This window comes from Pieris napi, chromosome Z (genome assembly GCF_905475465.1).
Source record: "Pieris napi chromosome Z, ilPieNapi1.2, whole genome shotgun sequence".
Lineage (NCBI taxonomy): Eukaryota > Metazoa > Arthropoda > Insecta > Lepidoptera > Pieridae > Pieris > Pieris napi.
In genome coordinates this window covers 900,147-1,044,325 of record NC_062259.1, presented here as the reverse complement: position 1 = coordinate 1,044,325, position 144,179 = coordinate 900,147, and the positions used below count along the sequence as shown (strand labels likewise).

Below are 144,179 nucleotides of genomic sequence, written 5' to 3'. Positions count from 1 at the left end.
TCCCCTTTCCTAAAAAGGGTCTTTATTTAGTTAATAGGCCTTGACCAGTCCCGACCCCCCTCTCCCGTCGGGCCCGGGCATCGATTACTCCGCAAATATCTTCATGATATTTTTGGGCGAGTCGGAGCTGGCCGTCGGAACCCGCGCTCTCTTGTGCTATTTATCTTTCTGACATAACTGTTTATGGCAGAATTTTTCCAGCTGCGACCTGTGATCGAGCAACATGTTGGATAGCCCAGGTTATCCTCATGCCAGTCTCGATATCCAGATCGTACTTGGATCTTTCGAAAGTCGGATAGTCAACATTTGGTCGGTCCTTTCGTCGGAGTCGCATGCCCGAAGACAAGCCCCTTCATTTCTGAATAGTGTCCCAATTTACTGGGACTGGTCTGGTAGCTGATTGGTCGTTCAACTCGCTCAGGAAGCTGGCAGATCTAAATTTAAAGATTTAAGACGTACAATGATTTTTTGATTCCATTTTTAAATTTTAATCTCGTCTTGGCAGCCATCAAGGTCTGATTGAAAAGCAAACGTTTAACTGTCTCTGTTATGTTTACCATAGATAAAACGGGAATAGCGTAACGGTCAATAAAGCTTTATTTACGCAATTCCAATAAAATACCGGCAACGTATTTCCTATCATCACTATCACGTGTCATGTGACACCTTTGGTATCACTGATCTACTGCCCCCGTATCAAAAATCTAAGAGCGCGGCCCTGTTTAATAAACACCGAGGTCATTTTTTTGTAAGGACCTCGACTTTTATTAATTCTCTTTTGAAGTGAAACTTCTTTAGGCGCATGAGGGTAATTTTTTACGGATGCAACTAATATTAGCGTCACGAAGGTGTGCAGCGTTCTTGTCGAAGAAAAGGGAGAGCGATTGAGACCGATTGAGAGAGTGAGAAGGGTGCATTACCTTATAAAAATTCTATTTTTAAAATTAAAATTTCGTAAAGAATTTATGAAATATTAGTATTTTATATTTTATGCAAAATAATTTACTGAAATCTCAAAAGACGAATTGTACATTTCCACATGATTTTATTATCAAAGAAATAAATTAAAAAAAAATATATTATTTGTATTTTACCGAACATACCTTCCTTTTTCCCTCCCTCCAAGTATCGGAAATTTTTAGATTTGCATAAATATGAACAAGACTTAAAAATAGTTTGCCAAAGAAGTTTCACTTCTGACATGTACCCTGTACTCACGCACTTTTTAAAGGAATTTGTTTTTAATATAACGTTGAAAGGAAATATTTTTTGAAAAATAAATATTTAATATTCCGTAAATCGTAAAATATTATTGCCTTGAGTTTATTTGTTCGTCGTGATTCTAACAAAGCCTTCGAGTCGTTAGAGTGTCGTAAAATCTTATCATAAATACACAGTTAATGGTTAAGATCACTGGTGTATTTCCGAACCAATTCGACATTTCACACTTTACTTAAAAGGCCGGCAACACACTTGCGAGCCCTTTGGCATTGAGTGTCCATAAGCGACACGCAATTCCGAACCAATTAGACTTTGGGTCCTTCAAGAGCGTACCCATTCTTAAAAGGTCGGCAACGCACTCGTGAGCCCTTTGGCATTGAGTGTCCATAGGCGACAGGCAATTCCGAACCAATTCGACTTAGGGTCCTTCAAGAGCGTACCAATTCTTAAAAGGCCGGCAATGCACTCGCGAGCCCTTTGGCATTGAGTGTCCATAGGCGACAGGTATTTCATCATGACACAGATTCATAAATCCGAGTCCCAGACCTAAAAAGGTTTTATGATTCAGTGGCGAATCATTTATTTATTTTTATATATATAAACTAAAACACATTCAAATGTCTTCACTAAACAGTTAAAAACAATACAATTAGTAGGATTTTTATATATACATATATCTTAAATATTTATTATTCTAAGTAAACGGCCCCAGCTTGGTTGATCTAATAACCTTTAAGTTAAAAAGCCGACTCCGCATTAAGCCAACACATTTCACTTCAGTTGACGGTCAAGCACCGAGTGCAGCACGCGAGTGCAGTGTTTTTGATATTTTTATTTATTTAACACGTAATACGAGTGATCTGTGGACGATTTTTGTAAATAATACTAAACTGTTGGTTTATTTTCGAAATTGGAATTAGATTTGGTGACGTAATGTGTGGTTATCGATTTATGTGTAGAATTTAAAATTTCGAATGTTGTGGAAATTATCTTTGACGAATCTGTGTGTTATCTGTGATTAGGTGTTGCGAATTAGTGAATTAATTGGTCGCGTTTCAAATTTAGAACGGCATTGAATTGCAGATTTTAAATTTGTTCGATTTTAGTTCTATCTTCGAATAACGGTCGAATTAATTTCAAATTTGGAATAGCGTTTCGTTACGAGTTTCATAGACTTCGGCTTAATTTAATATTTGGAATAGTAATTTCGATTTCAAATTCGTTTTACGAATCTCTGGTGTTGTTGCGGTTTGTATGGATAAAAATAGGCGCAGGTTGAATTTTAAATTTCGAATATAAATGTTATGTCATTTTTATCATGGCCTTAAAATTAAGTGTATAGATATTGAAATTGACTGTAAAATTTCTTAATTTATTTTGCATGAGTTATAAAATAATATTTCAAATGAAATAGTAAATTTTTACTTTATAAAAACCAAACCCTGTTGTGACAATATTTAAAATTATTATTTCTTTTTATACTGACCTAAAAATGAAGGTGTAATTCGAAGTTAATTTTTTTTTATTTTATGACCTGGATACAAGTCAGTTGGCCGAATATAGTCGGTTCTTTCAAATTAGATTAGTTTCATCTATATCAGATATTGGACCATTGATATTTTATATACGAGTTCTCTCAATTATTTTTACAAATGACAAGCCGTGTGTATGTATGTTCGGTTTCTTTGGATAAGTGTTTATCATTACGCGGTCTCGGGTTCTAGGACTGTTAATTTTTTTCAATTACACGGTTGTCGGTTAAATGTGATGGATTTTGATATAGTTGGTGCTGGCTCGTTTCTGAATCTGGGGACTGCGCGACCTTCATGTATGTCAATATTTTTGATCTCTAGTCAAGTCAAGTCAAGTTTCGATGGAATTGGTGGTAATCGGGCTGGCTGTTACGTGACCCATGGGCATTCACTGCCACAAGGCGAGTCCGTTGCCGGCCTTTTTAGATACGCGCTTGAAGTGCCCTTATGTCGAAATGGTTCGGGAATACTTTAATTATTGAGTTTCGTTCCATCTATTGTTTTCAAGTTAGTTAAGTTAGGGTCATTAATTAAATGGATCTCAGGATTTATAGTCCCTGACATAAATAGACCAAGTTGGCCTTTTGGCCTTGAAGGGTTTTGGTGAGCGTAGCTCTGCCCCAGATAGGTGCACGACTAGCACAAGGACGTCCTACGAGACTCCGACCTCGGCTTGGGGCGTCCTGGAGGCTGGAGTAGTCAATCGTCTGAAGGGCAGGATAGGTAGCTCACTAGATTGAACGAAACACTAAGCCTGCTCTGGTCAGCTATTGTGTGGGGACCTTCTTTATCGGGAAAGGATACATCGTTGTGGAAGAAGGAAGATGTTCTTCCAGCCTATAGAGAGGATCCTCGACCAATGTCGAGATGAATATATGCTCATCGGGTAATGTTTCGATAGCGCGTTTTAAGGTGTGACGTCATCGTACCGACATATAGAGGAAGGAAGGTATACCGATCCTCCAACCAGAGGACTTCCTTGACCACACGACCAGTTTAATCACAGACTGTGCTGAAATGTCTAGAAGTATATATGCTCAGCTGGAAATGTTTCGATAGCGCGTTTTAAGGTGTGACGTCATCGTACCTACATAGAGGAAGGAAGGTATACCGATCCTCCAACCAGTGGAGAGGATCCTTGACCACACGACCAGTTTAATCACAGACTGTGCTGAAATGTCTAGAAGTATATATGCTCAGCAGGAAATTTCGATAGCGCGTTTTAAGGTGTGACGTCATCGTTCTAAGGGTATGAACACCGACCACTGTTTCTACTGAGTTCTGACACGGTTGTGGTAAACGCTGTACCCTCCCGTTCAGGAGCCCCCTTTGGGTAGTGTTAGGTCGCACCACACTGGTACGGTGCTGCCCTCGACATGGGCTCCAGCGCAAAGGAGAAGTCGCCTAACAGTGCTAAAATGTCAGAGTATATATGTTAACGTAAAATTGTAAACACCGTTAGATTGTAATCTATCTCGCGAGATTATAAACTGTCGAAAGATTGTGAACCTCAGCTTACTGCTTACAATTTAACGTATTATTATTCGGTAGATTGTACTACACTAACTTAGTTATCATTCAAACTTCTTTGGTCAATTACAGATTAATTTTACTTTCCAACAATTTCATATAACTACCGAATAATAATACGTTAAATTGTAAGCAGTTCGTTGAGGTTCATAATCTTTCGACAGCTTATAATCTCGCGAGATAGATTACAATCTAACGGTGTTTACAATTTTACGGTGACATATATACTCAACTGTAAATGTTTCGATAGCGCGTTTTAAGGTGTGACGTCATTGCATTTATAAGATTATAGGTACACACGAAATACTGTAGTTACAATGGGTTTTATTATTGAAAATTTCGGAAAATCCCAGTTGAAATATAAAATCGATAATACTGCATCGTGCAGTGGCGTATCCGCCATGTATGGATATAGATATTGAGAGGTAAAGATTGATGTAATACCTGGATCTGATATAATAATTGTGAAAGGAACCCCTGGCAAGATCGGGTCAGGGTTTTCAGATCTTCTATAAAAAAAATCAGAGGCGCTACAACCGTTTTAGGTCTAAGCCTCTGATTTCTGTATCTGTTTCATGATATCAATCTAATAGGCAAGTAGGTGATCTGCCTTCTGTAACACAGGCTGTCGTGTTGATCCGCCTATTAAGAATAGCGTGTAAAAAAAGCAGGTCTTGCTGACTTCGCCGACATTCTAATGAGTCTAAATTAAAATAATTGCAATGAATGATTGATTTCTATAGAAAAATTCTAAGAAAACTCAAAAACTACTGCTCAGTATCTATGAGCAGTGTTGGCATAGTGGCTTCAGCGTGCGACTCTCATCCCTGACTTTCTTTCCATGAGCGCATTTAACATTCGCTCGTACGAAGGAAAAGGAAGGAAACCTGCTTGCCTTAGAACCCAAGTCGACGGCCTGTGTCACAGAGAGCTGATCACCTACTTGCCTATTAGATTGACATATTATAATCAATCAGATACAGAAATCTGAGGCCCAGGTCTAAAAAGGTTGTAGCGCCATTGCTTTTGGTTGGCTTTGGTGTGGTTCACGGGTCACAGAATAAGAGTATCAGATACCTTTTAAGATAATTTTTTTTTTTGAAGTCAGTTAAAAAAGCCGGCCATGCCAGCCAGGTATAGGCCGCTAGTAATTAATTCTCAAGGCTTTAGGTTGTATCTGTTTGTTTTTTATGTCTACAATCTGTGCCTACAATCAGTACGATGACGTCACATCTTAAAACGCGCTATCGAAACATTTCCCGCTGCGCATTATATATATATTTTTTTTTATGGCTCTGGCACGATTTGTGCATTAGCCAGCGTCAAGTATAGGATTTTTTATAATTCGTGCTAGTCTTTTAGAAATTCGACCGTGTCCTTCATGTACGGTTTAGGCACTCGCCCGGTACCGCACAACCCTCCCAAAGGCCGAGAACAAATTTAAATTAAACTAAAACCTGCCCTCGAACCGGGAATCGAACCCGGTACCCCTCACCTATTATATATTATGCGACATTACTAGTCTGTGCTTTCACTGGTATAGGATCCTCCCTTTAGGTTGGAGGAAGAGCATCTTCTTTCACAAATTCATCGTGATGCATGCCTAATCCAGAAATTGGCATGGGTATTTCGTATAAGTTCCTATTACAACAAAACAAATATAGAAATCTGATATAGTTTTAATAGTTCTCAACAATCTACAACTCATATAAGCGTAGTAAATTAGTTATTCAACATTAGTTCTAGGCCTTGGATTAGGTCCGGTTCTATATAAGCAATAAAAATATATTTAAACGACAAAGGAAAATGATAGGCAGGCAACGGAACTGCCATAGTCCAGCAGATGGACAACCTGACAAATTAAAGGCCGCGCGGCAAATCAAAATCAGACCAGCATAAAACCGCCTTTACCGAGGAAGGTGAAATCCCATATTTTACTCCTGGAGCCCCCGTCCTGCTCTTCAGGCGTCTACAGGAGTCTCACAGGAGACGCCCTTGCGGTAGCCGTGAGAAGAACCTAGCTGAGCTACGTTCGCCAATACTGTTCGAGCTGAGCTTGCAGCGAGATTCCTAAAAAATATAGACACCGCTTTTAGTGGTAGCGTACTTGGTAGTAAGCTTTTGAAGTGAAACTTCTTTATCGGGGTTGGAAAAAAATGTAGTGTAACATTTTTCGGTTACGCGTCACATGTTTCGGTTACGCGTCACATTTGACCGTTACGCGCTTCTTTTTCTCGTCCCTACCACGGTTGATTCGAAGAGATTCTAAACCATTAATAACAAAAATTTATAATAACTATAACAATGATACTAAAAATTATATTACAATTTATGAAATTCTGTAATAATCTTAGGGTAAAATGAAATAATTGTATTATTTGTATTCAAGTCTGTGATATTAAAAGCCTTTTGTTAAACTTTATCTAATTTAACTTTATTTAACCAATTTCTGTAAAGTTAGTTGCATATAGATAATTTTTCGAAAAATAAGGTCATAAAATAAGGGTTTTACTTAGTTTATTACTAGCTGCCTCCGGAAACATTTCGCCTTAAGATTTTACTTAGCCTACCTTTTTAGTAACATACCAACATATGGAATTGCTATACTACCCCATAGACTGTTATTTATACATTCTCTCCATAAAAACCTTAAGAGTTCCAGCCCCACTTCGTTTCGCAGTTACGTTACGTAGATAGATACCATACCATACCATATGGAACATTTTGCTATGCTACCCCATAGAGACTGTTCGCTATTCCCCAAATTAAAATTTCTCTTCATAAAAACCTTCCTCAGAGTTCAAGGAATAATTAACTTGAGTTGGTCTTTAAGTCTTGAGCTTAGCAACATATTAAAAGGTATTTCTAATGGGTACATAACTCGATAGCGGTTGGATCGTTTTTCATGGATCTTTGTTGTCTTCGTCTCTGTCAGAAAAACTATTAAAAGCCTTGGAAAATAACTAAAAAAAATTCAAATGTTTACGGGTTTCGAAACTGTCAAACATTTAATTTTCATCCCCTTGATACGGTAAACTCTTTAAGAAAGTATTTAAATTAAGCTGTTAGATAAGATATATCGATAATGGGTTTTTTTTAGATTTTCATGTATAGAATGGCTATACAGCCCCTTGTTGGCCTTAGCACTCCTCAAGTACACTTGCCATGGCAATCCATCCAGTTCTTCCCGCGTTCAACTTAGAACCCCTTTTGTTTCGAGGTCCTTGGCAACTGCATCCCACCAACGTAGACTCGGTCTACGGTCTGGCTTTCGGTGCTAATGTCTCAACCACTTTAGCCTGTTGCTCTATGAATCGGACGACGTTGGCATCGTCTAGGATGTTATAAAGTTCCTCATTGTAGCGAATACTCCAAACACTGTCATCGCAAACAGGACCAAAGATTCTTAGCAGAATCTTCCGCTCGGAAATAAGGAGAGAAAGCGTCTTTCTTTCTAAGGGGCCAGGTTTCAGAACCATAAGTGAGCACCATATATATTGGTATTATTTATTTTTGTGTTAATTTCTTTATGAAAGAAATTTCTTAAAATCAAAGTTCAGCGAATCTGTAACGTTGCGTTGCTAGACTTAAGATCACCAGTATAAACAATGCCTACATCAGGAATATTAAAAAATACAGTGGAAGACCCATCATTGAAGAAGAGACATTCCATTATATCCGGGAGAAGTGATTTCTGTAAGTACAGTACTATAAAATAGACATTGGCGTGGCGTACTTCAGGGGTTACTTAGGGGTACAAATAGTTTTCGGACCTACCGAATTCACTAATTCAACAAAATCGGTTAAAACGATTCGTAGATTATTGACACGAGAGTTTACGCAATACGCAATTTTTGAGGTCTGCCCTGCTCATGCTGCTGTTGTCATTAGAAAAGGCAGTACAGTAGAAGACTCTTTGTCATACGATTGGTCTGATGATGGCTGTTGAACAGACAGTACCGATATCAAACGATTGGTTGGATTGGAACATTGGTTGGTAGGAGTCATAACAAGATGAAAAAACATGTATGTGTACTTATGTACACGCGTTAGAAGTTATACTTCTTTGGCGTAACAAGATAAAAATCTTTACAAAATTTTTACCTTTTGCCTTATAATACGTTTGTAGGAAAAACGACACTAACAATAGAAAAAAGGTATTTTATACATTGAAAGCTTTATTATTAGGGAGCGTTCAAGTATTACGTAAAGAATTTTGGTAGGGGGAGGGGGTCCTTTTGTAAAACGTTACGATGCGGGGCGGGGATTAATTGCGTGACGTAATACATGAACGCTTCCTAACACATTATCTAGTTACATAAAGTTTATTTCATTAAAAAAAAATAGGTATTCTTTTATTTTAAAATGTTGCCCATAGTATTGCCTTTTATTAACATAACTTTTGCACGCTGTAAAGCACGCGAAACTTCGGATTTTTTTTTAATTATGAAAAATAATTACTTATATGTTTATAATAATACATAACTTCAATCCGGTAAAAATGTGTTTTCTTTAAATGTTGACCATGCTAACTTCAGGGTGTCGGTTTTATATGACGGTGTGCGCGCATCGTAAAAAAATACTCTCATAAATTTACCCTAATGCGCCAAGGATAATTTTACTTCAAAAACGTAAAATCCATGCGCCCATTCATTAGCTAACTTGACAGATTGGAGTGACTAGGATATTGAATTCAATTGAATAGCTGGAGATAAGATAGATAAAGACCAGTCAGTGGAAGCAAATTATCTAAATCAGTATCTTGCATGTATGAATAGTTGTGCTCTGCTCTTTCACTCGAATTAAATCAATAAGCTCGATATTCTATATGGCCTAAAGCTTTCGGTAAATAGACTTAAATAGACTTCTATATAACTGTAGAACTTTGCTGTATTGTCAATAGTTTCCGCAGCATATAGAAATCTTTATTGGTCTTTTCACACCTTACACTATCGTAATTTAATTCCGTAAGTTATTGAAATATATAGCCTTGTATCAGGGATAACGTAGGCTTTTAGTGTTGGAATAATTTATTAAATCTGCCCTGTAGTTTTGAATCAAAGGAATTAATACGAATGTATAAATGTGATTACACGAGCAGTGTTGGCCTAGTGGCTTCAGCGTACGACTCTCTTCTGAGGTCGTAGATTCGAACCCCGGCTTTGCACCAATGGACTTTGTTTCTATGTGCGCATTTAACATTTGCTCGAACGGTGAAGGAAAACATCGTGAGGAAACCGACATGTGAGCCAAAAAGTCGACGGCGTGTGTCAGGCACTGTCACCTACTTGTCTATTGGATTTCAAAATGATCATGAAACAGATTAAGAAATCTGAGGCCATGACCTAAAGAGGTTGTAGCGCCACTGTTTTTTTTTTAAATGTCATTACAGGGAGCCAAAATATTGCCAGTAACAGATTAAAATCAATCCGACATATTGCAATATGGCAAGATAACATTTTCAGGAGTCATATTTAAAGGTCAAAAACATGCAATAGACATAAGAAAAATATATAAAAATCTTGACTATAAGTGACCACGATTTGACAATAAATTATAAATTTATGTAAATGATAATATAAATGTTCCAGGGTCGTCGTCAGATGAAGATGAAGGTGTCCAGCCGCATGAGAAAGCAATCGCCGCTGGTCAACCAAATCCACCATACTGTGTGCGCAATGTGGAGCAGCATGCTTTCGGAAGACGAGAAATCGAAATTGCTGAACAGGAGATGCCTGGGATTATGGCGTTGAGGGCTCGAGCCAAAGATGACAAGCCATTGAAGGAGGCAAAGGTAAGTCTTTTGGGGGAAATTGGAAAAACTATCGAAATCAACATCTTTGAGTCATAAAGTTCCAATTCCTATTGAAGTTGACGTCCTACGTCTTCTGACACGAGAATCACCAGGTACACCAAAGTAGGAGGTAGAACATGAACTTCCGACCGCATCACCTCGATGTCCCACGTTTTCCACAACTGTTTTAAGGCACACCGCGCACTACTGCTAGTTGGAACCAGCTGCCCAAATTCCGAACGGGTACTTCCAGAGCGTACAGATTCCTTAGCAACGCCCTTGCCTTCTGGTAGTGTACACACTATCACCTTACATCAGATGAGCAGCCCGCTTGCCCCTGAGAAAAAAATCCTATGTACAAAAGTGTAAATTTTTTATAAACATCTTAGAATACCCGTATACTCTCCTCACTCCGATGTAGGTCAAGTCTAAGTATTTCCAGCTGAGCATATATGCAAGTTATCGACATCAGCCACTGGCACCTTCGGGTCAGGAAATGGCTAGACTGGTGGAGGATCTTCTCTTTAGGTTGAAAGAGCTCCCTTCCTCCATATTTCGCTAAAATAATTATGATGACGTCATATTCTGAAACGCAATCGAAGTATTTCATTTTGAGCACATAACTTCATAATCATAATCATAATATTCTTCTTGATAAATCCTGGGATCTTCGGGCGAGTCAGTGGTTAGACTGGTCGAGGAATCCTTTTAGTTGCAAGGAAGAGCACCCCTCATCATAATATTATCAATGATATAATAATTATGAAAATGTTCCAGATCGTTGGTTGCACACACATAAACGCACAAACGGCGGTGCTTATAGAAACTTTAGCGGCACTGGGAGCGACCGTCCGTTGGGCGGCCTGTAACATCTATAGCACGCAGAACGAAGTAGCTGCTGCGCTGGCGCACGCTGGTAAGTTTACATTTATTTAGAATGTCTTTAGCATATGCTGTTAAATGATAGCTTTGACGAGCTCTCCAGTACCAGCTCCTTCCACTTGACCGTATTCAACGAAGAGCGGTTCGAGTCGTCGACGTACAGTCACTTTCTTGGCTTCGCGATGCGTAGAGATGTGGGATCTCTCTGCATCTTTTATTCGTTCGGATTTATACCTGCAGCTGAGTTTCATTTCATTTCTTCGAAATTACATCCGTATCACCTCGACGTCCGTCGTTCTACAACTCAGCGTTGTTTACAACAGGTTTGGGCACCACAACTGAGCTGAGCTACCCACTGCAGTATTTCTGAACCAATTCGACTTAGGGTCCTTGAAGAAAGGAGCGTACCAATTCTTTAAAACTACGCTCTGGTATTGGATGTCCATGGGCGGTAGCACTTAACATGACATAGTATTTTTTTTTAATTTTCTAGGGTTGACTACTACCTGGCCTATCACCCGACTTCGGGTTTATTATGTGACAGCCTGTGTACCCTCAATCCAGGCAGCGATTAAAACCACATCCTGCTGGATCCTTGCTAATATTTTTCATTTTATAGGTTTCGCGATTTTCGCCTGGCGTGGTGAAAGTGAAGAGGCATTCTGGTGGTGTATAGATCAATGTTGTACGCCGACAGCCTCTTGGCAACCAAACATGATTCTTGATGATGGAGGAGACGCTACGCACCTCATGCTTAAGAAGCACCCAACTGCTTTTAAACAGATCAAAGGTAAATATGTAGATGTTCTTAAAGTCACGTATACTTTACACTTACCCACTTACTTATTAAGTTACTCACTTACTAACCTACACAATACTTACTCATTTACTTACCTTCATACTTACTTACTCACTTACATACTTACTTATTCACTTACTTACCTACTTACTTACCTACTTACTTACTTAGTCACTTACATACTCTCTTACTTACTTACTCACTTATACTTACCTACACGCTTACTTATTCATCATATTCTAATGTTTGTTAATAATAGGGAATACATTTTTAGTATAATAGTTTTAGCTTTAATAGACTAACACTTAAGCAATAAAATATAAAACATACACAGACACACACCCACACACATACACATAATTTACACCTACACACATACCCTATGTGGTTTCCTCTATATATTGTAAAGTAATGTATTGTATTGTATTGTATCTTCTGTCGATCCGAAGTGGTGGAGGCCTGATGACCTGTAACACAGGTTCTATTACCTTTAGCAGGCATCAGTCTCACACAGACTTGCTTTTTTCATAAACAGAAATATAATATAACTGTCACTTCATTATGTCCTAAGTTTAAGTTTTTGTGAGAAAATAAATAAATAAATAAATAAATTCATTTATATACTTACCGACATATTTACCTACCTACTTACATATTTTCTTACCTCATTAATTTACCTATAAAATAAATCACTGTGCATTCCGCAATAAAAGTACCTAACATATAAGAACCGAGAACAAAGGAAACAAAGGGCGTGCGCGTGATTCACTTTAATATTCACTTGCACACAAAACTTCACGATTCAAATCACTTTTATACGATTACACACTTCACTTTTTGTCTATAAATGTTCAAAGATCCGGCCGAAGACCAAAATGTTGGTGACGAGGCGAAGAAATAAAATACTATTTTCGAAAAAAGTGTGCAGCTGCGGAAGCAGTGTCGAGCGGCGTGTAGTGTGGTCAGTGACCTCAGGCGAATGAACGAGACGATAGCACACCACACGCTCGCCCGGCCCCCGCCCCCCGCAGTTGCATCACACTATTTATTAACAAACTAAACAAAACTACAATTTCATCGTGCACATCATTACTTACTCATTTACCTACGTAGAAATTTATCTATTTAGTTTCATTTTTGGCGCAGCGGCCCAGCGGCATAGATATTTAGAATTCTATATTGTGTTAATACTAATCTCAGCATTACCTATATAGGCTAATAAACAATAAAACAAATTCCAGGTATAGTAGAAGAGAGCGTGACAGGCGTCCACAGACTGTACCAGCTGAGTAAAGCGGGGAAATTGTGCGTTCCCGCAATGAATGTCAACGACTCGGTCACGAAAACCAAGTTTGACAACTTGTATTCTTGCCGGTGAGTTTCTTTTCGCTATAGTGCGAAGTTAACACCATGTATAACTCGGTAGCTTGATCTATTTTGATAAATTTTATTGGAGTCCATAATAGTATACTATTAAAGGAACCAATGGCGTTACTGCCAGCTGTCAAAGCTTATAAATCGATGTCAAAGTCAAATCAATTTAAAACCGCTGACACTAGTGGTTTATTTAATTTTCCAATATTAATATAAATTAACGATTATTCAATGGCCGATAGTTAGTCGTAAATTTAATTGATAAATGTAATTTATTATGTCGGAGCAATAGTGTTACTGTCAGCTGCCAAACCGTTAATACTAGTGAATTATTGAATTTTCCAATGTTGCTAGTTCTATAACGATTATTCAACAGACGATAATAGTGATTACTCATTATTCCTTACAAGTAATCAATTGACAATCGTTACTATGACTACTGTTTGGGCGGGTTGGTTGCGGTTGCATGAAACATGATGCTATACATAGATGCCATATATATATATATATATTACTATAGACCTGACAGATGTAGTCCTGTGTTTCATCATGTTTAGCTTAATTACAATTTACAAACATATAATTGACATTGTCTTAATATATATAAATTACGTGTCACGTTGTTTGTCCGCTATGGACTCCTAAAATACAGAACCGATTTCAATCAAATTTGCACACCGTGTGCGGTTTGATCTAACTTAAAAGATAGGATAGCTTACATCTCAATTTATATCCGCAATATTATTTTATTGCAAAATATTTGTTTACTATTTGATAGTCACAATTCTAACAGATGGCGCTGTGTTGAAAGTACCAACGTTTCACATTAAAGCTATAATTTAATGCCATAACCACTAAAAAAGCATGTTGGTCCCCATGACTGGTGTTCTCCTACCGTTTCCCTTGAATAGTTTACTACTATGTAATATAACAAAAACCTAAGCCACAGCAACGCTTGGCCGGTCTGGTAGTATTATATAGATTTCAAGATTTTTTTTAATATGTTTACAGTGAAAGTATAATAGATGCGCTGAAACGTAGTACGGATATAATGTTTGGTGGGAAGCAGGCTGTTGTGTGTGGCTATGGTGAAGTCGGAAAGGGGTGCTGTCAGGCGCTCAAGGCTCTGGGATCTGTGGTAAGTGACGGTTGGTGCGGTGTGTGGATGTGATTATTACAGCATTATCATAAATATTAATTTAATATGCTCCAGGTGTATGTGACGGAAATAGATCCTATTTGCGCCCTTCAAGCAGCAATGGATGGCTTCAGAGTTGTCAAATTAACTGAGGTATGAGGCCTAATAGTTATTTCTATTCATTGGTTATTCATGAAACACCAGTGTGGATTGAAAAACATATTCATTAATTATTTCTATTCATTGGTTATTCATGAAACACCAGTGTGGATTGAAAAACATTAATTATTTCCTTTCATCACTAATTCATTAAACAACAGTGTATATTGAAAAACATATTCATTAATTATTTCTATTCATCACTAATTCATTAAACAACAGTGTGGATTGAAAAACATCTTCATTCACTCAACAGGTGATACGACAAGTGGATGTGGTGATCACAGCGACGGGCAATAAGGGCGTCGTGACACGTGAGCACATGGAGCGTATGAAGAACGGCTGCATCGTGTGCAACATGGGTCATAGCAATACAGAAATTGATGTCCACGCGTTGAGAACACCAGATCTGTTATGGGAACGGGTTAGGAGTCAAGTGAGTATTTTTTTTTAATTTAACTGGAGGGCTGAAGAATTGGTACACTCTTTTAAGTCGAAATACCTGTCGCCTATAGACAGTCAACGCCAGAGGGCTCGCGAGTGCGTTGTCGGCCTTTTAGGAATTGGTGCGCTCTTTGAAAGACCCTAAGTCGAAATACCTGTCGCCTATAGACAGTCAATGTACAGGGCTCGCGAGTGCGTTGCCGGCCTTTTAGGAATTGGTGCGCTCTTTGAAGGACCCTAAGTCGAAATGGTTCGGAAATACTTCAATAGGCTGGTTACACATAGCTGGTTATACACGTTGAATAAAGTCAAGTAGAAGGAGCTGGTACTGGGGAGCTCCCGCTCAGTTGCAAGCGGTTGCCCGGAGTGAAGTACCGTCTCGTCTTGCTGACTGACTATGGAACCTATATAAATTGTTATGGGCAACAAGACAGCAAATGGCAGGTGGCAATGTGTGTGTAACATGTATAGCAAGAAGTTTCGTGCAACTGCAAAACAAGATGGCGTCGCACCTCTGACGTAACATGCTTGTAAACAGACGTGAATAATTCATTATTGGACGGGCTAAGAGAGCGAGCCTTCTGCCGTTGAGTGTTAACTTCAGGTGTGCCTCCTGCCCGTTTGCCCTCAGTTCTATAAAAAAAGCTACTACTTTAATGAACTTTAAAGTACTTTCATAAACTCTTAAGTGTTTTAGTGAATTTTAAAGTATTTTCACGAACTCTACAGTATTATAGTGAATTTTAAAGTACTTTCATGAACTCTGTTATTGATAATCCACGAATAATCATATTTAATTTATAATTTTATATATCGTTGTTAAAAAAATATTTTTAAATAAGTGTTTAGTGAATTTCGAGATACTTTCATGAACTCTTAAGTGTTTTAGTGAATTTTAAAGTACTTTCATGAACTCTTAAGTGTTTTAGTGAACTTTAAAGTATTTTAGCGAACTTTAGTAATTATACAGAGTACTCAATAAACTATAATCAGTCCTATTCCCCAAAGGTGGACCACATAATCTGGCCGAACGATAAACGCATAGTCCTTTTAGCGGAGGGCCGCCTCGCCAATCTCTGTTGTTCCTCTCTGCCGTCTTTCGTGGTCTCCGTGACAGCTGCCACCCAGGCCTTGGCGCTGATCGAGCTGTATAACGCGCCACAGCATAGATATAAGGTGAGATATATATTTTTGTAGATGAATATACTTCTTCTTTTTTTCGTTGTCGGTTTATTCGGTCAAAAAAATTCAACTAAAAATTTTGGCTTTAATTTCACTGTCAGCTGTCATTTTTTTCTTCTTTTTATGTAACAGTCAAACAGTCACGAGGCTCACCTGATATTAAGTGATACCGCCCATGGACACTCAATGTCAGAGGGCTGGCCGAGTGCGTTGCCGGCTTTTTTTGTTATATTACAGTGGGCAAACGGGCAGGAGGCTCATCTGATGTTAAGTGATACCGCCCATGGACACTCAATTCTAGAGGTCTCGCGAGTGCGTTGCCGGCTTTTTTTGTTATATAACAGTGGGCAAACGGGCAGAGGGCTCATCTGATGTTAAGTGATACCGCCCACGAACACTCAATTCCAGAGGGCTCGCGAGTGCGTTGCCGGCCTTTAAAACAGCATATTATAATTAATTAATTAACTGTTATAGGCTGACGTCTACCTCCTACCGAAGAAAATGGACGAATACGTCGCATCACTACATTTACCGACATTTGACGCTCATTTGACGGAACTAACAGACGAACAGGCAAAATATCTTGGCCTCAATAAAGTCGGTCCGTTCAAGCCGAACTACTACAGATACTAGCACAAACAGAACGGGGCTAAAACGCGGGAATCGCGGAAGAGGACGCCCAACGCTTCGATATTTGAAAATGGAACAGCTTAATTTGAATATGGAATTTTATTTGTGTTTTCTTAAAAAGCAAGATGTTTGAAAATGGAACATTTTTATTTGAGTATAGAATTTAATTTGCGTTTCCTTAATATGTTTGAAAACTTTTAAATTTGGAAAGTTTCATACTAAACTACTATAATATTGTATTAAAAAGTTCGATGTTTGAAAATGGAGCAGCTTAGAATATAGCATTTTATTTTACGCTATGAATTGCTTTAGTGTGCTTTTGAATTTAGAACGTATCTATATAGAATATAATTTAAATTGCGTAATGTCAATGTCAAAATGGAGAAGCTAATTATTTGGATTTAGAATTTTATTTGACGCTTTAGATGCGTTTTCTAATCTATGCAGTGCGTTTAGATTTGGAACGTATGATTAAATTTTATATAAATTATACGTAAATTAGTGTTGCTGTATGTAAGAAATATGCAGGGAGAAAAGTTTTTCCATTCAAACCGAACTATTACAGATACACACAGTCAATATGTAAGTAAATAAAGGATATTTGAAAATAATACAAGAGCCTTACTTGAATATAGGATATTGTTTAAATTTGGAATGTATGGATTAATTTAATTTTAATTATATGTTTATTAGTAGTGCGTTATATGGTAAGAAATGATATATTATGTTAGTCTATTTAAGCCGGACATAGGTATAACTTTTTGAAGAAAGAACATGTATTTGAATAGAATTTAATTTGACGCTTGAATTTAGAATGTGTTTGCGGTAGCTTGTTTGAATTTAGAATTGCGTTCGAATGTTAGATTTAACTTTGAGTATTGTAAATTTAAATTTAGAATTGCAGTATTAGCCGTGAATACTTGAAAATGGAATTGTTTATTCAATAAAATTAATATTTTGTTTCTAGGTATATTTGTTTTAACGGATCCAGGATTTCAGTACTTCACATTTTCAAAATTTCAGTATTATTTGAAAATAGAACGTAAATTTAGCTTTTGTTTTAAATATTTTATTAGATTGCCATTGGAATTGTTTGTTACCATAGTGCATAGAATAAAACTATTTTATGTTCTGTATTTGTTACCATAACAGTATTTATGAACTGGTTTTATTTGTATTTAAATTATTAATATTTTTTATTTAAAGAATTAATTATTTATTTGCCTTTAGTCAATTATATTAGTTTGTCATTCCTAATTTTGTGTACCTGATTTAATTTAAATTATTCATACATTAATAAACGAATCGATACATTAAATTCCATTTGTGAGCGTTCAAGTATTACGTAACGTTTTGGTCCTTTTGTAAAACGTTGCGATGCGGGGCGGGGTTAATAATGACGCGTTATTGTTAAAATTATTTTCGACTCACAGCACATAATAGTAACTAAAGAGACTCAAGGTGGTCACGAAACGTTTTACTATACTTGAGTACAGTACTAGGGTACTGAAAAACGTTACGGCGAGTTACATGGGGGGGGGGGTCAATAATCTCCAAAAATTGCGTTACGTAATACTTGAACGCTCCCTTTGCTGTAATCGTGGTTTTCGAATCGATGACGTGATTAAAGTATGGATGAGGCTTCTTATATTTTTGACGTCTTCCGAATGTCATCCAAGTCAAAACGTTGCTGAAGAATGTTACCATGTATAAATACAGCCTAAATGTAGTATATGTAAGATTGTTTTTATAAATAAAGAATAGAAATTCTGTTTGTTTTTTTAAGTGTATGTCTGGTTTCTCAGAAAAGAAGATGTCTTTTTTGGGAACCATCAAAGGTTCATTTAAATAGCTTCAGTTGATTTTGAGGAGACGCAATTCTGGTGGAGACAAGTATCTCATTCCTACTGCCCATAGCTAACCCCCTAAAGGGCCTTCACAGCTCAGCTCGGGTTCATTTGGCGAGCGTAGCTTGGCCGGAATGGACGTCTTCCAGCGACTAGGGCCAGCGTGCCTTCTGCGAGACTCGGACTTCGGCATAAGGCCGTCGCCGGGTCTGGTCAATCACCTGGAGGAGACGGAAGTTCACTGGAGTGAGCGAAGTATGAAATCTGATGTTTGCTTTGCCATATAGCTTTTATACGGGTTGCAGACCAAGAGCTAAGCTAAGTTAGTTTAGCTTAGCTCGCATAGCTGACGCAGTTTTCCATACTTGTGTGCAGACCGCAAACTATGCGAACTAAGCTATGTGAGCTAACTAAAATATGCGAAGCTAAGTTAGTTGTGTATGCCGATGCGCAGCTACACGAGCTAAGCTAAGCCCCTCCCGCTACCCGCACACCATTTGCACATCCTTCGCCACACTGACTGAGCTTTGGCTTAGCTGTTGGTGTGCACGCTATTTATTTCTAGCTTAGCTTAGCCTAGCTTGCTTGGCATAGCTTAGTTTAGCCTTGGCATAGCTTAGTTTTCGGTCTGCAACCGGCTTTAATTTGTCGTTAGATATCGTGTTTGGATGGTGTAATCGGAATAACCTATATAGATAGTTAAAATACGCCTTGTTCATCTTATAGTACATATGCCATATGCTGCGTAGTTGCTATTTAATAAGTTCAGGCGCTTTGCACCAACAAGTTTGTATTTCATTTCATAATTAGAATATTACCGAATGAGATTATATAAACTTGTCAAATATAAAAAAATCTCGTGTCACAATGTTCGTTCCCATACTCCTCCGAAACGGCTCGACTGATTCTTATACAATTTTATATTCATATTCAGTAAGTCTGAGAATCGGCTACTATCTATTGATCATGCCCCTAAGTGATAGGGGTTGTCCACCCCTAACATTTTATTTTTTGCACGAAATTTAATTGTTTTCTTAATGTGCCATTAAAAAATACATACAACCCTAAATTTTCACCCCTCTACGATTAACCCCTATTTTTTATTATAGTAGATAGTTATTTTTATTGAACTAAAAAATGTTTCTTAGAAATAATATAGGTACATGGCAAAACAACGTTTGCCGGGTCAGCTAGTTTAATTTATTATTCACTATGGAAATTAAGAGGCTATAATAATCGAGGCACCGATGTTCTTAACAGTATCCACCTCTGACCAGAGATGTCGCCACATCCACCAGACATGTAATGTGAAACGCGCTTACAAAGTATGTGAGCTAAAACATATATAACAAAATTGTTTTAATAAGGATGACGATGAAAATGAAGGATTGCATAATAAGACTATTTTTGGAAATGACTGATTTATATATTATATTTCAGTCATTGTGAATACAAAAGTTTTAGATCTTGTTATTACCTACAACTTTGCCATTTAGTTTTCTTCGATAGGACTTTTAGTTTTGCCGGAAATCGAGATAAACCGTTTTTTACCCTTAAACCTCCCCCCCTACCCCTTCCCGACCTCAGATCGACCGTAATTTATTTTTCCTTTCATTTTGATCATATTCCCCTGCTTTTATAATGGGTTTCATCCTACTGTAATTTTTTTCACTTTTTATTATTTTTAAAGGCTATCTGCACTGGTCTAGTAAAATATTGAGTCTCTTTGTAGTATTGTTAGTAGTTTTCGAGTATGTAATTTTTTTTAATGGATTCTAAAAAAAAATATATTCTTTTTTAAAACCATTGCAATGTTTACAAAAGTATAATCCTGTAAAATAAATTTGTTTACAGATCCGAATTTTAAAATGAAATTGTATTCATATTTTAAATGTGGAATATAAAAAAGTAACTATTTATACCTTCATCCATACTTATATTTATTTTTTTAGCAGTTGGAAATAACTTTAATTATTTCCAAAATCTACGACGAAACGAAAGCCTTACAAATTCTGAAAGGGAGCTTGTAGTTTATTGTTTATCAGAATGCCAAATCATAAAATGACTGCTTCACGACTGATTTCAGAGCGACCGCGCGCCGATGCGAAAACAGCTGTGTGAGTTCGAAAAGTGAGTTACAGAATCGCAGGGCTGTAATTGGAAAACGCCTACTATCACTTTATAAAACCGAGTGAAGTTTGGTAGCGATTGTTGAAGGGATGTTCAAATAAACGTCTAAGGGTGGATTCGACCATACAAGAGTAAATCTTAATCTTAGAGGAAATCGTCGAGAGTATGTAATTAGGTACTTACAAAAAAAAAATATCCCGGAATAAAACACAACACACCTATTCTTTATATCATCATTTGTGCATGGTGTACCAAATATGGATATAGGAACATGGAATATTTCTGCATGTTGGGCCAAATTCGAGCCATACAATAAATACAGATTTGGTATTAGTAAATAAGAAAAAAATGATGATAACTTACCTGTTTCATATAAATAGATGTTTATTCTTTAACGTAGCTTTTTTTTCAAACAATCTGATCGCGAAAAGTATTTTTTAAACAATTTTCAATAAGAGCGCACTCACAAAACCTGTTTTGAAAACGTCGAAGAAATGTGTAGTTCGACCCGCCGATTCCCTACAAACTTTTACGTTCCAAATATAACACAGTATTGTAACGGACGTGACGTCGCCAGTCACATCCTGCCAAGCCAAGCCAAAGCCAAAGCCAAAGCCAAGCCATGCCATGTTGACCAACCCTCCAGCCAACCGCCATGCCTGCCAACCGCAAATGCCAGCCACTTGGAGGGGATGAGTCTATATAAGCCAAAGCCAGCCATATTAAAACCTACTTTTTGGAAGACGTAACAAATAAAGAACAAGTGTGCTGTCACTCTGCCATTTTATTTTCACTGTCAATTATAATAAATTAAAATACAATTATCAATAAAAGAATAGGTCAATTATAGTATGCAGAAAACGATAAAATATGAATAATTCTATTGTGAAATATAAGCCAAAATATTGCTTGGCTCATATATGTACCACGATGCAGTAAGGGGTTGATTATTTGTATTAAACCAGTGAACTACACTGGAGATGGCTCTGTTTACATTCTCAACTTTATACTATAACTAGCTGACCGGCCAAGCGTTGCTATGGCTAAGGTTTTTGTTATATTACATAGTAGCAAACTATTCAAGGGAAACGGTAGGAGAACACCAGTCATGGGGACTACCATGCTCTTTTGGTGGTTATGCCATTAAATTGTAGCTTATGTGAAACGTTGGTACTTTCAACACAGCGCCATCTGTTAGAATTGTGACTATCAAATAATAAACAAATATTTTGCAATAAAATTATATTGCGGGTATAAATTGAGATGTAAGCTATCCTATCTTTTAAGTTGGATCAAACTACACACAGTGTGCAAATTTGATTGATATCGGTTCGGTAGTTTAGAAGTCCATTGCGGACTAACAACGTGACACGTTATTTACATATATTAAGATATTGAAATGGTTCAGGAATTTGTGTTTTACATTTTGTACAGTTAAATTGAATCTTTACTAATATAAAGTGGATAGATTCGTATTTCTGTATACTGATATTTTCAGTAAACTCAAAAATAACTTAAAATAACAAACATTCTTCCAAAAATTTAAATTAGTTAAAGAAGATAAAAAATTATTTTAAGACCACCATTTTAAGATCAACTGTAGCCAGGATATATGATCCTAATGGATGGTTAGCTCCAGTTGTTTTTTGGGCAAAATGTCTTATACAAAAGCTTTGGTTACAAGGATTAACATGGGACTAATAAAATTATTAAGACTAACAAATAATAAGACTAATAACTTTAGTAGGTGAATTGTTAAGTGTTTGGGTTGGGTTTGTTTCGTCCCTTCCTGATATTCAATTGATTAAAATCAATAGGTCTAGGTGCCACCAGGGAAATGAATGCAGCTGCAGCACCAGGTTATGCTGCTGCAGTTTATATTTGTTCTGTCAATCAATCTGGTGTTGTAACGGTTAAACTGGTTATAGCAAAAAGCAAGGTTGCACTGGTTAGAACACGCTTAACATTTCCTAAATAAGAGTTATCAGGTGCTGTTCTGTTGACACGTTTGATAAACCATGTTAAATCCATGTTTGGCCAAAATATGAATATCCATATAGAAGTGTTTTGCTTGGACTGATAGTCAGATAGTTCTTGCATGGTTGCAAGCGTCAGTTCATGTTTTTACACGCTTTATATTAGCTTCACCTGTATGTATGTATGTATGTAACCGACTCCTTCGGACTCGATTTTGACCCACTTTTAACGGACAGATTTAATTCAAACTTTGCGCACCTGTCAAAGATCGACGACAATGCAATAATCCAAAAAAATAAAATAAAAAAATTTTAAAATTAACTAAAAAATAAATAATAGTTAAAAAAACTAAAAAACACGCTTTTAAAGCACATCAAACTAAAAAGTGACAAATAATTCCTAATTTAGGCTGAAAATGGTAATGAACAAGAAATACTGGTATTATTGTGAAAAAGCGTGGGGCGCTCTGTGCCATATTTTTCGTCTATCGAGCAACCCACTATTATTTATTATATTATTTTATCACATCATCACATTATTAAAATATATAATTAAGTTATCAAATTAATATTAATTACAATGTTTCACGCAAATAATCATTAATTGAATAAGGTTTTTACAATTTTCTTAACCTATAGTAAAAAGAAAAACAAAATTAAAACAAATTAAAAAAGTTTGGTACCTGTGGCAGTGTACCTTTAACGCCAGCAGCATTTCCTCGCTGTATTACGATACTTACGAATACAACCTATCAAAACAAAAACAACAACAACTAAAACCGGAAAAGCAAAACAAATATGGAAGAAACACATTCTAAAACAACCTAATCAAGAAGCCTTACCACCACGGTTGGTCGCCGCGGGAAGATCAGACCACCACCCTCTAACAAAAAAACATAATATATATATATAGCATCGCTCAATACTAGGACTTTAAAAGTTAGAGGAGGCCTTTGCCAAGAGGCACACCAAACTCCGAGATATGCTGGAGTGAAAATATATTAAAGTTCAGATATATAAAACGACAGAGTTTCGGAATTTAAAGGCTATATTATTATATTATTATTATTACGATACTTATTCGTTGAGCGAGGAAAGCCAGTCTTTTATTTGCTGTGCACTGGAACCCCACCCAAGACTACTCCAAAGGGAACAAAATCATTGCAGGAAAGACTTATATTTGAGCCGTTTTTTCGCCTCCTTTGCGCCCCCCTCAGAATAATACATTTATTCCAAAAGTACATTAAATTAGTTAACCACAGGACAACTCAGCAGGATGTAATATAAATTATCTTGTATTTCCTTTAATTGAAACTAAATCTTAGATTAACGATAAAAATTAAAATTATTGTCATGTAGATGTTTTGATTACTAAATGCATTTTTATGTTTTCCAAATCTCTTTAATTCAGCTATTTTATTGGCAATTTATTATTAATTTAAGAGTTTAGATTTATTAATTCCCCAATAAATCTATAAGTTTGTTCTGCCTGGATTAAAACGACAAAATGAAGTCCAATTTAACTCCAAGAAGACACAAGTTTGTGCGTTATAACATCCCTTTTTCCAACTCTCGATGACACCAGCATCGGAAGACTGGGCGTTGACATTTGGATGGCTCAATTAGTCTCTAAGAAGCTTTCTCAGCAAGGCGAGATGGTACTCTGGGCCGCTACTTGCAACTCCGGCGCGAATTCGTCCCCGAAGGGAGTAGTGTTCTCACCTCTGGGTGAGAGACCAGACCAGCTCCTTCCACATCTCATCATGGAATCTCTCTGAATCTTCTACCGCATTTACCATGGAGAGTGTTCAAAGGAGTTGTTCATACTAATAATTGCAGCTTAGTTTCATCATCGGACGTCAAGGTAAATATAAAATACACTCCTTATCACCTCGACGTCCGTTGAAAATTCTGGAAATGCAATATGGCCATAAGTATTCAGATCAGCCTGATCTGACACAAGTCAGTATTTGGGTTGGATGATGATGTCTACGGTATTATATTCCACAAAGAAATTCCGAGACAGACGTGATTCGTACGCAGGGATATATAACATCTATTCTCCATCTGCTCTATCTGCATCTTCTACCGCACTTACCATGGCAGCCGAGTTTCATCGGACGTGGCATTTGAAATTCCACCTGTATCACGTCAACGTCCTTTCCGCAATTGAGCGTTTTAAGGGGCTTTTGCATCACCACTATGTGGAACCAGCCTATTGAAGTATTCCCGAACCTATTTCACTTAGGGTCCTTCAAGAGTGTACCAAGCTTAGCTTGCAAGCCCCATGTCATAGTGTCCCCATGGACACTATCATCTACATGGGCTACATGGTATCTACATGGTCTAGAAATATGACTGACGTTTTTCAAAATCCAGAACTCTTTTGATGAGACAGAGACGACTAAAACGTCACATATTCTAGAGCTAGAAGACTGGCAGTAGCTCTAGGCGAGTAGATGCTTCCAATGGGATGCCACTCCACATTCAGCACCGCAGCACATATTGGCTTATAGCCTTGGGGCTGATTGCAAATATGAGCAGAAGATAAAAATGCGCTAGACTAGAAGTGTAGTCTATAACCGCTTTATGATATATTCCACGTCCGTTTCACAAAGCATTTTCTTTTGCGAACTAGCGAACTGTGGAATCGGCTCCCTGGGTGGGGGGGGGTCTTCCCTCAGAGATACGACCTCCAAATGTTCAAAAAGCGAGTCTACTCCTCCCTCAAAGGCCGGCAACGATTCCACTAAAAATGGGTGTCTATGGGCTGCGTAGACTGGCCTTTTTGGTCGTCCCGCAAGCTCGTTTGCCTCCCTATTATATAAAAAAAACTAGTGGACCCGACAGACGTTGTCCTGCATGATATTTCAAGCAATTAGTTAAGCAAAGTATGAAAGTACCGACTGCAGCGCCATCTGGCGGGCTGATTTGTGAATCTAAACCATTCCCAGATCCCCTTGAACACACACAAAAAATTTCATCAAAATCGGTCCAGTCATTTGAGAGAAGTTCAGTGACATACACACTCACAGAAGAATTATATATATAAAGATGAGTGTTTGTGGACAGAATGTGTCAACGTAGGAAACGGAGAAGTTACCAAGTTACTTTGTCGAAAATAAAAAAAAACAAGTTTTTGCAATATAAATTACATAGCAATAATAATATGATAAACAGAAAATTAAAACAAATTTAAAAATGGTCCCTGTGGTTATTTCAGCATTTCCTCGCTGTATTGCAATACTTATTCAGTAAAAGCACCAGCTCTGGGATCACCTACCAGGCGCCAACTTAAATCTTTAATTAGCACTTGAACCTCACGGCCCAAGATTCTCTGCTGAAAACAAAAACCTTCTATTTTTGAGGCGTTTATTCTTTTGCTCCAGGCGCCTATTGCCTGTGCCCTTGAACCCTCGGCCCAAGACTACTCCAAAGGAAAGAAATTCAAAGCTGGAGGAAAGCCGTGCCTTCTCTGCTAGCTTTTGTGTTATTAATTTTTACATTATCACGATTTTAATTACAATTATGACGTACACTATCAGATACACAAAACATATGTTATCATTATCAATTCATCAATAAATATCAGTTTTATGTTATAAGATTAATAATTACATGTTCTAAGTGTGAAGTGTTCGGTTATGTGATTTAATTTGGTAAGTACATTTTTCGAAACCAATTTTTTTTTGTATTATTTTAATTTTCTAGCAGTGCTGGCAACTTTTATCCCTAAGTGTCTGTCATTTAAAACTTTCTGACACAAGTATTGTGTCACAGAAGGACCTGCCTTGAAAGTTGTACAATAAAACAAAACTTTAGGTTAGACATAGCTAATGTCAATGTCATTAGAAACAAACACCGACCACACCACATGACATGCAACTCTTTTTCTCCTTCGGAGGTCACTCTTTCTTTAACCACTTTCTTGAAAACAATACATCAGGGATATGAAAATTCCATTTTGAACGTGATTTTCATATTAAATATATCGATTAATAATCAATTTTTTTTATAATTAAACATTAATCATAGTAAATTTTTCATCTGCCACCTCCCCGACTTTATGTCCGGTCTTTTATAACCCGGAGCTCGGAATAGGGCTATTCTTCTGCGGATATTCTTCGAGTATTATAAAAAAAAACAAACTAAGCTGTTCTAATCTCATTGCCTACGGATTTCTAGTTTATTTTTATTTGAATAGTTTGATTTTGTTTAAATTTATGTTGATTATTCTAAAACTTTAATTTGTGTTTATAATTGCATTTTTAATTCGTAAAACCATGATAAATAAAATCACCAAACGAAATGTTACAAAAAACGAAGCCAACAATCAAGTATAAAGTATTTACAATTTTCTTGACCTACAAATGAAATAAAAAAAATGCGAGGAAATGCTGCCAAAGGTACACTGCCACAAGGACCAAACTTTTTAAATCTGTTTTGATTTTAATTTTAATTATTTCTATTATTACTTTGTTTATTTAATATGATTATTATCAAATTAATTAAAAAATTAGAAAAACTCGATAAATATAAAAATCGATTATTTTTTAATAGATTTTCATGCTAAGAAAACAATCGCTTGATTAAAAATAGATTTTTTATGCAGAGTCAATACATTCACTAACATCTTCTCCCCCGTCCTATGCGAGGTATTCTAGTGCAACAGTAGTTTTATTATAAAACTACTGTTACTAGTAGTGTTGATACGTCGAAAAATATGTCAAATGTAAAATACCTGTCCACGACACAGGGAATCCTAGTGGGAGTAGATTTTCTTACATCGTTTTGAAGTGAAAACTTCTTTAGCATAGCATCGTTGTGATTTGAAAGTTTAAATAACGAAAAAGCGACAGTAAAAAGAGACAGACACATAAATTCATAAGATTTAACGCGGGAGAAAATGAGATAGGAAGCTTATACAGTCTAAACTTAAATTAGTGTGTATTTGATCATTTTCTGAATAAAAAATACATGTGTAAAAAATTTAAATCAGAGTTAAATTTTAAATAATAACAATTTAATTCTATTATTGATGAAATTTATTATTTTTTTATTTATTATAAAAACATATTTAATTATAAACACTTTTTTAATTATTTTAGTTTTTATCAAAATTATTGATTCATATTAAACTTAAAAATTAAAATTGGAAATTGAAATAAAAAATTAATTTAAAGAAAATTCTAATACATTTAAAACTATAGTTGCTACAACCACTGACATTTATATACAGGGTGGCCAAAAAGTCGTGGATCAAACGCAAATAGGGGATAGATGAGGTCATCAGCGGCAAAAAATTGTTCTACGGGAGGTCTCTAAGGTCAACCCCTGCAGAGTTATGATTTATTTTGGTTTTTATATGAAAATTGACTTTTTTTACTAATTCTTATTAAAATTCGAAAATATCTACATCCTGTATCTTTTTCATAATATCCACTAGATTGGTACTGATGAGTTCTTGCGTTAGACATACTATTTATAGTTGTTTATTGAGTGTATTGAAGATAATATTCAGTTATACGATATAATTTTTTTTCAAATCAAAACTTATTGTTTATTTCGGACCCCATTGTGAAAAAAAATTACTGTACCGAAAAGTGACCCTGTATTACAAGTTTTGGCGCATTTAATATGGATTCTGAAAAGGTATTACACATGGCCACGAGTCGCTCTAATATCTTTCTAGGACGAAAAAACAACAACGATTCGGACTTATGATAGATTATTTACCTACCTGTGACCAGTACTGTGTGAATCGGACTAGATTCAAAAAATTGGATGGCTGGAGGGTTACATAGGAATTTGATTAGACGGTGCAGATTAAGTATTATGGTCAGAGTCAGGAATTTTGAGCATATTTTATTGTAAAATATTTTGTTTCCTACAAACAGCCATTGAGAAATAATTGTTTTAATACAATTATTATTTCACAATCGTTGTTTGTAATTCTTCCTAGAAAGATATTAGAGCGACTCATGGCTACGTGTAATACCTTTTCAGAATCCCTATTAAATGCGCCAAAACTTGTAGTACAGGGACACTTTTCGGTGGAGTAATTTTTTTTCACAGTGGGGTCCAAAGTAAAGAAAAAATTATGATTTGAAAAAATGTTATATCGTATCACTTAATATTATCTTGAATACACTCAATAAACAACTATAAATAGTATGTCTAACGCAAGAACTCGTCAGTACCAATCTAGTGGATATTATGAAAAAGATACAGGATGTAGATATTTTCGAATTTTAAGAAGAATTAGTAAAAAAAAGTCAATTTTCATATAAAAACCAAAATAAATCATAACTCTGCAGGGGTTGACCTTAGAGACCTCCCGTAGAACAATTTTTTGCCGCTGATGACCTCATCTATCCCCTATTGGCGTTTGATCCACGACTTTTTGGCCACCCTGTATAATTTCCCGAAGGGGTAGGCAAAGACCACGGATCTCCATTTGCTACAGAAATACATACATTATCCTTACAGACTATGCCAATACGATACTGTTGAGGAAATACAATTAAGGGTTGTCTGGAAGAAATCGCTTGTTAGCGATAAGGCCACCCGTTGCCTTATAACTTATGTAACCTACTATAAATAATATACCTCATAAATGTCCCTGTGGCAGTGATGTCGACAAGCTATGGACATCACGGACTATGCCACACTTAACGATATCATACGCCGGTCCCTTGCCACCAACGTGCCAAGTCTACTTAAGCCGACTGGTATTGGAAGAGACGATGGCAAGAGACCGGATGGAATGAGTTTGATTACATGGATGATGGGACGGGTGCTAGTATGGGATGCAATCTGTTTAGACACGCTGGCCCCTTCATTCACATGGAACCAACAACAGAGCTGGTGCAGCTTGTGAAGCGGCTGAAAAAGCAAATACAGGGGTCTAGGCTCCGAATATGGTTTTGTCCCATTCGGTGTCGAAACCCTTGGTCCGTGGGGTCCTAGCGCTATAAGGCTTTTTAAGGAAATAGAAAATGGGTTAGTCGACATCACAGGAGACCGAAGAGCTGGCAGCAACTTCGGACAAAGAATTAGTCCAGCTATTCAAAGGAGAACGCTGCCAGTATCTTCGGAACCTTGCCTAAAGGGACTCCTTTTAATAATATATTTTAGTTATTATAGCCTTGTTTACTGATTAGCATATTAAATAGAGATTTAAGATTTTATGAAAGTTTAATCACATAATATACACAATATCTTACTCTGCGAACATATAAATATGTTGATAGTGACAGCGTTCAGTCACTTCTTTGTTAAATCTATACAACATTTTCTGGCCCTTTGTACCACAAGCTTGGCCTTCGCACATATCCCCTAGATAGGAAAGTGTGAAGACCTGGGTTGCTCACCAGCATGACAAGTATATAGTATGCCATAGTGTCCTGTCTTGTTTCTAATTCATTGTCCCCATAACTAAGACAAAATATGTTGGTTACATTAAAGGATAGTAGGAAGTGGCGTAACAATAGCGTGGCAGGGCTGGCAAAATGTCAGGGGCCCCCGACCCAAGAGGGCCCCCTTGCAAGATACATTATGTTCTATGGATGAATGTGAAGTCTCCAATACGCATTGGGCTAGCGTGGGGACTACAGACCATTCCCTCTCGCCTTAGAGAGGAGGCCTATGGCCATTAGTGGGACATATACAACGTGTAATTGAGTACTCTGAAAATCTCGAAGTTTATTAAAATTAAACTTAGTACAACGTGACGATTTTTACTGATAGGGCCCCATCAAAAATTTGCCACGGGCCCCAGATGGCCATACAGTCTGTTATAAAGGCATCGTGTATATTCTGTATGCGCTCCAACATACGGCAGTATTCTTCATGCAGCCCAAACAGACGAGTTACACTCTAACATACTTCTAAACAAAGCGTGGTACGAGCTTGTGATGCCATTGGATATTAGTGACGTTGTTGCCCTTCGAAACACACATCTCATTCTTGCGTGTGCTTTCTTGCAAATGGCCACTGCATCATCTCGGTATCCACTCCCAGGTCTCTTACTGACGTTTCCTGCTTCAGTATCATCCCTAACACGTTGTTCTCGTTCACGTTGCTCTAATCACATACTCTATCTATATATCTTTGCCAGCGTTCACAGTCTACTTCTTAGATTAATAGGAGTGATTTCAGATCTTCTGCAAAAAGAAGGCATCTAGCATGCATCACCTCTGGTTAATCGTTCACCATTGCAAACTGCAATGGCCCTAGGTTGCTGCCCTGACTCCTGATTTAGTGTAGTATGGTTTCGACTGACACCCTTTGTATATACTGCTGGCGTCTCTTATATGTTTTTATATATCTTTCATATAATTAGCAAAAAATGTAATTATGTTCATCCCGTCGATATCTGTTAACCTCTCAAATTAGAGAACGTATTTAAATAAAGGTTTATGTAATATATGCAATGGCGTATATTAAATTTTAATGTAGCATAATGTCAGTAATGAATACACTTTTTACACTAAATACATAACAACAATGTTTAAATTGTCAAATAGGATCATTAGCTTTCATTTGATATATATATATATATATATTTGTATATGTAATGTACTAAGTAATGTTTTCCTGAAAAATAGATTTTGCTTTTGCGACTTTGTTCCCCGGAGCTAGCGAATTGGTTGAAAATACTTGTGCGTGCGTTCAGAAATTATGTGTTAACGAAAGAAAATATATCTAACTTGTGGTTGTCTGTAAAGTCGCTTTACGGACAATAGTTTAACGTGACAACGTCGTATCAAAACATTGATGAAATGATTTTGAAACATTTACATTTATGACAATTGAATTATCACTATTTTCTATGGATACAAAAGAGTGAATCCTCGGACGCATAGGCCAATCGAGTGGAAGATAAATAGATGCGGCGCAAGCGTACTATGAGCGTAACAGAACAATGAGCGTAACGGGACAGTTATTGAAGATTTCTCATACTTGCAGCCAGCGTTCATTAGCGTTCAAATGGCTTTTATTGAATCTATAATGTATCATGTACTAGCGTATTCCCTATGTATGTATGTATAAATAAAATAATAATAATATCTTTATTCAGGACAAATAGGTTGTGACATAATTCATCCATCGCTGGTTTCCAGATAAGTAGGTTTAGTGTTACATGTAATCAAACACAAGTCTTATAAGATATTATGTATGTGTGAGGGAGTGTGTGTGAGTGCGTATGTGGTGTGTGTGTGGTGTAGCTTAGAGTTGTTATAAGCGTGCGCTGTGACTGTTAGTTTTTGGCACCTCAGAGTCATGATATATACTACTTTTACTATACTTTCAATTCAGCTAGCGTAATTTTTATGTGGTTTGCGAGTTTGTATCTGGATAGTTTGACTTTCTCAGAATCCATAGATTGCGAAATTTCATTATAAAGTAAGGAGCCCCTAAAAAGCGTTGGCCATTTACAGTCCTTCGTTTTTATATAATCTGTATTCAGAGGTAAAGATTATGATGTAATTTCTGGATATAAAATAATATTAAAAAAACTTATGTATTTGTGTCACGCGTTAGAAGTTATACTTCTTTGGCGTAATAATTTTCGTCGAGCACTTTAGAGGGAAGTTTCCCTCTTCGAATTGCATTTTTCTTGTCCATTTTAATGGTCACTACCATTCGAAACGGTATAATATGTACTATTCATGATATTTTACAAGAAACAGTATGTTTTTAACACATTGGAACGGGTTTTCTCGTATAGAAATAATGATTTTGGTTTAAATAAACACGACTCTCAAGAACTCTACGCCACGACAGACAATGCACAATGCGGGTTGCCGACGTTTAGGGTGTCGGAATTTTGTGACGGTGTGCGCGCACATCGTACAAAATTTACTCTCATCATTTTTCCGTAGGTATAACTTCAAAAAGTATTTATTACAATTGTGATTCGGGACCTCCTGCTAAGACCCTGTGTGTCCCAGCTCTTCCATAAATAATAAGTTATTTAGTTGCGCTACAACCTTTTTAGACCTGGGCCTCAGATTTCTGTATCTGTTATAAGGCACGATTATTCACGATGTTTTCCTTCGTAAAATGTTAAATACGCACATAGAAAGTCCATTGGTGCACAGCAGGGGTTTGAACCTCAGGTATGAGAGTCGCACGCTGAAGCCACTAGACCAACAGTGCTCCTAATTAACGACGACATTAAAACATCTACTCCTATTCAAACTTAGGTTTTGTCGGTAAAAATATGGCGGCTGTTCGTTAGATATCAAAAAGGTTAATCATTATTCATATTTTACGGGCATTAATTGTAGGCACATTTATGAACAAGCATTTTGCGTTATCAATTATCGGTGATAACATTAACATTTAATTTATAATGTAATACCAATGTTACTGTGATTTATGATAAGACTTCATAAAACGGAAATTCAATTATAATACTTACCACGCCTTTTTGAGCCCATAGCCGGTCAATGTTCAAATGAAATCTGAACAGCTTTTGAATCACCATCCCAGAAGTTATAGATCACTGCCGTGTGGTGCTTACAAGGGGATGGTGATTTTTTAAATGGGAGAGTATTTAGATCATTTTGATCACAATTATAAATAAAAAAATTCTTCTATCATCTATTTTCATATAGGAATCAATTTATTACTACCAAATGTGCATTAGAAATAAATAATCCATTTTTATTGTAGTTATGGTCACAATTTTGGCTATAATGGCTTACACATAAGACATATATATATATATTGTGGTGGGCTTTTTTGTAGGACTATTTAAGATAAACATTTCCATCATACATTACATATGAATGTATGAATAGCCAGAATAGCTCGCAGATCGTAGATTTTTTCCTACTTACATGATATTTTGGACAATTCACACAATATCTTTATTAATTGTAGCCTTTGTGTTATTCTGATGTATAAGCTATATTATTGTATAGTTTCATTACCATCCACGTGTCTCGTGTCGAGTTTTTACGTGAAATAGTAGCAAACATCCATCCAGACTTTCAAACTTTCGTTTATAATGTTAGTAGGATTTGCAGGTCTATTTTTATAATTAATCAATCTGATTGTGCCACAATACAATATTAGAACTTTATAGTAATTTGGTGTCTAAAGGAATTTAATTATTAATTGTTTAACAAGGGCGTTATGCTAATAAGATTATAAATGATAAATGTCGGTGTTAATCAATGTTATTAGATTTTAATATAAATTTGCTATCGTTAGATAATCATTTATGTATTACAAAAAATACTTGGCTGGATTTTCTCTATGTAATAGAAACACATATATAAACAACATTTTACGCCAATAAAAAAGTATCTTCACATACAATTTATTTACAACTAAAAATATAATACAATTAAGTTATTTTTGTAAAATTAACAGAAAACCTTTTGCATATAAATCTTATTAAAGTATACATATTTTAAAATCATAGTAGACCTCCAAGAATCGAGAAAACTAAGCTGCAAGTAAGCGGACTGCGATCTTATGATCTTATTTAATTTTTATGATCTTATGATCGTAAAAATAAAATCAATATACTAACTAAAGACAAGCCGGATGGGATGTCTTTGATCCCTTGGAAGATGGGACGGGCTTTGGTATGGGATGCTACTTGTGGGGCCACGTTAGCCCCGTCTCACCCCTCTCGGACAAGCACAAAAGCTGGGGCGACCGCAGAGAAGGAAGAATATAAGAGTCTTTCCTCCAATTTTGATTTTGTTCCTTTGGAGTAATCTTGGGCCGTGAGGGTTAAGTACACATTTAAGTTGGCGCCTGGTAGGTAGTACCGGTGACCCCAGATGATGGTTTCCTCAACGATTAAGTATCGCAATACAGCGAGGAAATTCCAGCGTGGTGTACCACAGGGACCAAACTTGTTAGATCTGTTTTAATTTTCTTTCTTTATTAATTTTTTATAACTTGTAAAATTTGTGTTTTAATTTTCTTTCTTTATTAATTTTTTATAACTTGTAAAATTTGTTTTAATTTTCTTTCTTTATTAATTTTTTATAACTTGTTAAATTTGTTTTAATTTTCTTTCTTTATAAATTTTTTATAACTTGTAAAATTTGTTTTAATTTTCTTTGTTTATTAATTTTTTAAAATTATATACTAACTAACAAGTGGCTAACTGATAACAAAGCAAACAAAAAACAAACTAAGTTATTTGAAGAACACTTAGGTCAACTCTAAGTGTGATAATACATTATTTGTTTTAAGAACTCAGATCTTGCACTTGACGAACGGGTCAATGTCAATTGTCAAACATACCCGCCGCTCTAACCACAAATCTGTTCCCAGTCTGTGATGATATTTTTTTTTTTTCGGTGTATATTTTAGCGTCCATACACGAAGACTCCTTACCACCAACTCAGCAGCAGCTGGTTCTATATAGTGGTGCCCAAAAACTGCCTTTTTGTGTAACAGGAGACAAATGGGCAGGAGGCTCACCTGATGTTATGTGACATTTTTTTTTTTTTTAAAGACAATTCACACAAATTGACCTAGTCCCATGCTAAGCTGGTGAAGCTTGTGTTATGGGTACTAGGCAACGGATATACATACATATATTATAGATATATAAACATATAAATACATATTTAAACACCCAAGACCTAAGCACAACACCAAATGCTCATCACATCGATGGTCGTCTCAGCCGGGGATCGAACCCGGGACCCATGGATTCGCAGTCAGGGGTACTAACCACTAGACCAATAAGTCGTCTGATGCCAGAAGACTTGCAACTGCCTTTTATGAATTGGTACGCTCTTTTCTTGAAGGATCCTAAGTTGAATTGGAAGAATCTAGCCTGGATTGTATCTATTACTTAATACGCAAGTAGGTGATCAGCTTTTAGAGGCACGTGGTCTAAAGCCGGTATCACGATCTCTTCCTTCGTGTTCGTGAAGTCTGAAGTCCATTGGTGCACAGCCTACGACCTCAGGGACCAGACCAACTAGGACTAAGAGCCCAGAGAGGCAAGAAGAAACATCAAAAAACTGTTTGATAATCAAATCTTACAATCTAGAATCGTCGGCAAGATACAATGTTATTAGGAATTAGAAATCACTGCTCAGGTAATCATAATTAATTACTGTGATTACTTTGATGACACGTGCAAGGGCGTCAAAGCAGGGGGAAGGGGGGGGGGAAGACCTTGGTACAGATGGTATGGCAAAAAGAGTCTGTAGACAGAAAATTTAACAGTTATTAATCTACTATATAAAAATAAGTCGGGTTTTCCTTCCTGACGCTATAACTCCAGAACGCACGAACCGATATCCACGGTTTTGCATTCGTTGGCTCCGTGAGGTTTATCGCAAAGAAAATTCAGGAAAAATTTCAACACAAAAGCGGGATCACCAAACGAAATGTTACATAAAACGAAGCCATCTGGTGGCGAAACGGAGTTCGCCGAGTTTGCTAGTAATTAATAATTTTAGCTCAGTTTCATTATCGGACGTCGAGGCAGAATACGAAATTCCACCCGAATCACCTCGACGTCCGTCGTTCCACAACTGAGCGTTATTTGACGCACACCACCGCTATGTGGAACCATCTACCCACTGAAGTATTGCCGAACCGATTTGACTTAGGGTCCTTCTAGAAAAGAGCGTACCAATTCTTAAAATGCCGGCACGCACTCGAGAGCACTCTAGAATTGAGAGTGTTTATGGGCGGCGGTATTACTTAACATCAGGTGAGCATCCTGCCAGTATAGATTGAGAAATTAGATACATATATATGCCTACTACATATTTGAAGTCTTGAGGTGGTGAACAACCCAAGTGTTCTCCATGAACTCAGTTTTCTTCGGGGATATGTGCGAAGGTTGTTTGCGAGACCAAGTGCCAGAATCTGCTGCATAGATCTCCGTTAACAAAGCCGTTGATACTGAATGCTGTCTCCGACACTAGAAAAGCCATTAGCTATTTCCGAAACTTTACGAATTACGAGCCGTATTCCATGTTTCATAACGGTTCGTTATGAAACATATCGTTATTTAATTTATTCTCTAAACATCACACATGTTAAAACAAGGACAATCACTCATGAAGAAGAAGAAGAGAGAGGTCCATGCAACTTCCTCAGTAGCCCGCAATATCGCAGCACAACTCTTTGTGTCGAAGTCGCATGGGCCCACCAAGCATACGCGAATATACATATATATCAATTATGTTTCAATATGCTTACAAACGTTGTGTAAAACAAAAAACTTGGCGATTAAAATGAGTGGCGGAGAGTTTATTGCCAGTTCTTCTCTTCCGTTCTACGTCCTTGATTTGAGAACTGGCAGTAAATGTAAAATTAGAAGCATTTAATGTATATTTCTTTTTTGACGTTCATAAGTGTGCATTGTGTTACCTGTATGAATAAATGATTTTGACTTTGGACTATTAATTAAATATTTAAGTTGGCGTCTGGTAGTAACGATGACCCCAGAGCTGGTGCTTACGAATAAGTATCGCAATACAGCAATGAAATGCTGCCAGCGTTAAAGGTACACTGTTGGGACCAAACTTTTTAAATTTGTTTAAATTTTTTATTATTATTACTGTGTAGGTTAAGCATATTGTAGTTCCTGTATATTTGTATATTGGACATAATATTAGAAATTTCTCTTTGAAGTATTTCTGAACGTATTTACGATTTTTCTGGCAGTGTGAGTCATAGTATTACTTAGCAAATATATGTTATTAGAACCCAAAGCAACATATATACTGATGATATGTATAATTAATGTTTAATTATTTCCACGAATCCAATCTTTGTTTATCATTACATTGATTTTCGATGTTTTAATATGTAATCTAATCGCAGTTATGTATAACTTGGCATGTTTGTTTATTAAGATAAGAAATTTCTATAAAATCTCAACTAAAATTGTCAATTTAATATATTTTCAACACAAATATACAATAATTAAAAGTTAAAACAAATTCAAAATTATTATTAGTATTGCGATACTTAATCTTTGAAAGCACCGGGCGCCAACTTAAATTTAATTAGCTGTGCACTTAAACCCCACGGCTCAAGAGTCTGTACTCCAAAAGGAACAAAAAAAAAAGGCTGCGTGTACTTATGTACGCGCGTAAGAAGTTATACTTCTTTGGCATTATTAAAAATAGTTTGGCTTTGTTCCACCTCCAGTTTTTGATGTTTCACGGCGATAAGATGACAACTCTTTTTTTGTATTCAATTTAGTGCACTTACACTGATTGTTTTTTGTCTCTTGTTCTTATATTTGCTAGATTAAATCTGAAAAATTACATGTTTTGATTAAACAATGTGGTCATTTTTTTAATCAAAACATTACTCGATAATAATAATACATACGGATACTTAACCTCAATTGTATTGAAGCACTTAGGAAGGTTGATGAGCACAGTTTTTTCACAAATATTAATTAGTATTGGTTTAAATATTCAATTTAAATCACTTCTGATTATAATTCAAAAAGCATTGCTAAATTTCTTTGAAAAAATAATTAAAACTCCTTTATTTGTTTAAAAGGTAAATGACAAATGTCATTATGGTCATTCAAAATTCTTGGCATACGAACTTCACGCATATTCTATTTCTTTATACTTGTAGATTGTCTTATTCCTATCTCGCTCGCGCACGCTATAATCACACTCCTAATTTTGTGTCACAGGTGCGCGCGCATTGTAAAATTTCACTCTCATAAATTTTTCATAACGCGCCTAAAGAAGTATAACTTCAAAAATTTTAAAATGTTCCCTGTAGCAGTCCATTTAATGCTGGAATTTCCTCGCTGTATTGCGATACTTATTCGTTGAAAGTTCCAGCTCTGGGTTCACCAGGCGTCGACTTAAATCCTTAATTAATATTGATACATAATTGATATATATGTATTGTATATGCGGATGCTTGGCGGACCCAAGCGAATTCGACACAGAGATCCCTCGGGAGTTTGCGATATTGCGGGCTGATGAAGAAGTTGCACGGATCTGGTTAGTCTTCTTAAGTTCTTAAGTCATTTACACACATATATAGTGTAAACTCTTTATAACGATTTTCAAGGAACCGGGCAATTTTTTTCGTTATAGAGAATAGCCATTATATCGAGAGAAGAGAAAAAAACCAAATTTAACCAATTACAATAATTTCTAATTTTATTACTATCAATACGATGCCTCCAATTAACACTACTCTAACTCAAAAAATTGAAAATTTCGTTTTTCACGTAATTTGATTAACTATTTTATAAGGATTAAGTCCACCAAATTTTGTAAAAATATCATGAGAAACAAAAAAGTTTTGAGATTTACATAACGCTAAGTATATGTACTTCCAGCAATCGTGTGGTAGACAAACCACTATCTCAATATAGCGGAGTGTATGCTGCACGCACGGCAGCGGCCCGTGAGATATATTCCGCCAACTAAGATTGGCGGGTTGACGCGCGGGGAATTCTCGCCGACATTGACAGTTAGCGGTGTTTCGCCCGTTTGTGCACTTTTTATGTGTTAATTAGCTAATAGTGTAGTGAAAATATAATGACCAAAACGAGTATTTATTTTCAAGACAACTTATCTCTCCATCTCACTCGACCCGTAGCCAGATCATAAAGGACGTGAACATACGATTCACCGATGAAACCTTATTCTCCTAATTTAGTTTTTGTTATTCAAAAACCATCTCCGATAATACTGACTACACAGTCCTTTCGTAGAAAACTATGGACCAGACAACAACGAAGACTTAACAAAATCCCTCATTTCATGTGGCGCAGAAAATGGTGAATATGATAATGAACGTACTCCAATGCCTTCACCTTATTGTAACTTTAGTCATTGTTCTGACAACGTTGATGACACTTTAGAGCAGTCGACAACTGTTAAAGATTTTACGCTAATACAGGGAAATGGTTCCGAAGAAGATTTAACAACTGACACACCTCTGCGTACAATTTCAAATGACCAAAATTCAGAGTTAGATGTGAATCCTCTAACTGTTGCTACGTCTTTGATATCCAATGAATCCTTTTCTTTAGGAAATGAGACCAGTACCCCAAAAAGTAAAAGAAAATCAAAGATAAGATCTGACACGGGGCGTAAGCGCAACATATATGTAGAAGACTGGGTAACTACAAAAAGAAAACGTTTATGTAATTTGGGACAGGAATATATTTCTAAGAGAGGGTCTGTAAAAAAGCAAGACAGATGAAAGGAAGTTGTGCTAACAGTTGTCGTTTGAATTGTTATATGACTTTCACTGAAGAAATACGCGCAAAATTATTTTAAGAAAAGTAAAAAACTTTGTACGAATCTTGAAAATGTACACGTTCGTCGATTACACACTTTGCATTACCATCTTCCAATTAAATCAAACAAAACAAACAAACAAAGTAGCATTAAAAAAGTATGTAAAAATATGTTCCTGAATACTTTTTCCATAAGTAACGATTTTGTATATACTGACTGCCCTACAAAAAAAACATGAATCAACAGATTTTGATACTTTTTTTGATGGCGGAGGTCACCATAAACATCACCGTATGTAGTTACAGACGAAATGAAACAAAGTGTTTTAGATCATGTTAATTCTTTTGCACCGATGGAATCTTACTATGTTAGAAAAATTCAACCATCAAATATTTAGATCCCTCATTATCATTTAGAAAAATATTTAATATGTAGGTATTCAGAATGGTGTACAGAAAATGGTTATAATAGTAAAGTGCAGACTGTAAGGCAATATAAAGATATAGTAAATTATAATATGAAGATTGGCTTTCATGTTCCTAAAAAAGATCAATGTGACCTCTGCCATTAATTTAAGAACAAGCCCGCAGTTACTGACGAGCAACTCCAAATATACGAAAAACATCAGAAGGAGAAGGAATATGCTCGAATGCTAAAGCTGGAAAACAAATTAAAAGCTGGTAATGACAACAAAAAAGCATGCACTGTTTTCGATTTCCAGAAAGTTTTAAGCGCACCGCATGGAAATATCAGTATTTACTATTATAAGCGAAAGCTACTATTATAAGCTTTAAAAAAGGCATTGTTGCAAAAAATTGGACCAAGAACTTTAGTAAAGTTAAAGTTTCTTGGAATAAAATAAAAGAGATCGAAGCTTCTCCAGATAGTCAAGGAGTTCCGAGTTATAAATATAGCTTAGGTGATGAAGAAAGGCAGCAGATTGAATCCTTTAAAAAATTGGGTCCTAGACGGGGCCGGAAAAAATACTTGTAGTTACGTAAACAATTAAAGTTTGAACTGAACTTTTAATTGTTATTTTATAATTATAATAGTACAAAATGTCAATGGCTTCTTGCTTGACCTCAACATCTCTTTATATTAAGTTCCTACTGTGATTTATTGTATAAGAATATTCATTTCTAGAAGTTTTAAGTTAAATTAATAATTATATTCTTACCTCTGTACGTAATGTGTTAAAAAGACATTTATAAATATTTATAATCAAAATAAATAAAATAATCTATTTAAAGTAAACTTTGTTTCCATATTTTATACATTCCTGCTACATAATTAGAATAAAAATTTTACAATGTTTTTGAGAAGTATTATAAATATTAGGTACATGTTTTAATTGTCTATTTTAAAACAAAAATAGTTGGATAAAATCCTGTTTTTCTTTGATATCTACTAATACAAAACGCTAAGTCCATACACACTATTAGTTACATTACGCTATATATTTATTAGCAGCTTGTAACACGGCAGAAGATTTTCTTTTTATTCCAAACTACAAAACTCCAACTTCTATAAATTGATATAAATCGGTGTTATTAGGAGAAAATATTGGATAAAATAATGTAAACAAGTTACAAATTCGATTTTTGACATAACTAATATATTGTTTTTTATTATTCATAGGATTTTATTCATTTTCTGTATTATCTAACATTTCCTAATATATTCCGCCAAGTGTGAGTTAGCGGAATGTATTCTCATCTTGAACTGGAGTTTTACCTGTTACATTCCGCTAACTGGTGCTAACTTTAAAACCAAAAAGATTAACAATATTTTATTAATGGGGTTTGAAGCAAGAGTAAATCAGCTAGTCACATTAAAAAAATCATAAATATGTCTGTAATAATAAAGATTTTATCAAGTTTTTTCATTCAATTGCTTCTCCTGTAAACCTACGAATTTCGAGTTAGAGTAGTGTTAATTGGAGGCATCGAATAGGTAAATTATTCTAAACACATATATTCTGTTAACTATGCCTGAAGTGTTTTGCTATGCCAATATTTGTTTTGTATTTTTTGAGTATTTTATCTGGCCATCTTGACAGTTTGTTTACGAATAATGGCACACGTGTTAATGCAATTAACAATAACAAAGGCGAGACGGCTGTTTATGACCTCAGGTTTCTTTCAGAAATTTCGGCACCTCAAAAGGTTAGTTTTGTAAGCTGATTATAAAAGCAATTACACTTAAGTACGAGTATGTTGTTGATGTCTAAATATGAAAATATGTCTTCGTAATAAAGAGTGGCTGTTGCGTTATAAAGATTTTACTCCACATGTTGTGGAGAGAATTTCGTTATATGAATCGCGTTATAAGGAGTTTACATTGTATATACTTTCTATAACATTTATATATTCATTAGTGATCATCGTTGTAACCGGTGTGATGTTTGAGTCTCTTCTCACTTATTCTTTGAAAGCTCTGGGGTCACCTGTACCACCAGGTGCCAACTTAAATCTTATTTAGGTGTGCACTTGAACCTTTTAAATGTCTATATTTATTAGTGGCTTGGCTCTGTGGTTTTACCCGTATTCATTCGTTCCACGATGTTCTATAGCCTGAAGCTTTCGGTAAATATAATTATTTATCTTGTAGTATTTGAAAAGGTGGGAGCTTGTACTTTATTGTTTATCAGAATGCCAAATCATAAAATGACTGCTTCACGACTGATTTGAGAGAGACCGCCGATGCGAAAACCGCTGTGTGAGTTCGTGAAGTGAGTTACAGAATCGCAGGGCAGTGTTGGCCTAGTGGCTTCAGCGTGTGACTCTCATTCCTGACGTCGTAGGTTCGGTTCCCGGCTGTGTACCAATGGACTCTCTATGTGCGCATTTAAACGCTTGTACGAAGGAAAACATCGTGAGGAAACCGGAGTGTGTCATGTACAGGAGGATGATCACCTACTTGCCTATAATACAAATTATCATGAAACAGATACAGAAATATGAGGCTTTAAAGTTTGTAGCGCCACTAGTTTACTATTTGTTCTCACCTACATATTCTGTAGATTTGCCTTTATTCTGTTTCATTGATGCTACTGTATGTGAATTATCAAATATAATTCTTCTCCAATTATATTCTGTCTTTTGTTTCTTGATTACTATATAGTCGTATAAACTCTTTTACACAAACAATTACATTTACACACATTTGCTCATCAAAAAGTAACAGGCGTTTATTTTTAACGTTGGTGTAGAATAACATCGTGACTGCCCAAAAGGTTGGCATGTCAGGCACAGAACTGATCACATATTAGAAGAAATAAATTATCACGAAACAGATGCAGGGGTCTAGACCAAGGGTTCTTACTGTTTTTAATATATAAACTCTTTTGCAAAAACGGGCAAGGTCAATAACGATCAAAAGATATTTACACGCTTTTGCTAATCAAAAACTTTACGGCGTTTAATTTTATCATTTAAAACTGCTCATAGTTTTTAATTAAGTTACTTCTTTATGTATTCTTTATTTAGCGTGCGGGAAGTCCTAGGTTCAAAAGAAATCAGATAAAAGAAAACAAAGACACAACAACAATGAATTGGTACATAAAAAATAACTTGATTAAATGTTAAAAATAAACGCCGTATACTTTTTAATTAGCAAAAGTGTGTATCTTTTAAATGGATGAAGGGGTAACAATACCTGTATTATACGTGTAATACGTTAATTAAATACGTGTTCAAGCATCCTCCGTCCGTTGATAGTTTTCAGGATATTAATTGAAATGTCTTATGAAAAATCCATTGCGCGGCGGCAGTGGCGCTACAACCTTTATTGGTCTGGCCCTTAGATTTCTCTATCTGTTTCATTTCTCAATTTAATAGGCAAGTAGGTGATCAGCCTCTTGTTACACACGCCGGCGTATTCAGTCTAAAGCACGATGTTTTCCTTCGTACCAGCGAATGTTAAATGCGCATTGAAAGTCCATTGGTGCACAGCCCGGGTTTGAACCTCAGGGATGAGAGTCGCACTCTGAAGCCACTAGGCCAATACAGCCGTAAGCCGTAACTTAATCTATATATAATTAAAACGGTTTTTGATAAAGGAGCATTAGTAATAATTTAATATGCAATATATATTAATATTAGAAAGCACAATGGACCTGTGTTATCTAATGGAATAAATTATTAAGTATTATTATTTTATATATATCTTATCTTACGCATAGAACCGAACTAAACTGGAAGTCCGAGATACCGACCGATCGTACAATATTTAATTTAGATTGATTCGTTCTAATACTACAAATATCTCTAATAAGCTTAAATCCTAACGAGCACCGGGTTCAGGGCACTTGGTCCAACGACACATCACCACAATTGTCCACTGAATACTCAAGGAGAACTACCCTGCGTTCCCTGAAAGCACTGTCCAAAGTTTCGAAGCATTTGCTGTCTCTTATTGGTTGTAACAATATTCGTACTTTTGATTTCAAAGTCCAAGTCAAATGGCTTGATCAGATTATTTCCTCATAATCAAAATCTGCCATATATATTTAGTTATAAGAACTAGAACAACATGTATGCTTAAAATATACAAGAAAATATGACTTCACAAATTTTACATACATCAATAGTATTAGAAAATAATTTTCAAACTAGAAAGGAAAAAATTTAACTGAATAAAACTTAAACATCATTGTTCATCATCAAATTGTTTTTTATCATTTGTATTAATTCAAAAAACGACACTTCTTGTATCTCACAAAATGGCGGTCATGATATAGATCTCTTAATCGATAAAGATAATATATCCTTTGATAAAACCGCAAACTTTGATGATTTTTAATTGAATTTTATATAAATCGGTTGGTTAGTGTTGTATTATTTGAAGACCACGAAATGGATAAATAATTATAATTATGTTTAAGTTTAAACCAAACTAACCCGTGTCGTAACTTGCCCGGTGATACAAATATCAACGCAATTCGCTCGCACAGTGAGCGGAAAGATCCTGAAGGACACTGAAATGTCGACCGTCAGAGTGGATAATGACACCCATAAGCCGGGAGTAAGAGATAGACGTCAGACAAACAGAGCGAGAAAGACTCCAAGATACACTGGACCAATTAAATTTATTTATTCATTTCGTGGTTCTTGTATTTGTGGTAGAGAGAATAGCTTCATTGTGAGTTGTCTGTGTAGTAGACATAGTCCAAGGTTTCCAGAGTCCAGGATTTTCATGTATATTTGCAATAGTGAACCGGTCCCATTTTTTTTGCAGTTCAGTTTAAAGTTTGTAATCCCCATGTGGGGCAGAGCACCCAGCGTAGAACTCCAGCCTGATCGATCTCTTTTGAGTCCACTCCAGGTCATTCCAGCTTCTATCGCCTCTGCAATAATTGGATGCCAGTTCTTCTTTGGGGTTTTCAGTCTAGAGTTTGCTTGGTAATCTGACTTGAATCCCTCCGGAGCGTGTGGCACCTCATTGCCTCATTGCCAATAATGGCTGATTTGAGATTCTCTTCTCCAGAAGTTTCGATGTAGTTCTCTCGATATCCGTAGCGCTGATATACTCCTAGGTGCGGGCAGTACGAAAACTTATTATTGGGTTAGCTTTTGATGTTGTTATTGGGGTTAAAGACGCCGGCTGACAATCAGCTACACACGTCTCCATTCTTACTCTCACGATACTCGTTTTTTAAGCAAAGTTTCCAAATCATTGGAACTAGTCCTGACTTATCAGTTTTCAGTGATTGCAAATAGTATTTGAAATAAGCTGATGTTGCTAATGAGTTATGGAACAAAATGTGCACTTATCTCACGTCTTTGTCACCGAATCTTTCTGGATTAACTCCATAATTATTAACGCCAAAGAAATATGCAGTGTTGGCCTAATGGCTTCAGCGTGTGACTCTCATTCTTGAGGTCGTAAAACTGAGACTGGACTTTGTAGGAAGCCTGTCTTAGATCCAAAAAGTTGACGGCGTGTGTCACCATTTCGCCTATAAGAGAAATTACGAAACAGATACAGAAATCTGAGGCCCAGACCTTAAAAGTTGAAGTGAACAAACAGAACAATATTTTACGTTAAAAATGAACGATGATGATGATTATCGTCCAATGAAAATTAAATCAATTTTTTTATATTACTTTTTTGGTTACAGATATGCGTTTACAAATATTACTCCTAATAGGAGCAGCATGGGCAGATGTCTTACCCAATGGCTGTCCACGAGATTTCAGCGTCCATCACCTGCTGAGACACGAAGACTGCACCAAATTCTACTCATGCAGCAATGGAGTGCCCATTGAGATGTCGTGTGGACCTGGAACTGGCTTTGACTTTGATTTACAGGTATAATCCAACATTCACACAGGTTTAGATATCTTCAGGCATGACTAAGCAAGTCTTAGGCTAGAATATCAACTGGTTTGACAGCTATTAACTAGATTTAATAGCTGTCAAATCTAAATTACATATTTGACAGCGCTCAAAACATTGTGATAAGAGATACTGAGACTTGTAGCGTAACTTTGTGTTTTGACTTACTTTGTAAAGTTAAAAATTAGTCCAGGTAGTATGATTTCCAAATGTCCAAAATTGGAAATAGAAGAGTTCTCTAAGCCTCGATTCTGATTCTCTACCTACGAGTCCCGGGTGTATGTTATGACAGGTCTATTAACGTGTTATGTGGTCTAAGCATGAACATGAGATTGGAACTAAAAGTAATTAAGAAAATTGACTGAACATCTTTTTAAAAGGCGTTGTTTAGTTATAAGGCTAGGCTGTTAATTAAACGGCTATTTAAGCTAGTTGGCTGAGACATATATATGTTGACCACAGCCATATAATGTGTAGTGATATAAGCTCTCTCAAATAATTAAGATTGTACCTATATAGTCAAGTTTTTTATAGATATGTAATTGGCTGCATTTAGTTAATTGTATCCCTACAACTGATAAACCAACGACAACGCATCAAACAACAACAACGGATGAGCTAACAACGAATGAACTACCAACAATAAGCCCGCCAACGACTCCCCAAGAGTGTCAATACGTCACTTGGAGTGCTAACATGGATTGCGACGTCATTAAGAACTGCGCTGATAACGTCAAATTGAAGTTTAATTGCCCAATAAGTATGGACAAAGACAGTTATAATCTATTCATGGAAATTAAGTATGAAAATCCGGGAAGAACAAAGAAAATCACGAAAATGTCCGCTGTGCCAAAACAATGGAAATAAATGGCATAATAATTAATAATTAAACCTTTATTTTCAATCCTTACAAATGTTGAATATACAGTTTAGATATATATATATATATATATATATATATTCGTTAATATCCTATTATTCACCTTTGAGTTGTCTTTAAAGGACATATGTGCATCTTGCTATATGCCCCGCCCATTAGGCACAATAAAGAATGTTAATTAATGATTTTTTAATTGTCAATCCCGTCTACTAACATATCTGATACATAATTTATTCTAAACTTAGTTTAAAGTAATATAAAAACTAATAATTATCCTGAAATTATATAAAATTTAGTTAATTTTATAAAAGTCTTTCAAAAAAACTCAACTGAAATTCTAACTAAAAAATGCTTGTCACAATTCAATAATTGACCTGCATAAACGCGCGCCTTTTTCCACAGACAAACTCTCAATCTTAAACTAAAACGTCAGTCACATAACAGATACTTAACAAGCTAAAACAATATTTCTTTACATAATATAATAATTATTCGGTCAGTGATCTTTGTGAATTAAAAACCTAGTCACAAAAATATATTATACTGTACTTATTATTATATTATTATATGATTTATATATATATATATATATTGTATATAGTTAGCGCCTGATAGATAATACCGGTGACCCCAGAGCCGATGCTTTCCTGAACAAATAATTATCGCAATACAGCGATGAAATGCCAGCATTATACGAGTAACACCCTTACAGGGTCCCATTTTCAGTCAGCCTAAGAACTTTCAATCTAATAATAATTTTATGTAGGTTATTTATACACATTGTTTATGAAATATACGTTTTGGCAAATAGGCAGGCACAGTTTCCGCCCATGGAGTTCAACGAGGCTGGCGGGTTGACTCCTGAACTATTTTAAGCGACCAAACAGATGATATTGAAAATAACATTAACACAAAGAAATATTATCTTTTCTCGTAATTTTATCATGTTCACAGTTTTGCAGTAAATATTTTTTTATAAACTCTCTATACGCAAAGACACAATTAAACATTACGATCTAACCTAACCTAACTCATTCCCAACGTCTGAAATCAGCATAATTTTCAAAATTCCGTGTGCAACAACCAACTTTTATTTAATATTATAATAATGAAAACCAAATATATATTAGTATTTACAATATTCTTAACCCACATAGTAAAATAATAATCAAAATATTTATAATTAATAATGGTCAATGGTACACCTTTTTGACAGCATTTCCTCGCTGTATTGCGATACTTATTCGTCGAAAGCACCAGCTCTGGGGTCACCGGTACTATTTTCCAGGCGCGAACTTGAATCTTTAATTAGCCCCTGTACTCTTGAATTTATGTAATTAATATTATATAATTTTCGACATTTCAGTTCAGTTAGTGTATGTATTTTTTGTGAATATGCAAAAATCGGTCCCAAACTTATCTTAATCTTGATAAAGTTGAAATCTGATAATGATTGTATTATTTTCGTAAGTGTTTCCGCTAATTTCGTCATAATTCAACCGCTTCCTGCGCCACCATTGCGCTACAAAAGAGTAAAAAAACAACTGTCAACTGTCAAGTATTTTTCTTGACAGAATGACAGATGCGTTAGAGAGCAGTATTGGCATGGCTTCAGTATGCGACTCTCATCCCTGAGGTCGTAGGTTCGATCCCCGGCTGTGCACGTATTATATTATGTATATAAATTTATACATCTCAACTGGGATTTAAAAACACTTTTCGACAGACATGACCGACTAACTAACTAATTGAATTGGAAATGGTTAAAAGTTTTTTTTGCCAATGGTTAAAATTAAAGTGATTTTAAGTAATCGTAAAATAACTTTAGCCTCAAGCTAATTATTATTGATATAAGCGCTATTTACTGCCAACATTTGGAAATACCACAATTACGCGAATTAAAGTAATTGCAAATTCCTATTTCGCAGGGGGTATAAATAATTGATGAATTCCTAATATATACTTATTAATGGTTGTATTGGAGTCATATTTTGTTAAATAAATAAATAAACTTATCAAAATATTAGGTCCTTACATATGAAATTGGCGTTTTACGTTTTGTCTACTTTGACCTCAAATATCTCCTCTTTGGTTAAGAATTCCAAATCAAAATTTGTACAGCTATTTACTCATGTATTTGTGCTTCGATGACCGTCATTCATTTGTTTTTTTCTTCTGTTTTTTTCTGTTTGCGTCACTCATTTTACAAAATGGAAAACTTAAAGTATTGCATTATTTACGAGTACGAGTTCCGCCGTGGCACTAGTGCTGCGGAAACGACTCGAAGGGTGAATGATGTGTATGGCGGTCATGTTGCAAAAGAAAACACAGTTCGTTTTTGGTTCCAACATTTTCGTTCTGGAAATTTCGACCTGCAGAACAAGCCCCGTGGACGGCCTGAGACCCAAGTTGATAATGAAGTATTGAAGGCTATTGTGGAAGCGGATCCATCGCAAACCACGTCCGAGTTAGCTGCAGGCTGCTGTGTTAGTGATAAAACTGTTTTAATTCACTTGAAGCAAATTGGGAAGATTAAAAAGCTTGAAAGATGGGTACCTCACGAATTGACTGAAGCAAACCGGCAAAAGCGCGTCGACTGCTGCGTTACATTACTGAACCGGCACAATAATGAAGGTATTTTAAACCGAATCATTACCTGTGATGAAAAATGGATTCTTTACGATAATCGGAAGCGCTCAGCACAATGGTTGGATCCTGGCCAGCCAGCCAAATCCTGCCCCAAGCGAAAATTAACCCCAAAAAAGTTACTTGTAAGCGTTTGGTGGACTAGTGCCGGTATTGTTCATTGCAGTTTTCTCAAATCTGGCCAGACTATTACGGCTGATGTCTTTTGTCAGCAATTGCAAACCGTGATGGAAAAGCTAGCGGCTAAACAACCTAGGCTGGTCAATCGCTCCACGCCACTGCTACTTCACGACAACGCTAGACCACACACTGCACAACAGACGGCTACCAAATTAGAAGAGCTTCAATTGGAATGTCTAAGACATCCTCCGTACTCCCCGGTCCTTGCTCCAACAGATTACCATTTTTTTTCGAAATTTGGACAACTTCTTGCAAGGGAAAAAATTTAACTCTGATGGGGCAGTCCAAATCGCCTTCACAGATTTTATTGATTCCCGTCCGACTGGTTTTTTTAGTAAAGGGATCAATGAACTACCTATGAGATGACAAAAGGGCATAGAAAACAATGGTTCATACTTTGATTAATTAAATATATTATATTTAAACATATTCGACTTTTTGTTCCTCCCATACAAAACGCCAATTTCATATGTAAGGACCTAATATTTAGTATTTTAATTTTTAATAGTTGTTTTTATATTTGTATTAATTATTGTTTCACTTAGCTCCTTCTCTATCTTCCTTTAAATTTCTTCAGTACAAACATTACCTGTCCACATCGTATCCCTTACTTTCATACTAACTACTAAGTGACATGAGACTAATCTTAAATTTAATAATCATGATTCATGTGCACTTTTTACCTTTTTATTTTTCATGTATCCTTTACCAGTTTAGTTTTTTTGCTTCTTAACAAATATATGAATATGCATTTTTGCACTTCTTGCCTACCTTATCAGAATACATTTTTTGTTTCTCACAGTGGTTGCCTGGAAGAGATCGCTCGAAAGCTATAAGGCCGCCAGTTGCATTCCTTTACATTTAATTATGTTAAATTTTTATATTGTAATGCAACGAAGTGTAAATAAATACATTTGTCGAATCACGGCTTCACTTAAAAACAGCTCTAATTTTTTTTCCATTGTTCTTTACGGCTTGTACGTAGTACCCCAAGTAATATTAAGAAGGCTTGAGACTCCTTAAAAAAAAACTGTTAAATTAACATGCATGATGTAAAATGATATTGTCTCAGTTCCCAATGTATTACATTAGGTTAAAGGTTTATTATGGTGTGTCTAAAGGAAAGTTATAAGCAATACAAAAATTATCATTGTAAATATTCCAAATAACACACACCTTGGGCTGTTCTGCCACAAGCCAGCCTGTGTCAGACACACATGGGCCTAATATTTATTTTAGATTAAGTTTGGTAATTGTGTAACTTAATTGTTATTGTTATTTTTCTTAATTCTTGCAATTTACCCTAAGTATTTTCCTTACTTGGGTTGTCTGGAACTTATCGCTTGTTAGATATAAGGCTAAATTATGTTATTTTTTGTTTAATAAAAATAAATAATGCTGGTTTCCTTACAATTTTTTCCGGATGCTCTGGACTGGCAGTGACTGGAAATTTAGAGATACATTTTGACGTACAAATAAATGTAAAAATATATTTTATAAAATATAAATGCTTTTTTACAGAAATGTACCGAGGACACGTCCGGCTGCGCCAAAAACGATCATAACTTTATAGACAGTGGCGGAACGTGTATTCCCACTGCACACGAAACAGATTGTACTAAGTTCTATTCCTGTGAAAATGGTGTTCATGTGTTGGCCACTTGTGATCCAGGTTATAGGTTTAATACCGAAATGGGGGTAAGATATTTTGAATTATTAAGAATTATAAAATAATTTCTCAGAAACTATCGAACGGATTATGATGAAACTTTGACTGTTTTCTAAGTTGGAATATGATAATTTTGATACCTGCTGAGTTTCATCATCAAGGCATACGAATTTCCACCTGAATCACCTCAACCAACTATGTTACCTATATAAATGAATTTGAATTGAATTGAAATGAACCTTCCACAACTAATTTTAAGGCAGTTTTTAGGCACCACTATGTGGAACCAGCTGCCTACTGAAGTATTTTTTATTTAAGAGCGTACCAATTCTTAAAAGGCCGGCAACGCACTCGCGAGCCCTCTGGAATTGAGAGTCCATAGGCGACAGGCGTTTTCGAACCAATTCGACTTAGGGTTCTTCAAAGATCGTACCAATTTTTAAAAGGCCGGACAACACGAGAGTCCTCTGGCATTAAGACTTGAGAGTGTCCAAGAGTATCACTTATCATCAGATCCTCTTGCCCGTTTGCCGCCTTCTCCCCTGCTGTCCCCATTCTCCTCTCTACAGTCCATAGGCGACAGGCGTTTTCGAACTAATTCGACTTAGGGTTCTTCAAAGATCGTACCAATTTTTAAAAGGCCGGACAACACGAGAGTCCTCTGGCATTAAGACTTGAGAGTGTCCAAGAGTATCACTTAACATCAGATCCTCCTGCCCGTTTGCCGCCTTCTCCCCTGCTGTCCCCATTCTCCTCTCTACATGTTAAATCAAGCAGCAGTGAAATGACACAACGATTACTTAATAATTTTTAGAAATGCGAAGTATCATCCAAAGTGACATGCAAACACATAAAAAAGCGCTCCATACAGACGAGATGTCCCAACGATGTGTGGATACAAATGAACATTCCACACGAGAGCGATTGCGATAAATACTACAGATGTTTCCACGGGAATCGAATCTTGATGTCCTGTTTTAATGGGGCGCATTATAATCCAAAGACTCAGGTAAGTTCATCTCTGTGTTGATTGCACCAACGTGGTGAGAGCCGAAATCGCATGCATTTGGATGCCCAGATAATAGAGATTTTCTATAGTATTGTCTTTTATTGACATAAGTTTTACACATTTAAAGAAAACACTTTTTACCGGATTGAAGTTTTGTATTATCTATATATGTATACTGCTCAAAACAATTAGCGGAACAAGAATGTTCTCCTTTCTATTGCTTAAACTAAAATTAGATTTAAATTAACTTGTACGCTCTTTTTTACCTTGTTAATTTGTTAATTACTACCATTCATAAAAAAATTCGATTTGTATTTTTTTATTAAAAAAAATTAAAATGTGCATTGTAGACGAAAAACAAAGTGACGTCTTTGAATTTTCATTACTTTCTAATCACAGAAAACACATTTTAAGTAGTTTTTTTCAATCTTTTGAGTATTAATAGAAATTGAAGTCAGCCTTTTGAGTATTGTTATTCATTGAAGCGAGTGAGTTTAGGTCATAATGCCAGATCTGACTGAATTGCATGTCTTGGACATGTGAAGGAGGGTTTTGGCTGAAATGACTCACGGTGTCCTCTATTTTCGCGGAGATTTTCTAGATAAATAGATCAGACACGGATCGATTTATGTCAAATACAGGGAATTTCTAGAATCTCAGGATGGCATAGTCTTTATAAATTCAAGAGTTTCGTATTACACCACAAATGTGGTGTTTGAACACAAGCTGTGATATTTTCTAGAAAAATGGATATTTAAGTCAAATATAGCGAATTTCTAGAATCTCAGGATTGCCTAGGTCCTATGTGGGATTTGAACCTACGCTGTGAAATGGTCTAGATAAATAGATCAGACACGGATCGATTTATGTCAAATAAAGCGACTTTCTCTGAATGTCTATGGTTCCAATCAGAAATCCAAGACGGTGGCTTCATACAGAACAATGTTTAAACCTGTGAGTCTGGTTACAGAGTTGTGACACGCCGGAGAATGCTGGTTGCGCTGACGGGGAAATTATGGAGGATTGTCCAGCGAACACCTTTATCCCAATCTTCTTACCTCATGATACTGACTGTAACAAGTATTATAGATGCTTTAGAGGTAACAAACAAGTCCAAAGGTGTGGTCATGGACAGCATTTTAATGCGAAAACCCAGGTATGTCGAGGCGTAAAGAGAAGTAAGAATTCGTGTATGCGGTGATGTTAGTTATTTCCACTATGTATTTGCGTGTTGTTCCCACGATAATGTAAGTGCGTGCTCCTATTTCACCATGCCTCCTGCTGATAGAGGAAAAGTCTTTGTTTTTAATTTATTTTATTATAATTTATTACTTAAGATGTAATGTGGAACATGGTGTAATGGTTGCAGGTCCTTACAAATGTCGTGTAAAAGAAAAAACTTGGCGATTAAAAAGAGTGGCGGAGAGTTTATGGCCAGTTCTTCTCTTCCGTTCTACGCCCTAGATCTGCAGCGATCACGCTAGCGAGTTGATTCAATATCGATCTTTAATTAACTGATTTAACTACTTTACTGCGACATATACATGTCGGAGAGATATCGGCACTCCATCGAGTTTAGTGGGCGACATGTGGACGCGAGCACAAAAGATAGGAATTATTGTACAATATTTAATTTGGATTGATTCCTTTTAACATTACAAATAACAGATATATTAAATTATAAGGACAGCGGGTTCAAGGCACTCGGTCCAACGTCTCATAACCACAATGCTGAATATGCACATGCACACTGAATACAATATCAGAACTACATTGCGTTCCCTGAACGCTCTGTCCAAAGTCAAAATGGCGTTTCTTGATTATTCGTAACAATATTCGTTGATGATTCTAATTATTAAACAATTAAATTGTGATTCTTAAAAGTAGGAATCTCAAACTCAAAATAAATTTATTCGTCTAGGTAACACTTATGTTAACGCCAGAAAAGAAGTTAAACTAATTCCAAATTTACATTTACTACCAGTTCGCAAATCGCTAGTTCGCAAGGGCGTAGAATGGGCATGAATAACTACCAAGAAACTCTCCGCCACTGTTTTTATCGCCAAGTTTTGAGTTACACAAATTGTTTGAACTGGCACAAATCAATCCCAAGGTTTACGATCTTTTAAAAATCAAATTGAATTTTTAATACCTATATTAATTTTTTGTGCATATTCAGTAAATCTGAGAATCGGCTACTATCTATCTTTCAAACGTTAAGTGATAGCCACTCCAACTTTTTTTTAATGATACAGCGTACAAAAATACATACAATCCCTAATTCTCACCCCTCTACGATTAACCCCGAATTTTTATTATAGTTGATTGTTATTTATATTGAACTAAAAAAATGTTTCCTAGAAATAATATACATGGCAAAACAACGTTTGCCGGGCCAGCTAGTTTCTATATAAATGAATGTTTTCAATTTCAGCTCTGCGATACAATAGCAAACGCTGGCTGTCAAGAGGAATCAAACACGCCGAATGGATGCTCAAAGGATGAAATATCTCTACCACACGAACAATGTGATAAATATTATAAATGTGTTCACGGGAATAAAATATTAATGCCTTGTCCAACTGGGACGCACTTTAGTTTCGAGTTACAGGTGAGACTTTCTGTATCATTTATTAACAGTGATTACGCTGTCATGCCGCTTTTCTCACGATGTTCTTCATACGAGCGAGTGTTGCTTAGGTGCCTTGCTGTTAAAGTCAAAGTCAAAAATCATTTATTCATATAGGTAACACAATGTACACTTATGAACGTCAAAAAATATATATTAAAGGCTGCTAATTCTGTATGGTTACACATTACGTTATTGAGAACGCCTCAGGGATGATACTCACGCTTAAGCCGTCTGGATCTGCTCTAGCAAGAACTACGAATACTAGAAATCATCTTAAAACTCTTTCTTATACATGTTAACATAAAATTGTAAAAACCGTTAGATTGTAATCTATCGGTTATCGGTTATCGGTATTCGGTAGATTGTACTACACTAACTTAGTTATCATTCAAACTTCTTTGGTCAATTACAGATTAATTTTACTTCCCAACAATTTCATATAACTACCGAATAATAATACGTTAAATTGCAAGCAGTATGTTGAGTTGACAATCTTTCGACAGTTTACAATCTCGCGAGATAGATTACAATCTAACGGTTTTTACAATTTTACGGTGACATACATACACTAATAGTCTGAAACATCTTCTCAACCTGTCCTATGCTGAAGTATTCTTGTACAACAGTAGTTTAATTATAAAATTGTAAGTGTTATGTATTTATTAAGTCAAATAATATGTCTAATAGAAGAGACTAGCCCACGTCACAGGGAATCTTAGTGGGCTTCTTTATTTTTCTTTTATTTTCTTTTTTAGATGCATCCTTTAATTGCTTTAGAGATAAGACATTTTCTTAAACTGAGAGTAGGGAACAACAATATAATAGTATTGTAAACACAGCTATCAGAACATATTTTTGAACCACTAGATAATTTAATTTATGCACACAGCGATGTGATTGGCCAAACATAGCGAAATGCGAGCCAACACAAACACCAACAACAACAACGACTACAACAACAACAACGACGACGACGACACCAAAACCGGAATCAACACCCAGACCGGGATACTTTCCTAACGGATGTCCTATAGACTATAGAATTGAACAGTTGTTACCTCATCCGGATTGTACGAAGTTTTATCAGTGCGTGCATGGTTTTAAACAAGAAATGCCATGTCCAGGAGGAACGCACTTCAGTATTCATTTGCAGGTATTTATATTTTATAGTTTGCTATCGTTTTGAATGTATGATGACTGATTTAAAATTGATAATGGATAAAACGGAGTAGAATGCTTAAGTGTACAAGATGGTAATGTCGAAATTTGGAAGCCTACGTCAAGATAAAACCTGTGAATTGATTATAATAATAAAAGTAAGCAATATTAATAAAACTAGTTACTAGATTACGTTTTTTTAATGTAATAGAAACCTCACCTGATGTTAAATGATACCGAGAACGATCGACTAATCGCGTTGAATCTGCGACTTATATGTTTATTATATTTGATTTTTTGGTATAGCACAAATTAAAGTGCCTTATAGAATGAAACGATAGTATAGGGTAAGCTAAACGTTAATAGTAGAGCTATTGCAACTTGGTGTATGAATTTACGGTAAATAAGTTTTGTTGTTAATACGTCTAAAATTTGTTTACACATGTCTATGGACTTTTATTCCTTCTATTTCAGAGATGTGATTGGCCCAGTATAGCGAAGTGTGTCCCGGGTACAACAACCACAACTCAACGCTCAATTACAACAACTCGCCAACCAACAACAAGTCGCCAACCAACAACAACTACTCGTCGACCGACGACAACAACAACAACAACAACTAAACCACCTATTAGTACCCCAAGGCCTGGATATTTCCCCAATGGATGTCCTATAGATTACAGAATAGAACAGCTGTTACCTCATCCGGACTGTGGCAAATACTATCAATGTGTACACGGTTTTAAACAAGAAATGCCGTGCTATCATGGTTTACACTTTAGTTACGAGCTACAGGTATCTTTGCCATTACATCTTATTTTTTCGGAGAGAAATTACTAATTGTCACCAATGGGTACTGCAATGTATCACAAAATACTAAATAATATTAGTATAGGTATAGTAAATAGGCCAGTATTTTTTTAAACTAGCGGATCCGACAGACGTTTTTCTGTACACACGTCTAACATACAAAAAATATCTAAAAATGTATATCACTCTAGACTCTTTTTGAACACACTAATAATTTCATCAAAATGTGTCCAGCTGTATAGAAGTTTGATTACGAACACTTGCATAGAAGATATATACCATCTGTTCATTAGCTGTAAAAATAAATAATCTAGTTACCGAATGCACCGCCATCTGCCGGGCTGATTTTTGATTTGTGATTTGAATCTGAACCATCTAGGGCGCTATCCAAACGCATACAAAAAATTCATTCAAAGCTATCCAGCCGCTTAAGAGGAATTCAGTGACATACACACGTACAGTAGAATTATATATATTAACACATTTTTGGTAGTTATCACTAATGGTTGAATACATGTAACGGATAGTGGAAATAATAATTCCTTTATAGATATTACCAGATGTGTATTGTTTTACGAAATATAAAAAAAAAGAACCATCTCTACCTAATAAATATTAACGTTAATGATTTATATTTTAATAAAATATTGTTCAACGCGTAACATATTATAATATCACATATCTACGTGTTTTAATTGAAAATACTTTAAATTGTATCGATAATTTTCAGAGATGTGAATGGCCAAATATAGCAAAATGTGTGCCTGGTGGAACAACAACTACGCGATTACCAACAACGATAACAACGAAATTACCATCAACAACATCTACGACAACCACAACCACGACAACTAAACCAGTATCAACACCAAGGCCAGGTTATTTTCCCAATGGCTGTCCCGTAGACTACAGAATCGAACAATTGTTACCTCATCCTGACTGCACTAAATTCTATCAGTGCGTACATGGCTTTAAACAAGAAATGCCATGTCCAGGAGGAACACACTTTAGTTTTGAACTGCAGGTTAATTTTGCTTATTTTTTAGTTTTTGCATAAAGATTTAATTAATTCGAACTTCTACTGCTAACTTAAATTATACAGTGTTGTAAATTATACCTATACACTTATACTAAAGATATAGCTTAAGATGGAATATATAATATATTCCAATAGGTTCAAACATTTACGAAAGGGAACAAGCAATAAAATTATAAAATACATGTGAGTGTTGTGTGGTGGTGTAAAAATGATAATAAATGATGGTATATACGTGAGGGTGTGTGGGGTGTGCTCACGATGAAGGTGATAGATATTCTTAATATACCTTTCAGGCATATTCCGCGATAGCTTACAAAAGTCGAGGATTAAATTTAAAACACATTTTTAGTTTTTCTTAAATTTATTTGTTTCTTAATATGACTGGTTCCTTTAAAGCATCCCTCTTAAATGATATTTTTTTTAATTTATATATTGACAACTTACAGAGATGTGATTGGCCAAATATTGCTAATTGTAAGCCTGGAGCTTCAACTTCATCGCCAACAACAACAACTTCTACAACGCCCAGTACAACAACATCAACACCAAGGCCAACAACAACAACGCCGAGCTTAACAACAACGTCAAAGCCAGAATATTTACCAAATGGTTGTCCTAAGGACTTTTCAGTCCATTTGTTGTTACCACATGAGTACGATTGCACGAAATTCTATTATTGCAATTTTGGGGAGAAGGTTGAGCGGCAATGTAATTCGAATTTATACTTCGATCCAATTTTGCAGGTAACCTCTTTTTTAACACATAATGTTATGTAATCTATGCTTATTTCACTATATAATGTAATAACTGCGAAGTATTTCCAAACCAATTCGACTTCGGGTTGTTAAAAAAAAGAGAGTACCAATTATTAAAAGGTCGGAAACGCACTTGCGATAGCATTGAGTGTCCATGCGCGGTGGTATCACTTAAAATCAGGGGAGCCTCCTGCCCTTTCCCTCCTGTTCTATAAAAAAAAACGACCGGTTGCACTCCGGGTGTCCCGGCAAAAGTGAAAACTTGACTTGTGCATTTTTGATATTTTGGAATGGTTAGGGAATAATTATACACGAATTGCTTTAATTATCAGTATAAAAGAACAATCATTTATGTGGTAGAATACAATATTTATTTATTACGCTATCGTACACAAACATGACAATTATTTATATTAGATTAAATACGCTGCGCCAGCTGTCTACTCTCCATCCATCTTACGAAACCTACTCAAAATAATTAAAATTAGTATTAAATAATTCAATTAGGAAAATTGCCATTTTTTATTCGCGTCAGTCTGACCAAATCGTAAATAATAAAGCTTTAGACGTTTCGCAAAATTAAACCTTGATGTATTGACTAAGGTCGAATTTCACATGCATAAATGTATCTGAGGAAAGAGACAAATAAATTAAAACCCTAACCATATAGAACGAAGGTTCCTAATCCCTTAAAAAAATATCCGTATCACGAATTTGTCCTGACGCGAGTTTAAAATGTTTCACCCATTCCAAAAAGTGTACGACGCCGCTAAAGAAGTTTTCACTTCAAAAGTGCTCGTAAAAAAGGCCTTTGTATTACTAGAATTTAAAAACATAGATTTTTTCAATTAAGGGGAATCCGTAATTGAACAGCGTAATAAAAATCTGAATAAAAAATATCATACGAGTATAGCGTGATTTTGCCAAATATTATCTTAATAAAGTAATGATTATAAAATTGTAGTTACTTCGAAGAACAATTCGAAGAAGTAATTTTTATTAAAAATAATACAATACGATACTAAAAAACGTAATGACCAATTAAATGTATAGAAAATCTTTTCAAGGTATGTAACTGGCCGTCAGCAGTTGATTGTAAGCCAAGCACGCCTCCTCCAAGTACAACTATAAAAGACCCCGAAACAACAACATCTGAGGTAACCACTCCAGTTGCTACTAGTCCTGATATCACAGTAAGTCCAGAAGTCTCTACACCTGACCCAACTACGCCTGAAGCAACATCAACAGAGGTTACAACCCCAAAAGCTACCACGGCTGAAGACACAACATTCGAGCCAACTACGCCTGCAGCAACAACACCAGAGGCTACCACGATTGACGAAATAACATTAGAGCCAACTATACCTGAAGCTACAACCCCAGAAGCTACCACGGCTGAAGACACAACATTAGAGCCAACTACGCCTGTAGCAACAACACCAGAGGCTACCACGGCTGAAGACACAACATTAGAGTCAACTACACCTGTAGCAACAACACCAGAAGCTACCACGGCTGAAGACACAACATTAGAGCCAACTACGCCTGCAGCAACAACACCAGAGGCTACCACGGCTGAAGATACTACATTAGAGCCAACTACACCTGAAGCTACAACCCCAGAAGCTACCACGGCTGAAGACACTACATTAGAGTCAACTACGCCTGCAGCAACAACACCAGAGGCTACCACGGCTGAAGACACAACATCAGAGCCAACTACGCCTGAAGCAACAACACCAGAAGCAACTACACCTGAAGCTACAACCCCAGAAGCTACCACGGCTGAAGACACTACATTAGAGCCAACTACACCTGAAGCTACAACTACAGAAGCTACCACGGCTGAAGACACAACATTAGAGCCAACTACACCTGAAGTTACCACAGCTGAAGACACAACATTAGAGCAAACTACGCCTGCAGCAACAACACCAGAGGCTACCACGGCTGAAGACACTACATTAGAGCCAACTACACCTGAAGCTACAACCCCAGAAGCTACCACGGCTGAAGACACTACATTAGAGTCAACTACGCCTGCAGCAACAAAACCAGAGGCTACCACGGCTGAAGACACAACATCAGAGCCAACTACGCCTGAAGCAACAACACCAGAAGCAACTACACCTGAAGCTACAACCCCAGAAGCTACCACGGCTGAAGACACAACATTAGAGCCAACTACGACTGAAGCTACAACCCCACAAGCTACCACGGCTGAAGACACAACATTAGAGCCAACTACGCCTGAAGCTACAACCCCAGAAGCTACCACGGTGAAAGACACAACATTAGAGCCAACTACACCTGAAACTACAACCCCAGTAGCTACCACGGTTGAAGACACAACATTAGAGCCAACTACACCTGCAGAAACAACACCAGAGGCTACCACGGTTGAAGACACAACATTAGAGCCAACTACGCCTGAAGATACAACCCCAGAAGCTACCACGGTTGAAGACACAACATTAGAGCCAACTACGCCTGAAGCTACAACCCCAGAAGCTACCACGGCTGAAGACACAACATTAGAGCCAACTACACCTGAAGCTACCACGGCTGAAGACACAACATTAGAGCCAACTACACCTGAAGCTACCACGGCTGAAGACACAACATTAGAGCCAACTACACCTGAAGCTACCACGGCTGAAGACACAACATTAGAGCCAACTACACCTGAAGCTACAACCCCAGAAGCTACCACGGCTGAAGACACAACATTAGAGCCAACTACACCTGAAGCTACCACGGCTGAAGACACAACATTAGAGCCAACTACACCTGAAGCTACAACCCCAGAAGCTACCACGGTGGAAGACACAACATTAGAGCCAACTACACCTGAAGCTACAACCCCAGAAGCTACCACGGTGGAAGACACAACATTAGAGCCAACTACACCTGAAGCTACCACGGCTGAAGACACAACATTAGAGCCAACTACACCTGAAACTACAACCCCAGTAGCTACCACGGTGGAAGACACAACATTAGAGCCAACTACACCTGAAGCTACCACGGCTGAAGACACAACATTAGAGCCAACTACACCTGAAGCTACCACGGCTGAAGACACAACATTAGAGCCAACTACACCTGAAACTACAACCCCAGTAGCTACCACGGTTGAAGACACAACATTAGAGCCAACTACACCTGCAGAAACAACACCAGAGGCTACCACGGTTGAAGACACAACATTAGAGCCAACTACGCCTGAAGATACAACCCCAGAAGCTACCACGGTTGAAGACACAACATTAGAGCCAACTACGCCTGAAGCTACAACCCCAGAAGCTACCACGGCTGAAGACACAACATTAGAGCCAACTACACCTGAAGCTACCACGGCTGAAGACACAACATTAGAGCCAACTACACCTGAAGCTACCACGGCTGAAGACACAACATTAGAGCCAATTACACCTGAAACTACAACCCCAGTAGCTACCACGGTTGAAGACACAACATTAGAGCCAACTACACCTGAAGCTACAACCCCAGAAGCTACCACGGCTGAAGACACAACATTAGAGCCAACTACACCTGAAGCTACCACGGCTGAAGACACAACATTAGAGCCAACTACACCTGAAGCTACCACGGCTGAAGACACAACATTAGAGCCAACTACACCTGAAGCTACAACCCCAGAAGTTACCACGGCTGAAGACACAACATTAGAGCCAAATACGCCTGCAGCAACAACACCAGAGGCTACCACGGCTGAAGACACAACATTAGAGCCAACTACACCTGAAGCTACAACCCCAGAAGCTACCACGGCTGAAGACACAACATTAGAGCCAACTACGCCTGAAGCTACAACTACAGAAGCTACCACGGCTGAAGACACAACATTAGAGCCAACTACACCTGAAGCTACCACGGCTGAAGACACAACATTAGAGCCAACTACACCTGAAGCTACAACCCCAGAAGTTACCACGGCTGAAGACACAACATTAGAGCCAAATACGCCTGCAGCAACAACACCAGAGGCTACCACGGCTGAAGACACAACATTAGAGCCAACTACACCTGAAGCTACAACCCCAGAAGCTACCACGGCTGAAGACACAACATTAGAGCCAACTACGCCTGAAGCTACAACTACAGAAGCTACCACGGCTGAAGACACAACATTAGAGCCAACTACGCCTGCAGCAACAATACCTGAGGCTACCACGGCTGAAGACACTACATTAGAGCCAACTACGCCTGCAGCAACAACACCAGAGGCTACCACGGCTGAAGACACTACATTAGAGCCAACTACACCTGAAGCTACAACTACAGAAGCTACCACGGCTGAAGACACAACATTAGAGCCAACTACACCTGAAGTTACCACACCTGAAGACACAACATTAGAGCCAACTACGCCTGCAGCAACAACACCAGAAGCTACCACGGTTGAAGACACAACATTAGAGCCAACTACGCCTGAAGATACAACCCCAGAAGCTACCACGGTTGAAGACACAACATTAGAGCCAACTACGCCTGAAGCTACAACTACAGAAGCTACCACGGCTGAAGACACAACATTAGAGCCAACTACACCTGAAGTTACCACAGCTGAAGACACAACATTAGAGCCAACTACGCCTGCAGCAACAACACCAGAAGCTACCACGGTTGAAGACACAACATTAGAGCCAACTACGCCTGAAGATACAACCCCAGAAGCTACCACGGTTGAAGACACAACATTAGAGCCAACTACACCTGAAACTACAACCCCAGTAGCTACCACGGTGGAAGACACAACATTAGAGCCAACTACACCTGAAGCTACCACGGCTGAAGACACAACATTAGAGCCAACTACACCTGAAGCTACCACGGCTGAAGACACAACATTAGAGCCAACTACACCTGAAACTACAACCCCAGTAGCTACCACGGTTGAAGACACAACATTAGAGCCAACTACACCTGCAGAAACAACACCAGAGGCTACCACGGTTGAAGACACAACATTAGAGCCAACTACGCCTGAAGATACAACCCCAGAAGCTACCACGGTTGAAGACACAACATTAGAGCCAACTACGCCTGAAGCTACAACCCCAGAAGCTACCACGGCTGAAGACACAACATTAGAGCCAACTACACCTGAAGCTACCACGGCTGAAGACACAACATTAGAGCCAACTACACCTGAAGCTACCACGGCTGAAGACACAACATTAGAGCCAACTACACCTGAAGCTACAACCCCAGAAGCTACCACGGCTGAAGACACAACATTAGAGCCAACTACACCTGAAGCTACCACGGCTGAAGACACAACATTAGAGCCAACTACACCTGAAGCTACCACGGCTGAAGACACAACATTAGAGCCAACTACACCTGAAGCTACAACCCCAGAAGTTACCACGGCTGAAGACACAACATTAGAGCCAAATACGCCTGCAGCAACAACACCAGAGGCTACCACGGCTGAAGACACAACATTAGAGCCAACTACACCTGAAGCTACAACCCCAGAAGCTACCACGGCTGAAGACACAACATTAGAGCCAACTACGCCTGAAGCTACAACTACAGAAGCTACCACGGCTGAAGACACAACATTAGAGTCAACTACACCTGTAGCAACAACACCAGAGGCTACCACGGCTGAAGACACAACATTAGAGCCAACTACGCCTGCAGCAACAACACCAGAGGCTACCACGGCTGAAGATACTACATTAGAGCCAACTACACCTGAAGCTACAACCCCAGAAGCTACCACGGCTGAAGACACTACATTAGAGTCAACTACGCCTGCAGCAACAACACCAGAGGCTACCACGGCTGATGACACAACATTAGAGCCAACTACGCCTGCAGAAACAACACCAGAGGCTACCACGGCTGATGACACAACATTAGAGCCAACTACACCTGAAGCTACAACCCCAGAACCTACCACGGCTGATGACACAACATTAGAACCAACTACGCCTGAAGCTACAACCCCAGAACCTACCACGGCTGATGACACAACATTAGAGCCAACTACGCCTGAAGCTACAACCCCAGAGGCTACCACGGTTGAAGATACAACATTAGAGTCAACTACACCTGAAGCTACAACCCCAGAACCTACCACGGCTGATGACACAACATTAGAACCAACTACGCCTGAAGCTACAACCCCAGAACCTACCACGGCTGATGACACAACATTAGGGCCAACTACGCCTGAAGCTACAACCCCAGAAGCTACTACGGCTGAAGACACAACATTAGAGCCAACTACATCGGACGCAACAACACCAGAAGCAACTACACCTGAAGCTACAACGACGCCAAGTTCCCCATCACCTGCACCAATTTGTCCTCCAGGCGTTTTCGGCAATGTACCACATCCCGTTTTGTGTGACTACTATTACAATTGCATTGGAGGAATGGAGGTCTTATTGAGATGTTTAGAAGGCTTTGAGTACGATCACAGTATTCGGGTAAGGAAATTTAGAAATGAAATTAATATAATTATTAATTAATTTTATTCTGTATTCCCCGCTCAACACTCAATGTTCTGGGTAGTTTCGTTAGCTTTTAATGTTCTATCACAAGGTTCTTACTAAGGTAATGGTAATACTCTTCCCTCTACTCTCACATATTATTGCCCAAAAAAAAAATAGAGGTACTATCTATTTTTAATAAATCTTACATATGAATATCCTTTATTTTAACAACAGTACTTAATTTTCTTAAGAAATTTTTTTTTTGCAAACTAATAAAAATATTTAATATTTACGGTACAATTAATTCCTTTAATTTAAAATCGATTTAGATACTATATTCATTTCAGAGCTGCACACGTATTTCCGAAAATGGATGTTTTGCAAGAAAAAATGCCACAACAACAACAACAGAAAACCAGGTTGCTGACACAACCACGGAAGACATTGAATCAACAACATACAGAGACAACATTTGTCCACCAGGTTTTTCAGGCACTTTGCCACACTCAACACTTTGCAGTGCATATTATCGTTGTGAAGAGGGTGAAGCGATACTGAAGAACTGCGCGAAAGGATTCGAGTACGATGCCGTAATTATGGTAAATTTATTTCATTTCCACATAATTGTTCTTAATTAACAGTTACCTCTAACGCGATACAGCTACACAATTATACCTACACCTATAATACTATAATTAAAAAACATTAACTAATATAGCAAGCAACTCTTGTGAACTCAGCCAGTGTACAAACAAGTAGGATTTCTATTTAATATTAAGACTTCCGCCTCAGGTTCTTGCCTGGTACGCGTAGACCTCTATTATATCCAGATTATGAACCCGACCCGTACGTATCCTAAATAAGTACACTGACAAAGCAAGCTCTCTTCTAAAGCGTAGCTAGTCATAACCCCCAATCCCCGGAACAGACAGGCTAAGGTACATTAGCGGATACACTCCATACAGTCTTTTGGTATCAAGTAGCGTTTGGACTTTCAAATTCCGATTTAAAGAAATCTGTTCTTCTCTGTTCTTAAGAGTTAAAGAGAAAGACAATTTAACATGAGACTTCTAAAACTTGCTCTATGAGAGTATTATTTATTTATTAGTAATCTTACAGCTATTGGAACTAATGTCAGAGACCACATAGCCAACAATCTTTCAGTGTCGTTTCCAAATGTTTGACAGTTTGATGGGGTCCTTACAACTCCAACGGAAGCATGAAATTACTAATTTTATTAAATTGTGCTTCTATCTGACATCAAACCCACTAGCCACTAGCCACTAACCACTCTTACGAAACCGATATGTAGTTTAGCTTTTCGTTCAGTTGTTTATTCATTTTATAATTTAACAGGACTGTGTTCCAATATCAGAGAGCGGTTGTTACGCACAGCAAGGTCTAACAACAACAACAGATAATAACAGATTACCTGAGTTATCAACTTACAAGAACGATGAAGAGGATTACATTTGTCCACCAATGTTTTCTGGGAATATCGAACATCCAACTTTGTGTGATTCGTATTACACTTGCTTTTCTGGAATGGAGTTTTTGATGAATTGCTCACATGGGTTCGAGTTTGACCCAGTTGTTAAGGTTTGATTATTATTTTTAGTTGCTTCTTTTACGTGACAAACATAGTTTAAGTCGTTACTTAAGCATGTTAGAAATGTCATATAAAAAATTAGTCCGCTCTGGACTCCTAAACTACTGATTCGATTTCAATCAAATTTGCACTCCGTGTGCAGTTTAATCTATCTTAAAAGATAGGATAGCTTACATCTCAATGTCCACACGTAATATTATTTTATTGCAAAATATTTGTTTATTATTTGATAGTTACAATTTTACCAGATGGCGCTGTGATGAAAGTACCAACGTTTCACCTAAGCTACTATTTAATAGCATTACCATTGAATAGTTTTCTACTATGTAATATAACAAAAAGCTTAGTCACAGCAACGCTTGGCCGGTCTGCTAGTGGAATATTTATTCGTTGCAAAGACGAATGGCACAATCTAAAAATGATATTTACATAATGTGTAGTTGTCTCCAACTAGACTATTTTTTATTTATTTAATGAGTATTTTTAATAATATTTGATATATAGGTAGACAATATTCAACCTATTAGAATTGACTGTCATTTGTAAATACATATATACAATTTCAGAATTGCGTCCGCATCTCTAGCACGGGTTGTTTCGCAACACGATACAACTTAACAACAACAACAACAACGACGACACCAACTCCAACAACAACCGAAAACAACAAAGACAAACCAATTTGTCCACCGAACTACTCAGGAAATGTTCCCCACGAAACGAAATGCGATTCTTACTATACTTGCTTTAGTGGTTCGGAGTTTTTGATGCAGTGTCCCAACGGTTTTGAATTTGATCCGACTACAAAAGTAAGTACCTACACAATTACATATAAACATACACAAATTAAAACATCGTGAAATGATGATAAATTATCTTATAGGTGCGTGTGAGGCGAGCACCAAATAATAAAAGAAAAGAGCGTCTCAATTCTTTAAAGGCCGGCAACGCATTTGTGAGCCTTCTGGCACTGAGAGTGCTCATGAGCTGCGGTATCACTTAACATCAGATGAGTCTCCTGCCCGTTTACCTCCTGTAAACTAAAGACTAAAAAAAGATTCTGGGCTAGGCTTACTGCCTCCTTACTGAAAGAAAAACAAACTTCTTAAAGTCTTAAACACTTATATTGAAATTAATGAATCGTAGTCATGCGCACAGCTTACGCGTTTGATAGATAAATGTATACTGTTCGCTGCTGGCGTTGCGACTGGCTGCGGGCTCCCCCCACCGCGCCCGTGTCGTCACACATACTCGTAAGTACTCACCGACGCGGTGGAAAAGAGGAGTAGCATTATTTTTCGCCACAACCTGACACAATTTGTGGCAATGCTTTTTATTTAATATTGACATTCTCTCATTCCTATTCAGTTATACAGTTTAAACCCTTATCCAATTGTTTATAGGACTGTGTGCGAATATCGGAGACCGGTTGTTTCGCACAACAAGGCTTAGCAACAACAACAGACAACAATAGATTACCCGAGTTATCAACTTACAAGAACGATGAAGAGAACTATATATGCCCTCCAATGTTTTCTGGAAATATCAAACATCCAACTTTGTGTGATTCGTATTACACTTGCTTTGCTGGAATGGAGTTTTTGATGAATTGCACTCATGGGTTCGAGTTTGACCCAGTTGTTAAGGTATGATTAGTATTTTTTAGTTGTACTACGTCATTTATTTTATTTATTATTAATCTTACAGCAAGCATACATATTATAAAACAAAACACTAATATTAATATAATTACAATAATAATTAATATACTAAAATAAAAAAAATATAAACGAAAACTGAATTATTTCCTCCACACATCCTCTTTGGGCATGGGGTTTATAGCGAGATGCCATATGGATCCTAGATCTCGATATTACGACGATGGCGCCGAGATTGTTTCACTGCGCTTATGCGATCTAGAGTATCTAAAGTGACTGTTGCACGCCAACTCCTCGTGTGTTATTATGTGGCACGTTACACCACGACGCCTCTCCTGACTTGTTTCTTGATTCTTTGTATCATTGCATCACCTTTCTGCGTGAATACTAGTATGTGAAAAGAAAGGGAGGAGAATTTTAAGGCCATGTGTTAAACCAAATATATTTTGTAGTATACACTTTACGTGGCGCAACCGATTGTAGTATGCCAAAAACATATTACATACTTTCATTCTTATTTCATTAAATAGTACAAACCCTGATTGAATTGTTTGCAGGATTGTGTTCGAATATCGGAGACCGGTTGTTTTGCACAACAAGGCTTAGCAACAACAACTGACAACAATAGACTACCCGAGTTATCAACTTACAAGAACGACGAAGAGAAGTATATTTGTCCACCAATGTTTTCTGGGAACATCGAACATCCAACTTTGTGTGATTCGTATTATACTTGCTTCGCTGGAATGGAGTTTTTGATGAATTGTTCTCATGGATTCGAGTTTGATCCAGCTGTTCAGGTACGATTACTATTTTTAAGCTATTAAGACTTCTTTTTACCCTATAATAATAGTTTAAGTCATTATTTGAGGATCTCCTAATCATATGTTTATAAGGCGCACGAATATTGTGGGTTATGTTAGATATTGTTATATAAGCCTCTTAGAAATGCCATATAAAAAAATAGTATTGAAATGTGTAGTCGTTACAAACTTAATTACACAATTTGAAAATTATGTTTACATAATGTACTCGTCTCTAAGCAGACTATTATGTATTTTAAATTTATATAAAATAAATGATTGTTTTAATAAGTGCTTTCTTTAATACAATTTGATTTATATACAATATTTGAAAAATAAATAACAAACCTAATTACAATTACAGAACTGCGTCCGAATCTCGAACACTGGTTGTTTCGCAACACGATACAACTTGACAACAACAACAACGACGACGACAACGACACCAACTACAACAACAACCGAAAACAACAAAGTCAAATCAATATGTCCACCGAACTTCTCAGGAAATGTACCCCACAAAACGAAGTGCGATGCTTTCTATACTTGCTTTAGTGGTTCGGAGTTTTTGATGCAGTGTCCTAACGGATTTGAGTTTGATCCGAATACAAAAGTAAGTACCTACTAAATTACCTTCGAACATAAACAAGCTGGATTTCTATATTATATACATACAACACAAAGTCTTATTGCCTTTCCTACAATAGGTCAGCTATATAGCTATATTCTATCGACTTTTAGAACAAATTCTATTGTTTATAGGACTGTGTTCGAATATCAGACACCGGTTGTTTCGCACAACAAAGCTTAGCAACAACAACAGACAACAATAGATTACCCGAGTTATCAACTAACAAGAACGATGAAGAGGATTACAATTGTCCACCAATGTTTTCTGGGAATATCGAACATCCAACTTTGTGTGATTCGTATTACACTTGCTTTGCTGGAATGGAGTTTTTGATGAATTGTTCTCATGGATTCGAATTCGATCCAGTTGTTGAGGTAGTCCAATTTTTAAACTTATAACTAACATAAAATTAGGGGTAGTCAGGTTGCGACACCCACAAAATTCTAACTGTTTAACTTATAGAAGATTTTTAAATATAAGTATCACTTATGTTATTGGATATTTTCGGAAACGACAATCTTTAATTACAATATGTGTGTGGCATAAAAGGGCTTATTTTGGCTTCAAGTGTGCGATGATTGCTAACATTTTATTTATGCTTCTAATTATTAAACAATTAAATAACAATACTTACATAGTTATGGAACCTTGTTTTCCGAAATAAACAATTTTTATTTATTGTATTTTATATAATAATATGTAACTTAACTTAAGTTAGGTTACATAACTCGCGGTAAACGATTGAAATTAATCTATTCGTTCAACGTCCTATAATAAAAAAACAATTATTACAGAGCATGTGCTTGTTGTCTATTTAAAGCAAGCCTACAGCGAAATGGACATGTTTATCAATTAATTATTTTATAAGCATGTATTTTTAGAATTGCGTCCGAGTTTCGAACACTGGTTGTTTTGCAAGACGATACAACTTAACAACAAGAATGACATCAACTACAACCGAAAACAACAAAATCAAACCAATATGTCCACCGGCTTTCTCAGGAAATCTTCCACACAGAACCAAATGCGATTATTACTATACTTGCTTTAGTGGTTCGGAGTTTTTGATGCGATGTCCCAACGGATTTGAATTTGATCCCACAACCAACGTAAGTACCATTGACAATTATTCTTAATCGATATGTTTTTTTTACTTCTTTACTATATTATTAAAAAAAAATATGTTTATTATAGAATATAAGATACAGGTATCACATATTCCACGTCATTAAATTTCAATCGGTAGACATCCCTACTCATCGGCAATGAAGACAGAGAGCGTAGGCCGAGCGAAAAAGCCGGCGTAAAAAACTCTCGGTACTCTCTTAAAATGGCAAATCATCATACAAAATAAACATTATTTCACTTAATGTTGATTAGATAATCTTTTAATTAATATGTTTTTTCTAGGAATGTGTAAGGATATCGTCGAGTGGATGTTTCGCGCGGCAAAATGGTGAGATTTAAATTGAAGTAAATTTATAAATAAAGGTTATCATTATATCACTTAGCAACTTACGAATTTACCTATTTACGTATTTACTTACTTACGTCACCACAGTGATTGTAGCGTGATACAAAGGAAATAAAGTGTTCTTACAACCTAAAGGAAAGGTCCTCGAACAGTCTAAGAACTGACTGGTCCGAAGACTCCAATCGCTGTTGGCTTGAATAGCATTTACCAACAAGGACTGATTTGGCAAGCATAGCTAGAGCAACATGGACATAATCAGGTAGACCTGCTAATGGGTTACACCTGGTGTCTCCTATGTAGGGGTGTCCAAAGAGAGAATTTCAATGGCTTTTGCTTGTGTACATTACACGCACATTGTTTATGCGCTCCCCTTCTGGGGCGGACATCGGCCAGTTCGGGCAGAGTTCCTGCTGGCGGTGTGATAGTTTCTGTTTCTGGGGCGGGAATATAGTCCTTTTTGTGCAGAAGAGGCATAGGGTTCGACTCGTCTCAATGGAGGAGTCTAATGGCTGATGAAATATACTCAGCGGGAAATACTTCGATAGCGCGTTTTAACTTATAACGTCATATGATGGTGACATTTTAAATTCCTTCTGCAGTAGAATGATGATAAGAAACCGTTAATGGAGTTCTTAAGATTATCATTTAAATAAACATTTAACGTTAGATTTATTGATTTCTAGATCCAGAAAACATCTGCATGCCAGGTGAATCAGGTCACGTGCCACACCCGGAACTGTGTGACACGTTCTACCTTTGTGCCATGGGTGAACCCTTGAGACTACACTGCAGCAGAGGATTCGAATTCTCTGCAGCAAATGGGGTATGTTCCCAAATATGCATTTTCCTTACTGTTAGCTTGGTTCCCCTAAGGGTAATTTAATTAAGAAGAATTGCTAGCATGTTAACTTCTAGTTGGTATGACTCTCTTTTCACGACGTTCCGTTCCGACGTTAATAATCAGGATTACATTCAGTACATGTCATTAATGGAGTGAAAAAAGCCTCTTCCAAATTCTTCCATTTGTCTCTCATCTCCACTACTATCTTCCAATCCTATCCCCGCTATCCCTTTCATCTTCCTAGGTTTCTGATATCTGTCATCTAATCACCTGCTTATTGAAATTGATCACAGATGAAGAATAGGCCAAGATCTAGAAGGTTGTAGCGCTGGTCTTCGGTCATCTTCGACGACATCACAGATTTGCAGTGAATCCTTCGACATCATATTTCTGAACCAATTTAGCTTTGGGTCCTTCAAAAAAAGAGCGTGCCAATTCTTAAAAGGCCGGCAACACACTTGCGAGCCTTATGGCAATGTGAGTGTCCATGGGCGGCGGTATCACTTAACATCAGATCAGCCTTCTCCCGTTTGCCCCGTATTATATATAAAAAAGGCTGGCGACGCACTTGGGAGCCATCTCACGATGTGAATGTCCATGGGAATGGGCATATGACAGACGGAATTTGGCTATAAGGATGTTCTCAGGATGCTTTTTTAATTATTAATTAAAGAAATTTGTTTACAGCAATGCGTGGCGATATCTGATGATGGATGCTTTGCGAAAGGTATTGTACACTTACAATAAATGTCGTGATAGCTGAACTTATTATGAAAGAAATAAATACAAAACAAATACTAAGTTTATTAAGAAATTAATACAAGTATAAGACAACCTTTTTAGGTCAGCCCTGCGATTCTGTAACTCACTTCACGAACTCACACAGCGGTTTTCGCATCGGCGGTCGCTCTCATATCAGTCGTGAAGCAGTCATTTTATGATTAAGTGAGTTACAGATTCGCAGGGCTGGGCCTAAGATTTCTGTATCCGTTTTTACGATTGTCAACCTAATAGGTGATCAACATCCTGTGCCTGCCGGTTCCCTCACGATATTTTCCTTCACAGTACGAGGGAGTGTTAAAGGCGTGATGCAAGGGTTCCTCAGGGACCCCTTGCTTAATTTCATGTGTCCAGGAATTGTGCCTTTTTGATTGAAAAATTAATATTAAACAGATACAGAAATCTGAGGCCACCTATAATAATCGTTGTAACGACACTGATTTTTTTTATTTTTTTCCAACACACAAATTTACAAGTATTTACAATATTCTTAACATACATAATAATAAAAATTTTAAAATATAAAATTAAAACAAATTAAAAAAGTTTCCCTGTGTACCTTTAATGCTGGCATTTGCTCGCTGAATTGCGATACTTATTCGAAAAAGCACCAGTTCTGGGGTTACCTACCAGGCGCCAATTTAAATTTCCTATTCCACGGACCAAGAGTCTCTACTCCACAAAATATTGGTTTGACGTACCTATAGGATCTAGACTTAACTGTCCTTTAATTCCAGTGAAACAATCAAAGAAGATGCCAATTTGCTCACCAGCTCAAGTTGGTAACATACCACATCATACAAGATGCGATGCGTACTACAGCTGTATGGCTGGTGAAGCCACAGAGGTATTATGTGAAGAAGGACTTGAATTCGACCCAGAAACTAAGGTGAAGTATTTCAATTTTTACTCTTCTTCATGGCGCTCTTCATTTTTTAAAGGTCATGTTAGTGTTGTTGTGTTCCTCCACTCCCCCTGTCACCAACCCTCAGCGCGTGGGTCAGGGCTGGATTTATAGGAGGCTCCGGGGCCTCCACAAAAAACGGGCCCCCACAATAGTAAAAAAACCGATATTATATTATTTATTTTCCTTATTTCCTATTTTTAGAGTAACTTAATACAATAGAAAACTAAACTTAAAACATAATATAAACATAACAAGTAAAAACTTAAAACCTAAACCAAACCTTTGACGACTCATTGGTCTAGTGGTTAGTACCCCTGACTGCGAATCCATGGGTCCCGGGTTCGATCCCCGGCTGAGACGAACATAAGCATTTGGTGTTGTGCTTAGGTCTTGGGTGTTTAAATATGTATTTATATGTCTATCTATCTATAATATGTATGTATATCCGTTGTAGTAGTACTCATAACACAAGCTTCGCCAGCTTAGCAAGGGACTAGGTCAATTGGTGTGAATTGTCTTTAAAAAAAAAAACCCTTTTTATAACTAATTATAAATAATGAAATTCTTGTGAATTCAGCCAGTGTGCAACTAAATACATCCGTCTCACAGGAAATAATATTTAGGGTGCGCAAGATACTCGTAATGGTGCTTCTATGAGGAAATTTGTACGCGCCCGAGGCACTGCCATCTACTTGGTTTTACAGTAAATTAATAATTAAGAAACTTGACTAAAAAAAATATATCATTTTATTGTCCAGTTACGCTCATTGTCCCGTTGCGCTCATAGTACGCTTACGCCGCATCTATCTATCTTCCACTCGATTAGCATATGCGTCCGAGGATTCACTCCTTTGTATCCATACAAAATAGTGATAATTCAATAAAAACTATTAAATTTTATTCATAAAAGTATGCAATCATTGCATCAATGTCTTGTTATGACAATGTTACGGTAAACCGACTTTACAAATAACCATTTCTTTGTTACAGCAATGCGCGCTCATTTCGGAGAATGGCTGCACGGCTCGCAAGTAGACATGGCAGGCGTCTGTCGTGATCTTCCAATAACGATTACGATGTACTCTGAATTATCTAAAGTGACATTTTATCGACTTATTGGGAATGCAGTGCCGAAATAAAATTGTATAATTAAAAGTCTTTTATTATTATTAAATTTCCTACACACAAATACAGTATATACAATATTCTTAACCTACATAAAAATAAAATTAAAACAAATTTAAAAATGGCAGTGGAAGTGTTATAATGCTGGCATTTTCTCGATGTATTGCGATACCTATTCGTTGTAAGCACCAGCTCTGGGTTTACCTAACAAGCGTCCCATCTTTAATGAGCCATTGAACTCCAAGACTACTCAAAATGGAACAATATCGCAGTTGGAGACTCTTACATTCGCGCCTGTTGCACCGCGCCAGCTTTTGTTCTTGTCCGAGGGAGATGAGACGGGGCCAACGTATCCAAGTAGCATCCCATACCAAAGCCCGTCGTATTTATCCACTTCATCACAACATCTTCTCAGCCTGTCCTATGCAGTATTCTTCTTGTGCAACAGTAGTTTCATTCTATAATTGTAAGTTTTATGTAGAATTTCTTAAGTCAAATATGTCTAATGGAAGAGACCAGCCCACGACACAGGGACTTCAATCCCCACACCCCAGAAAGAGAGCAGGGAATACCACGAATGTAAAGCCATTGGGTCACCATTAAAACCTTCCTTTCTCCATTGTTGTTTAATTGCATTCTTTTTTGGTAGATAGCACCGTTGGCCCGAGAGCGGCCTTGCGATTCTGTAACTCACATTTCGAACTCTCACAGCGGTTTTCGCTACGATTTGGCATTCTAATAAGGAGGGAGCTTGTAGTTTATTGTTTATCAGAATGCCAAATCATAAAATGACTGCTTTAAGACTGATTTGATCGCGACCGCCGCTGTGAAAGCCTGTGTGACAGTTCGAAAAGTGAGTTACAGAATCGCAAGGCTGCTGCTTTCAACGAATAAGTATCGCAATACAGCGAGGAAATGACAGCATTAAAGGTTCCACAGGGACAATTTTTAAATTTGTTTAAATTTTCTATTTATTAATCTTTCAGAGTGTTCTTGATGTGAAATTATTTTCCAACATTTTTCACAGTTTAGCAATTAGCCAGGGTGGGGCCAGTATTCAATAAAAAACGGGTTTCGTATACAATACTTTATTGGAATAAGTAATACATTTATATAACATAAATTGTGCAGATTATACAGTCTTAAATAATTAATTAACTTATTAATTAACGACTCTGGTACCGAAGAAAGCCTTGAGCTGCCTTAAGAAAACCCTTAGTTATGGAGCGACGGAAGGGATCAAGCCGCTCGGAAAGGGATTGGTCGTTGACGATTCGAATTATATCCGAAATTCATCCCAAAATTTTTCCCAACTAAGTCAATAGAAAAATTTCATAGATTTTTATTAATTAATTTATTTTATGTTCGCGTTAAAATAATACATTCAAACTATGAAAATATATTTATATATATTTTCATAGTTAATATATATAATAGTTATATATGTATATTTTATAATTATGAATTCGATTTGAATTATGAGCCATGAGGAGTATTTTATATAATCTCAATCCTTAAATAGTAATATCATAATCAAAATTCATTCGTTTTTTTCATCATTGTTGAGCGTCAACCATATCGCTCGCTTCCAAGACCTGAAATAAAATTAAAATTTTACTTTGAATCTGACATTACCTTTACATCTGACATTGACTTTGAATTGGTCATTAACTTTGAATCTGACATCATCTTTAAATCTGACATTAAGTTAAAATCTGCCTTTAACTTATTAATTTTTTCCATACTCACTCTCTTAATCTTCTTTCCGTACATAGACCAAAAAGTGACTTTGACCTCAGTAGGTTTGCCTGTACGTGCGTCAAATACCCTGCAACTGTTGAACGGTGGGCAATACAAGTGTAGAGACACGGCACCGTCTACATGTGATGGATTCTCCATTCTGTGCAAGCCTAGGGCATCTGTAAATGAAGGAATTTATCATTAAGTTTGGACTGCATTTGAAAGAGACTTCCAGTTCTTTCTGAATCTGTTTCGCAATTTTACTTAGGCAAGTAAATAGCCTTCTGTGCCTGCCGACTCGAGCGAGCGTTAAATCAGCACTTGGTTAAAGCCGGGGTTCGAACCTAGGAAATATGAGACATGCCATTAGGTGAACACTGCCGCAATGGCATCTGTAGCCGCGAAGCTGGTATTTATATTCCTCTTATGTTAATAAGAGTGGCAGGGGCATATAGGAAGATGCACAGATAAAAGGTGGACTTTAAGAACAACTATTTGGACCTAGGGGAAGAAGGAGAAGAGAATGAGAAGAGAAGATAGAAGCGTTAGCAGGAAGCAAACAGTGAAAGAAATTCATGGACAGAAATATTTGGAATAAGCTGGAGGAGGCCTTTACCCGTGAAGGGGTTCCGATTAATGGTGAAGGAATTAGGATAACAAGAAAAATAATAAATCTAAACTGTCTTTTAGACATTTGTAGAAAATGGAAATTAAACGGGCTTCTTCTCCGAACAACTCATCTGAACACTCTCTATGGTAAATACGGTAGAAGATACAGAGTGACCCCACATCTCTACGCAACGCCAAGGGATCAAGCCACTGGGATGGGAAATGGTCATGTTGCTATTTAAATGAAAACGTGTTTTCGGAAACAGGAGTAGCTACAAATGGTGCCTTTTAAGCGGAAAACGCGAAATTTAGTCTCTTCTTGGGTTAAATTGGAATAGATTTAGTCATTGGATTAGATCTAAAAGTATTAAAGTTTCAGATTTACCGCGACCAGCCCCCTTACTAGACTAATAAAGCAGAAGACTTACCATTTATATAGCAGACATCATTAATTTCCAATCGGGTCCTTCCAACTTCTTTCATACTCTTTATGTCATAGTTTTCTCTGAACTCATCGAATTCATCCTCACAGTTGACATTATCTCCGGCAATCTGACAGTTCCCATTCTCTTTGCCATTCTGACGGTTTCCCTTATCTCCATTGGTGCATTTTGCGTCAGAATTTTCTAAATCTTCACTCTCCAAACAGCATCTTTTCGCTTTTCGCTTCATCTTCTTTATTACCTCGGGTTGGACATTGTCCGGCCAGTCATACCTGGAATAGCCTTATGTATTAGCAAAATGTGGCCAGTAATCTTCACTTAGAAAAGGAAAAGATCTTTAGGAAACCGGCATTAGGTGTGTCAGGCGCAGCAGGCTGATCACCTACTTGTATATTAAGAAACTGATCATGAAACAGATACAGAAATCCAAGACGAAGATCAAGGGTTTTTTTATAGGTTGTTTCAGGGTCAGTTTTCTATACCGTAGTAAGATATTTTCGGAAAGTCTTTCTGGATCTACTAAACAGATTTTGCTAATTCTTTTACCAATAGACAGCCATGTTATTTTTGAGTATCAGGCTATTGAATTGCTGCCTTAATGTTCGAGTTCAAGAGAAAATAAAATCGTGTTGGCCTAGTGGCTTCAGCGTGCGATCCCTGAGGTCGAGGTTGGATCATCTGTGCACCAATGGACTTTCTATGTGAGCATTTAACATTCACTTGAACGGTGATGGAATACATCGTGATGAAGCCGGCTTGCCTTGTACCCAAAGTAATCCTTTAATAAGCAAGTAGGTGATCAGCCTTCTGTACCTGACACAGGGTCTAATGTCGGCAATCCTAAAGATGTTCCTTCACCAAGAGTATTAAATAATAGAAATACTTTGTGATCAGCCGGAATTCCAACACACAATATGACGGTTGGGAGTCCACGAAGAGAAGGACAACACTGCTTAAAAAAATAGGGATTTGGAAACTAGCTGGAATAAAGATGTTCTTAAAAATTCAATATACCTGACTTCCTCTAAGCTCCCACTCAATAGCTTCATGAAGCAATGCGAGTCTGCATGGTCGTGGATGGCCGATGCGTGACCAGGACCCCAGCAGAGGATCATGATGTTGAAAGCCCCATTTCCCTCGTCAACCAGGTTTCTCGTATACCTGAAATTGGGATATAGAGAGTGATTTGATAAAGGCAGCTAATCCATTTCATGCTGCTCAATATGGAAAAGGAAGATGGAGGAAATGTAGGCTTATAACAAATACATAATTAAGTTCTAACGAACGAGGTTTATCTGATGTTCAGTAAAGTAAATTAAAAAATCATTTAATCATATAGGAAACACAATGTACACTTATGAACGTCAAAAAAAGAAATGTATATGAAATGCTACTAACTTTACATTTAGTGCTAGTTCTCAAATTATTATATATATTAAAAATCCCCTATTATAGATATTTTCATGACAGAACAACCGTGCTGGGCCAATTAGAACATAATTTCTTATAAGGAAATTGAGAACTGGTCTTTCGCACGGCCTCAAAGTAAGGTCAGGGTATCTTTATTTCCAACAATACAGTAATTACTCAATAGTAATAATTATGTAGGATAAATTGGATACTTATTCGCTGAAACCACCAGCTCAATTGGATACCTATTCGTTGAAGCACCAACTTAAATCTTTAATTAGCTGTGCACACAACCCCACGGCCTAAGAGTCTCTTGGCAGTGTTATGATACTGGCATTTCCTCGCTGTATTACGATACTTATTCGTTGAAAGCATCAGCTCTGGGGTCCCAGGTACCAACTTAAATCTTTACATAGTGCACTTGAACCCCAGGGCTCAAGTGTCTCTACTCCATACAAAATCAAAGTTCGAGGAATCACTCTTATATTTGAGCTATTCATTATTTATAGCCTGCTCTGCTCAGCTCCAGCTTTTGTGTTTGTCAGAGGAAGTTGAGACGGGCTCTAGATTATTTATGACATTTTCAATGCCTACAGAATGTTGGGGGTGTTACGAGGGTGGAGCCCTAACAGCATGCTAGAAAAGGCTGGATTGCTTGGTAGGTCATTGCATGTAGGAGGGGTAATTATAATTTATTTTCATTATTAGGATTTAACATTTAAAGTATTCAAAGATCATCTCATAGGCATCCCCAGTAGCCTAACAATAGGGTGGCAGGGCTGGCAAAATGCCACGTGCCCCCGACCCAAGTGGGCCCCTGCCCAAGAGATATTATGTTCTATGGATGAATGTGAAGTCTCCAATACGTATTGGGCTAGTGTGGGGACTACAGACCATTCCCTCTCGCCTAAGAGAGGAGGCCTGTTGCCATTAGTGGGACATATACAACGTGTAATTGAGTACGCTGACAGTTTATTAAAATCAAACTGAGAACAACGTGTCAATTTTTACTGATAGGGCCCCATCAAAAGAATTTGCCACGGGCCCCAGATGGTATAGTTACGCCATCAACGACTTAAGAAATTTAGAATAATGCCACTGTACGATTGGAGATGTGCAGACGGTGTCGCGTTCTCACAAATTGCTATGTATCTGGTCAAATACAGAAAACTAATTGTATTCCCGTATTCTATATATAATATATCGTATTGATTTAAATAATCAATATCAGCGGAATTTGTCTATCTGGTAGATAATCCGCTGTTTTTTTTAGCAAATAATTACTAGTAAAATTGAAAATTATCGACTTATGATTGTCTGTTTAAAGAAATAAATTATAATTTAAAGTATTTACTGGATTTAAAATAATATTTGTCAACACTTTACGTCTGTTTATTAAAAAACTCGTTCATAAAATTTCCATAGATTGACGACATTGATAATATTTACATTGCAATTATGATTACGGAAGGTGTATTTTTATGTTCACAATTAATTTATTATATATTACAGAAATACATACATTATCCTTACAGACTATGCCAAACCGATAATGTCGAAAAAATTAAATAAAATTTAATAAAGTACATATATAATATTAAACATAATATACACAATATCGCTACTGTGAATTCACTCTGCAAACATATAAATATGTCGATAGTTATTGGTGTTACATAAAATGTATACGGCTCATTGGTCTAATGGTTAGTACCCCTGACTGCGAATCCATGGGTCCCGGGTTCGATCCCCGGCTGAGACAAACATCGATGTGACGAGCATTTGGTGTTGTGCTTAGATCTTGGGTGTTTAATTAGTATTTATATTTCTATCTTTCTATAATATGTATGTATATCCGTTGCCTTTTACCCATAACACAAGCTTCACCAGCTTAGCATTGGACTAGATCAATTGGTGTTTAAACATTTAGGGGTTTGAAAGATAGATAGTAGCCGATTCTCAGACTTACTGAATATGCATAAAAATTCATAAGAATCGGTCGAGCCGTTTCGGAGGAGTATGGGAACGGACATTGTCACACGAGAATTTTATATATTAGATAAATCCATTTGAATAAGTGTTAGTAACGAAGATTAGTGCTAAGTGATAAGTGAATAGAACACAAGAACCTAGTGTCTTTATATTATAGACTGTAAGTTGTATTATTGGCATTCTTATGTTAATAATAAAATACTTGCTAGGCAAGATCGTAATGTACCATGATATCTCAGTGAAGCAGTGGCGTAACTATACCATCTTTCGTGGCATTCTTTTGATGGGATATCAGTAAAAATTGTTTCTACTCAGTTTAATTTTAATAAACTTCGATATTTATTAGCGTACTCAATTTCACGTTGTATATGTCCCACTAATGACCATAGGCTTTCTCTCTTAGGCGAGAAGGAATGGTCTGTAGTCCCCACGCTAGCCCAATGCGTATTGGAGACTTCACATTCATCCATAGAACATAATATCTCTTGGTCAGGGGCCCTCTTGGGTCGGGGGCTCGTAGCCTTTTGCCAGCCCTGTCACCCTATTAATACGCCACTGCAGTGAAGAGAAAAAAAAACTAAACTTAAAAAAAAACTCGTATGTTTATTTAATATTATATTTGATTTCAGATCTTAACACAGGTTGTTAAGGATCCACCATCATGTTAATGTCGAAGCTATACAACTTGATACCACGGTTCTGGCGAGAAGATTGAAAAAGATAAATCCATTTGAATAAGTGTTAGTGCTAAGTTGTATGTGAATAGAACACAAGAACATAGTGTCTTAATAGAGACTGTAAGTAAAGGACACTTTCTTATATTTATTAGTAACCTTTTTGTCTTAAGTTAGACTAGATCGTAATGTCTTACGAGTTAACTGTCGAAATAACTTGAATTTTGAAGGAGTTTTTCAATTTTGACGTAAGAACTGTGTCTAAGAAATCGGTGGCGCTACCTTTGTAGGTCTGGGCCTCAGATTTCTCTATCTCTTCTCTATATGTATTTCTCTAGCTGTTTCATGATCATTTGTCTTAAAAGTAAGTAATAGCCTTGTACGAGCCAAGGCTGTACATTTTGCACTTTTGCCTGGGGGAGTATGTACGAGCCAAGGCTGTACATTTTACTCGCTCAGGCTTCCTTATTTTATAAGCTTAATTATTCCCTATGTAAGTACGTGCCAGGGCTCGTACATTCCGATCATCTACAACCGTGATGATTTCCTATGTAAGTACGTGCCAGGGCTCGTACATTCCAATCATCTACAAGCGTGATGTTTGTCTTATGTAAGTACGTGTCCTGGCTGTACAGTTTGATCATTTATAAGCATGACGATTTCCTACATCGTCGGAGTCACGCCCCGAGAGTATAGCCCGACGCAGGCACTCTCTTCGACTGTTACTATGCAGTCATTCGTAATTAACTAAGTCATAGGAGTTTCACCCCGGGAGCATAGCCAGACGTAGGCACTCTCTCTGTTTGTTAGATTGCACTTATTATATAGCAATTAACATAATAGTTATTATTTTGCTCATATTCTATTGTATAACGCGAGTGATAAATATAGAGTAAGTTCAAATTATTCTATTATTTCGAACCCCTGATGATCCAGGAACCGTACATTTGTGCCTGACACACGCCGTCGACTTTCTGGACATGTCGGTTTCCTCATGATGTCTTCAACGTTCGAGAGAATGTTAAATGCGCACATGGTCCATTGGTGCATAGCCATGGAACATATGACCTCAGGGATGAGAATCGCTGAAGCCACTAGGCCAACACTGATCTCGGACAATACAATTGACCAACGTTTATAAGTAAAAATTGTTTGTGTGAGCTCTGGGTATCTCTTGTCCTTGACTATTAACGAAAGGTCTGTTGAAACTTATCAATTGTAGGATAAGGAATATAATGGGAGAAATTATTCTGATGAATACTTTGCGATTAATAATAACGCACAAACACTAAAAGATATGTGGGTGTACTAAAGACACAATGGAAGGGAAAAGAAGAGTGGGCAGGCCAAAAAGAAGGCAGGAAAATAATGGCTATTGGCAAAGATTCATCTGGAAAGGGTTGGAGGAGGCCTTCAAGAAGAGTCCATATTCACAGGCGACAAACATATTACTTACATTTGAAATATAAATTAAGTATATGTTATGAGGCAAGCAGACAGGAGGCTCATCTAATGATTGATGGCATTTTAAGATTTGGTACCCTCTTTACTTGAAGGACCCTAAGTCGTATTAGTTCGGAATTACCAGTCGCCTATGGCCACTCAATGCCAGGTTACCCGCGAGTGCATTGCCGGCCTTTTAAGAATCGGTACCCTCTTTTCTTGAAGGACCCTAAGTCGAATTAGTTCGGAAATACTTCAGTACCATCTGCCCGCTGGTTCCACATAGTGATGGTACGCGGCAACTGCCTTAAATAACAATCAGTTGTGGACGAATTTTAAGAAAACTCTGAATTTGCGCTTTATAGGATTGTGAGTATTATTATTAATTAAACTTAAAAAAAAATGAACAATTAATACTCGAACAGTGTTTAATAATCGTATCAGTCAAGTGTTTAAACAAAGAACTCTTGTACAACGAAAACATTCTTTATTAAGAAATCATTCGTTCTTTCATTATTGTCAAGTACCACTTAATCCAGACTCGAAGGTCTTTTTCTTATATTTAAAACTAGCTGTGCTGCGTGTGCATAATTCAGTAAGCACGATGTTCTATAGCCTAAAGCTTTCGGTAAAGACTTTTAATTGCTAAACTTTTTTGTAAATATTGATGTCTTCTATAAAACTGTACTACATTGCTCTATTGTCAATAGTTTCCGCAGCATATAGGAATCTTTATTGGTTTTTTCATTTGGGTTATACTGTCTTAATTTAATTTATTTGTTAGACTTTTGAGTAGATATCGATGTCTTCTATAAACCTTTAGTACATTGCTCTATTGTCAATAGTTTCCGCAGCATAAAGGAATCGTTATTGGTCATTTTCATTTGGGTTTCACTATCGTAAAATACACTAAGTTTTTTGAAATATATAGCTATGTTGATCATAGTAGGGTTCTAATGGTGAAATAATTTTTCAAATCCTGCCGTTTTGGAGTCTGTTCCTGTTGTAGGAAGACAACTTAGAAGGTGGATAGACCAGATTAAGAAAACAGCAAAACATGGCAAACAGTGCCACAGTGCAGACTGGAATAGGATTTGGAGGAGGCCTTTGACAAAAAAGGGCACACAATAGAAATATAAATACGTTTATGTGTCTGAAATAAAAGGAGAGTAATTTCTAATGAACTTACCTAAAACGGTCATATTTCGCGTACTTCCGCCAGTCCTTCGGATCTGATTTATATCCAAGCATCAGTTTCTGAACATCCTGTATATTGACGTGGCTGTGCGAGAACACCCTGTGCAACTCCTCAATCAACTTATCTAAGCCAGTAATTTCTCTGTAATAAAAGTTCAATTAAGTTGATATCATTGTTCATATTTCACTTGAACATTTACAGCTGAGTCGGCTCACGTGGCTGTATCAAATAACAGCTAATGCTGATACACCAACAGCTCGCAAGAATAATCTATGTGTGAATATGTGTAAGCAGTATTTAAGATATTAAAACAATGAATGGGAAATAATACTGTTATTCATTTATCGTTTCCTCACAAAGTGCAAACTCTTAATTATCGTGGTGAGCGCGATAGCTTTAAATAAATCCCACCACCTTGAACCTCTGATCCCACCAGGACTCCGCCTCTTGCTGTAAGTCTCTTGGTGCTATCCTACTACATATTCACTAGTTATGTGGTAGGGCTTAGGGCTCCGTAGGGTTGGTAGGTTCTCACTCTAACAACCCCACGGATGTTAGGGTTTTCATATATTTACTAAAGAAAACACTTTTTTACCGGATTTAAGTTATGTAATAATTACAATTGTTATAAATTTACAATTATTTTACATTTAATCGACGTTTCGCGTGCTTTACAGCGTGCGTGGTGACGGTGACTGAAGACAAAAGGTGTTGAATGTCAAAAAAGTATCACAGCTGTAGAAAAAGTTGTATTATCTGTATTTATTTCCCCGGAGTTGGTATCGACTAAAAGATTTTTGGCAGAAATGGCTCACGGTGTCCTCTATTTTCGCGGATTGTTTATCTTGAGATTTTAATTTGGATATTATTGGTTGTCGGTTAAAAACTGTTTTCTTTAAATGTGTAAAGGTTATGTCAATTAAAGACAATACTATATATTTAGTAATATAGTGCAGCTAATACATACACTACATACAGATACTCCTGACATTTAAATTTAGACACACATTTCGCAGTCAAAAGGCAATCGCGCAAGACAAAGTTCGCAGCGGCAGCTAGTTTGATTTTAAATCATAAGATATTTGGCAAGAAATATTAGCTTTCTCCTCTGACTATTGGACAATAATTAAAGATTTATATTTCTACCTAAACGATACATGGAGAAAAAACCATTAAAGGTACTAACTCTTTTGCCAAAAATACAAATTTATTCATGAAATATAAGGCAAATATCAAAATATATAAACTAATTTGAACACATATACTAAAATTAACAGTACTGTGATAATATACTTACACGTTCAGTTTAAGCGGTTTGTCAACATACAATTGTTCCATATTAACGTTGTCTATGCATTCTGATACCTTCGTCTTGCAATTTGCGTTCTCTATCTCCATAGCTGCAATTAGAAAAATTCGTTTTATTTATATACTAGCTGTGATTACACGTTGTTCTATAGCCTACAGCCTTGCGATTCTGTAACTCACTTTTCACTCACAGCGAAGACCGCTGTGTGAGCTCGAAAAGTGAGTTACAGAATCGCAAGGCAGCTTTCGGTAAAGACTTTTAAATGCAAAACTTTTGAGTATATATTGAAGTATTCTATAAAACTGTATATTGCTTTATTGTCAATAGTTTCCGCTGCAAATTACTTTTATTGGTTCCACTTTTTGAAGTTATACTTCTTTAGGCGCGTTATGAAAAATTGATTAGAGTGAAATTTTACGATGCGCGCGCACCGTGACACAAAATTAACAGAATGAGAATGTTGCCCACGGATGATGCTACGGCATTGGACATAATTTAAAAACAATATTCGAATAATAATAGAATTTATGTTACACTTAATGTAAGAAAATAATAATAAATATTTATTTATTTAATTTTTCAAATGTAAACTGAACTTTATTAACTATAATGACTCCTTTTCCAGTCTTAGATTATTTACTATTAATTATTTGCATGCAATCAAAAACTATTTTTAATAATGCCAAAGAAGTATAATTTCTTACGCGCGTACATAAGTACACGCACCCTTTTTTTTATAGGACAGAGGGCAAACGGGCAGGAGGCTCATCTGATGTTGAGTGATACCGCCGCCCATGAAGCTCAATGCCAGCGGGTTCGCGAGTGCGTTGTTGGCCTTTTTTATAGTATGATGTTAAGTGATACCATGGATATTCTCAATGCTAGAGGGCTGTGCGTTGCCGACCTTCTCTAGTACCTCCAGGATTTGGTTCTGGTACGCCAAGACCCGACCGGACCCCACCATTTGGTGGCGGTGTTGCCGGCCGTTTAGGTCTCTTTGAATCTCATATATTACACCAGTCATTATAGACATTCGAAATCGAAAATTTGATAATAATTCCAAAAGTTTTCAAACTTCGGTCAAGTGAATGGTACATTGGGACGACAATAAATCTCATTTTGCAACCTTGTCCGCAGTCCGGAACATTGTTAAAATTGCAATTAAATTAATTTTATGTCTGTATGGTCGTGAAAAAAATTCCAAAAGTTCTGCAAACTTGGGGAAGTTTTCGATATAATATTTCATATCACGTATAAAATTTGCAACCAACCTAAGTGTACGGAACATTTTTTGTTATTTATTTTATTTTCGATATATCTGTCAAATTTGCAGAACTTTTGGAACGTTTTCCTTCAGTTTAATAAAGAACAACATTAATTAAATAATGTTCCGTATACTTAAATTGGTTGCAAATTTGACACGTGATGTAAAATAATATATTTAACACCACTCCAACTTTGCAGAACTTTTGGAATTTTGGTCTCAAGAACTAAGCAAATTATCATTTATTGCATTTTTAACAATGTTCCGGACCGCAGAGCAGGTTGCAAAATTTTATAGTTTGTTTTAATACCACTCCCGACCTTACATCAAAATTTGAAAACTTTTGGAATTATAATGAATTAATTGTCTTGACTGACTGGACTATATATGGAATAAACAAAGTGGTCAAAAGTTGAAGATTTGAGATGGTCATTTCCCATAATGAAAAATTCGGTAATCGTGCCGCTACATTTTATCACTATTAACTTGCTGTATTGTGTATTGATTTATTGTCCATTGGAAAATCTTTGATTATTATATAACACTATTGACCGACTTCAATGGCCAGAAATTGTGGGTTAGAATTGTATTTTATTATTATAAATTATATATTTAAAATAGTGTCGCTATAAAGATTATTTTATCACCTCTAAGCTAATAAATAAAATGAATGTCTTATCTGAATTTGCACAAACAATAGAAAGGTGATTGGCGCCTATTTTTCTTTTTAATTGGTTTTAATATAATGTAGATCTCTTTGGTGCGTGACGCTTAATACAATAATGACATTCCAAATTCAAATCACTATTACTTCCTAAGAATAGGAAAAATATCCATTTCGCGCCGTTTTATTTTTAATTAGTCTGCCCGCATTATTGACTGCCTGTAACAATTTCAAATTATTTTATCTCTTTGGTGACTGTAACATTAAATACAACCCACATTCCAAATTCAAATCACTTCCTAGGGATATGAGTAAAAAAATACGTTTCGCGTGTTTTTATCATAAATTTTTTTTTTCGCGCTCTCAATAATTATCGCCAGTCTCTAATATTTTTTATACTATTTTGATCTGTTTCGTGACTGAAACGTTAATACACTATTACCTCCTACAACAGAAATAAAGCATTTATTAATTGGTCCGCGTATGTGCGCAAAATAATCGAAATAATGTTATTTCGACAGCCAGTAACAAATTCAAACAATCCACATTCCAAATTCAAATACTATTACTTCCTAGGAACAACAGAGTGCATTTCGCGCGTTTTTATATTTTTTTGATTCGTCAATTTAATATCCGAATTCCAAATTCAAATCTGTTGGCTAAATTGATATTATGAACAAATTGTTTGCAATATATACTTAGTACGATAATATGTCAACAAAAACAACATATTATGATAAACACTACGTCATACAGATATCTTGTTGATGAGGCAATTCTATGACGCTCATTACTCAATGTATATCTATAAACGGCCATCTCTGCCTTACACGCTAATACAAGATTTAAACTTTGATTTTGTTCCCTTGGGCCGTGGGGTTAAGATTAAAATTGGCGTCCCAGTAACCCCAGAGCTGGGGCCAAGACCTAAAAAGGTTAGGTCTGGTCCTCAATATATCTCTTAATAGTAAAGTAGAGAAAAAAAAAATATACGGGAAAATGAAATGAATCGAAAAACAAATGTACAAGTAAATAGCTTTAAAAATTGAATTTGGAATTCCTAACCAAAGAGGTGATATTTGATTTGTGGCCAGTACGAAAAATCGCCAATTTCATATGTAAGGACCTAATATAAACCTCCAAACGAACCAATATGAAACATTGTTTAAACATGATGCGTTTCAATTAACATATACTTGACATCCATTGACATTTATTATAAATATTGACTTATAAACCTCACTTAATAGTTTATTTCGTTGAATGGGAGACACGACAAACAAGATGGCGGATTCCACTGTGTTACATTAATTAGATTTAATTGAATATAATATACTGAAACTGTCATTTTCAGTATTTCAGGAAATATTAGATTCAGGAGCTTTACCATGAGCTTTCTTAAAAACAATCCAGTTGAGATGCTGATGAGATTAGGTTCCTAAAGTCAATAGCATTTTTTCGTACCATGACCGCCTATAAGCTGAAACGTAATGGCATCGCAAGACCGAACGAAAGAACGATAAATTTGTTTAGGAATTTCTGGTGCTATGATAGCTGACAATTATTATTTTTAAACGATTTCGTCAAAGCTTGATAAGAGCTTTCAATATTGAAAGCTCTTAGTTTTACAAATTGTTAAACTTTTAAGTATGATGGGGTAAGTATTGTTCAAAAAAATTTTTTTTTAAATAATATTACCTATATCGAAGTGAATTCCTGATATAAAACCCTTTGCAAAGATATTACAAATCAACTTATAACTCGAAAATCATAAGTAACTATAATAAAAATTATTCCTTAAAATTGTACAAATTTAGTTTCAACGTTAACATTAGTTATTGAACGATCATATAATATTTTTATTTACAGCTTAAACCAGAAAAACTCGCTGAATTGAGAGATATGTTGGCAAAGAATATATGTATATGTTTATACCCAATTGAACATTGCCTGGAGACATCTTTTTCTATCTTGATGGCGTCATTTTAACTAAATAAATACTGTTATTAGAATATTTTCAAATGATTAACATGTTATCAATTTGAAAAAAAAAACATGTATGTTTATTTAAACAAACAAAAAACCCGAGGAGAATAATACAATAATTCATCAACATAATAAGGAAAATTAATTATAATAAATATTTGTGATAAAGCATTCTTATTTATTGTGAAATAAAAAACCAGACAGTAGTATAGGTATTAGGTATATAGGAGATACAGAGTAAACTCTTTATAACGAATCTCAAGGGACCAAGCGTTTTTTTTTCGTTAAAGAGAGATTTCGTTATACGAAGTGAAGAGAAAAACCAAATTTAACCAATTACTATAATAATAATTTATATATATATATATACTAGCAGATCGGCCAAGCGTTGCTGTGGCTAAGGTTTTTGTTATATTATTACATAGTAGCAAACTATTCAAGGGAAACGGTAGGAGAACACCAGTCATGGGGATCCATGGGACCATGCTTTTTTGGTGGTTATGCCATTAAATTGTAGCTTATGTGAAACGTTGGTACTTTCAACACAGCGCCATCTGTTAGAATTGTGACTATCAAATAATAAACAAATATTTTGCAATATAATAATATTGCGGGTATAAATTGAGATATAAGCTATCTTTTAAGTTAGATCAAACTGCACACGGTGTGCAAATTTCATTGATACCGGTTCGGTAGTTTAGGAGTCCATTGCAGACAAACAACGTGACACGTAATTTATATATATTAAGATTATAGATAGGTAACGATGGTGCGTTTGTGTAATGTAATCTAAGAATAATGGCAAACGTGTTAATGCAATTAACAATAATAAAGAATACAGAAAGAAGAATAACTAACGTAGCAGATGACAAGAGAAGTATAGAAACATTAAACAGGTGCCCAAGGTGCAATCAACACAAAAGAGGAAGACAATTTAATGTGGATAGACCAGATTGTAAGACAGTGGATGAACAGCATTACAAGGCAGAGTGGCACAGTGCTGACGGGATTTGGAGGAGACCATTGTTAGAAAAGGACACTCAGATATCTAGGAATTAATAATAGAAATATAAATGTAAAGTATCCTCATACCGCTGTGAATGATCCCGCCATTTTGGAGCCAACAGCTAGAGATGGCAAGAGTTTGGGATGTCGTTGATGCATTGGAAGTTGGGACGGGCATTGTTAAGGGATGCTACTTGTGTGGACACGTTAGCCCTGTCTCACCTCTCTCGGACAAGCAAAAAAGCTGGGGCGACCGCAGAGCAGGCGGAGAATATAAGAGATTCCACCAACTTCGATTTTGTTCCCTTTGGAGTCTTGGGCCGTGGGTTTCCAGTGCTAATTAAAGATTTAAGTTAGCGCCTGGTAAGTGACCTCAGAGCTGGTGATTTTAATGAATAAATGTCTAGCATACTCGCAATACAGCATTAAATGTGTCACAGGGAACATTTATAATTTGTTTTAATATTCTATTTATCCTATATTATTATTAATATGTTAAGAATATTGTAAATACTGTATGTTTGTGTGTTGCTAAATATGTTTTGCATTAAATAGCTGTCTTCGATTGCCTTGGCAACTCTGAGGTCGCGGTACTGCGGAATGGACGTTTCGCACTCGAAGGGAAACGCCGTGAGGAAACCGGTTGGCCTATGACCGTGAAGAAGGCAACTGCCTATTAATCAGGAGTCTCGATGTCTCTCAAATGTCGATGCATGTATGCTCAGCGGAAAATGTTTCGATAGCGATTGGCGAATAAAAAAGGTGGCTGAGAGTTTCTTGCCACTTCTTCTAGCTTCTACGCCCTTGACTTGCGAACTGGTAGTAAATGTATTTAGAATCAATTAAAAATCTTTTCTGGTGACGTTCATAAGTGTACTTTTAAAAAAGTGGCGGAGAGTTTCTTGTCAGTTCTTCTACGCCCTTGACTTGCGAACTGGTAATAATTTAGAATCAATTAAAAATCTTTTCTGTTGACGTTCATAAGTGTACTTGTCTATATGAATAAAGTTATTTTGAGTTTTTTTTTAATAGTGCATTATTTAAGCTAGCATAAAAATAGCAGGCTAAAACAAGCGGCTGGAATAAATGAGCGGCGAAGTTTCTATATATGTCCAATAACAAGTATGACGTTTGAAAGTTATTTTAACGAGGTAATAAACTGCAATAATATTCCCTCTCATTGCAATCCGTTCACTCTAATGATACCATTCAACGATTATTCATTACAACAACCTCAAATGAAAACTTAATATAAGTATTTACAATATTTTTAACCAAAAAATAAAATAAATTAAAATTTAAACAAATTATAGCTGGTCCTTTTGGTACACCTTTCGACAGCATTTTATTTTTTACTTAGACTCTTTAGGTCTGGGCCTCAGTTTTCTAAATATGTTTCATAATAATTTTTAAATCTAATAGGCAAGTAGGTGATCAGCCTCCAGTGCCTAACACATGCTTCTTTTTGGGTCTAAGACATGTAGGTTTCCTTACTATGTTTTCCTTCACCGTTCGTTTAACTGTTAAATGCGCACATAGAAAGAAAGTCCATTGGTGCACAGCCGGATCGAACCTACGACCTCTGGGATGAGAGTCGCACGCTGAAGCCACTAGGCCTCGCTAACGGCTACTAAACTTATACTTTTCAAGTTCCTTAACAGATATGTTAGTTCATATCTCAAAAACCATGAGTCTGAATACAAAACCCTGTATGTAAGCCAGTTGCTGAAATTCCAAGTAATTTGATACCCCAACCATTATGATAAGATAAAGAAGCAATAAAACTACTTACAGAACTAAGCCAATGCGATAATATAGAAATATATATGCTTAAGATAAACAATATCACAGTATAATACGCGAAATAGATCTTGAATGTACGCCCAACCAGGCTCCAAAAGATAATCCACTCCTTATATGGAAATTGTATTGGTTTTTACAACAAACTCCCAAGCGAAATTAGAGAATTATCACTAAATACATTCAAAGCCCTCGTTAAACGAAAATTAGTCGATAAAGCTTTTTATAAATTTTAGGAATACTTAAATGATCCTAATCCTTGGGATTGGTTTGCTCCAGTTCAAACAATTTGAATGACAATACTTGGCGATTAAAAAGAGTGGCGGAAAGTTTTTTGACAGTTCTTCTTACCCGCTCCACGCCCTTGACTTGCGAACTGGTAGTAAATGGAAATTTTCAATTAATTTAACATTTCTTTCTGACGATTAATAAGTGTACTTGTTTACCTATATGAATAAAGATATTTTGAGTGAGTTATCGCTACTGTCTGCGAACATATAAATATAGCGATTGTGACATCAAAAGAAACGTCTTTGTTAAATCTGTGCATCAGATTCAGGTTCTTGGTATATGACCTTCATCGGGTATATCCCCTGGTCGTAACATATATATAAAGCAACCGAATCCTGGGAGAACTAACCACTTGAGAAACTCATAGAAAAAAGAAAATGTTATGGTACGATATAAAGTTCGCATATTCTGGCACACATGATGGCGTCCAAATTTGTCTTAAAACGTAGAATTTTTGAGTCATATCATTATAGTCTATTCTTATATTATTATTTTATCACTACATCATTATTAAAATATATTATTACGTTATCAAATTAATATTAACTATAGTATAAATAACGCAATTCTTGTGAATTCAGCCAGTAGGAAGAACTTTGAATGTTTGTGGTAAATATCTCTCCCCAAGAGTATAAGGCCACGATACGACGAATTGCTATCGATTTGAATGTTCAGTAATAAATAACAATTTAATAACGGAACACATTTGACATTTCACAATTGGATTTAAACGCCTCACCGCGAAATTAATTCGGACACAGTGCTATTACGTATGCTCATTTGGAGGATTATTAAAGTTCACCACGTCATATCGTCGTGATCGTAGAACAATGTCGGATTTGAAAAAAATCCAAAATCCACTTTTTATCATATTTGGATACTACATTGACTAAATATTACGGCTACGTAAAAAAATCCATGTGCTTTAAATTTCAAAGTAATCAATCGGTAAGGTGACGGATTTGATAGAAACATGTGATTTTTCTAGAAAACTTAATGTAATTTAATGTTATTATTATATTTTGTTTCAAAACAAACCCTTTTGTTTGCTTGTATGCTAATTTTCATAGTTACAGAATATGAATTTAAAAAGTTATGACAAAAAAACTAACATGATTATATTATTTTGAAATAGCTGTCCGGTAAAGTTTACTATTTGTCAGATCCGTCACTATTCTACGACTGTGACGATATGTTACATTGTGTTCTAAAATAAGATAAGGTAAATTTGTCGATTGTACCACCATAACATTTTTAAACCGTGTTCTTGCAATAAATAAATTATTATTACAAAAACGTAAAAATATTACTTCTAATTTTAGATTTTGCTAGTATTTTTTTGCTTAAAACTGCGGATTAGGTATCAGGTAGGCACTTAACAATGCTTTTTTAAACTGTGGAACCCACTACCAAATATATCGATATCTGGAGAAGTGTTTATTCTCTTATTTTCACGAAGGAATAGAATGAGAGGTGCCTGAACTCCACACGGAATTTGGAAAATTCTGCTAATTTATTTTTGACTAAGCAATGAGAGATAATGTTAATGTTCTATAAGAGTTTATTATATACGATAACTCAAAAACTACCGAACGGATTTTTATACAGTTTACACTAATCGATAGATTGATTCATTGAAGGTTTAAGTATATAATTGTTCTATGTATATCAAATCTTGCTAAATCCGCAGCATAATTTATTTGTAATTTTAAACAGCTAACAGGCAAGTTATAACGTCTCTTATTAAAGAGAGAGGAGAAAAGAGATAGAAGAAGTTTTATCCTCGAATACAATTTGTTATTACTGTATATAAAATTATCTTAGAACAACGAGTAAACGGCTGGGCCGAGTTTAATGAATTAAATTTTTGATTAAAAATATAAATAGCAATAATAGAAAAACAAAAATAATTGATGCTGATAAAGATGCTCCACAACTCAAATGGAAATGGGCAGGGCAGGTAGCCCATTATACAGATGGTCCATCAGTAACGGAATGGACTGGTCCAAAATGAAAAAGAAAGAACGGCAAACCAATAGAGCGATGGGCCGACGGGATCGAAAGAGTAGCTGGGAAAATTGGATGGCACAAAATAAAATAAGGTGGTAAAAGTTGGAGGATGCCCGGACAGGGGCCGAATCTTAGAGTAATAATTATATATTTAATAATTGTATATATATTATAAACAACCTAGTGCCCGCGACTTCAAAATTAAAATAAATTTTTGTGATGAAAGACATATTTTATCTACTTTAAATTTAAATACCAGAAGTGATAAAAATATCTATTTTCATTTAGGAATCAATTTATTATTAACAAATGTGCATTTGAAATGAATAAGCAATTTATTACTATTGGCTATAATGGCTTACACATAAGAAATAGATATATCATGTGGCGGGCTTTTTTGTAGGATTATTTGAGATAAACATAGCCATCATACATTACATAAGTGTAACTAGCGGTATTAACAGCGCACGCCAGCATAGCTCGCAGATGGTAGATTTTTTTCTACTTACTTGATATTTTGTACAATTCACACAATATCTTTATAAATTGTAACCTATGTATTATTCTGATGTATAATCTATATTGTTGTAAAGTTTTATTAAAATCCATTCAGTAGTTTTTACATGAAAGAGTAACAAACATCCATCGATACTTACAAACTTTCGCGTTTATAATATTAGTAGGATATATATGAATATTTGTTGTGTGTCAATATGTGGATGAAATAAGGCTTATTATTATTTACATACCTGTAACACTTTATAATTTTCACAGATAATTTTGTCGCAAAATCACTTGTGCCACCGTCGTGTACGAATGATGGAAAGTAACTGCAGAGCAGGGATGCCAGTGTCGGCATATCAATTTCTACTTGTTAATTGATAAAAAATAATTACGTCGATAGCAAAGTGCTAACAGAAAAAGATTTCATGTAAAGACAAAATATTCGTTAGACGATTAAAATCGAAAAAATATTTAGAAACATAATATTTATATCTACAATCAAGTATACAGTATTTATAATTTCCTAACCTATAAAGTAATAATAAAAATGATTAAAGAGAAAATCAAAACAAATTTAAAAAGTTTGGTCCCTGTGGCAGTGTACCTTTAACGCTGGCAGCGTTTCCTCGCTGTATTGCGATTCTTATTCGTTGAGCCAGGAAAGTGCCAGCTCTGGGGTCACACAAAAAAAACAGAAAAAAAATTAAAACTTAGTTTTTTTTTTAATCCCTGCCCGGTGACCTCAGAGCTGGTGCTTTCAACGAATAGGTATCGCAATACAACGAGGAAATACCAGCATTGCCACTGCAATTTTTAAATTCGTTTAAATTTTCTATTTATTATTATTACTCTGTAGGTTAAGTAAACTTAGCGATTAAAAAGAGTGGCGGAAGTTTCTTGCCAGTTCTTCTTGCCCGCTCTACGCCCTTGACTTGCGAACTGGTAGTAAATGTAAATTTACAATTAATGTAACTTCTTTTCTGACGTTCATAAGTGTACTATATGAATAAAGTTATTTTGAGTTTGAGTATAGTGTAAATACTGTATATTTGTGTGGTGGAAATGAATAACTTGAAATTTTTTAATATATAAAATTTGGGTACCATTTTAAGTAAAAAATACGTGTGTCTGTGTCCCAGCTCTTCCATAGCCACCTTTATAGTATCCATTACAGTTATTTTTAAACTGTCTACAAAAAATTCTTCTCCTAATTTTGTGAGTAAGTGTGCATGTGAGTGAATTAGTGTGTGTAAGGTGTGTCTATCTATTTAACTATCATTTTAAATGGTTGACAAACTAAAGGAAATATATATGTCACTTGTAAATAATGGTGTAAGTCTAAAATTTTATGTAAAATAATAAAACTATGCTTAAAGAGTATTTAGAATATCCATGCTGATTACCTGCATCATAAACACACCACACTCACCCCATCACACACACATTTTATCATTTATATTTAATATCCTTTCATTTACGAAACCTTTTTGGTATATATTCCATCTTTGGCTAATCTTTAGTAAAATTGTTTCTTGCTATATGTTCTTTCAAATTCAAATTCTTCAATTATATAAACGATACACAAATTGGGATTATACATGTTGGTAGCCCTAACAACTGTTAACTGATGTGCTGCGATCATATTTTAATGAATAAACAGTAGATTTAAATATCAGGCGTAAATAGAATGATAGGTATATAAAGTGCTATGCTTATAAAACAAATATTTACTTTATGCTGGCTCAGTTCTGCGCTATGCTATGTTGTTCCCACGGGAATGTAAGTTCGTGCTCCTATTTCACCATGCCTCCTGCTGATAGAGGACAAGTCTTTGTTTTTATTTTTTTAATATCAACTAACTATTAATGATTTAAGATGTGTGGAACATGGTGTACAGGTTGCAGCTCCTTACAAACATTATGTAAAACAAAAAACTTGGCGATTAAAAAGAGTGGCGGAGAGAGAGTGATTTTTTTTTGTGGTGCTGGAGGAGAATGCTTGGGGTTTCGTGGACCGAGTTTCGTACAAACGTCTCGATACTTCAAGAACTCGGTATTAAGCAACGTCTATTTCCAACAGTACAATCCCGCATCCTTACATTCTTCGGACACGTATCTTAGCTGGTGATCAGTCTAATAGGCAACGATGGCGAAACGTCTTGAACCGCATCACATCTGCCCCTTCTATTACCACTACTTCATAGCGATCACGACCGCTCTGTCAAGGGTGCACCGGATAGGAATAACCTTCTTTTGGGGCTACGGGAACATCCCTGGCCCTCTCTGCTCTTCATGGCGCCTGACGGCCTCGTAGAATCTCTCTATCACACTTTCTGGTAAAGTAAAAACTAGGAGAAAGTGCGTAGTATTGTGAGTACTTTCCAATCGAGTTCCGACATCTTCCTCGTTTCCTTATCTAAGTCGACTAACCTCTGACACAGATTTATCTCTGACTGTTCCGGTGTCACATTGCTGGTTTTTTGTAAATAAATATATTCTTTCTTTAGATTTTTTCCCTATGACTTGGGTCGTTTGATTCAAGTGCTAATTAAATATTTAGGTTGACGCCTGGTGACCTCAGAGCTGGTCCGTTCAACGAATAAGTATCGGAGTACAGTAAGAAATACCAGAATTAAAGGCGCCACAGGGACTATTTTTAAATTTGGTTTAATTTTCTATTTATTATCATTACTAGGTTAAATTGTACATACTGTATATTCGTGTGATCGAAATAAATGACATAGTATCTTTTCTTTTACTATTTAATATTAATTTCTAGAGAAGCTAAAAAAATTGTTTAATATATATATATATTCAGTGGCGGTTGTTGGAGGAATTTTCAAATGTTACATTTCATTTGAAGCTGCGTGTCAACTGGCTTTAATCGATTTAAGCTTGAGCTTATAACTAACATAAAATTAGGAGTAGTGGGGTTGCGACCCTAACAAAAACCCATTGACTTCTTAAATCTAAGTGATACTTTTGTTACCTATAAAGAATATAAGTGTAGTCAAATTGGACATTTTCGGAAGTTTATGAAAAACTAAAGGCTTTAAGTGTGCATAGTTTGCACTTCTAATTATTAACTAAAATATATCTTTAACATAACTTATGTTAGCTGAAATAGTTCCCGTTAGACAACGCATTAACAGCTAGTAGAATGTTGTAAACTACAGAAAAGTCGATCTACTGTAGGTATTTCATAGATATGGGCAAAACAAGTGGCGTGCGTTGTTATTGTTTTGTTGTTTTGATAAACAAAGGGGCGCTGTCGTGTAGAAACAGTATGAAATGAAAAGGTTGTGACCTGTAGAAAGATATATAAATAATATAATTTATTATTTTTTTGGATTGGACAATTCACACCAATTGACCTAGTCCCATGCTAAGCTTGTGTTATGGGTACTAGGCAACGGATATACATACATATTATAGACAGATAGACATATAAATACATATTTAAACACCCAAGACCTAAGCACAACACCAAATGCTCATCACATCGATGTTTGTCTCAGCCGGGGATCGAACCCGGGACCCATGGATTCGCAGTTAGGGGTACTAACCACTAGACGAATGAACCGTCTATGATTTGCAAATGATGAATTGCAAAATGTGTTGCTAAGCAACTGGAAGACGGCTGGACCAATGTTTATGCAGAGAAAAATTGCACATAAATGTCTAAAAACCAGTCTATATATAGCATAGCAAAATGTTCTATACAGATAATGAAAAGGTAGGCTAAGTAAAAAATCTAAAGGCGAAGCTAGTAAAATATAGCTCAATTCGGAATCAAATCACAAAATCGATGAATACAAGGATTTTGGAGTAGTTTAAAACAATTTATTCGGTTACATTTCAATTAATACAATATATATAAATAAAATTAGCAAAACTTGTTGCTAAGCGAAAAAATCGAAGACGGCTAGACCAATTCTAGTGTTTTATTTATTCCTTGAGCTCTGAGGAAGGTTTTTCTGGAGATAAAAAATTTACGGTTTTTGTTTCGACAAAGCGAACAGTATCTATGTGGTAACATAGTAATGTTCCATATGTTGGTATGTTACTAATAATGTTGGTATGATATAAAAGTCTTAAAATGAAACGCAGTTCGCGGGCGTAGTAACAAATAAATATGAACAACAATTTTAAAAGAATGATTATATATTTTTTGCATTGTATTTTTCCATTGTTATGATAAAAATATAATGTTATCAAGTTAAAGATTACCCCCAAGTTACAATCGTAATTACGGCGACGTGTAACCAAGCAACGATAAAAGAAAAAGAGGAAAACAATTTAGAAGGTAAGGAAGGAAAGACCAAATTAGGGAAATAGAAGGATGCACAGTGCAGACAGGAATAGGATTTGGAGGAGGCCAAAAAAGGGCACAGAGATATCTAAAAAGAATGGGATGAAATGTGTTTAAGTGTAAAAGTATCTGAAGTTAAAGGCTATTATTAATGTGTGATTGGTGCGACGCCATCTTGTGTAGGTACCGTTTGGACGTATTATGAAATTTTAAATTAATTCTTTAAAAAGTACTCACTAATAAACCTAAAATTTTATCTGATGCCTATTGCGACTTGGTAATAATTGTTGATAATCTGGTATATGATACGGTAATTGCTGATAACCATCGCGATACCGTAATCAATTATATATCTATAAGTAGTCAGAAATTATCAATTATATGTTCCAATATTTTGCGTAGTTAGTTTTGGTAAGGAAGCATTCAAGTATTACGTAACGAATTTTGGGGGGGGGGGTCCTTTTTGTAAAACGTTACGATGCGGGGCGGGGATTGAATTACACGTTATTGTTAATATTATTTTCGACTTTACAGTACTTTACACCACATCATGGTAAAGGTATAAAGAGTCACTGGGTGGTCATAAAACGTTTTACTATTGGCTAAAGAAAAACGTTACGGCGCGTTAGATGGGGGGGGGGGGGGGGGCAATAATCTCCAAAAAAGGCGTGACGTAATACTTGAACGCTCCCTGAGTCAGATACTTTAAAAAAATACAGGCCATTAGGCAATAAAACCATTCTTATTTAGAGGATTTAGAAGAGCCGAAGATGTCTTTTTACTAGATATTTGCAAGAAACTTCTAATGTTGACATTTCTGAACTCCAACCCTTGGTCAGCTCAGATGTAAAAAAATGCCATCAAAAACCTAACTTGTGTATATCGCAACTCAGTTCTTCTACCGTAAAAGTGAGATTCATGTAATACCAAGTCTATCGAGTCTTCCTCGGCACTGATAAACTTGTCTTACCTAAAGGAAACCATTGTGAGGTGACCTAAGACACGTGTATCAGGTACAGAAGGCTGATCACCTACTTGCCTATTCAGAAAAAGATACAGAAATCTGAGGCCCAGACCTAAAAGGTTGTAGGTATATATTTAGTTTCCATCCTAAGCATTATCTAAGCGCTGAACATTTTAACTTTCTTCATCTTCATAACCCGACGCCCCACTGATTTTTTTTATGTAACAGGAGGCAAATGGGCAGGAGGCTCACCTGATGAATGATGATGAATACTCACATTACCAGGAGGCTCGCAAGTGCGTTGTCGGCCTTTAAAAAAATGTTCTAGAAGGACCCTGTCAGATTGGTTCGGAAATACTTCAGTGGGCAGCTGGTTCCACATAGCGGTGGTGCGCTGCAAAAATTGCCTTAAGAAACGCTCTTAAGAGAATTTTTGTCAATACGGTCAAGTGGAGGGAGCTGGTGCTGGTGAGCCCCCGCCCAGAGGTGAGAGCAGTACTCCATGTGGGGCCGAATTTGCGCTTTATACAGTTGCAAGCCCGGAGTTAAGTACCGTCTCGCCTTGTTACCAAGTTTCTTAGAGGCTAATTTAGACTTTCATTCCAAATACCGCGAAATTGAACATCATTCGATAATATCAACGCCCAGTATTGCGATACTAGGTGAGGCTTTAAGGAGAGTATTCAAAGAAAGGAGTAGCGACAAATGTGTTTTTTTTAGCGGAAAACACGCACACTTGTGTCTTCTTGGGGATTAAATTGGACTAGATTTAATCTACCCCAATCCGAGACTACACGTAGCAGAGTTTCGACTTTAGATACAAGTTTGTTCTGGTACTCATCGACCACTGCCTGATAAATACCTGCCCGGTCAGTGTAAAGAGTATCCCCAGTGCTGTCGTCCACATAGCAATGAATGTTGCAACATATCATCGATATGCAGAATAAGCACAGCCGATTAGCCAGAAAGCTAGAATTCCAGCTGTATCGGTTAGCTCAAAACTAGATGATGACTGACGTAAGGTCCTAATTCCCCCAGAAGGAAGAGGCTTGATCGATGAAGGAGCATGAAATACAGAATTGGAATATTGCGACCATAGCAACCGATCACGCGAATATTAGCGACGCATAAATCGATAAATATTAATTACAATTGATTTTTATCTGTCTAGAATTATTGTTATCATATTATACTTAAATAACAAAATACTTTTATCAAACAGCGCTCAGTCCCGGCTTAGCAAGACTGAATATGATAAAATATGTCTTCTATAGAACTGTAGTACATTGCTCTGTCTTTCCGCAACGATATAGGTATTTTCACACATTGCCCTGTTCTAGATTTAAGGACGCCGATATACTTTTGACCCTACAGGATAGTAATTAAATTAAACACCGCCTTTTAGGATAGTTTAAAAACGTGTGCTGTCATCTATTAATACATGGAACTCTGTTACACCAGTTTTCGCAGTCAGCTTTCGACAACTCGATAATACAACCAATCATTGAAAAATTTATATGAAAACAAGTTTTAGTGCATGATTCTATTTTTGTAAAGGAATTTATCCAAATATTGACTCAACTCTGCAAAAATCATTATTACCATGTCTTGATTTATTTTCTCCTTATCTGTGGCTGTGTCAATATTTGCTCTGTAGCTGTTTTTAACCACTGTCATCTCTGGATCCCTGGTCATTATTGCCAGTTCTTCTCTTCCGTTCTATGCCCTAGATTTGAGAACAGCTGGCAGTAAATGTAAAATTTGAAGCATGTACGGTTCCTGGATCATCAGGGGTTCGAAATAATAGAATAAATTGAACTTACTCTATATTTATCACTCGCGTTATACAATAGAATATGAGCGGATTAATAACTATTATGTTAATTGCTATATAATAAGTGCAATCTAACAAACAGAGAGAGTGCCTACGTCTGGCTATGCTCCCGGGTTGAAACTCCTACGATTTAGTTAATTACGAATGACTGCATAGTAACAGTCGAAGAGAGTGCCTGCGTCGGGCTATACTCTCGGGGCGTGACTCCGACGATGTAGGAAATCGTCATGCTTATAAATGATCAAACTGTACAGCCAGAGCACGTACTTACATAATAAAAACATCACGCTCGTGGATGATTGGAATGTACGAGCCCTGGCACGTACTTATAAAAACATCACGGTTGTAGATGATCGGAATGTACGAGCCCTGGCACGTACTTACATAGGGAATAATTAAGCTTATAAAATAAGGAAGCCTGAGCGAGTAAAATGTACAGCCTTGGCTCGTACATACTCCCCCAGGCAAAAGAGCAAAATGTACAGCCTTGGCTCGTACATACTCCCCCAGGCAAAAGTGCAAGATGAATATGTAGTGCTTTACAAGATGATTTCATTATATGCTTAACAGTCTCTAGGCTTAAGCTAACACTTTTAATCACAGCACTATCACTAACACTAGGTCCCATAGCTCATGGGCCCTTGCACTACCTAACCGGAGTCCGGTCCCGGGTGGCTTCCCCTGAGGCCACTGCGAAACCGGCTGCTGATTCTGCCGATGCTGCACCTACTGCTCCGTGACGTCTCCTGATCTTTATATGATTGTAATGTCCTATCCACTACCTGTCTTGAGCACATTCTGAGAACTATCATGAGCATACAAAATGTATTACAGTTTTGGTGAATGCAACCATGACTTAGGTTAAATATAATTGTTATAAAGTGCAGCCGTAATTTGATATCTGCATAATATTATTCATTGTAGTTGACGTCTTTCACAGTAGGTCATTCCACTTGCTAACATATGATATTTTGCTGAACTGGCATTCCATTCATTGTTTATGATATTATATTATTAATCGTTTTTCACGTTTAAAATGATTTATGTAAATTGATGTATGTATAATAATAACTTTCCCTCAGTATTTAATGTAAAGTTTCGACAATGTATGTTATACATAAATGGATCTGAACATACGAGACTGTCGTATGCTTAAAGGAATTTTAAGTATTATTTTATATATGGTGCTTTTCTTTCTCTTCCTCTGATTACTCATATTTGACTCATAGGAATGCATAACCGAATAAGTTTGCTGTATGTTACTTTTATGAAATCTTGAATCGGTGAGCCTGCTATATTGCGGAACGATAACGTTTCGCAATCTTCCCCTTTTACGAAAGACATTACCTTTCTTTCTGAACTTTCCTTTTGACCTTCCTGTAAATTCCTTTCTAATCTTAACACCATTTTTTCTTCTTCGAAATTCCTTTTTCACGAATGCTTGTTTCTTATTTTTCTTGCCTTTGTTGATAGGCAAACCATTTAATTTGCGTGTAACCTTTTCTGATCCATGCGAAAATTTGCCATAACTCTTTCTAGATATTATGCTATTGTTTCTTACAACTATGTCGGACCCTTGTGTTAAGTTGTGTTGCAAATAGGGTTCCGTATACAATTGAATCGGTGCTTCTAACAAAGGCTTAGACAATACTAAGCTGTTATTTAAGTTTTTATTCTTCTTATAAGAAATGGACTGAGACAAACTTTCTTTTTCTTCTGTGCTATGTTGCTCCTTGCTGTAGTCAGTTAACGACTGTGCTACGCTTTCTGCCAATTTGTATAATTCTCCGCCTTGATAAGTATCTGCATGTATACTGTGATTAACACTAAGACCTATCGGAGTCCGGTACCGGGTGGGCTCTTTGGAGTCCACTCCGAGACTGGCTGCCACTGCTTCCGCCAATGCCACTATCGATGTTTCCTGCTGCACATCAGTGGTCTTCTGTATTGGCATCATTGCTATGCCTGATGGTATCTGCTGATTGTTACCACTTTCTGCTAAACCTTCCACCATTGCCGAAGACGAAGAGATTTTCTTGTCCGATTTATATTGAAATGATTGCTCTGCTTGCGTAGATATACGCTGATATACTTTTTGACCGCTGTGGGTCCTTAAAAATGCTGGGAGCGGACTTACTGTCGCTTGCCTCCCTATCTGACCGCTGTGGGTTCTTGAAAATATTGGGAGCGGACTCACTGTCGCTTGCCTCCCTATTTGACCGCTATGGGTTTTTGAAAATGTTGGGAGCGGACTCACTGTCGCTTGCCTCCCTATTTGACCGCTATGGGTTTTTGAAAATGTTGGGAGCGGACTCACTGTCGCTTGCCTCCCTATTTGACCGCTATGGGTCCTTGAAAATATTGGGAGCGGACTTCCTGTCGCCTGCCTCCCTATCTGACCGCTATGGGTTTTTGAAAATGTTGGGAGCGGACTCACTGTCGCTTGCCTCCCTATTTGACCGCTATGGGTTTTTGAAAATGTTGGGAGCGGACTCACTGTCGCTTGCCTCCCTATCTGACCGCTATGGGTTTTTGAAAATGTTGGGAGCGGACTCACTGTCGCTTGCCTCCCTATTTGACCGCTATGGGTTTTTGAAAATGTTGGGAGCGGACTCACTGTCGCTTGCCTCCCTATTTGACCGCTATGGGTCCTTGAAAATATTGGGAGCGGACTTCCTGTCGCCTGCCTCCCTATTTGACCGCTATGGGTCCTTAAAAATGTTGGGAGCGGACTCACTGTCGCTTGCCTCCCTATTTGACCGCTATGGGTCCTTGAAAATATTGGGAGCGGACTTCCTGTCGCCTGCCTCCCTATTTGACCGCTATGGGTCCTTAAAAATGTTGGGAGCGGACTCACTGTCGCTTGCCTCCCTATTTGACCGCTATGGGTCCTTGAAAATATTGGGAGCGGACTTCCTGTCGCCTGCCTCCCTATTTGACCGCTATGGGTCCTTAAAAATGTTGGGAGCGGACTCACTGTCGCTTGCCTCCCTATTTGACCGCTATGGGTCCTTAAAAATGCTGGGAGTGGACTTCCTGTCGCTTACCTCCCTATTCGATCGCTATGGATCCTCCTTCTCCTTGCTCTCCTCTTTTCTATTGATGCGGATGATAGTTTCTTACTTGCTTGACGACCCAACAAACCAGCAGTGGGATGTTTTTCCACGGCGCCGATCTTCAGGATGACGGAGAAAAACGCGAACGCGATCAACTGTACGCGAAAGACCCGCTATTCCCGGATAGCTCAAAGGACCAAAATGTACGGACCCTGGGTCGTCGAGGGATCGAAGTAATAGAATAAATTGAACTTACTCTATATTTATTTTCTTATAAAAAAAATTTGACGTTCATAAGTGTATTTGTTCAGTATTTTTGCCAGTATAATATTTTAGTTTGAATAATATTATAATTGGTCGGCAATTTGATTTTCTACAGTATCTTGCAGGAGTTAAGTTTGAAAGCGGTTGTTGGAGGGATGTTCAAAACAAGGGCTTATACTAGTTCTGGCTAATGAAAAAAGATCATTGAATTATTTGAAAATTTTCTGACGGCAACACAGAATGTCATTGAATTTCTTAGGTTAGTATGATTTGTTGTCTTGATACTTCATGCAATTACTCATTTTTATATCTATTATATATTTTTTTCCGAATAGTTAACAGGTATAATAGCCTAAACTTTGTTTTATTGATTTTTGGATTCTGATTTTGATTATTCCGAATAATGTTGTGTTTTATAATAAATATAGTTATAGTTTTCCATGCAATGCTAGTAATTTTAAGTATAAATAGTAAAAGACTACATACGTATAGTATTTAATTTCATAGAAATACAGTTACTATTAATGTAAAAAAATAATAAAGCAAAATAAAGTATCAAGTAAGTTTAATCCACAAAATATATCAAACTTTTAGGGATACCATACTAATTTTTTTTTACTTTGCCCCGCTTTTTCTTGATGTTCTTTCATTAGACAGACTCTAACATAAAATTAGAGGTAGTGGGGTGGCGATGCTAACAAAAAACTGTAACTTTTTTATGGGTTCTTAAATCTAAGCGACACGTATGTTATTGGACATGGCAACGAGAATGTTATACATATTACAATTTACGAGTGTGGGATAAACCATTTTTCAAATTCGGTTAAATTTAAAATTATGAAACAATAATAATTCATAACTTCAATCCGGTAAAAAATTGTTTTATTATCAAAGTGTGAAAGTTATGTAAATAAAAGACAATACGAAATGGCTCATTTTGGCTTCAAGTGTGCGATGATTGCTATTTAGTTTGCGCTTCTACGAGTAATTATTAACTAAAGTATATAAGATAATATCAATAATTTGAAGTCCGGGCTTCCCTACTCACTATAATTTGAAGTGTTTATCAATTGAGTTAAGTCGCTCACTCAAAGATAACGGACTTTTTTTCGAAATAAAATAATAATTGTATTAATTGTTAATACATAATAATAATAGCCTTTTCAGATACGTTTACACTTAAGCACATAGGACAATATGTATATATGTAGTGTATGTACTGAGAACAACTCTACTCTAAGCCCTACAGATGTACCCTAACACAATAGTAGATAGCACCAAGAGACCTAAGTCAACAGACGGATTCCTGATCAGAGCTTCAAGGTGGTGGGATTTCAAAGCTATCGGGCTCACGATGAAGGGCATTTCGTCACTTTGAGAGGAAACGAAATACGTAATATTATTCTTGTGAACTGTTAGTGTGCACAGTGGCGTAGCTAGGTAACCAAGGGCCCTGGGGCAAATTAATAAATGGGGCCCCACTGCTATGTAAACTGATAGGTTTTATCAAATAAAAATATGAAATATACGAATACTTTAAAAATGCTAAGCTACTTAAGCTCTTTTTGTGCACGGCAGGTAATAAAAATATTAAACAGTAACAACATAAATTACAATTCATACTTGGTGTAGGTTTGGCGAATTGAAATACATAAGATTCAAGGGTTTATTATATTATAAACTATCCGTCAAATTGACAACACTGCCAACCTACAGAAAGAATTTAGGGGAATTCCCTAGGTATAACTATTGAATTTCTCTCAAATTAATGTCTTGATTAAAGTGGGGTTGCCAGCTGTCATATTTATTTTGAAAATGGGAGAAATTTCCAAAAGTTCAGAACGATCGAGATTTCTGGTGGGGATTCGAGGGCCCCCTGAGCTTGAGGGCCCCGGGGCACTGCCCCGCCTAGCCCCTAGGTAGCTACGCCACTGAGTGTGCACCTTCAGCTGTTATTTGGAACAGCCATGTCAGCTTGTCAATGGTCGAGTGAAATCTAAACATTTCTTAATCTCTAATAGGTGATCGGCCTTTCGTGCCTAATACAGGTGGGTCTATGGACAGTTTCCTGACGGATTACTCCAATAATTTACATTAATCACATATTATTATAACATGTGAATGTTATCTATAATATGACATAGAAAAACATAGAAAAAATATTGGTTGTTTGTAAAGTAGGTTTACGATCGAGATGTTTACGTGATAACGTCTTATTGGTGATATAAGTTTTTGGGAAGTAAGGAATTAATGAAGATAACAATTTTTTCAAATTTTAAATTACATCTATCGTTTTATTCACACTTTTGATGATAAATTTCGGGTGTAAAATGACAAGTTTACTTATTCGACTATGATATACATTTTTCTTCATACATTCACGGAATGACTGGCAGCGCTCGAGATGAGACGGGAGATCGGTCCGTCTCTCTCTCGTTATACCTGCGATCGCGCTCGTGAGGTTTTGTGTGACACAAGTTTCTGAACATGTCACCCGACTAAAACGATTTTAAAGACGTTATCACGTCAAAAACACAACATGGCACAGAAATAGATAGAAATATTTTGTAATAATAACTATTTCGACATGTTTGCATAGAGAATGTTTATTCTTCTATTCGTCTAATTCTTCAGCCTTCTATCTGACACATGTCAAAGGTTTCCTCACGATGTTTGCTTTCGTACAAACAAGTGTTAAATGCGCACATAGAGGGTCAGGGATAAGAGGCCACTAGGCAAAAACTCCTTAAACATACAAAGCAAAACACACGTATTTTCAAGTCGGCTAAAGAAATCTCCCGTTTTCGCGATAGGAATTTTCATGGTCCGCTATAATTTTGTCTATGCGTAATAAAACCTTCATCGACTAGACTATTTAAATCATTTTTAAATACAGTTACTACCTGGTTTCTATTTTTATTTTGATTACTTCAATTTGATAATATTAGTATGGATAAAATTGTTTGTATGTAGATTAGAAAGTTTAATCTTAGTAATAATCAAGATTCAATTATAATGATTATATTATTATGATAATATCTAGGCTATTAATAATAATTATTTAATATCATTAAAATTATTATCGTGTTTGGTATTGATACAGTTAATCACCGTTTTTCTATCTAGTGGTGATTTTTATAAGTTTGAGTAGTCTTCTTTCTATTTCCTAGCATAAATGTAGCCTGTGCCGACATGTGGACTTGATAGTTATAATACAATTTGTTAGATGGCGTTATATACAATTGTCAATGTTTTATCACCTGTAGAACATTTTACTAAGGCAATAGTTAATTATAATCGTTCGACAAAAGCTCAATTTATTTGTTATATAAAATATATAATTAAACAGAAAGATAAATGAAAAAACAATTAGCGTTCATAATTATTGTAGGCTTAATAGTTATGATATAATTTGTTAGATGACGTTAAACACAACTGTTATAGTCTTACACAATTATTAGAGCATCTTAAATGTATCTATTAATTTTTTATAATCTCGGGATAAAAGCACAAATTATTTATTATAGAAAATAGTGAAACTTCTTTTAAAGTGTTCACAATAAACGTAAACAAGCTGTAGGGTCCACTTTACGGGTATAAAGTAATTTGGTAGATGGCGTAGAACACAATTGTTTTTGAATCCTTATTAGAACATAGACCAGGCTGTCTGATTTATATGCAAAGTATATAAAATATACTTGTCTTTATTAGAGTTTCCTAATTTTGGAATTTATAGTTAAAATAATAATTATTATGTTATGGTTTAATAGTCTGTGTGGTGTTAGTTGTTGTCAAATATTGAGCTGATAGTCATTTTTCACGTCATAACTTATGTCAATTGTTACTATCATAAATTTGTAAAAAAATCAAAACAATTCAGAACAACATTTTTTTTTCTTATTCAACAATAATTAATTGTTGCTTTCAAGTATATTAACAAAACATAAAATTAGGTATAATTATTTAAAATAAATATAGACTCACCCAGCTTATTCGTCATGTCGGATGCCGAAGTAGAAATCCCGACGACTTTCAAAAAACGTAAATTGAAAAACCGAGGCGGGCGAAAACGAAAAACTTCAAGCTCAGAAGGTACCGTTAACTGTTCTAAAGTAATTTTCGCCACTTTCACCTACTTATATCTGTACTTGTTAATTTAAACCACTAAACACTTATGCTGCCAGGCGTTTCTCCTACCTCGGTTAGGTACTAAAGTTTTTAGCAAAAAAAATCGATTTTTACTAGACATTAAAAAAAACCGTTTAAAGTGATATAAATTTTGTTATGGATTAACTTCAACGAGTATTTGTTTAAATGATGTATACTTTGTAATTGGTTTTAGTTAACGAGGTTATGTTTCTCAAAAAACAATGTCAAAATATTGTAAGTGCGATAATACAAGTATTCATTACGCGCTATACATATAGAAACGAACATTGCTTTCAATGTACTATACTTTGAGTAATGCCAACTCCTACAGAATGTTCCCCTTAGGACTAACTTCAAACACCTCTAAATATGGATTTGAAAACCCTACCGTTTTGAGAGGTAAATTCAAATATGCATTAAAAATATATTCAATAAGTATAAAATCGCTGTTATTTCCATGAATTATATTAGATTATATAGATTATTTCGATTATAGCTTTTTGATATTCCAGTTATAGCCATGCTTGAATTTTGGACATCTATATTCCCCCTGAATTTGGGGGCATAACCCCCATCAGTTGGCATCACTATTGTGAACCGGATTTTTATTCAATAAATCTAACCTGTGTCATTGACTTTTAAACAAGTTCTTGTCTCATTTTTTAATAAAACGTCTGCACACACATACTTATGTATACAGTTTTGTTAATAGTGTAATTCTTTTTGTCAACTAAAACAGGTTTTTTTAAATAAATTTTATTGCATCATTAACATTTATTTCAGAGATAAATGGCTCGGATTCAGACGAACACACTGTAGTGTTGCCTTTGAAAAGACCCCAGAAAATAAACCCAAATATTCAAAAAACTGGTGAGAAAAAACAGAAAGTTGTTATTGAAAAAAGTGATAGTAGCGAGGACGATAAGGTATATTGTTTTAGGATTTCTACACATTAAAATTTTCTATTTACGTTTATATCTGTTATGACATTTTTACAATTCAAGCAAAAATGTCTTGCTAATTTCACTATAACTATCCTATTCAAACCAATGTGCTTATCATGACAAAGAAATAAATATTATAATAAAATAGTGTAACAATGTACACTTGTGAATGTCAGTAAACTGCCAGTTCTCAAAGAAGCAATATTCTCTTGAATTTCTTGTAAAACATCTTTTCACTAGGTCCAGTCCATTTTCTTATTTCTCTCTACTATATATAATATATGTTTCAGCCAAAAACAACAACATTGTCAGTAGTACAACAAAGAGAAAATGCCACAGCAACATATGAACTTGATACAGAGAGAGATAAAGATGCTCAAGCAATATTTGAAAAGGCACAAAAGATAAATGAGGAGTTGGAAGGACAGGCCGATGACAAGGTAGTTATATATATATTTTATACTAGGTATATTAAACATAATATTTAATATATTAGCTATAAATTATAATGCTCCAGTCTGTTTCTTTGATTTTATTTTATTGTAAATGAAGGAGACCAGTATTCTGTGCCTGATTTTAATCTAAACCATGTTGATTCCCTCATAATGTTTTCCGTACAACCATTTCTAAACCAAAAAAAAAAGTAAAAGACCACTTATGTTAGTATAATTAGGAACTAAAATTGAGAAATGTGTGTTTAAATTTATATGTTATATATGTTTGGAGTATCTGTATATATGTAGTGTATGTATTAGCCGCACTAGATAACTAAATATATGAGAGGGTGAGATCTATGAACCTAACAACCCTACAGATCCTAAAGCCCTACAGATGTACCTTAACACAATAGTAGATAGCACCAAGAGACCTAAGGTAACAGACAGAGTCCTGGTAGGATCAGAGGTTAAGGGCGGTGGGATTTTCTCAAAGCTATCAGGCGTCACCATAGGCGCTTGAAGGAATTGCATATGAGCAAAATTCAAATCTGATTTATAAGATAAGAGTTATAAGACATCTTAAATACTGCTTACACCTATTCACATATATTCTTATGAGCTGTCAGTGTATCTTCTATTAAGGTATGGAAAAGCCAGGTGAGCTGTGTCAGCAGTTGGTCAACGGTCAAATTAAATCCAAACAACTATTAATGATAATATTAAACATTCTAGATATACCGTGGTATATTAATGTCAATATTAAATATTCCAGCTTTACCGTGGTATAAATAATTATGCCCAATACTACAAAAAGCGAGATACAGCAGCGGGGAACGCTAGTTCGGGTTTTGTGAGGAAAGGTCCAATACGAGCACCCGCTAACTTAAGAGCTACAGTTAGGTAAGACTCAGAGTTGAGACTTTGCTTAGTATGACTTCTGATTTTCAATAAAGAGACTGAGGTACAATTGTCTTAGAGCTGTTATTTTTGATATAAAATTTTTTAATTATGGGATTTATAATTTGGATTTATTAAATTATCGCCCAATATAGAGTTTTGTTAATTCATTGTGTTTTTGTGAATTACATACATTTCTTTAAATATTAACAACATTTTCAAATTGTTTTTGATAATTAACTAAATTTATCATTTTTATTTGATAATAACAAGATTTTTCATATTTTTTTCAGGTGGGACTATCAACCTGATATATGTAAAGATTATAAGGAGACGGGATTTTGTGGTTTTGGAGGTAAATACAAAAGCACCTTATTTTTCAGTCAAATTGTAAATATTTATTACAACTGTGTATAAGTTATTTATATACCTTGAAATGAACGTAACTTAAAGGCCGGTAATGCACTTGCGAGCCCTCAGGTATGGAGTGTTCATGGGCGGCGGTATCACTTAATATCAGGTGAGCCTTGTGACCGTTTGCCCCGTTATATAAAAAAGGCCGGCTACGCACCCGCGAGCCCTTTGTAATTCAGTGTCCATGGGTTCTATAACAAACGGGACGGGTTTTTTTTTTAATTTTTTGTCATTACAGATTCCTGTAAATTCCTCCACGACAGATCTGATTATAAACACGGTTGGCAACTGGAGAGAGAGGATCTGCAGACGAAAGAAGATTCGGACTATGAGATACACAGTGATGAGGAGCTGCCGTTTAAGTGTTTCATATGTAGGGAGAGCTTTAAGGACCCAGTCGTTACTAGGTGAGTTTAAACTCCCTTTTAGCGATGACGTCACACCTTCACTTCTAGAAATTTCAGCAGTCAGTAGTGAGACTGGTCGTGGATCCTCTCCTCAGGGTGGAGAATCGGTATACCCTCCTTCCTCTTTGTCGGTATGATGACGTCACACCTTCACTTCTAGACATTGCAGCACAGTCAGTAGTGAGACTGGTCGAGGATCCTCTCCTCAGGGTGGAGGATCAGGAAACCCTCCTTCCTCTTTGTCGGTATGATGACGTCACACCTTCACTTCTAGACATTGCAGCACAGTCAGTAGTGAGACTGGTCGAGGATCCTCTCCTCAGGGTGGAGGATCAGGAAACCCTCCTTCCTCTTTGTCGGTATGATGACGTCACACCTTCACTTCTAGACATTGCAGCACAGTCAGTAGTGAGACTGGTCGAGGATCCTCTCCTCAGGGTGGAGGATCAGGAAACCCTCCTTCCTCTTTGTCGGTATGATGACGTCACACCTTCACTTCTAGACATTGCAGCACAGTCAGTAGTGAGACTGGTCGAGGATCCTCTCCTCAGGGTGGAGGATCAGGAAACCCTCCTTCCTCTTTGTCGGTATGATGACGTCACACCTTCACTTCTAGACATAACGGGACATTCTGTAGTGAGACTGGTCGAGGATCCTCTCCTCAGGGTGGAGGATCAGGAAACCCTCCTTCCTCTTTGTCGGTATGATGACGTCACACCTTCACTTCTAGACATAACGGGACATTCTGTAGTGAGACTGGTCGAGGATCCTCTCCTCAGGGTGGAGGATCAGGAAACCCTCCTTCCTCTTTGTCGGTATGATGACGTCACACCTTCACTTCTAGACATAACGGGACATTCTGTAGTGAGACTGGTCGAGGATCATCTCCTCAGGGTGGAGGATCAGGAAACCCTCCTTCCTCTTTGTCGGTATGATGACGTCACACCTTCATTTCTAGACATAACGGGACAGTCTGTAGTGAGTCTGGTCGAGGATCCTCTCCTTAGGTTGGAGGATCAGGAAACCTTCCTTCATGTGTCGGTACGATGACGTCACACCTTAAAACGCGCTATCGAAACATTTCCAGCAGAGCATATATACTTCTAGACATTGCAGCACAGTCAGTGGATAGACTGGCCGAGGATCCTCTCCTCTGGTTGGAGGATCAGTATACCTTCCTTCCTCCATATATTCTCACCTATTCGCATCCATTTCCTGATCATCATCTCTCGACCATACTCAAATGCAGGAGGAACATTCTCATACTTCCCCTGCAGACTTGTTCGCTTATACCTTCCTCGGTTCTTTCTGTTCGGGTCTCTCCTGGCAATACCAAGTAGCTGGTTAAAAATTTATTATATAGTAAGCCATAACTGCCCATGGGCGACGATATATTCTAAACGCACTTTTTTTCCAGGTGTAAACATTATTTTTGCGAAAAGTGCGCGTTGCAACAATACAAGAAGTCCCAAAGGTGTTTTATATGTAACGCCCAAACTGGGGGAGTTTTTAATCCAGCGAAGGAAATAGAAGAGAAGATGAAGAATATTGATGATGATGAAGATGAAGATGATGATTGATTATACTTTAAATATATTTTTTACCTGTTCACACGAAAATTGTCATTTTATTCATCATCTTGATGGCTGGAAGTGTCTCCTTCACAATACATTTTCTCTTCAACTAGCGTACTGTGGAATCGACTCCTGGTGATCTTTCCTATATATACGACCTCCAACTGTTCAAAATAAGAGTGTACTCCCTCAAAGGCCGTCATCGCATCCACAAAAATGGGCGTCTCGTAGGCTCGTTTGCTGTATTCTATAAAAGTTTTTACTTTCTCCGCTGGCTCTACTACCAAAAAGTGTCCTGGCCTCCGAAATCAGCATCTTTTCCAGCACTTCCTGTCCTGTCCTCCCGCCAATTGCTGGCTTTCAGCTGCTGGAAGTCCTCAACTCCTCCTTCACTGGGCTACCAACTGTTCTATTTCGGTGTTTTTTGGACTCTCCATGCCTCATGCATGATATAGCGCCATCTATATTAAACAGTAACTTGAAGCAGCGCCATCTGTTGCTAATTATTAAACAATTGAATTAGATAATTCATGACTAAAAGGTACAGTATTACAAGTGCGTTGACAGCCTTTAAGTTACGCTCTTTTGAAGGTTGTTCGGTATATAAATAACTTAAGAATTTGACTGAAAAAGTGTTTTTAAGGGTAAAAATAAATCAGTGCCGCTACAACCGTTTTAGATCTGAGCCTCAGATGGGTATCTGTTTCATAATCATTTTATAGCCAAGTAGGTAATCAGTTGTGCCTGACACACGCTGTCCTGTTTTTCTAAAGCACGATTCATCACGATGTTTTCCTTCGTACGAGCGAATGTTAGAAATAGAAAGTCCATTGGTGCACAGCCGTGGTTCTTCCCCTCAGGTATGAGAGTCGCACGCTGAAGCCACTAATTTCGAGAATTGATCTTACTAATGACGTATATAGCAACCTAGCGGCAGTGTTCGAGAGACCAGCTGAATTCCGCAGAACTAAACCTAACCTAAACGCCGCATCTGTAATGGTCCGAATATGCTCCGCAAATGAGAGAGACAAACGAATCACCCAGGTCGCGCACTGTGCTTAAACTAACAGTATTGACAGTGTTAACTATAATCTCATCTGCCAACAGAAGCACGAAAGCGGTAGCGATGCAATAAAATTATAAAATAACGCCTGATGCAAAATATGCGCAATTCCACACACGCGCGCTCCGGTTCCCGAGAAAGCTGCCTAAGGATTAAATTATGATTGATTAATAAGAATATCTTTTTGAGCAGTGTTGGCCTAGTGGCTTCAGCGTGCGACTCTCATACCTGAGGTCGTAGGTTCGATCCCCGGCTGTGCACCAATGGACTTTCTATGTGCGCATTTAACATTTGCTCGAACGGTGAAAGGAAAACATCGTGAGGAAACCGACATGTCTTGGACCCAAAAAGTCGACGGCGTGTGTCAGGCACAGGAGGCTGATCACCTACTTGCCTATTAGTTTTGAAAATGATCATGAAACAGATTCAAAAAATCTGAGGCCAAGACCTACAGAGGTTGTAGCGCCACTGATTTATTTTTTTAATAAGAATATTTATGTTATCTCAGCTACATTTGATGTTTTATTCTTAGAGTATCCTAATATTAATATAATACAAACGTTATTAAAACAAACAAAACAAGAAATAAGTCAGCTTCTGGCAGCGGTGATAATTGTCCGGAAACCAAATTTGATCAAAGCTGAAGAACGAAAATTTTAGTGATGTTGGATTAATTTCAAACATTCAATTTTAAAGGATTTTCATTTTCGGGATTTTTTATATAACATTTATTTAGTCGCGAATACAGATAGTATATAATTAAATGCTTAATATTTATTAATAAAATAAAATAAAATATGCTAAATAATTAAATGTTAGTTTTTTATAGAACAGGGGGCAAACGGGCAGGAGGCTCACCAGATGTTAAGTGATGATGATGTATCTCAATACCAGAGGGCTCGCGAGTGCCGGCCTTTTAAGTACGGCCTTTTCTTGAAGGACCCTATGTCGATATGGTTCGGAAATACTTCAGTGGGAACTGGTTCCACATAGTGGTGGTGCGTGGCAAAAACTGCCATAAAAGCGTTTAGTTGTGGAAGGGACGTCGAGGTGATACGGGTGGAATTTTGTATTCTGCCTCGACGTCCGTGATGTAACTCAGCTAATAATTAATACCTGATTAATTAATTCGAACAACTCCTTTGAACGCTATCCATGGTAAATGTGGTAGAAGATGCCGAAGAGATAATTGCGATAAATTTGCGACTAATAAGAGAGTACTATCAGACCCTTGGGCTCGAAATGCCGGCACAGGCACAGAAGATAAATACTACTTAAGAATCACGAAAGAGAGAACAGATAACCTGGGCCCAGATATAAAAGGTTTTTCATCAGTTTTTCTTGAGGTATTTTGAAATTAATAAAACAAAATAATAGCTCAATACAAGATTTAATACGAAATACAACAATTTAAATGTTTTATATTCATAATGGTTAAATATATCTTTAATATTCATAATGGTCGTCGGTTTTCTTAGTATTTCTAGCGATTTCTAGAAGAGAGTCAACTTTGTTCCATGGAAGGAAAACCTTTAAGCCATCAATGCCAGCAGTGGATTGAATTTCAGACCTTTGGCAATCAACGTTGCATGCGAAGTCACAGGTCTGCTTTTCCTCATTAAACCTAAGGCCTTCAGAACAAACTCCAAGAACAACTTCATTATTGACGCATCGCCAGAATTTGTCACAGTCAGTTTCGTGTTTCCAGAACGGTACATAGCAGTTCTCTTTGCATCTGTTAGCTTCACTGCCGCCACCACCATCTCCACCATTGCCTCCATCCCCTCCGTTACCGCCGTCACCGCCGTCACCTCCATCTCCACCATTTCCGCCGTCGCCTCCATCTCCACCATTGCCTCCATCTCCACCATTTCCGCCGTCGCCTCCATCTCCACCATTGCCTCCGTCACCTCCATCTCCACCATTTCCGCCGTCGCCTCCATCTCCACCATTGCCTCCATCACCTCCATCTCCACCATTGCCTCCATCACCTCCGTTACCGCCGTCGCCTCCATCTCCACCATTTCCGCCGTCGCCTCCATCTCCACCATTTCCGCCGTCGCCTCCATCTCCACCATTTCCGCCGTCGCCTCCATCTCCACCATTGCCTCCATCACCTCCGTTACCGCCGTCGCCTCCATCTCCACCGTTACCACCGTCACCTCCGTTTCCACCATTTCCGCCGTCGCCTCCATCTCCACCATTGCCTCCATCACCCCCGTTACCGCCGTCGCCTCCATCTCCACCGTTACCACCGTCACCTCCGTTTCCACCATTTCCGCCGTCGCCTCCATCTCCACCATTTCCGCCGTCGCCTCCATCTCCACCATTGCCTCCATCACCCCCGTTACCGCCGTCGCCTCCATCTCCACCGTTACCACCGTCACCTCCGTTTCCACCATCTCCACCATTGCCTCCATCACCTCCATTTCCGCCGTCGCCTCCATCTCCACCATTGCCTCCGTCACCTCCATCTCCACCATTTCCGCCGTCGCCTCCATCTCCACCATTTCCGCCGTCGCCTCCGTTTCCACCATCGCCTCCATTTCCGCCGTCGCCTCCATCTCCACCATTGCCTCCATCACCTCCGTTACCGCTGTCGCCTCCATCTCCACCATTGCCTCCATCACCTCCGTTACCGCTGTCGCCTCCATCTCCACCATTGCCTCCATCACCACCATTACCGCCGTCACCTCCGTTTCCACCATCGCCACCATTTCCGCCGTCGCCACCATTGCCTCCGTCTCCTCCGTTACCGCCGTCGCCTCCATCACCTCCGTTACCGCCGTCACCTCCATCTCCACCATCGCCTCCATTTCCGCCGTCGCCTCCATCTCCACCATTGCCTCCATCACCTCCGTTACCGCTGTCGCCTCCATCTCCACCATTGCCTCCATCACCTCCGTTACCGCTGTCGCCTCCATCTCCACCATTGCCTCCATCACCACCATTACCGCCGTCACCTCCGTTTCCACCATCGCCACCATTTCCGCCGTCGCCACCATTGCCTCCGTCTCCTCCGTTACCGCCGTCGCCTCCATCACCTCCGTTACCGCCGTCACCTCCATCTCCACCGTTACCACCGTCACCTCCGTTTCCACCATCTCCACCATTGCCTCCATCACCTCCGTTACCGCTGTCGCCTCCATCTCCACCATTGCCTCCATCACCACCGTTACCGCCGTCACCTCCGTTTCCACCATCGCCATTTCCGCCGTCGCCTCCATCTCCACCATTTCCGCCGTCGCCTCCATCTCCACCATTTCCGCCGTCGCCTCCATCTCCACCATTGCCTCCATCACCTCCGTTACCGCCGTCACCTCCATCTCCACCGTTACCACCGTCACCCCCGTTTCCACCATCGCCGCCATTGCCTCCGTCACCTCCATTTCCACCATCTCCACCATTGCCTCCATCTCCACCATTGCCTCCATCACCCCCGTTACCGCCGTCGCCTCCATCTCCACCGTTACCGCCGTCGCCTCCGTTTCCGCCGTCGCCACCATTGCCTTCGTCTCCACCGTTACCGCCGTCACCTCCGTTTCCACCATCGCCACCATTGCCTCCGTCACCTCCATTTCCACCATCTCCACCATTGCCTCCATCTCCACCATTGCCTCCATCTCCACCATTGCCTCCGTCACCTCCGTTTCCACCATCTCCAACATCGCCTCCATCACCTCCATTTCCACCATTTCCTCCATTTCCACCATTGCCTCCACCGTCTTCATTATCACCGTTTCCACCATTGCCTCCACCGCCTCCATTACCTCCGCTTCCACCACCGCCTCCATTACCTCCGCTTCCACCACCGCCTCCATTACCACCGTTTCCACCATTGCCTCCGTTTCCCCCATTGCCGCCACCGCCTCCATTACCACCGTTGCCTCCACCGCCTCCATTACCTCCGCTACCACCACCGCCTCCATTACCACCGTTTCCACCATTGCCTCCGTTTCCCCCATTGCCGCCACCGCCTCCATTGCCTCCGCTTCCACCATTACCTCCGTTTCCACCACCGCCTCCATTACCACCGTTTCCACCATTGCCTCCGTTTCCTCCATTGCCGCCACCGCCTCCATTACCACCGTTGCCACCACCGCCTCCATTACCTCCGCTTCCACCATTACCTCCGTTTCCACCATTTCCACCATTTCCTCCGTTTCCACCTCTGTCTCCAGTACCTTTGTCTTCGCCATCTATATCACCTTCATCGTTCTCTCCAGTATTACCACAATCAGATTGGTGTGGCCACGTGCATTTCTGTAAAGTAAGTTAATTATTATAATTCATTCATTCATTGCTAAAAATACTAGCAGTAGTAGGCACTGGGACACATGTAATGAAATAGGTTTCTGATTCATATAAGCAGGTGGAAAATATTTAGACAATATACGAAGTGGAATTTCATTTAATTTAAATTTTCCCCATTGAAATTAATTGAATACCAATTCAGCATCCAAAATACCATCTCAGTGGTTTTTGTTAATGGTCTAAGATCCCGCTATACAACGACCTTCACCGAGATGCTTATTTAATGAAACTTATTTTATATATAATTTAATATGTCAATAAATATAATCCATATGGGTTGCCTAGCAAATTTCAGTCCAGAGTATTTTTAATTAATTTAAAAAAAAAATATTTTTTTAAACATTTCACCGGTATGATTATTAGATAAATTCTATACCAATCGAAAGTATGAAGCCCATAGAATATGCAAAAGTTAGGTTGTTTTTAATCAATTAATTATTTATGTGTATATTTTTTATGTGACACTAAAGTATATATACATCTTTAGTATAAAAGAAGTTTTAAGTGATATATATACAATACTACCCTGATTAAAAATATTGATTGAAAAAAGTTCAAAAAATTTACTACATGCAAATTATAAAAAAAAATTTTTTTTTTAAATATTAATTAAACATACTCTGGACTGAAATTTGCTAGGCAACCCATATGGATTATATTTATTGACATATTAAATTAAATATAAAATAAGTTTCATTAAATAAGCATCTCGGTGAAGGTCGTTGTATAGCGGGATCTTATACTATAAGTGTTTTTATAAAATGATTTCACAGTTTAAATCAATAATATGGTCTTCGGACTCTAGAGTTATAAAAATAGATGTGATGTTTTGTAAATGTACAAAAAGTAACCTAACTTATCAAAAATACTTCGAAGGGAAATTAGCAAGCAGTCTGAGGTCTAGTACAGCCAGTAGACTTTTCAATATGTGTTTATGTTTAAATTATAGATGTCAGAAAGCTGCATAACTAAATATATGAGAGGGTGAGATCTAAGAATCTAACAATTCTCGGATCCCTAAGCCTTACAGATGTAAACTAACACATAAACATATACGTAGAATGTACGGGATTGCATGAATTTACGGGGTCTGCATCAAGAGACCTATGGTAACAGACGGAGCCTACTGGTTCAAAGGGCATCACCACGATAATTAAAGGCTTTGGAGTCTTCGCCAATTGTTATAAAACAATATCTTAAATACTGCTTACACCTATTCAAACATACATTATTCTGTGAGCTGTTGATGTGAAATCTGGTATCTCATTCTATATATTTAAACCTATAAAATCCTTATTATAATACGTGTCCTATTTCACCATACCTACTGCTGATAGAGGACAAAACTTTATATATTTTTTTAATTAAGGTGGTAATTAGCTCCTTACAAACATTGTGTAAAACAACATACTTGGCGATTGAAAAGCGTGGCGGAGAGTTTATTGCCAGTTCTTCTTTTTCTTCTTTTTTTTGGTTCTTTTCTTGATTTTTAATGTTCATAAGTGTACATTGTGTTACTTAAATGAATAAAGGATGTTGATTTGATTTTATTAGAACGTTCCAGGAATTGAGAAGTTCTTTATTTTAAGTTCACACAGGGGAAATGTTTAAAACTGGACCTCTCAATATAAAATAACTTCCCTAAAAACATTCTTCCAAATCAAGTACCTAACGCTTGAGGCTTCCGCAAACGCGCAACAGCTGCTAATGAGTTTATCTACATAATAATAATTTAAATAAACGGTAGAAGTGTCAATTACCTGGAGTCTATAGCTGAACTCGGTGCCAGGAGCGCATGGCATCGAAACGTAGCTTCCATGTACACATTGGTAGAACATATTACATTCTGGATGAGGGAAATATTTCTCATTTCGAAAGTCCCTGGGACAACCATTTGGGAAGGTTTCGTTATCATTATCGTCTGTTTGGTCTTGGTTTGGGTTTTGGTCGTTTTGGTCTGATACCTCAGCTTCATTCTTGATTTGGCAGCCCGCTAACTCTGGGAGGGTGCACCGCTGAAATCAATAATTTAGACATATATAGAAGCTGTCGTAGGTTCGATCTCCGGCTGTGCACCGATGGAATCTCTTTCTATGTGCGCATTAAACATTCTTAGGAACTGTGAAGGAATAACATCGTGAGGGAACATCATCATTCGTATGTCAATAAAGTAGGTATTTATTTTTAGAACTGGACAGTAATTTGGCCACAATCCCATGGCGTATTGGAGGGCATGCCTGTCCGGAAGATGTATGTTTAATCGCTGCTAATATGAACTCATATAGAAAGTCTAGGAGAGATGGAGAAGCAAGGAGTTCCTTTGCTGTTACACAAATCGTGCAGAGGTATGGGATGTCAACGGAAGGGGTGAAACTCCAGCGTGCTTTCAGATGAGCGTTGTTTGAAAGGGGATGACGGATTTATTGTTCATAATAAAAGATGCCAGATTTTTGTGTGAATATTTAAACTTACCCAAGCGGAAGGATTAAAATGCTCTCCATGTTCACATGACTTCAGGACGGGTCTACCCGATTCACACTTGTAATACATCGAACAATCAGATTCGTGCGGAATGAAAAAATCACCGAAGAAAAACGATGGACAATTCATTTGTATTGAAGATGTCAGCGCCCTTTGCCCACAAGAAACCCGACTGGGCTGGTCGCATATCTGAAAATATATACAGATGTTAACACTCAAAAGTGCGTTGCCGGCCTTTTTTTAGTACGGGGGCAAATGGCCAGGAGACTCATCGGATGTTATGTGGTACCGCCGCTAATAGACTCACAGTGCCAGAAGGGTCGCAAGTGCGTTGTCGGCCTTTTTTTTTATAGGGCCCTGCAAACGGTCAAGAGGCTCACCTTAAGTGATGTACATGAAGCTCAATGCCAAGTGCATTGCTGGTCTGTTAAGAATTGGTACGATCTTTTCTTGAAGGTGAGTTTCATACCTGATTTTCCAGTGAGAAATATGTGTCGACGGGACACTGTGATGTCGCGAGTTTTTCTCCATTCTGACACACGTAGTATTTGGCGCAATCTGATTCATGTGCCAACAGGTATTGTCTGCCATCAGATGGACAGTCCAGCTGCGGCCGAGCGTAGGCCAGGCCTACGAGGCCCAGTATTAGTAATTTCACTGCAAGAGAAAATTAGTTTAAAAAAGTAGCTGAGGTACACGCTACGGTACCCACTAAAGCCCCAAAGAACCATCAGGAATCGCCTGAAGTGGGACACGCCATGCGACCAGCCGTTGAAGACACGGCTCTCTACAGCGATTCATCATAGATGGACCTTGGCAAGAAGGCTGTGAAGGTTTTATGGAGAGAATTACTTCTGAGGAAGCTTTTATGGAGATTGGAAAGCTCCCGCCCAGTGAAAACAATACCCCATGTGGGGCCGAATTAGTGTTTTATAGAGTTATTACAGTTCTCAAATCAAAGCAACTGTTGATAAGCTGTCCGCCATTTTTAATCTTATCAATTACGCTTATCACGTATCAATTATATGTAAAATTATTGTTTTACAATTTTATCGTGTTTTGATTAGCTTCCGTCTTCATTTTTATCTAATTGTTTCACTTATACAACTTCCAAAAAAAAAAAATAATAATAATTTGCCTTGAGACCTCGTGATCTACATGTAATTAAGTATTTAAAGCGTTACAGAACACTGCTGTGCCATCAAGGGGAAGGTGATGAGATTTTTAAAGGCAGGGTGCCTAAACGGGAGAGTTAGATCATAAGTTTAGACATCACAACTGTTCTTAACATGACATTTTTCCTCTCAAACATTACACATGCGTTGCGTAGAGATGTGGGCTCACTCTGCATGGTCTACCGCATTTACCATGGAGAGTGTTCAGAGGAGTTGTTCGGATTAATACCTGCAGCTGAGTTTCACCAGACGTCGTGGCAGAATACGAAATTCCACCCGTAATCGATATCCGTCGTTTCAAAACTGAGCGTTTTTTAAGGCAGTTTTTGCCGTGCACCACCAATATGTGGATCCAGCTGCCACTAAAGTATTTCCGAACCAATTCGACTTAGGGTCCTTCAAGAACTTTCGATTTTCCATATAGCGCTGAATATAATAATGACACTGGAAGGATAAAAATAGATGCTGTGGAAATGTGGTGTTGGAGGCAGATGCTTAGGATTCCCTGGACAGCAAACCTATCCATACTAACACGAATACAAGTATCTTTGTAACAAACGCTTCCTGACATTTTTGGACACGCAGAGATCCAGAAAACCTAGCAAAAGCTCCTCGTGACTGGCAGAGTGGAGGGCACCAGACCTCGAGGCCGATCCCCTACTTGCTGGATCGATCAAGTTAAGGCCTTTACGTTCTTACCATCCAGGTGCAGAGGCTTGCTGAAGAAAGAGGAGAGTGGAGGAAGTTGTGCCATGCCACTAGCATGACCTGCAGAGTCAGGGTGTGACTGATGAAAAAGCGACACGATTATATATCTAAAGCTTCCTCGTGAATCATTATGTGATACCGCCGCCCTTTGACACCCTCGACATCGATGCCAGAGTGCTCCCGAGTGCGTTGACGACCTTTTAAGAATTGGTGCGCTCTTGAAGAAACCTAAGTCGAATGGGTTCGGAAATACCTATCAACTATGGATAATCAATGCCAGAGGGCTTGCGAGTGTGTTGCCGGCCTTTTAAGAATTGGTACGCTCATGAATGACCCTAAATCGAATTGGTTGGGAAATACCTGTCGCCTATGGACACTCAATGCTAGAGGGCTCGCGAGTGCGTTGACGGCCGTTTAAGAATTGGTACGCTCTTGAAGGACCCTGTCGTATGGGTTCGGAAATACTTCAGCTGGTTCCATATAACTCTCATTAATACAGCGTTCGTAAGAAACGTTTTCGATCGACCATTTTCTCTTCCCGAATACCACGAGAAAGTCTTTTCATTTCTTGGGTTATTATAGCACGAATAATGTGGCTATCTACTGGTAAAAGAATTGACTAAATCAGTCCAGAAGATCCAGAGATTTTATCACAAACGTTACAACAATAAATAATGTAAAGAAAATGCTTACCTATCATAGTTTCTCGTGCAAAACTGTTGATAATACGAAGTACAAAAATTTATAACTGTCGTGATTCTTCGATATCATTTGATAAAGGTATTAATTGATTAATATAATCATGACACCCAAAATCAATGCTAATATTTTAATCTTTCCGGAGGAAATTATTCAATATTTAACACGTGTAAAACATCATCTTTTTACCGTGATGTTAAGTAATACCGCCGACCATGGACACTCTCAATGCCACAGGGCTCGAGTGCGTTGCCGGCCTTTTAAGAATTGGTACGCTCTTTTCCTGAAGGACCCTAAGTTGAATATTATTTTACCTATTGCGATTGTGTACTCTGTCGAAAGTGTTTGTGACGGTGTTTATTGATGATGAAACAGCACTTCTTCAAATGGGGCCGTTTTTGTTACTTGCTAGAGAGTGTACGTTTCCGACAATTGTCACCGCTGCCTGTGTCGCACAGTCCAGCGTCAACAAGCCCCCATTACCCACTTGCTAGCAGCTTCATAGTTTTCTCGACGTACAGAGAAGATTAATTTATAAGAAGATTCTGATAGACACACGCAAACAGTTGCCAACAAGGCTCCTAAAATGCTAGTCCTATTCACCTTTACAAACGTTCAAACTACAGTAAGGCCGTTTCTCCACTGCTCCGGTCCGGCAAACGTTAATTACCGATCCGATTTAGAAACTCACAACAGTACTTACGTACTTCTCCACTACTCCGGCATCCGGTTTTTAACGATCCGATAACTTGCTAGATCGGAACGCGGTGTTTTATCGGTCCAAGTATATCCAAGTATCCAACAGTTTATAAATTATTATTCACAGGTTTATTTATATTTTGTTTTATTTGAAAGAATCTGGATAACCTGGACCAAACCAAATTATGTTGCTATTTATTTATATTTTTATACCATAGTATTAGTGAACTATTTATTAAGTAGATTATAATATTTTAAAATAGACAATATAAAAAAGTAATAAACTTGCCAGGGCAATAAAATATTCAGAATTTAGAACGTTTTATTAATAAAATAAAGTATATGGGTTTTAGTTAATATAGGTGTTGCATGATAAATATACAAGTATCGATTATTGTCGGATCGGATGTAGTGGAGAAGCGCAATCCGGCCTTCCGATATTTTTCTCATGACTCATTCCGATATCCGACGCCGGACCGGAGCAGTGGAGAAAGGGCCTAACTCTTTACAAAACAGCTGTCTTTAGTATTGTAGAATATTCTACTGTTATCTAGTCATTGCAAAAAACATACCAGTAAAACAGTTCAAAAACGTTTCCTTAGAAAGCTTTGCAATCGTCTACACTTGCGTTTATTGCAAACGTACGAGGCCCGATTGGAATATTTCAAGTTAGATAATCTAAGTCTGACGTGACTTCATTGATCTGGTTTAATTGTATAAAATATTTAACTTTAATACTTACTAACCTTCTTGCATTTTCCTTTCTTTGTAATCCTAGAGTTACTAGAACTACAAGTCTCAGTACCTTCTACTTTTATTGGACCATTGAAGTCGCTCTTTAATTTTATTACTAACATTGATATATTTTACAACAATCTTCCAACTTACCGTACGTAAGTTTTTTACGTTTATCAAGCTCTTAATGAAGTTTAAGTTTTTATTTTGTGTTTGCTTGTTTAGTTTTTTCCTTGCTAGCTTGCGTATGTTATAATTGACGGCTCATTGGTCTAGTGGTTAGTACCCCTGACTGCGAATTCATGGGTCCCGGGTTCGATCCCCGGCTGAGACAAACATCGATGTGATGAGCATTTGGTGTTGTGCTTAGGTCTTGGGTGTTTAAATATGTATTTATATGTCTATCTATCTATAATATGTATGTATATCCGTTGCCTAGTACCCATAACACAAGCTTCACCAGCTTAGCATGGGACTAGGTCAATTGGTGTGAATTGTCCAATCATATAAAAAAAAAATATAATTGATGTGTATGTGTGTAAAATTAGTGATGTCATATTTTCATGTATTATATGCATACACGTTATTTTAGAACTAATAAATAAATACAATAATTCTCAATTGTATAACATGCTTTTTGTTAAAAAACTAATTACTAAACGATTTACTGAACACACACATATACAGTATTTAAAATTTTCTTAACCTACATAGTAATAATAATAATTAAAAATTAATATAATTAAAATAAATTTAAAAAGTGTGGCATTGTATAATAGGAAATTCCAGTCCTCGCTGTATTGCGATGTTTGTTCGTTGAGGAAAGCAACCGGCACCACCAGACGCCAACTTAAATCTTTAATTAGCTGTGTACTTGAACCCCATGGCGCAAGAGTCTCTACTCTAATGGGGACAAATAAAAACAAATTTAAAAATGGTCCCTGTGGGGCATCCTTAATGCTGGCATTTCGTCGCTGTATTGCGATACTTATTCGTTGAAAGCACCAGCTCTGGGATCACCTACCAGGCGTCAACTTATATCTTTTATTAGCACTTGAATCCCATGGCCCAAGACTCCTCCAAATATTACAAAAAGAGGAAAGACTGAATTGAGTCGTTCACTATTTTCCGCAAAATAAATATAAGCGTTCAAAAGAAAGATTCGGATACTGATATGAAAGTTAACATCTATTTGTTTCGATAAAATCAATGAGTACCAATAATGCAATGAATGATATGCAATCAGAAATATAATCATGTGTTTTAGTGGTTATATAGTACACAAACATTACATCTGATCCGTGATTCTCAAACTCAAAAGAACTTTTCATTTAGGTAACCAAGTTCACTTATGAAAAACAGAAAAGATGTTAAATTGATTCTAAATTTACATTTACTACCAGGTCGCAAGTCAAGGGCGTAGTAGCAAGAAGAACTGGCAAGAAACTTTCCGCCACTCTTTTTAATCGCCAAGTTATGAGTCATACAAATTGTTTGAACTGGAGCACATCAATCCTGAGACTTAGGATCATTTAAATATACGTCAAATTTTAAAAAGCTTTACTTATTGATTTATTTAGTTTAACGAGAGCTTTGAATTTATTTAGAGATATATCTCGAATTTCACTCGGGAGTTTGTGGTAAAAACGACTACAATTTCCATATAAGGAGTGGTTTATCTTCTGGAGGCTGGTTGGTCGTACACTTAGATTAGTTTTCTTTGGAGTATTATACTGGCGAATGTCACCTTTTGTTTTAAAATATATTTTTGTACATACAACAAGGCTTCAAGAATATATTAACCAAATAGTGTGATAATATTTAATTCCTTAAACTTATTCCGTATCGAATCCCTTGTAACAAATACCCCGAACAGCCCACTTCTGAAAGGTAGATCAGCCAGTACACGTGGGTCTAATGTGGTACCTAATGCAACACTTGCATTGGATTATATTTCCTCATGATCGTAGAACAGTGTCGGATTTGAAAAGTCGAAAATCCACTTTTTATCAAATTTGGATACTACATTGATTAAATATTACGGCTACATTAAAAAAAATTCCATGTGTTTTTAAATCTCAAATTCATTCGGTAATGTGACGGATTTGATAGAAACATATGATTTTTCTGGAAAACTGTGTAATTTAATGTTATTATTTTTATTTTGTTTGAAAACAAACCCTTTTGTTTGCTTGTATGCCAATTGCCATAATAACAGAATATGAATTAACATAGTTATGACAAAAACTAACATGATTATATTATTTTAAAATGGCTGCCCTGTTATAATATTTGTCAGATCCGTCACTGTTCTACGACTATGACGATTTATTTCGTGCATGGTGCATTTATTTCAATATTTAAAAAAAAAGTAGTCTTATTGTTACAACTAATCAAACACAAGTATTAGTATGCGTGAATGTATGAGTATGTGTGTGAGTGCGTATGTTTTGTGTATTTCTTTTAGTTATATAAATGCTATCCTTACAGTCGCAATGTCGAAAACATCACGGCGTAGCGTAGCGGTGAATTAATTTTATTTCAATTATATTAAACTCGTTATCTTTCGAATGGGATGTCCGATTTTAATAAATATATATAATACAGATATTTAAACACTCTATATTAAATAGTGATAGTGTCGCATTGAATTGGTGAAAGATTTTTTAAATCGGTCCAGTACTTTTTGCGCAAATTCGTTACAAACATACTTGCATACAAATCTTTCCTCTTTATAATATTAGTATATAATACATAAGATACACAATGTCGCTACTTTGTACCCTGCGAACATACAAAGATGTCGTGTTTGAGACAGCATTCAGTGAGCAACGCTTTTGTTGAAGGATCTGTGCAACTGTTTCAGCGCAGATGAATCCTCAGAGCAGTGAGGTCGCTCCGTGAAGACTGCGAGGTGCCCAGGAGACTTCTGTGCTTCTGGAAAGAGCTGGCTTAGTTAGCCAGGTCTTTACGCACAGCGGACTAAGTGAGCTGTGAGAGTCCACCAACCTTTAACCCTTTTAATGATTCAGTGTATGTGTTATATTATATATTAAACTAGCAGACCGGCCAATCGTTGCTGTGGCTAAGGTTTTTGTTGTATTACATAGTAGCAAACTATTCAAGGGAAACGGTAGGAGAACACCAGGCATGGGGACCATCATGCTTTTTTGGTGATTATGCCATTAAATTGTAGCTTATGTGAAACGTTGGTACTTTCAACACAGCGCCATCTGTTAGAATTGTGACTATCAAATAATAAACAAATAATTTGCAATAAAATAATATTGTGGGTATAAATGTAAGCTATCCTATCTTTTAAGTTGGATCAAACTACACACGGTGTGCAAATTTGATTGATATCGGTTCGGTAGTTTAGGTGTCCATAGCGGACAAACAACGTGACACGTAATTTATATATATTAAGAATATACAGAATTAAGTTTTGTCTGTGTAGATGCGTATGCACCAGTGTTCATCATCTGCACTGTGAATTAACATTTCTTTGTTTGCTTATCAAGGAATTATTCAGTAGGTAATGCATTTCTCGGAACTGTTTTTATCGATAAAAATCTAATCCTGTGATAATGTTCAATAAAAAGTTCCTTATGTAAAAATGATTATAGTGTAATAATTAATTAATAACAATTAAATATACAGTATTTACAATATTATTATTGTAATAGATAATAATAAAACCCTTGGTCCGTGGGGTCCTAGCGCTATAAGGCTTTTTAAGGGAATAGCAAAAAGGTTAGTCAACATCACAGGAGACCGAAGAGCTGGCAGCTACCTCGGACAAATAATTAGTCTAGCTATTCAAAGGGGGAACGCTGCCAGTATCTTCGGAACCTTGCCTAAAGGGACTCCTTATAATAATATATTTTTAATAAAATTTTAAAGTTAGTTATTGTTTTTTGTTATAGTTATTTAAAAATAGCTTTTGTTTAGTGGATATATGTACAACTTTTATTATTATTGATAAAGATAAGTTATATTAAAAACCTAATAATAAAAAGAAAATTAAATCAATCAAATTTAAAAAGTTTGGTCCCCCTCTCATTGATTTATTTGTCCTACAAGAAATGTATTAATTCTTAAAAGGCAGCACCTGCGACCACACAGGCCGAACGAATTCGAATTAAGGCCCTTCAAGAAAAGAGCTTACTATTTGTTAAGAGACCGGCAACGCACTCGCGAGCCCTCTGGCATTGAGTGTCCATAGGCGACAGAACCAATTCGACTTAGGGTCCATTAAAGAGCGTACCAATTCTTAAACGGTCAGCACCTGCAAGTCCACTGGATTTGAGTGTCCATGAGCGTTATCACTTAACATCAAAAAAATGGCAAGGGCGTCAATTCTGCGTCACCCTATCTTCGACTTATCTTATCTTAGAGTAGATTATATATATGTATCTGCGAATTTGGAGTAATTAACCAGATTTTAAATGAGTTTAAAATTTAATAAATACACTTTCTGGAAGCTTTTCCAGTCAGCCATTTGGGAGAAATATCATTAGAATCGATTGACGTTCAGTTTTGCGGTCATTTGAAAGGGAAGGCTAAATTATCCTCTCAGAAGTCTGGTGTGCTCAGCAAGGTGAGACGGTAGGTACTTAAATCCGGCCCACCGCTTGCAATTTCAGCCCTACATGGAGTAAAATACCATCCGTATCACCACGACGTCCGTCGTTACACAACTGAGCGTTTTTTAAGGCACTTTTTGCCGCGCACCACCACTATGTGGAACCAGCTGCCCACTGAAGTTTTTCCGAACCAATTCGACTTAGGGTCCTTCAAGAAAAGAGCGCACCAATTCTTAAAAGCCCGGCAACACACTTGCGAGCCTTCTAGCAATATCGGCGACGGTATCACTAACACCAGATGAGCCTCCTGCCCGTTTGCCACATAAAAGAAGTTCGAAGAAAGAAAGTGAGAAGAAAAGGTCTTTCCACTCGACTGTAAAACTTATCCACAGAATAAAGTGTGTCAATCAATTTATAAATCATAATTTCGACGATACATTTTTGTTTCGTTATTTAAAAAAAAGTGTTTTTTTTTAATAATAACTGTTAAAGTTAGACACAAAATTCAGATTGAAATTTGTGTAACTTTTTCATACATAACGTTCTAAAAATTTAGTCTCCGGTAAAACTTAACCCAGTTACGCCGGTTTTCAGTAACCTAAATAAGGTCTCACTTGGAGTGCAAGCGTGTATGTCGAGGGAGGCTTCTAAGCAGGCCAATAAGAGACAAGTACGCTATTCTAGGAATTTAAAAACATTTCATACCTTTTTTTTCGTATCATTACAGAAATTTAAGGAGAAATATAGCAAAAAGAATATAATTTATTATTCAAAACTTCGAAACTTAAGTCTGGGTATCTGTTACATGATCATCAATCTAATAGTATGGTCAGCCTGACACAAGCCAAGTTTGGGTGTAAGACAAGCCGCTTTCCTCACGATGTATTCCTTCGTACGAGCGAATGTTAAATGCGCATATAGAAAGTCCATTGGTCCAATCGTGGTTCTGTCAGGGATGACACGAAAGTGTGTAAACTAAACAAGTGTAACACGAAAAGTTGAGGCGTTATGTAGAAAGAGACAAACATATAGAGTTTACTCCTTAAGAAACGATTTGAGTTATTAGGCCCGGTACGGAAATTTTATGAGGAGTAAAATCAAGTGTAACACGAAAAGTTGAGGCGTTATGTGTAACACGAAAAGTTGAGGTGCTACGTAGAAAGAGACAAACATATAGAGTTTACTCCTTAAGAAACGATTTGAGTTATAAGGCCCGGTTCGGAAATTTTATGAGGAGTAAAATCAAGTGTAACACGCAAAGTTGAGGCGTTATGTAGAAAGAGGAAGACATATATATCTGTAGGATTGAACGTGTAAAAGAATGAGATGGAATACATTACACAGACTTTTCTATTTTCTATTTGATATATGTATATCATAATTATCGTTCGTAAGGAGTAAACTCCAATCGTGCGTCGTAGCTGACACACACACACTTTTTTTTCCAACATTTACTGTTTTCGTATTTATGAAAACACATTTAACTTTTCCAACCCTTTCCGGGGGTTACAGACACGAAAATCTCTGCACACATTGTTTTTGCACATTACAACTACACATCAGAATAGTTTTTTACTGAACAAGTGGTCAAAATCACTACATAGTATAAAACAAAGTCGCTTTCTCTGTCCCTATATCCCTATGTATGCTTAAATCTTAAAAACTACGCAACTGATTCTGATGCGGTTTTTTTAAATAGATAGAGTGATTGAAGAGGAAGGTCTATATGTATAATAATCCATTAAATAGTGGATATATACTGTTATTTTTGAGGTTTCTATTGTATTGTCGTAAATAATTACATTTTTTCCGCTTAAATTGCAAACGCAGGCTGAACCCTACGAGATTTATCAAAACAAAAACTGAGTATTGTACACATTTAAAAGGTCTACAGAAAACTCCGCGATGGTAGGTACCTATATATGTACAATAACATAATAACAATTATGTTATTGTGTGATATCCATAGACATATTGTGTTGTTATTGTTGTTTGCACCCGTGCGAAGCCGGGGCGGGTCGCTAGTAAAAGATAAATTCATGTTAACAATTTAATAAAAAAATTACAATTTTTTCTATACAATCATTTTGAATGATTTGGACAAATTCGTTTTAAATATGTTTTAGTATCCGTAAAATGAGCGATTGTTTATTTTCTTGGTATTTTTAGCGATTTCTAGAAGGGAGTCAACTTTGTTCCATGGAAGGAAAACCTTTAAGCCATCAATGCCAGCAGTGGACTGAATTTCAGCCCTTTGGCAATCAACGTTGCAGGCGAAGTCACAGGTCTGCTTTTCCTCATTAAACCTAAGGCCTTCAGAACAAACTCCAAGAACAACTTCATTATTGTCGCATCGCCAGAATTTGTCACAGTCGGTTTCGTGCCTCCAGAATGGAACATGGCAGTCCTCTTGGCATCTGTTTGCTTCATTGCCGCCACCACCATTGCCTCCATCACCACCGTTTCCACCATCTCCACCATTGCCGCCGTCACCTCCGTTACCGCCATCACCACCATTACCGCCATCACCACCATTACCGCCGTCACCACCGTTTCCACCATCCCCGCCGTTGCCACCATCTCCACCATTACCGCCGTCACCTCCACCTCCATTCCCACCATCGCCTCCGTTTCCACCATCTCCACCATTTCCACCGTCACCTCCGTTTCCACCATCTCCACCATTACCGCCGTCACCTCCACCTCCATTTCCACCGTCGCCTCCGTTTCCACCATCTCCACCATTGCCGCCATCTCCACCATTACCGCCGTCACCTCCGTTACCGCCGTCTCCTCCACCTCCATTTCCACCATCGCCTCCGTTTCCACCATCTCCACCATTACCGCCGTCACCTCCACCTCCATTTCCGCCATCTCCGCCATCTCCACCATTACCACCGTCACCTCCGTTACCACCATCTCCACCATTGCCGCCATCACCTCCGCTTCCCCCATCTCCTCCATTTCCACCGTCACCTCCACCTCCATTTCCACCGTCGCCTCCGTTTCCACCATCTCCACCATTGCCGCCATCTCCACCATTTCCGCCATCACCTCCGTTTCCACCATCTCCACCATTACCGCCGTCACCTCCACCTCCATTTCCGCCATCTCCGCCATTGCCGCCGTCACCTCCGTTTCCACCATCTCCACCATTGCCGCCACCACCTCCATTTCCACCGTCACCTCCGTTTCCACCATCTCCACCATTACCGCCATCACCTCCACCTCCATTTCCGCCATCTCCACCATTGCCGCCGTCACCTCCGTTTCCACCATCTCCACCATTGCCGCCGTCACCTCCGTTACCGCCGTCACCTCCACCTCCATTGCCGCCATCTCCACCATTTCCGCCGTCACCTCCGTTTCCACCATCTCCACCATTGCCGCCGTCACCTCCGTTTCCACCATCTCCACCATTACCGCCGTCACCTCCATTACCGCCATCTCCACCATTTCCGCCGTCACCTCCGTTTCCACTATCTCCACCATCGCCGCCATCTCCACCATTTCCGCCGTCACCTCCACCTCCATTTCCACCGTCGCCTCCGTTTCCACCATCTCCACCATTGCCGCCATCTCCACCATTTCCACCGTCGCCTCCGTTTCCACCATCTCCACCATTGCCGCCATCTCCACCATTACCGCCGTCACCTCCGTTACCGCCGTCACCTCCATTTCCACCATCTCCACCTCCGCCTCCGTTTCCACCATCTCCTCCACCTCCGCCTCCGCCTCCGTTTCCACCATCTCCTCCATCTCCGCCTCCGCCTCCGTTTCCATCATCTCCACCATCTCCTCCACCTCCGCCTCCGCCTCCGTTTCCACCATCTCCTCCATCTCCGCCTCCGCCTCCGCCTCCGCCTCCGCCTCCGCCTCCGTTTCCACCATCTCCTTCACCGCAGTCAGAAAGATGTGGCCATGTACATTTCTGTAATAAAATAATATAAGTTTTTAATGCTATTTATTTTTTCTTACGTAATATTAACAAAATATAGCGTCTGTATTACGCTAGTAGGATGATATAGGAACGAGCCCTAGATAAGTATAAGAGCAAGAATTTTTCGGCTTACCAAGCGTTACCAGTGTCGTATAGTATTGTGATGTTTATTTTAGTCACGTCACGTATAATCTTAAATAAATTATTTCTTAATTACCTGCAGCTTGTAGCTGAATTGAGTACCAGGTGCGCATGGCATTACTTGGTAGCCACCGTGGACACACTGGTAGAATTTGTCGCAGTCAGGATGAGGAAATAGTTTTTCTATGCTGTAATCTTTAGGACAACCGTTGGGGTATGTTTCATAGTCGGTACCATTTCCATTTCCATTGCCGCCTCCATTTCCGCCACCACCGCCTCCATTTCCGCCACCACCGCCTCCATTTCCGCCACCACCGCCTCCATTTCCGCCACCACCGCCTCCATTTCCGCCGTCACCGCCTCCATTTCCACCACCACCGTTTCCGCTGTCTTCACCACAATCAGATTGGTTTGGCCAAGTGCATTTCTACAACAAAACAATAACTCCATTTTTGTATGTTCTCCACATAATTATACCAAGACTGACGACAGCGACCAGCAAATGAAATTTACCTTCAAATCTTGTAAATTAATCCAAACCAATAAAGAACAATATTTACTTGCCCCGGGGAACAAAGTCGTAGAAGCAAAATATATTTTTGAAGTTATACTTCAGTATACTACTATAGTGAAATTTTACGAAGCGCGCGCACCGTGACACAAAATTAACAGTATGAAGTTAGCGCATGTTGGCACGCACGCCGCCTCTGTTCACTGTGTATTTATATTTATAATATTTATGCACATGCTTTTTCTACATTTAAAACACGTGTTTTCATTTTGTTTTCATTATACAAGTGCGAATTTTATATGTGCGTCTGAATTATGATCAGAAGTGATTTAAATTGAATATTTAAATCAATACTAATTAATATTAGAAAATAATAAAATAATTATTGCTTTCGAAATTCTGTTTACACGGACACAATAAACTTTCCATTGCGAGGCAATTCTCGCCAAAGTGGAAGAGTGAGAGATGTGAATGTTTCGAGGAAGAAACTTTTTTTTATTATTTCGATAATCGTACATTCGAGAAACTCTCCATCTAAATGGGCCTTTATATATTATATCAAATGAAAGCATTTTTTTCTATATGACGATTTAAACATACTTGTTATTTATTTAGTGTAAGTAGTTAAAAAAGTAACAAAATGCACATTACACTAATATAATTAGATGGAAGAGCAAAAGCGTTTTAAGACTGTTTTAACATAATTACGGACGACAGTAACCGCACATTACGACGGCACATTTCGAATGTCTAGAACGTAATAATGTTTAGCTTAACCTTAGTCAAACAGGGATATATTATTACCATAATTTATTTGTTTTTAAACTGTCGCATTGACTTTTATGATTATTTGGTTTACAATCTTGCCTTACAATCAATTATTGTGCACAAAATAATATCCGTAAAATAAAGACATCGTGTTTTCTTATAGGAATTTCTTTTGCAAAAAGGCAAATTTAAGAAAACATTAAAACAGTCATAATAGTGCTTTACGACTTTGTTCTCCGGGGCAAGCGATATGTACTGTGAGTAGGTGGAATGAAGCTAATATAATATAATTAGCGGTAACCCGCTACTTTTGAATGAATAGTGATCGAAGCTCTGAGAAATATAATAATAGTTTATGTTTCTATTAATCTATACTTTTTTTATTTTTACCTGCAATTTGTAGCTGAACTGAGTGCCAGGAGCGCATGGCATTACTTGGTAACCTCCATGTACGCACTGGTAAAATTTGTCGCAATTGGCGTGAGGGAACAGCTTTTCAATTGAGAAGTCTTTGGGACAGCCGTTTGGGTACGTTTCATAATCGGTATTGTTTCCGCCACCATTTCCACCGCCTCCATTTCCACCGCCTCCATTACCACCACCTCCACCTCCGCCGCCACCATTTCCGCCGCCTCCATTTCCGCCGCCTCCATTTCCGCCGCCTCCATTACCGCCGCCTCCATTTCCACCGCCTCCATTTCCACCGTCGCCTCCGCAATCAGATAGGTATGGCCAAGTGCATTTCTGTTATCAAACCATTACGATCATTAAATACTAAAATAGATTTGTCTAAGTTTCCTAATTTATTATTATTAAGTAATACATAAACAAATTATGTAATATTTTTTTGTTAGAATATATAAACTAAGTTATTTACTATGCTGACACGTTTAATATATAAGCAACATATTGTTAAACTTGAATATATAAATTTCGATCGAGTCACTACGTAGTACGGCGCGTACTTGAATATTTTTGATTGGTTATTTTATTAGAGCAGTGTTAGCCCAGCAACCCTTATCCCTGTGGTATGACCATGAGCCTGGCTCTGCACCAATAGACTATCTATGTGTGTATTACCATCCCCTTGAATAAGGAAAACATCGTAAGCATGCCTAGACTTCAAAGATAGTGACAAAAGTCTGATCACCTACGTGCCTGTTAAAAATGGTGACGAAAATGGTACACAAATCTAAGGCACAGACCTAAAAGGCTGTACCACTGGTTTTTTTTATGTAAAAAATATGTGGTATTGTAATACATACAATAGGAAAAGGTTGTGCCATATTGTGGAGTTAATAGAGGATACCAATATAGCGGAGAATAATAAAAAAATCAGTGGCGCTACAACCTTTTTAGGTCTAGGCTTCAGATTTCTGTATCTTTTTCATGATCATTTGTCTTATAGGTATGAAGGTATAGCCTCCACTGCCCGAAACACGCCGTCGCGTCTGTGGCAATTGGTTTTCTTACTATGTTTTCCTTAGTACGAGCGAAAGTTAAAAGCGCACATAGACAGACCATTGGTACACATCCGGGGATCGATACGACCTCAGGTATGAGAGTCTTATCGTTCTTTATACGGAATGATAATCATACTTATTTCATTACCTGTAATTTGTTGCTGAACTGTGTACCAGGAGCGCATGGCATTACTAAGTAGTCACCGTGTACACACTGGTAAAACTTGTCGCAATCAGCGTGAGGGATCAGCTTTTCGATTGTGTAGTTTTTGGGACAGCCGTTGGGGTATGTTTCGAAATCGTTATTGTTTCCGCCTCCATTTCCACCGCCACCATTTCCGCCGCCACCATTTCCGCCGCCACCATTGGTTCCATTGTCACCACAATCGGACAGGTATGGCCAGGTGCAGTTCTAAAAACAGTGTATTGGTAATATCGTCAATCCAGCCCTACTTAGTAGAGTGTTATTGGTTTTTTAATTATTTGTTATAGCTTCAATTAGAGATAGATAGAGATATTGTTGGCTTAGGGTTAAAGCCAACTCCCGTATGTCAAATCCAATAAGTACAGGCCTTAAATTGTTATTAGATTGAAGAAAATTGTAAAAATTACGTGATATTTTTAAAATTTTTATTTGCATAAGATCAGAGCAAATATATAGCAATGGATAGAAGCATATAAAAGTTGAAAAGAATAAATAAAAGAAGAAATGTTGATAGAAACAAAACAAAACGTTCAGATTTGAACACGCTCTAAGGCTGAATTGGGCAAGACTAGACCAACTGGAAACAGATGTATACAAAAGAAGATAGACAAATGACATAAAAGACTGGATGAATGTTGCTCAATACAAAGAGGAATTCAATACGAAGGAGGCTCTTGCCCTACACTTAATAAATTAAAAAAACATTGTTTGTATAGTTTAAATGCCTGTGTTGGAATATGATTCATAGCTATTTATTATCGGCCTTTATTGAGAACGATTTATTTTGAGTTTTAAAGTGAACCAACCTGCAAAGCGTAGCTGAACTGAGTACCAAGGGCGCATGGCATTTCTTGATAATCTCCATGAACACATTGGTAAAATTTATCACAGTCCGGATGTGGGAGAAGTTTCTCTATAGTGTAATCTTTCGGGCAGCCGTTTGGGTAAGTGCCTGATTCATTACCACCACCGCTACCACCTTCACCTCCATTTTCATCGTCCCCTTCACTTTCATTTCCATCACCTCCTCCATTGCCTCCATTGTCGTTGCCACCATCACCACCACCTCCACCGTTGCCGCCATTGCCGCCACCTCCACCGTTGCCTCCATTTCCGCCATTGCCTCCGTTTCCACCATTTCCTCCATTTCCACCACCTCCTCCATTTCCACCACCTCCTCCATTGCCACCGTTACCTCCTCCTCCGCCATTTCCTCCGTTGCCTCCATTTCCACCGTTTCCTCCGTTGCCTCCATTTCCGGCACCAGAGTTTCCTCCACCATTTCCACCATTTCCGCCGTTTCCTCCGTTGCCTCCATTTCCGGCACCAGAGCTTTCTCCACCATTTCCACCATTACCGCCGCTTCCTCCATTACCACCGTTGCCAGCACCGGAGCCATTTCCTCCGTTACCGCCACCACCACCATTTCCACCACTTCCGGCTCCAGAGCCATCACCTCCATTGCCTCCATTTCCGCCGTTGCCGCCGTTACCACCATTTACGCCACCTGATAGGCCTTTAGCCCCACCAAGACCGGCGTGACCACCACCATTTTCACCATTCTTGCCATCTTCGCCATCTTCCCCATCTCGGCCTCTTCTGGGGTTACAGTTCGAAGCAAGGAAATCACCGCAGTTCTGAAAAATATAATTATCTTATTACATTACTTAAAACAAAAAATAATTTATGTGACGGGTGATTACAAATTGGTCACAATTCCTCCATCTGCCAAAGCGTCGGCATTCATTACAATAATATTGTAAGAGCCAGAAGCAGTATGTTGCACAGAGCCCCGTTAACAAAGACGTTTCCTACTAAATGCTGTCCCGGACACGACATCTTTATATGATCGCGTAGTACACAGTATCGATATTGTGTACTTTATGTATTAACGGCTCAAATATAAGTCTTTCCTTCAACTTCGATTTAGTAGTCCCTTTGGAGTAGTCTTGGGCCGTGTGTCAAGTGCTTATTAAAGATTTAAATAGACGCCTGGTAGGTGACCCTAGACTTGGTGCTTTCAACGAATAAGTATCGCAATACAGCGAGGAAATGTTAGCATTAAATGTACACTGCCACTGGGAATAATTAAAATTTGTTTTGATTTTCTATAGCTTTAAAATTTTCATGAAAGTTTTAAAAATTATCGCTCGCCTCATAAATTATCAATTCATAGTTTCACTTCATTATTGATAACAGTGATTTATAATCAATATATATAATCCTTTTATCATAATTAGATAGCGAACATATCGTTATCATTAGAAAATAGCAATCAGCTTTTGACATTGAATAATTTTACGAAATTCGTGTAACTCTCCGTGGACATATAATATACAAATATAAAGTTTTTTACAATATTCTTAACTTAAATGATAATAAAGGATGAATAGAAAATTAAAACAAATTTTAAAAGTTCGTTTCAGAACTACTACTACTTTATTCAAACTTTTCTAGAAAAGGAAACTAACAATATGCCTAGAAAAGAAAATCGCAGCTATCTTAAAATAGTTCCTAAGCGTGGTTAGCAAAAAACGTCATATCAGAGAATCTTCTTCTGAAAATTCAGATCGTTTGGCAAGTGAGAGAGCCTATCGCAATCGCAAGCCAGACAATCTAGCGCCGAAAGTTCGCAGCGCAAGAAAATACAGGCAGAATCTCACGAGCACGTGCAAGGAATCTAACGCTGAACACTCGCAGAGCTTCGCTGAGAATAGAGTTAGAAAATCGCAAACGCGTGCACGGGAATCTATCGCGGAACGCTTGGCACGAAGAAATAGGCAACAGTCGTTAAGAACTAGAACGCGCAAGACAATATTAGCCCATAGTAAAAGATCGCCATTCAGATGCGATCCACACATTGATTATGCTCAGTACTTATGGGCTTATATTATCACACAAAATATGTTTCTGTAGACTGTACAGTAGTAGTAGGTATATAATATATCTAATTATTAAAAGTATATAACTATACTTTAAAACTCGGTGAAATGCTTTTAAAAATTACCCGTTGATGTCATTTATTATGTTTTCAATCAAGTCCCGTACCCAAAGGGAGCGATACACTTTTGCTAAATACATTATTAGTCCTGCATTTGTACGTTTATGTAAAAATGTTTAAAAAAAATTGCCACCCATTTCATCATCATTCTATTAGTTTAGTAGTGTAAAAATAGTGTATGTATTTTTGTGAATCAATCTCAGTTAAATGCCCAAATTTAATTGAATCTAGGACAGTTCTCCACATATAATTTCGTAGCTGCATTTGTACCCAAGAAGAGGAGAAGAGTCTTACCTGATTTTCCGACGAAAAGAACGTTTGTTTCGGACATTTCGACCACGCAACACGCCGTCCATTTTCGCACACGTAGTACTGGCTGCATTCGGTTTCGTGGGGGATCAGATACTGTTGGCCGTCGCTAGGACATTCCAACTGTGGCCTGGCGTAGGATAGACCTACGAGGCCCAGTAGAAGAAGTTTAACTGGAACAAATAAACATGGTTATAAAAATCGCATCCTGAGTTTTTTAGGACATGGAACACGCAGACTTCCAGAAAGCCTAGAAAAAGTAATCGTGACTGGCAGAGTGGAGGGCTCCAGACCTTGAGCTGAACCGATCAAGTAAAGGCCCTTACAGGCCATCACCCAAGCGCAGAGGCTTGCCACTAGCACAACCTTCAGAAATGAAGAGTGCGATTGAAGATGAAGTAACAAATGGGCCGGTTGAGATGCTTCGGTACAAAGCTGACGTGATCGTGATGGTTATTGTGATGAGACGTGTGACTTGTAAACGACTGGATCTATTATAATGCGATTTTGTTGGAACTTTATATGATATGTTCTATGTCCGAGTCATCAGGCATTTTGTTGCGTGAATAGGGATTACTTCCAAATATTCGGGATACTAAAGTTCGGCAACGCACTTGCGAGCCCTCTGGCAAAGAGTGTCTCTGGCTATCACTTGACATCAGGTAAATCTCCCGCCCGTTTGCCCCCTGCTTCATAAAAAAACGCCGGCAACGCACTTGTAAGCCCTCTGGCAATAAGTGTCTATGGCTATCACTTAACATCATATGAGTAATCTGCCCATTTCCTCCTGTTATATTAAACCCATGTTTGCTGATGGATGGGATTGTTAACCAGAAATTTGTACAAAAATACTATATACGCAGACATGTTCATATTAACTTGTTTGTCCAGGATAAAAAGAGCCTTTTCCCGGACCAGCCCTGCTATTCTGTAACTCACTTTTCGAACTCACACAGCGGTTTTCGCATCGGCGGTCGCTCTCAAATCAGTCGTGAAGCAGTCATTTTATGATTTGACATTCTGATAAACAATAAACTACAAGCTCCCACCTTTTCAGAATGCCAAATCATAAAATGACTGCTTCACGACTGATTTGAGAGCGACCGCCGATGCGAAAGCCGCTGTGTGAGTTCGAAAAGTGAGTTACAGAATCGCAGGGCTGGAGATGAAGCATAGCTGACAAATCACTTTTCGTCATTGCGCAATAAAAAATACGTGAATTTGAATCATAAGATTACATTTAGGAAATGGCCTGTTATCTCTGCACTACCGATAATAATTAAGTAGCTAAAATGTAGATAATATTTAATTACCGCTTCTGAGTAATAATTATGAATTAAAAAAAACAAAGTTCAATTTTTTCAGGGGCAATCGAGCAGGAGAGTGCTGGACACTATGAATGCCAGAAGGCTCTCTAAGAATTGGCAAGCTCTTTTCTAGAAGGACCCTTAGTCGGATTTTTTCGGAAACCAGCAAGCAACTGGTTCCACATAGTTGTGGAGCATAAACTGCCTTATAAACGCTCAGTTGTGGAAGGGACGTCGATGTCATAGGGGTGGAATTTCATGCCTCGACGTCCGATGATGAAACTAAGAACTCAGTAGAAGATGCAGAGAGATCCCGCATCTCTACGCAACCCCAAAGGATGAAGCCGCTCGGAAATGGATTGGTCGTTGATGATTAAATAATTTTACGGTTTAAACGACACAGAACAAGGTGGAGGAAGGATGTTCTGTTCTTCCAACCCTGAGGATCCTCAAACAGTCTAACCACTACCTGGTCTGAAGACAGTTGCCAATGTTGAGAAGTTCTAAATATCCTTAGCCGGAATAACTTCATTAGCGTGTTTCAGTGTCATTGCAGTGATTATAGTCACTAGAGGTTCAGAAAGGTCTGAGTTCTGACAGTTTTCAGGATATTAAACTATGGCAAGCCGGTTTCCTCACGATGCTTTCCTTCACCGTTCGAGCGAATGTTAACAGCGCACACACAGTCTATTGAGGCACAGATGGGGATCGAACCCACGACCCCAGAAACAGTCCCACGGCCATGCAAAGCAGGCCAACACTGCTCTCATTTTAAAATATAATAAATAGCAGCTAACTTCAATATCATATTTGAAAAACTTTTAACCATACCGGACCTAATAAATAGACTTAAAAGGCGACAAATCCTAAGTCTTGATAGACATTAGACACGGTTGAAAGAGAGGAGCAGTTTCGATGGAGATTTTGCTTTGAAGTTTGAACGCCTAACAGCTCTCAACACATCTGCTCATAGTCTAGCTGACTGATTTCAAGATAAAGACTTACATAAAAATAAAAATAAAAATTTGAAAAGCTAACTTCCGGCAGAACAGTGTTGGCCTAGTGGCTTCAGCGTGCGACTCTCATCCCTAAGGTTCGATACCTAGCTGCACCAATGGACTATGTCCGCATTTAACATTCCCTCGTACGAAGGAAAACATCGTGAGGAATCGTACCTTATAC

General features: G+C 37.4%; 6 protein-coding genes across 43 annotated transcripts in view; 3 read left to right on the top strand and 3 right to left on the bottom strand.

Annotated features, from left to right (window-relative positions):
• Window positions 1–18,115, top strand: part of LOC125062667 (adenosylhomocysteinase-like 1) — a 26,259-nt gene extending 8,144 nt beyond the window's left edge. Inside the window, exons 1-11 of one of the 4 annotated variants that reach the window (XM_047668730.1) lie at window positions 2,079–2,096; window positions 7,869–7,979; window positions 9,875–10,077; window positions 10,855–10,993; window positions 11,579–11,749; window positions 13,000–13,132; window positions 14,144–14,270; window positions 14,346–14,423; window positions 14,686–14,865; window positions 15,867–16,049; window positions 16,530–18,115. In XM_047668730.1, the coding sequence (XP_047524686.1) occupies window positions 7,892–7,979; window positions 9,875–10,077; window positions 10,855–10,993; window positions 11,579–11,749; window positions 13,000–13,132; window positions 14,144–14,270; window positions 14,346–14,423; window positions 14,686–14,865; window positions 15,867–16,049; window positions 16,530–16,688 (1,461 nt within the window). In that variant the 5' untranslated portion in view covers window positions 2,079–2,096; window positions 7,869–7,891 and the 3' untranslated portion in view covers window positions 16,689–18,115. Of the gene's footprint in view, window positions 1–2,078; window positions 2,097–7,382; window positions 7,980–9,874; window positions 10,078–10,854; window positions 10,994–11,578; window positions 11,750–12,999; window positions 13,133–14,143; window positions 14,271–14,345; window positions 14,424–14,685; window positions 14,866–15,866; window positions 16,050–16,529 lie in introns of those variants that run through there. The other 3 variants (XM_047668729.1, XM_047668728.1, XM_047668727.1) reach the window with 3 other exon arrangements.
• Window positions 18,116–26,261: 8,146 nt separating this feature from the next.
• Window positions 26,262–75,323, top strand: LOC125062144 (mucin-2-like). Of its 23 annotated transcripts, XM_047667750.1 has the most exons (27): window positions 26,262–26,297; window positions 46,000–46,190; window positions 51,445–51,621; window positions 52,407–52,601; window positions 53,572–53,757; window positions 55,036–55,212; window positions 56,123–56,386; window positions 56,866–57,186; window positions 57,932–58,225; window positions 58,687–58,983; window positions 60,063–61,348; window positions 61,664–62,803; window positions 62,909–62,945; window positions 63,186–65,465; window positions 65,819–66,070; window positions 66,828–67,070; window positions 67,647–67,889; window positions 68,484–68,726; window positions 69,296–69,538; window positions 69,906–70,154; window positions 70,304–70,546; window positions 71,054–71,281; window positions 71,583–71,628; window positions 72,330–72,469; window positions 73,175–73,214; window positions 74,005–74,156; window positions 75,165–75,323. In XM_047667750.1, exons 2-27 carry the CDS (start codon window positions 46,002–46,004, stop codon window positions 75,207–75,209), a joined length of 9,210 nt encoding a protein of 3,069 aa, XP_047523706.1. In that variant the 5' UTR covers window positions 26,262–26,297; window positions 46,000–46,001; the 3' UTR covers window positions 75,210–75,323. The 23 variants fall into 23 exon arrangements, with proteins under 23 accessions (XP_047523706.1, XP_047523692.1, XP_047523712.1 ...); XM_047667736.1 differs by having other exon boundaries at window positions 61,664–61,723; window positions 61,769–65,465; XM_047667756.1 differs by having other exon boundaries at window positions 61,664–61,850; window positions 62,721–65,465.
• Window positions 75,324–76,854: 1,531 nt separating this feature from the next.
• LOC125062149 (cysteine dioxygenase 1) lies at window positions 76,855–110,085 on the bottom strand. 2 transcript variants are annotated; one of them, XM_047667777.1, is made up of 7 exons: window positions 110,055–110,085; window positions 86,106–86,208; window positions 84,800–84,949; window positions 79,106–79,252; window positions 78,077–78,363; window positions 77,049–77,218; window positions 76,855–76,894 (listed from the first exon to the last, which is right to left on the bottom strand). In XM_047667777.1, the coding sequence occupies exons 1-7, from the start codon at window positions 110,068–110,070 to the stop codon at window positions 76,856–76,858; spliced, it is 912 nt and encodes a 303-aa protein (XP_047523733.1). In that variant the 5' UTR covers window positions 110,071–110,085; the 3' UTR covers window position 76,855. The 2 variants fall into 2 exon arrangements, with proteins under 2 accessions (XP_047523733.1, XP_047523734.1); XM_047667778.1 differs by lacking the exon at window positions 110,055–110,085 and adding an exon at window positions 95,887–96,015.
• Window positions 110,033–114,937, top strand: LOC125062148 (E3 ubiquitin-protein ligase RNF113A). Of its 2 annotated transcripts, none has more exons than XM_047667776.1 (7): window positions 110,033–110,162; window positions 111,003–111,145; window positions 111,454–111,603; window positions 112,373–112,500; window positions 112,791–112,852; window positions 113,150–113,318; window positions 114,736–114,937. In XM_047667776.1, the coding sequence occupies exons 1-7, from the start codon at window positions 110,069–110,071 to the stop codon at window positions 114,896–114,898; spliced, it is 909 nt and encodes a 302-aa protein (XP_047523732.1). In that variant the 5' UTR covers window positions 110,033–110,068; the 3' UTR covers window positions 114,899–114,937. The 2 variants fall into 2 exon arrangements, with proteins under 2 accessions (XP_047523732.1, XP_047523731.1); XM_047667775.1 differs by lacking the exon at window positions 110,033–110,162 and adding an exon at window positions 110,273–110,618.
• A 2,464-nt stretch (window positions 114,938–117,401) lies between these two features.
• Window positions 117,402–125,402, bottom strand: LOC125062502 (uncharacterized PE-PGRS family protein PE_PGRS54-like). The gene is made up of 6 exons (XM_047668482.1): window positions 125,327–125,402; window positions 123,220–123,407; window positions 122,742–122,939; window positions 122,030–122,284; window positions 118,244–120,218; window positions 117,402–118,090 (listed from the first exon to the last, which is right to left on the bottom strand). Exons 1-6 carry the CDS (start codon window positions 125,331–125,333, stop codon window positions 117,402–117,404), a joined length of 3,312 nt encoding a protein of 1,103 aa, XP_047524438.1. The 5' UTR covers window positions 125,334–125,402.
• Window positions 125,403–133,388: 7,986 nt separating this feature from the next.
• LOC125062145 (uncharacterized PE-PGRS family protein PE_PGRS54-like) overlaps window positions 133,389–144,179 on the bottom strand; it is an 11,050-nt gene continuing 259 nt past the window's right edge. The window contains exons 2-12 of one of the 11 annotated variants that reach the window (XM_047667764.1): window positions 141,676–141,863; window positions 139,187–140,017; window positions 138,324–138,587; window positions 137,103–137,456; window positions 135,510–135,860; window positions 135,229–135,283; window positions 134,875–135,123; window positions 134,521–134,784; window positions 134,374–134,442; window positions 134,128–134,154; window positions 133,389–134,049 (exon numbers count right to left, since the gene is read on the bottom strand). In XM_047667764.1, coding sequence (XP_047523720.1) covers window positions 133,475–134,049; window positions 134,128–134,154; window positions 134,374–134,442; window positions 134,521–134,784; window positions 134,875–135,123; window positions 135,229–135,283; window positions 135,510–135,860; window positions 137,103–137,456; window positions 138,324–138,587; window positions 139,187–140,017; window positions 141,676–141,863 — 3,227 coding nt within the window. In that variant the 3' untranslated portion in view covers window positions 133,389–133,474. Of the gene's footprint in view, window positions 134,050–134,127; window positions 134,155–134,373; window positions 134,785–134,805; window positions 135,124–135,222; window positions 135,284–135,509; window positions 135,861–137,102; window positions 137,457–138,323; window positions 138,588–139,186; window positions 140,018–141,675; window positions 141,864–144,179 lie in introns of all 11 variants that reach the window. The other 10 variants (XM_047667765.1, XM_047667767.1, XM_047667761.1 and 7 more) reach the window with 10 other exon arrangements.

Bases quoted from the DNA above. Each gene is read 5' to 3' on its own strand.
- LOC125062502 (XM_047668482.1), bottom strand. The intron at 120,219-122,029 runs GTAATTGACACT...CTTACTTTACAG, and splicing joins AGTTCAGCTATAGACTCCAG to AAATGCACGTGGCCACACCA. The intron at 118,091-118,243 runs GCGACGGCGGAA...GTGGAGATGGAG, and splicing joins CGGAAATGGTGGAGATGGAG to GCGACGGCGGTAACGGAGGT.
- LOC125062148 (XM_047667775.1), top strand. From the start codon at position 110,516: ATGTACTATACTTTGAGTAATGCCAACTCCTACAGAATGTTCCCCTTA. The intron at 112,853-113,149 runs GTAAATACAAAA...TTGTCATTACAG, and splicing joins GGGATTTTGTGGTTTTGGAG to ATTCCTGTAAATTCCTCCAC. The intron at 113,319-114,735 runs GTGAGTTTAAAC...CTTTTTTTCCAG, and splicing joins AAGGACCCAGTCGTTACTAG to GTGTAAACATTATTTTTGCG.
- LOC125062149 (XM_047667777.1), bottom strand. The intron at 79,253-84,799 runs GTAAGTTCATTA...TCCCAATTTCAG, and splicing joins GCGAAATATGACCGTTTTAG to GTATACGAGAAACCTGGTTG. The intron at 76,895-77,048 runs GTGAGTATGGAA...ATTTTATTTCAG, and splicing joins ACGGAAAGAAGATTAAGAGA to GTCTTGGAAGCGAGCGATAT.
- LOC125062144 (XM_047667734.1), top strand. From the start codon at position 46,002: ATGCGTTTACAAATATTACTCCTAATAGGAGCAGCATGGGCAGATGTC. The intron at 51,622-52,406 runs GTAAGATATTTT...AATAATTTTTAG, and splicing joins GGTTTAATACCGAAATGGGG to AAATGCGAAGTATCATCCAA. The intron at 66,071-66,827 runs GTAAATTTATTT...ATAATTTAACAG, and splicing joins AGTACGATGCCGTAATTATG to GACTGTGTTCCAATATCAGA.